The 126,936-nt window shown below is 44.7% G+C and overlaps 1 protein-coding gene and 1 pseudogene across 1 annotated transcript; one reads left to right on the top strand and one right to left on the bottom strand.

Annotated features, from left to right (window-relative positions):
* The first annotated feature begins 45,443 nt into the window (after window positions 1-45,443).
* LOC120837042 (glutamate receptor ionotropic, kainate 2) lies at window positions 45,444-86,439 on the top strand. The gene is made up of 14 exons (XM_040206199.3): window positions 45,444-45,587; window positions 56,077-56,341; window positions 59,571-59,749; window positions 61,810-61,863; window positions 71,017-71,184; window positions 72,173-72,331; window positions 73,242-73,346; window positions 73,418-73,531; window positions 74,123-74,332; window positions 76,661-77,221; window positions 77,708-77,933; window positions 80,413-80,684; window positions 83,131-83,354; window positions 86,119-86,439. The coding sequence occupies exons 1-13, from the start codon at window positions 45,459-45,461 to the stop codon at window positions 83,299-83,301; spliced, it is 2,613 nt and encodes an 870-aa protein (XP_040062133.1). The 5' UTR covers window positions 45,444-45,458; the 3' UTR covers window positions 83,302-83,354; window positions 86,119-86,439.
* Window positions 86,440-94,111: 7,672 nt separating this feature from the next.
* LOC115315698 lies at window positions 94,112-95,788 on the bottom strand (annotated as a pseudogene).
* Window positions 95,789-126,936: the final 31,148 nt, after the last annotated feature.

Consider the following 126,936-nt stretch of genomic DNA (forward strand, 5'->3'; position numbering starts at 1 on the left):
TATATTAAGAGAGATGCCTAGCCTGCCAATTTAAATACACAAAGGACTTGTATATCGATAATACTTCGAAATACACTTTGTACTCATCTAGTAAACAGCGACATTCACTTGCCAATTGCTTCTCAGAAAATGGTAGGGCATATATACGAATCGGGCAGTGTTGCCAAATTGGGCTATATATAGCCAAATTGGGCTACACGTTTTTCTAGTTTCGTGGTTGGCTATGCGGCTATTTTGGGATATTTCTAAGAATGCGGCAACTTTTGTCGACCTCAGGTTCGACGCCAAACTTTAAGGTTCGGCTAGTTAATTTTCGAACTTTTAATCAGTTTCGAAAAAAAATTGTTTCTCTTTCGGTTGGTCGAGAGGAGAGAGAGGAAGGAGAAAAGGCTTCAAACTTCTACAAACTTCGGGGTTTTCACAATGGGCAGTGAAGCAATGCTTGCAGAGTTCAGACGGTCTCCCTACAGCGCGGTGGAGCAAACCAAACAGATTGCACTATTATCACAGGCACGGTAGCGCGCCTTCAACCCGGACGCATATGGCTCTGCCCGGACGTAGACTGAACTCTCCAAATGCTGCTTTGGTGCCCATTGCGAGAATCCTTAGGCACCCAAGTTTGTAAAAATGAGAAGTCCGCAATTTTTGACTACCTTCCAGTCGTTGCCCACCCCAAGAAAGGACAACACAATCAGAAATAACGTGAACATGAATTGGTGACACTAATATTCTTCACAAAGAAAAAGAGACGGGTGGTATATTGGTAAGGACCTGAGATAATGGGGTTCTTGTTTGAAACACCCAGTGTTCTGACTGTTCTGCTTCTGTATTTTCGTTCTTTTCTGTATGGTCTTCGTGTGTTTTGTACTTCTGAAAACCGAAGGAAGGGCCAGTTTTGTACGGAGTTTCATCCTTCCGAAGCTTCTTTTTTTAATATAATTCACAAGTAACATAATGTACACAAAAGTTGGTGCAGCTGAGGGTTGAAACAGAGTTTGTAACGTGTATTGTATAGTGTGAAAAATTGTGAATATAAGACTTAAAAATCATATTTTTTAATCTTGGCTATTTTAGGCTATAGTTTTTTACGGCTTTGGCTATATTTGGGCTATACCTTCCAGTCGTTCGGTGGTTTTCGGTGGGACCATCTGGCAACACTGGAATCGGGTCGGTAGGGTAGTTAGTGTAGAGAGTCGCGGACGTGTTGTGTTGGAGTTGTTTGTGCCTTGTTGTGCTACTGACATCTATCTGCCTGTAATAGTGTTCGGTATGTTGGTTGGTGTTCGTGTGGTGTATGTGCCGGTGTATGAGTTGTTGTACCGTCAAAATTGAAATATACAAAAACATCATTTTTTTAACGCGCTCTACTGGTCACTATTACACTTCCTAGGTGGCGCAAGCTGCCGCCCAATTCAATAAGCGAAGTATCGAGCAGTCACGTATCTATTGAATTACGGACAGCTGGTCTGCAATCGACGAGGTTGTCTGCAATCCACTGCCCTCCCTACCTCTCGTTCGATAACAATTGTGATAATTGTGCCCCCAGCTGAGAGTGCTCCGTGCGCTGAATAGCGCGAAATACGTGCACAGTCGCGGTGCGGATAACCAGGTACTTGAAAGTGGATAACCAATGCTAACCGGTGAGAACCGACGCCGCTTGAATCGGTGACGCCTCGCCTCGCCGCTGTCAACCGAAAACGTTCAATAAAGACGGCATTCCATTTGTCGCTATACGATTCCTTATTTGAATGTTTTCTGGCCGGCGAAGCAAATGCAGCTGGCCGCGCGAAAGCAGTCGCGGACAAACCCCGCGAATCCCCCCCTCACATTGTCGCCCCTACTCGTAATAGGCGCGGTGCCGGTGCTTCAAGGCGCGTTTTGGAGTGCTTTAGTGCGTGCGGAAGACAGCGAACGGGCGTACGCACTTGAGAATCGTATTTTAGAATAAAGCAGTCCAGCTCGATAGACCTTACTCGTATTGCTCCACTGTCGCTTGCCAGCCGCCATGTTGCTTTTGGGGGTGGTCACCGTGACTACCTGTTGATTGCACGCCGTGTGACTAACCATGGGGTCGTTAGTATAACTGTGGCGGTCCATCGGCCTACCAAGCCGCAGATAAAAGACGACGACCTTACTCGTCGATACGAGCCCGGCGGCACGAGAAAATAAACAGAACGTTTTCACCTAAGCTCGGAGTCGGTCGCATCATCTATTCCGTCCTCAACATCGAACGCGCTACAAATTGGTGACCCGGACGTGATGATCGACTCCGAGCACCTGCCATCCAGGGGAACGTTCTCTGCGGCACGGGACATGTCAACGGCTTGGGATTTCGGCAATTATGCGAGAACACATCTCCCTCGGCCTCAGCACCTGGAGCCTCCGACACTACCTCTGCCCCGTCGCGTCTGCCGCCGGCATCTCCCAGCAACGGGCTGCGACCACCTCGCTCACCCTGCCGGCTCGGCAAGTCAACGTTCTTTGGCTTTTTTCACCACTGCCAAAGTCCCTGGTGTCGCCCCGGCAGTCATGCTTATCTGGGTGGTGTGGTGCTGGCCTTGCACGGTCGCGTGCTACCACAACATGTGGGGCGTGCCGCACTGCGCCACGCTGGGGTATGGCAAGTCACGGCGGACCATACTGTTCTTGACAAGGCACTTCGCTAACCGACCAGGGCATCCTTATTATCGCTGGTCATGCTTTTTCCTCCGCTCGGTGAGTCACCTCCGGGGATGACGCTGTATCGGTCCCACAGCTGACCGCCATGTCCCCTGGAGCCCGAGCTGCGATGGAGCCAACTCCACATTGGATGCACAGCACGAACGCATCGTTGTGCCCTTTCTCAACTTTATCATTGCTCCAATAAGCCTGCCTTCAGCGTCAACTTCCTGCATGGTTTGCGCAGGATGCCTTCTGCATTGCTCTCTGCCAAGTTGTTCGGCTCGTATCAAACGCCAACGGCAACAGCCCAACTCAATTGCTGTTGCAGCAACCACTCAATCGCTCTGTCCCCTACAGGCTGCATACCTGCAGGCGACGGCTCTAGGGGGGAGCTCTGTGGCGGTTCATGGGCCTACCAAGCCGCAGATAAAAGACGACGACGTTCGTCGATACGAGCCCGGCGGCACGAGAAAATAAACAGAACGTTTTCATCTAAGCTCGGAGTCGGTCGCATCATCTATTCCGTCCTCAACATCGAACGCGCTACATAACTAAGGGAATAACGATATCTGTGACGGCTTCTGACCACCCCAAAGGTAGTAAGTACCCGACGACTATCCTTTTGTTGAGAGTGTAGTGGGTCTCAAGGGTACTCGAACGCAACGCTACTGGCCAAGAAACTCCTTTGTTGCGGTGCAACTTCAAGGAGAAAGGCGAGCGTTTTTATTCAAGCTCTTTTTCGCAAAACTTGATGGCGTACCTGGGTGGCCGCAGTACCGCCCTATGACGATATTTGAATGCTGCTCATATACTGGACCCGAGCATTGCGTGGGTACTCCATTTGGACTTGTGATAATCGATAGCTCGAGAAGCATCCGGGTATTGGCCCGTTTCCAATCGTTCCAATGACGGCAATAGCCGAGCCATAACAATGTCTGGAACTCAGTGCGTGTCCTGTGCCTTGCCAACCCCAGAGCGCGGCTATGATCAACATTGGTGACATATAACCGGCTCCAGATCACGTGGCCGCTTGTTCTGGCTGCAAGTTGAGGGGGTGAACGCTGCTCATATTTCTTTTATTTTTTTCTGCGACTTCCATTGCGTGTGCTGAAAAGCGAACGGGTGCTTCACAGGTCATTAACGTCCGGGATCTGTTCTAAGCGGTATTTACGCAAAGTACACAAATCGCTGCGTCGCCCCTTTAATGTCACGACTCAGAGTGCCTTCTTTGGTCTAAGCATATGTTTCAGCATCGTCATTCGCTGAGCTGCCTCCATACATTGCGGTGATTGGCTCTTCCAGTGTTGTGCGGGAAAGTAGAGGCACAGGCGAGTGATATGACCAGACAAATCAAACTATAGGAGGCGCAGTTTTATGATCATCATCGTCACCACAAACAATCGCTGTGTAACAAACAACTCTGACGCCAGCACCCGCTTAGCGTACGCCGCATCATTTCCGCGCTCGTTGCGTATTTATAGCGGTACGGCGCGCACCTGCTGCGTACTGCAGTGCTCGAAGCGTGCTTTGAAATCGGGTACATGCAACGCGGAGCACTGCACCCCGTACGCGACGATGCGGACGCCGACCGCCGTCGGGTCTGGTGCAGTGGTGCACTCGATGACATGATCGCAGTTGAGCACGTCCTTTTCTTCAACGGGACACCGCTTGCTTTAGTCGATGTCTTTTATGATTGTCGCAAGTGACAGGGTAATTCAAAAGTGATCTGCCCGTTTTGTGGATTATTCAGAAAAACACGGACGCCGCGCCGGCGACGCACGACACAGCGCGCGGCCGACACGACGCGGTTATCCCTGCACGCCCGCGCGGACTCAGGTATTTCCAGGGGGGCTCAGCGTCTCATATGTTCGAGAACAACTCCCCACCCCCCGTTTCTCCGCACTAAATGTTTACGCATGCAGAAATCAATATTGGGGTCAGGACATCCGGACCTCCCCTCTGAATCCGCCACTACCACCCATGCGCTTGTTTCGCCTTCCAAAGAGGACTTCGATAACATTGAACGCAAGGGGAAACTAGATTACTTTTATCTAGACGTGTGTAGGAGAAAAGAATAGTGTTATATGTCTTTAGGTGCCTTGCGTCGTCGTCTTTTATGGCAGCGAATGCTCTAATGACTGCTTTCGAAGGGTTTATTTGCCACACAGCGTTAGTTCCCGAGGTTGCCGCTAGGGAGCGCCACTTTTCGATCTTCTCCCCAATAGCGCCTAATTAGAATGGAATAGAATAGTCTATTTCAGACATACATGTACCTGGGGTGGCTGCAGCAAAAGAAGACGCCCTTCGACACCCTCTGACGTGGCCGCCCCTTCCCCCCCCCCTAATAGCAGCCCACAGATACAGCATACATAATTAAGCAACAAAATTAAAATAAAGATGACATCTGTGAACCGTCCCGATCAACATCATCCATATCAACATATGAACATAAGCAATGCGTCACAATAAAAACCAAGAAATAGAAACAAACAAAAAAATATCATGAAACCAAAACATTAACGTCGTCATTATCAAGAATATCATCATACGCACATCTGACATTAACATATCACAACACTTCATAACACCATGAAAGGAAGATGTACTCAAGGCACTATATTTGTATTAAACACACATAAACGTTGCATTCTCTAACAATAATCTAAGGTAGGGGTCAGCTTCAAGGAAATATGTTCTGACCTTTTCCTTGAACCTGTGGATTGTTCTACACAGCTGTGCTATTTGTACAATGCTTGGGTATTTGTTTAGTAGGTTGGGAATTTGGTAATCTAGTTTTTGAACATGATTGTAAACCTGAGACTGGGGCAGGAAGAGAACACAACAGAAGGTAGTAAAAGAGAAGGCCTTCTCTTTTACTACCTTCTGTTGTGTTCTCTTTCTGCCCCAGTCTCAGGTTTGCAATCATGTTCAGCTTACACCAGCTCGCCTGCACTCTGACTATTTTTTCCAGTTTTGAGTTCCATAGTCGGTCGTAACGTTTGGTTTTGTATAGTTGGTACGCCTGAGATCGCATTTCGCAGGTTTATGAAGATAAGTATCGAAGAAATATGCATCATCATGCTTGATCTGACCAAAAATTATTATCATCAATTTATGTGAGAGGACATGTTCTATTGGTAATAACTTGTATGTTGCGAATGAGGGTGCTGTATGTTCGATGTAGCCTAAATTGTCAATTATCCTTGCAGCCTTCTTTTGTGAAAGAAATATTTTTTATTTGTTTTTGTTGTTTTGCCCCACACTGAAAGACAATATTGTAATCAAGACTATACAAGAGCGTAATACAGTTGCAGTTTGAGCCAGCTTGGTAGTAATTCCCTTAGTTTGCGCAGCATTCCAATTGAACGTCAGATGTCACATCCTAGGTTGTTTACACGATTTGTCCAACTTACAAATTCCTCAAACCATACTCCAAGAAACTTGTGCGCCGTAGAAGACTCTATTTTTCAATTTAGAAAGTGAATATGTGGTTTATACTGCAATGATTTGTTCGTTGATCTAAATATTACATGTTTTCTTTTCTTTATGTTTAATTCTAGGTGATTAGACTCTAACCTTACAGCTGGTTCTTTATGCCAGCTTTATGCAGTTTCTTCAAGCTCCTGCAGATTATCTCCGGAAAAAACACGTTATTATCATCCGCATGCAATATAATATATAGGGTGGTTCAAGTCACCAGGCTCGATCTAAAATTGACCGTAAAATACGAACGCCAAACACACCCCGCTACTGAACCCCTGTCGTCTGCGTCGCTGCCCGCCGTAGAACTGGCAAGTTTCTAGGCCTTATTTTTTACAGAAAAAGAACTACGCTTTGTAATTTTGCAAGAAAAACCGACCTGTGATACACACCTTTGACGAAAAGTTTAGACTTCTACGTGCAGGCGTCGATTTTTACGGTTCATTTTAGAACGAGCCTGGTGAGTTGGACCACACTATAGGTAGTAAGCGGCACGTTAACATAATCATTTACATATATTAGGAATAACAAAGGTTTAAGGATGGAACCTTGTGGAACACCGTACTGTATGCGGAAAATCTGCGATCTAAAATCCTTCAGGACAGCAAATTCAGTTCTATCGAATAAACATATTTGATAAGGTCAAGAGCTATTCCCCTTACTCCATACCATGCTACTTTGAATAGAATCGAACGCTTTGCGAAAGTCTAAAAATATACCTAGTGTGTAAAGGCGAGACTCCCTATTACTGATTATGTTTTCCTTTATGTTCAACAGAGCCGATTTTGTGGATTTTTTTTAATCCATTTTGACAAGGCGTTATAATATTTTTGTCATATAAATATTTAGAAAACCTACTGTTTATCACTTTTTCAATGATGTTGGAAAATAAAGGCAGTATCGAAATTGGCTGATAGTTATTTACATTACTTAGTATTTATTAATCTTTAATCTTTAGCCCTTTATTAATCTGCCCTTTATGTATGACACATACCCTAGGTTATTTTTTTTTTTTTTTCTTTTGATAAAGAAATATGCCTCTTTCGAGGATTCTATTATATATATGCGCAAAAGGATAACATATCAGGTCGTTTACTGCTTTGATAGGGGCTACAGTTAGGTCGTCAAAGCCTGACCCGTTGTTGTTTTTTCACGAGATAATTATCTTTCTGATCTCGCTGTCAGTGGTAGGGGCATTAAAATAGGGTTAGCTTTGGCGGATTCAGGCGGTCGTTTCCCGGCATATTATTTTGCCATTTCTTCGGCAAGGGCGTTCGCGTGGTCAAAGGCTGGAGGGTGCAAGCTGTTCAGGTGGCGCTTCTCATGCGTGTTCCGGCAATTTAGCGGCACAATTTTTGCCCGAGCTCCAAGAGGTCGGGCAGCTTGCCGGCCAGACTGTACCTAGTATCGTCACATCCGAATTGGGAAAAAGAACCAAACGAAAGAATGCTCGCCGGAAGCGGCAAATAGCGGGATCGAGTCGCAAACGAAGCCATCGAGACAAACACCCGTTTGTGCTTCGAAAGAAGAAAGCGAAAACAACGAAAATAAAGATAATTTATGTTTCGAAGAAATCCAACATTTTTGGACGAATTAGTTCAGCCCGCACAAGGTTAGTTTACTCTGAGACTTGGGCTACAGTATACATTACTTTGTTTTACGACTGTGTAATAACACGTCATTACACCGCTGAAAAAAAGGAATGTATGCAATGTGATGCAGTTCGATACTTGAATACGCATTACAAGTTCAAGGGAGGTAAGCGCAATGAAGACAGGATCCCAAAAAAGGTAATAACCATATACAGATTATAATAACGACGAAGGCAAGCCTCCTTGGGATCCTTATAAAATGGCAGCAGTTCCTGGAACTAAAAAAAACACCTAAAATTTTACGCGTGTGTCGGCAGCACCACACGGATTTATTAATCTGCCCTTTCATTAATATTATAATTTAAGATACTGTTAGCTGTCCAAGCTGTGGTGATCTTAATATTTCGAAAAAAAAATGTAGAGCCAATGTGTTGACACACATCTCAAAGAGCCAGAATTTATATTGTTGACGCCTACAGCGTACTCATTGTACCATAGATCAATTAAGGAAGAAGTAAACAAAGCTCACGCGCGACCCGGGAAAATAGAAACGCCAGTTGCCGGCGCTTTGTGTTCGGGTGCAGAGGGTCACGTGGTGTGCCGCTGGCGCGGTTTTGGTCGCCGGTGCCAGCGGCAAGGGCTCACCGGCGATTGACCACCCGAATTCACCATTTGATTCATATCAAGGAAAGCTTCACAGAGATCGCTGTGAATTATTGAAGGAGCACCAGCTCCAGACGTCAAAAAATGAGTACCAAACTTCTCCGCAAATGACTAGGGCGAATAGGTCTGATCTTCAATTGTGAGACGTTTGGAACGACTTCGGGAACTGACGATTATGGCATTTAGCTATACTTAGGGTTCCGTGTTTTCTGCTAAATCCGAAAAACTTCGAAAAACACCCGCCGAGAAAAGTTTGGTCAATCCGGATTTTTCCGATATACACCGAATGTTTATGAGCCAACGGCACCCCCCCCCCCCCCCCCCCCAGAAAAAAAAAAGTAAAAGACGTTTTTTTCTGTTTTTTTTGTTTTTGTTTTACAATTCGGTCAGCACAGAATCAATGGTCCCAAGGAAATGTCACCATAACTATCTTTCAAACATCGGACCGTTGTCAAAAGGGGTCTTAACACTTGTCTCGTCAAGGTTGATCCAGGGCAACAGGTCATTGTATACATTCAGGTCACGACAAAAGCCACTCTTTTGGTTTCCAGTTTGGGTCATGCGATTTGTGATATACAGAAAGGAGAGGGTATGTCTTTTGTAACAGTGAAAGCTATGGACCATAGAGACTGTAAAAACAGGGAAGAGGGGCAGCTGAAACTTCTCTATTACAGAACTCCCAAAACACGGAACCCTAGAGCTTATATTCCATATTTTAGAGGGCCATTTTGGACAGATAAAGATGTATCTGTGTTATACCTGATTTTTGCTTTCTTCAGATCTGCAGCTAGTTTATTGCGCAATTTTCTGTACTCGGCTAGGACTTCGGTATCTTTTGTTTTTATAAAATTATCGAAGAGCTCGTTTCATTGTTTTTATTATTATACTGAATATTTCTGTGGTAATCCATGGTTTGTTGGATTTACTGTGCTTTTTGTAATGAACTAGAGGGAACGCTGCGTCATGATGTGCTATTATCTTAACTGCAAAGCTGTCATATGCCTTATCAGGGCCAAGTTCGGATAAAACGTCGTCCCAGTTATTACTTGAAACGAAAGCATAAAACTGCTCATTAGTATGGTTACTCGTGTCGCGTCATGTCATGTTCCCATGTGCGTTTGATTTCTTGTTTCCTGAGTAGTCGTAGTGTATAAAACAAAATATAGGAAAATGGTCGCTTAAATCAATTGCAAAGACACCCGCATACGCGTTATCAGCTTGGCAGTTGCTTATACACAGATCAATTAACGTTTCTGTATGTGATGTTATCCTACTAGGCACATTAACCAAGTTTTCATAAGACGTTATAAGACAACATTCGAGGGGTATTCGGACATCAGATAGATGTTCAGGTCACCTACTATGATAATTTTCAAGTTAACGACTGTAACATAATCTAATAAATGTGTAATAAAATCAAGAAAAACGCCCAATGATTCACATGGCGGTCTGTATATTGCACCCACAGCCATTTTTACAGCATTTGGCAACTAACGATTGATCATTATAGTTGACACACGTGAGCTCTTGAACAATTTCATATGTTAGACCGTTGCAAAAATATTGCGGCAGTCCACCTCCTTTCCGATTTTCACGATAGATTCCCTCTCTGGTATATTTGTTGAAGCTGACAGCATCGCCTACTCCAGTAAACCACGTCTCCGTAAATGCCAAAATATCGAAGGTATGATCCAGCATACTCAAGAACGGTTAAATTTTGTCATTTTTACTTCTAGGGCTTCTTGCATTTAGGTGAAATAAGGACATATTTCGCTTGTTTTCTAGTGAGTTATTTCTCATAAGTTTGTAAAATGTTTCACAGTTGTAACAACAACAATCAGTGGTTGATTTTTCCATTAGTTAGAAAGTTAAAAAAAGTAAAGAGATAAAAGTAGCCGAAAAACCAAAACATGTTTTTAATCTTTAACGTATCTTTATCAGTTCCTCTTCGCTGCTGATCCTGATAGCACTATCACCAGTCTTCTTTCTTACATATATCATCCGTTCTTTTGCCATGTGTACCAATAGCTCTTTTCTGTGGTCTCCGTCTCCGCCAGCCAGACTAGCCTTTTGTTCTGTGCCGTCAAATTTTCATAAAACTGCGGCCTGTTTCCCCGAAGCTGTCCTCTTTTCTGAAGCCAGCGGTCTCTTGTTGCTCGTGTAGAAAAACGGATCAACACAGCTGGAGTTTTTTTTTTTTTTTTTTTCAGGCTTTGTTAGCAGTCGGTGTAGTCCTTCCAGCTCTTGTTAAGTTAGTCGCGGTAGGTCGAGCTCTAAGGCTAGGTCGTTCAGCTTCTGCAGTAAGTTCTAATTCACCGAATATGGTAGGCCATGAATTTCAAGGTTTGGCTATCTGCTGTGTTGTTCGAGGTCATTCATTTTTCGCTTATTCGCCTCGAGATCGAACCGTGCCGCCACCGTGCGGCCAAAATTGGAAACGCGCGAAAGCGGGGATACCGCCGTGCGTCGTCTGCTACGGGCGCACGCTCAGAAGCATGGAATTTCGACGACGCAAGCCCGTTTCAGGCTGAGCTTGACATTCCTTATTAAATGTTTTATGTTTTTGTTGCTGTTTCTTCTTACTAAAGGTTGTGTTGTATAGCTTGAAATGCGTAGAAATTCAGCAAAGCGATTATTATTAACTCGGAAGCTTCCATAATCTTAGTGTGTTGGTCCCACGTATTTTTGTTATCTCGCACAAACCGTGGCTTTCGTAAAGCATTGAATGTTGAGTGGGTCTGTGGTTTGATTAGAAAATTAACCCGACTGATCGCTATCATTCAATAGGCTAATCAATCAATAAATCCGTACTTTAAATTTCCCCCGTCATATTGCGTGAAAGAGGTTAGAACTACACATTTTTTTTACTGGTTTTACTATGTCTTAAATGGCATATTGCATTCCCATTCTAAACTTCACGTTGTGAGTCCTACATCAATATAAACACGGAAAGCCATTTAAAATGAAGTTTTTTTAAGTTATTATTTAAACAGTATAATCACCCTCGACGAAGTGACAAGAACGTTGAAGTGGTTTACCGTGCAAGCCTGTGTCACAAAAGAAGTAAAGTCGTCAAAAATATTAAAGCAGGCATAATTTACTCCTTGTTGACTTCCTCCAGCACAAAACTCCAATTAACCGGAAAAAAAAAATTGCAATTAAAGCATTACTTTTACAGCATTATCGGGACTGGGCAGTTCATCGATTAACTAAAGTTAATCGATAAACTGCCCAGTCCCGATATATGTTAGGTGAGGGCGGAAAGTCTCGTGAAGGTCGCTAGCCCTCACCAGTAAAAGAGTATCACTGCGGCCGATGCTGTCTGTGTCGTGGTGCGCGTCGTTTGTTTGGGTTGCAAAGTCTACCGTGTTTGAATACAAGATTATTTAGCCAGAAATTTATAGTATTAGCATCTTGACATCCGCGGCCCTCACCAAGAAAATAGGAGCGGGTGAACCCACACTACCGAGAAAAGCATTTAATTATAGGAACATTGTTGCATTGCTCGGTTACACTCGTTTATTACAGTTACGGCAGATATATTAGAACAGTTTGTCCCACTTGTTTCAGTTGTCCTGCCAACCGTGCAGTTTGCAGATCTTAACTAGAAGAGGCACTCTCTCCTCATCGCAACGCAGTAGATTTGTTCAGACTCCAAAACATTTACCCACACTATGGCACAGTAAAAGGGCAGAGGAACTCAATAGCATGGTAATTTCCAATACAGCGCTAACTTATTTTCATTCTAAATATTTATATTACTGCAAAAGCTAGACGTTAAAAAAAAAGCATAGAAGCTGCGATTTCACAGCCCCTCAGTACCAGTATTATGTTATCTGGGATGGAATTTATTATTATTTTTTTTTAATTCCCGCCTTGATGGACCGATACATCCATTTTAAAAGAAACAAATATTTAACATAAATATTCCAGTTCAGCCGGAGACAGGCATCAGTCGTGGTGTTCCATGCTTTCCAACGTCTGCCTAGAGCAGACCGCGCACCCACAGAAGCGATTATAAAAATTTGGGCCGCACGCTGACAACAAGATTCGATCTTCACTGAAGCACCGAACAGTACTGCATCCTTTTCCGCTAGAATTGTTTTCCCACCGACAGTATGCGACAAAATAAACGCAAGAATCTACGCCGTCTCGCGTGTGACCGTGGAGAGCCTATGGGGCAGCCGTTCTCCTATCCCCGCTTTGATGATGATGATAGCGCGACCGTAGCGCCACCTCTAGGTCGATCTCGAGGCCAATAGCAGGCCCTGAATTTCAAGGTTTGGCTGCCTGCTGTATTGTTCGTGGTCATTAATTTTTCGCTTGAGCTGTTTTGTTTCTTCATTATCAGTGTTTTCTATCTTTTGTATGCGTTCTTTAAAGTCTGTTTTTTCTTGCCTTTGACTGCGCATCTCAGCAAGTAGCCCTTCATACTTGTCTGACATCATCTGTACTTTTTGTGTTCAATATTCTCTACAGTGCTCTTCATTTCCATCAGTGCAGCAAGTTTCTTGTTGTTGTTGTTTTTTCCACCAGCATCTTTCCTTCTTCGTGATCTTGAGTTTCCTTACTCTGCTTTGACTTTTCTGGTGCCTGTGCACCTCTCGTTTTAGTGTTCTTGCAAGTTGGGCCTACCCCAGGATTTTCGGTAGCTGCGTTTTTTGCCTTAGTTGTTTTTGTTTTAAAACATTCATCAAAGTGATAACTGAACTCGCATTCAACACAAGTCGAAAACGACCCGTCCTCGGGAAGTGTCGCATGGCAGGATATACACTCATCGGCGTCATCCGATGACATAGCATTCAACAACGACAATCGGCCCGATAAGTCGAATAATTAACTTTAATTTGTTCGTCCACTTTTCAATTAGTGAAAATATACATAAGGCACCGAGCATCATGGAAAACCACTATATCAGGTTTTTTGTTCCAGACTCCGAGCTCGTGTGAAGCGAAGTGGTGCACTAAAATGACCCCTCGTGCAACAGGCAGAAGTCTGGCGGCGACAAAATGCGGATAATAAGAGACAGAAAAAGTCACGCGAGCGCGTTGTCGCCCTTGTCCCTGCTGCGCAAATGGTAAATTCAGAGCTCTGCCGTGCTTCTTACTTGCTCCAAGTGTTTCTAAAATTGAATAATTTAGCGGTTTTCGCTGAAGCTCGGCAAGTTTCTAATTGAAGCCATACGTTGATTTCACTAAAATAAAAAAAAAGTTAATGAACACATTTTAGGTTATGATTATAATGGAATTAAAAGCAAAGGTAAAAGCGAGCTGGACAAGAATGACGAAAATAATTTCTGGAGAGGGGGGGGGGGGGGCGGGACAAGGGGGACACAGGACAAACAGAAATCTCCAAACATAGCTAGGTGACTGTGTTTCCTTTGCCCCTCTTCTTCCCCCTATCCAGGGATTATTTTCGTCATTCTTGTCCAGCTCGCTGGCATCTTTGCTTTTAATTGCATTATAATGATAACCTTAAATTGCAAGCCTTTCACCCTTGTTGGTGTTAGACTGGTGGCGGCCGATAAAACCTATTTGTTTTATTGGCGCCTAATGACTGCTTAGCTCAGATGGTAGAACGCTGCACTGGAAATGGAGAGGTCCCGGGTTCGATGCCCGGACCACGCGAATTTTTTCGTTCGCGCACCAGTCACCTAGCTGTGTTTGGAGATTTGTGTTTGTCCTTTGTCCGTCCTGTTCCCCCTCTCCAGGGATTATTTTCGACATTTTAGGTATTTATCCGGCTTATCGAGGCGATTATTGTATTATGACTTGCCCCTGGGCGTATGACTCACTTGCACAAACTGCGTTAATGTATCGTTCGCGGTTTTTTTTTTTTTTTTTAACACATCCGCAAAGCCGAATTTTCGTATAATAAACTCAGTGACGGCGGCCGGGAGCGATCACGTGATTCATGGCGTTGCCGGGAGTTTCTGCGAAGGACACCCACGTGTTTTCCCCGTGAGGTTCCCACTAACAGCTGTCGCTGTAAACAGCGCTGGTAGCGGGACGTTCCGTCTGCGTGTATCATTTTATCGGGGATAGCGAGTGCACAAGGATGCTGTTTAATTATCTCTGTCAGGTCGTAGCCTTGCCTGTAGTCCGACTGAAAGTAACACTGACAAACCCCCCCCCCTTCCCCCTTTTCCTAAAAAAATTTTTAAATTTATTGCCAGACACTTTAATATGGTGATGGAGTTAAGGCGAGCGTACAGGCGAGCTGGTTGAATATAGATTTTAACCCTGGAAAGTGGGGACGAGGAGGACAAACACGACACAGATCTCCAAACACAGCTAACATTTATTTCACGCTCCACTACCTTACAGAGACCATTCCATTTAGTGCTCTCAGGGCGGCGCCATTTTGTTCGGCCGCAGCGCCCTCTCCACACATCCGGGAAGTTCAGCAGGTCCGGCTGGGTAAAACGAGAGAAAGAGCACGCGCCCGACGGGCGGCGGAGAAAAGCTCAACGGAGGAAAGCTCACCGGAGATGAGCTCACCGGAGATGAGCTCACCGGAGATGAGCTCACCGGAGAAAAGCTCACCGCAAAACCACCAGATGCGGAGAAAAGCTCACCGGCCTTTGAGCGGATGCGAAGAAAAGCTCACCTATTTTTTTTAGCTTAACGGATTCTGCGTCAAACGTGGCAATTTAACACGATTCGCATTCATCACTTCATTAAAAATATGTCCTCTTTTTTTGTGATATTCTTAAAGTTCATTGGGCATATTTACTAATTCCTCCGAAATTAGTAATCGCCCATACTGTATATTAATGAAGCCGCAAGTATAAAATCAGAAAATCGCACACCGGTAAAAAAGGCAATTTATTGACAACTGACAGTGCGCCGTCGGTAGCTCTGTCAAATAAAGAGGTTTATTATTTGCGAGTTAATATGAATAGTAGTCTGTGAACCGTTTCAGCTTCAAATATTGTGTAGTGCGTAATAGATAAGTATCTGTTTGTTGGTGTAATCAGTGTCGGCTTCGCTGTTTTCTTTTTGTTAATTTCACTAACAAAATTTTAGTTGAGAGAACAGCTTCGTCCTGTCGGGTTTGTTGTGTTCACTCCGTCGTCGTCGTTTGAGCGGTTTTCATAATGTATAACGTTTACCAACTCATCCAAGTTGCTACCTTACTGAAGGCCAGTTCTGATATAGGTCACGAGTAACAACGGTGACAGTGAGCAGCTCTGAAGGTCATGGGTGGCTCATCGTAGAAGGACACTATCACACAAAGGAAACGTGTGGAAAAACCAGCACGAGCGGCTAGAAAACGTCTATGTCCGTGGAAGAAAGAAGCTTCGATATCCTACTGACTGTTTTATCCTATTTTCAAAGGTTAACAGAAGCTCCAAAGAGAATTTCAGGTACCGTGTTGTTGCGCATGCACTTTCGGATTTCAAAATTTACAGTTTTGATTCTTAGGTTTTAGGCATCCATTATTAAGTTTTCGAACTTTTTCCTGTTCTTCAAGTTCATGAAGTTTTCAGTTAGGCTTTCGTTGCCTAGAGAGTAAGCCACAGAAAACACTCGCCCGCAATTATTAATGTCGGAGCAATATACCCAATAAGCTTAAGAAATAATACATAAAAGGACATTTTATTTCTTACAAAGCTGACTGATTTTAATGATAATGAATTGATATATGTTTTCTCCGGCGAGCTTATCTCCAGTGAGTTTTTCTCCGGTAAGTTTTTCTACGGTGAGCTTTTCTCCGGGATTCGCGCCCGACTCGGCTAGCAGATGACAAACCGGGAGGTTGCCGCTATCCATCTTTGGGCTGTACCGGCGGGCTCTGCCGAACATCGAACTCTCGCTCGCGGCTGCCGTTTTGAAGTGATTCGCGTTCTTAGAATATTTATGGCTGCTCCAAAATCAGCCTAAAGCGCTCTGCCGTTTTATTTTATTAAATGATTAACTAGGTATCTTCTGTTACTTCAATATCAGTATAATCAGACGGCAGTACTACCCTCAACCACGGCGTCTACTGCACCAGGAGAGCAGGATTTTATTTATTATTCCAGACTTTTACTCATTGCTGCGAAAGGCCTACACCAGTACGAACTTCGTATGGTAAAATAACTATAACCACTGGATTTCCTTTTCGCCGGAGAGCCGGGCACTCTAACATAGTTTTTCCTTTTTTTATGTTTGCAAGCGGATAACAGCGCAATTGGACCCGGTTGGTTTTTTTTTTTTATCGAGCTTAGCGTTATACACGACAACTTGCGTATCAAACTCCGTGCATCTGTTCTTGAAATTACCAAAATGACGCGATTTTAAACCGAGTTTGCACGCCAGCTTGATGTTAGGTACTGCCAACTCGGCATCGGCGGAGCAGAAGACGTGCGGGGTAAGAGGAGGAGGGCATTATTTCTCTTTCCACTCTTCCTAGTGGAACGGTCTATAGGTGCGTACACAAAGGAGGAAACAGAAAGACCAGAAGGTAACATGAAGACCCGGACACATAAAGCGAAACATCCTTGATCTCGGGTGAGGTGGCAACACTCGAACGATCAGAACAGATTCCTACTGCGAACCTAAACAAAAAGGCCAACCACAGAAGAAAAAAAAAAAAAAAGCTTTTAGGGGGACAATTTACACAATGGACAAAGATAGGTGACATAGAAATGCCCAAACTTAGGTGAAAAAAAATCACTGGTTTAGGAACGTTCTAATATACACTCCGTGCGACGCGACCGGCGCGCCGCCGCGCGGCCGTTACCGAAGGTAGGCAGTGAGAGTCCCAGCGAAACGAAACCACGCCACGTACACTGGTACGCATTGAAGTCGGAGCGGTGTGGTTGCGTCGGGTTGACAGCATGAACTGCTGTGTCGTTAAGTGCTCCAATAGTTATGCGTCGTATCTCGTGGGGACGAAATTTCACAGTTTTTCAGCTCGCCGATGTTTTGTGGGACAGCGACAATGATGGACCGGTCGCGTAATACCCCTGTTACACGGGCACACTTAACCGCGGTTAACTCAGCTTTAACTGCGGTTACGTGGCGGCACAGATGCTGCACTATACCCTCGGACAGCTATTTCAAAAGAAGTGAAGAGAGCGCGCGCACTGCTTTGATGAGTGCTCAAGATGCTCAAGCGCACGTTCGCCCATAGCTCTGACTGCATCGCCGCAGAATGTTGTCGGCAAGTATTGTGCGCTAATTGTGGTTTAGCGTAACTGCAGTTACGTATGCCCGTGTAACAAGGGTATAAGACGCGAGAAATTTGGTCTCTCGATCGTGTCGGCCACTGTGTCGGTACGGCTGACATATTCTACACTGCCGCTTTGCGCTCTGCGTTTGTTTTCGTAGCAGTAATGCCATCCCACATTCACGGGTATGCAGTGCGAATTTCGTTGAAGGAATGCCCTCCAAGGAAGTTTCATCCTCCTCGTACGTGTCGATGATATTTCAGGACCAGTATGGCACGCAGTCTGTACTTCATGAAGAAAGATTCGGACGGTACAAAAAGCGACCAATATGAATCTAAGGAAAACTACAATGAAACTTGGAATGAATGGACAATCGATGTTTGAGTATGGAAGTTTATGTGGTGTGCTTTCTTTTTTGATCGGCCTTCTTTTGGATGTGGAAACACTGACACCCCGAGTCTTGTAGACACATTTTTTTTTCTTCTCGGCTTTAGAGTTACCTATCGCAAAGTTGTTCGAACTGGAAGTACCGTCCACTGGTACCTTCCTACCTGTAAAGTGTGCACCTCCAGGCCATGATGAGTGGTATTCTCTTGACAGCCTTTGACGGTCAAAACCAGTTCCTATTTAGTTACGCCGCTCAAAAATATTTCCACCTGGTTAAACTATGCCATCTTTTCTAGGTACAATACGTGTTTTGTCAAGTTACGGTTGTCCAAGTACCTGTGTACCCAAAATCAGACCCTCGCACAACCAGATTACTACACAACAGCTGACCGCAAAAGCCTTTGACGGCCAAACCGTGTGTTAATTGGCCGGAAAACTTTGTTTTCTCAGCTTTGAAGCAACATTTCGTAAAGTTGCTTCAATTGGAAGTACAGTGCACTAGTCTCTTCCTACCTGTAAAGTCTCCATCTCCCACGACCAGTGGTATTCTCTTCACAGCCCTTTCACGGTCAAAACCGTTTCCCATTCAGTTACGCCGCCCAAACCTAATTTCCACCTGGTTTCCCTATGCCACCTATTTTTGGTATTATAACTGTTGTGTCAAGTTACGGTCATGTCCAAAAAACTGTGTGTTCAAATCTGCATTTCGCACAGCCCGGTTATAACACAAGATTTTGGATCCAATATTGGATATTCCTGACAGCTTTATTCCTTTATTCGTTAGAGCCGTAACTTTCACACCTGCTGTCTTAATAAAACTTGGCCCACTTAGTAAACATCTCACTCACCTCCAAATATCATCGTCCCAGCAGTCCTACGTTTACAGCGACGAGCGAAACAAATTTCCCACTGAGAGCTGGTGGCGGCCGTCTTGCTTTTCGGAAAGTTTCTCAGACCCCTTTTTCGACCACAACTAAAGAAATTACCCCTAATAACAACTCAAACTCAATATATAAGGAGGGGAGAACAGCCTAAATGCCTTTCTCAAATCTCTCCCAGCACTCATGCAACATCACCCTCAACTTATCGGCTCAAAAAGCAAAAGTTCCGTCCGTGCGCGCTTCCGCCGCCACAGCTTCGCACGCGAAAAGGCGCCGCAGGCTGCAGAGCGCGCCTCACTGTCGAACGCCAGCTCCTCCGCTAGCGGCGCTACACGCGTTTTTGAAAGCGCCCCCTATAGTTCCCGCACGGAGCGTATAATTTCCCAGTGAAACATGCATATGCAAAAACAATCCTTACGTTCATCTATCATCAATAATTCCTTCACTAGACGTTTGTACAAATACTTTTCTTTGTTAGGACCTTAATGTTCTGCCACAATGCTACGCACTTATTACAAGAAAGGTGTTTTGCCAGTTCTGAAGACTCAGCTTTGTTTTTGACTGCACGCTTACGTACAGTTAACCTGTCATTAATACACCTGACCGTTTGTCCTACATAACAAGCCCCGCATTTGACTGGAATTTGATAGACAACGCATTATGATAGACAACGCCTAGGAGACTACCCACTCAACATTTCGCTACGGAGTCCCGTATATTTTTAATTAAAAAAAAAACTCCACTGCTTGAAACCGAAACCAACACACGAGCACGGAAGCTTATGGCCGGAAGTCACGTAACTACACCCGACCGCGTTTTTTTTTTTTTTTTTGTTTTTTCCTCTCCTCCGCTTCTTCGGCCTTTAAAGAAGACGACTACGACGAACTTCCGTGAACCGTTTGTCGTGCGATTGTTTAGCACTTACATCCCTTCCGCTCGATGTTCTGCGCTTGTAGATTTATCGGCCGGTACCACAAACGACAGTTCCCAAGTAGCGGCCCCACGTCCATCGCAACGTTGGTCCGCCGTGCGCCGCCATCGCGTGGTCCAGCCCGTGGTATGCCGGCGGTACGTCGCCATATACACCAACTCATGTTTACAAGCAAACCGGAGCGCCCCTAGCGGATGCCACCGGCGCCGCGCATGCGCGAGGGAGTGTGGGCAAGAAGCTCGCCGTCGCCCGTAAACAAACCATTGAAATGCGATGTTGTAGGCGTTGGTATCAGCCCCCTACCCTGCTTCGCGTTTGAACTGTCGATTCTACGTCTTCCTGGGAATGCCTGACTACTTGAGCGGCCTCAGCGAAATTACCGAGGCTTGTTACACCGCATAACTTCGCGTGAATAATGTGACATGCGGCAATTCATTTCGCGTGGACACCGCAAAATTTACTTCCTGATTTGCGTGATGAGAATTCGCTCGCAATTTTCAGTCGCAACGTCGCTCGGGCTGCAAAAGCGTGAACCGTTGCTGAGATGCTCGCCGTCGATGGGTTCCGAAAGAAACGTCCCCGAAAAAAACCTTCTCCGGAAAAAATGTCCCCGAAAAAAAAAGGTCCCAAGTGGAAAGTAGGAAAAATTGTCCCCGAAAAAAAAAGGTCCCAAGTGGAAAGTAGGAAAAATTGTCCCCAAAGGGTTCTCTGTCGCCCGGCTTTCACTGATTCTGATGGACTTCGGGCGGTCCAGTCATTGTCCGGTCAGAAAGGACCTGACCCGCCTAGAGGTAGAAAGGGAGACAGAAAGTCACACAAAGCAACCGAAGTAATCTATTGTAGGATATTTTGGAAGCCAAATTATGGAATTTGCCAAAACCAAATTGTGTTTTTTTTTATTGTGAAATAAATATTTAAAACACTTCTAGCCAAACCAAATTATTGTAACCATTTCGTCGTTTACCCTGAGACGGGGGGTTATTTGAAGAGCAGAACAGAAAAAACAGACAGGTCTCAAACTCAGCTATCTGTTTTTTCTGTTCTGCTCTTCAAATAACCCCCCAGTCTCAGGGTAAACGACGAAATGGTTGACTTCCACCAGCTAGCCTGTACTTTGACTCTTTTCTCAAATTATTGTGTTTGGGGAAATTTGAGAGGCAATTGTGTACCATTTCCAAATAGATAAAAAGCGCGACACTCCACGAACAAGCGATCGCTAGTTTTTTCTCTCTTTTTCTCATTGATTGTCATCGAAGTTATCATAGGCACTGAAAGTGCTCATTTGGGGATATAATGCAGATGGTAAAATTTCGTTCCCACTAATACTCTTTCTAATTAAAATGTGAAGTTGCGCCGATGTCGTGTTTGCGCTAACAGTGTCGCCATGTGTACCTCGGAGAATCGTATATTTCCTTATTTGTTTGGACCGTTTCTCACGGATATATAACCGGACCGCCCGAAGGCCATGAGGATCGGTAAAACTCAGAGATAGAGAATTTTGGGGGTACCTATTTCCCCTACCTCTCGCCTGGGGCCTTTTTTTCCGGGGCGTAGCGCCGTCTGCGTCTGGACTTTGGCTGAAACAATTCGTACTAGGTGTTGGCCTAGTCTTTCCTAAAGTCACTGGATTTTGGGAAAGTAGCGCCAAGCTCCCCGAATGGTCGCAATGTTGGTCCGTAAAATGAGCGATTTCTCCTTGACCCATCCGTTCTTGGTGAGCTGATCTAAATTCGCTGGTCATGGATAGCTTTATGGAAACGTTTCTTGTATACCGAAATTTTGGTATCCACACACCGGGAAATCATGCGTACATTTTCGTACCACCACATCACGCTGTGTCGATCGGTGCTTGGAGGTACAGAAAAATTAAGTTTACTGTTTTCAAGTACACAAGAAGAACAATATAATTGTAATAGATCCGTGGAGATGGACATGATTGGCATATTGATTGCATACACAGTGCCAAAGACGCTTATATTGGCGAGGAACGCTTCTAGTACAATCATGCTCCATGGTAATCTTGGCGTTACTGGTTTAGAATGACCCTCTGGAAGCTTGGAAGATTCAAATGGACCAGGACGGCGATTTCCATGGCAACGTAGACAGGTTAGCCAAACGCCATGCGTGGTTTTGGTCGTCTGTATATTAGTATCTGTTTGTGGCCGGCTAGCAGGTACGGAAGGCAATGGTGCTAATTTCCAAAGATCCAGTCAGAGCCATATGTGTAGAGAGGGAAGTATAGGAGAAAAATGAGGAAGCACCATTGGCCGAAAGTGGGCTGGACGTGTTCGAGGGCTTCTTCACAAATTCGAATGTGGCCAACCAGAAGCCGGAGATAATACCTGGCGATGGTCGCGAGAAACAAACTTCAAAAGTGCGTCGGAGTAACCCTCGGGGATTGAAAATTAGGTGCACGTGATAGTGCGCTCTTCCACCAAAATCATGGTGGAAGAGCACGACTAGCGGATCGATCGACACAATCCTTACGCCAGGCGCCGAGGGCCGGGAATCAGCCGTCCGAGCGGTCACACTCTGTCCGAGCAAAACAGAGTTCGAGCGACACAATAATTTCGTACATATGTCTGCATGATCGAAACATCACGTGCACCCTATTTTCAACCATGAAGGGTTACTACATTTAACTCTTACGCGCTTATTAAAACCATATATCTATGATTAACACTGTTTCTCGCTATCACCGCTAGGGGATTCTTTTCGGCTTCTAGTTGGCCAAGAGAGCATGTCAAGCCCTCTTTCTACGTTTGGTGCACGCCCTGGTTCTGCCCACGCCTCCCATTGACCAAACTCTCTCTATATACCGCTCTGGATTCAGTGATTTTAGTTTATTCTAAAGCGACCTTCACACAAGAGAGAAATCCCAACGGACCTCTCCGCGGAGCGCGCATCACGCGACGAAAACATCACGCTTTTGCAAGGCGGCGCGGTGTTCCTGTTTAGCGGTTCATCAGTTTGCTTTTAACGATACTTTTTTTAACCCTTTGACCGCCGTCGCCGTATAAGTGTATGGCGGCGGTTACACATTTGAAAATACGTATCTGAACGGCGCCCAACCGCGCGTTCACCGTGAGAGGTATTGGTTCGTGTTATGTCTTCGGCAAACTACAAACGTTATATTCGCACGGTGTTTCGCTTTGCTGGGGAATATTGGGAAGTTTTAGCAAACCGTTACCGTGTTCCGCGTACCGCACTACCGGAACCTTTGAAGCATGCTTTTAAGCGAGCGCTCCGCGGTCACGCAGTATCAGCCGGGGGCGCGCTTAAAAGCGTGCCTCAAAGGCTCCCGTAGTGCGGTACGCAGAACACGGTAACGGTTTGCTACAATTCTCTATTTATTGTTCAGAAATCAGACGCTCTGAGCTCGTGATGCGCCGTGATGCGTGCAAGATGATCGCTTTGCAGTTCGGCTGCTCTGGCGGTACCGGCAATTGGAGTGCAGGCTCCTGCAATTCAGAGTTTTAACGCTTCTCAGAATTGAATTCAGAGGATGAGGGGTTACCATTCGGTGGAGACTCTCTTTTAATTGCCTCCAGTCCGGAATCTGAAACCACCGACATGTCACGAAAGCGGACGCGCCCAAATGTAACCAAATGAAAAAAAAATTAGGGCTTTTTACCGTCAATATTTTAATGTGATGCTCCTAAACCTCTAGATTTTATAGCAGTGCACGTGCTCGGGCTAGATAATTTTAGAAGAAAAAAAAAACCTGCGCATTGAGTTTTTTTTTTATATTTTATTCCATTCGACAATTAGCCCGACCACTGAGATACATCTTTTAGGGGAAAAGAACTCGACCCTCAAAGGGTTAAAAGCTTTTAGGTGTGTCAAGTACGAACCGATAAATTGGGTTACGGGGCGTCAAGAGTCGCAACCACTACAGTTGCTGGCAGCTTAAGAATCGGGAGTTAGGGGCCATACGCACATTAATCCACGCACGGCATTTCTTTAGCTACCAGTTTTACTAAACAGGGTCTTTGATTTCGTATTTGAACAGATTTATTAAAAGAAAGCCGTGAAAGGTACACAAATTCGGTCTGCACAGGGGAGTTATACGAGCAGGAGGCCATGTTAAAGGGGGTGATTCTCACAATAAGTCATACACTTAACTCAAATGTGTTAACTAACTTGTTTATTTAATGAAAATAAAAGCGTGGTTTCAATTAGAGACGTCTTGACTGTCATCTAAAGTCACAAAATCAACCAATTATAGAAAGATTGGACCGTGGTGAGTGCGAGGGCACGTTAAAGTTTTTATTCGTCCAACGAGCGCAACGCTGGTAGTTTGAAAACGTTCATGGAGGGACCATCATCCAAGTTATCGAGGTAGAATGTTTGGCGCGTTATTGAACTTACCAAGTTCTTCGAATCTTGCAAAAATGTTTTTACACAGTGGTTCTAGATGACGCTCCGCAAGCCTCTAATTGAAACCATGGGCTTAATTCCGCTAATTAAAAGTTCAATTAAGACATTCCAGTACTGAGATGTTTGACTCATCGTGGTGATTAGCCTCCTATAAATATCCCCCACGCCCTATAACTAACACCCGAACCGCATCGGTGTATTTTTCACGGACTGAGTTTTTTTACTAGATATGTTCGAAATGAAACACCCAGTAGAATCGCTCACAGTTCAAAAAACGCAGGGTCATCTTTTTTCGTGATTTATTTCTGGGATTTCTTATCGGCTAATGTTGCAATCGTATGCGCCGAGAAAATGAGGGAGAAGAGGACACGAGAGCGCACGGGGGCGTCTGAACGGCCAGCTTCGATTGGAATGATTATAGGGGGTAGACCTAAAGCTAGCTGCCTATGTTCCGATTTTTCTTGTCAAACGCGTTCGAACGCGGAAGCCAAAGCGCCGGACGCCGGCGTTCCGCGCTTTAACACGTCAAACGAATGCAGTGGATACAATGGCAGCTATAGCTTTAGGTCTATCCACTAATCGTTCCAACCAGAACTGGGCGTTCTGACATCCCTACACGCTATCGTCTCCTCCTCCTCTCCCTCACTTTCTCGGCGCATACACTCGACTGCTCTACTTCCCTTCGTCATTTATCCGAACGCAGCTCAAAGGCACGAACATGCCCATATATTAAAAACGCAAATTCTGCGCTTCTTCAGATGTCCGTAAGTATTTTCGTGAGAGTTCATGCAACGCAGGGGGTTTCGGATCATGAGTATTATCATTGTCGCGCCGGGGTCATTCAGATTGAGGCATTATGCGATCAAAACGCAGAGGATCAAATCGCGAGGCAAAACGGGGATAGGGCAAGGAACTACAACCTGTGTTGTCTAAGCTGTCGAAGGCCATACACTAATAAAAAAAAATGTGCGCGTGTATACTTTCCCGCCAAACATCTAAGCAACCAATCGCGGCACACGATACCAGGATCTCAACGATTGACGTGGCTCAAAATTCATTCACTCCGAGTTTCAAGTTTTATTCATTTCCATCGTAGATGGGGTTTGGGGGGGGGGGGGGGGGGGGGGGGTGCATGGGAGGTCTAGGAGTTTGACGAGGTCTCTACATCACCTTTCATTTCAGCGTTGGAACAGGACATCGTCAAAATTAAATTGCTACATTAAATTAAATTGAATTACCATATATATATTGGGCAATGATGATGCCGCAGTGGGTTCTTATTTTTTTTATGTTTTCCGGGTATTTTGGGGGGGTTCGATATGAGCTAAGATTTTTAGGGTTTATGTTCAGGTCCTCCCTGTGTCTCGAGTCATTTAACGTAAAAACATTTTATTAGTATATCGTATAGTGTATTTTTCCAAGTGTCGGTATGTACATTAGCCTCGTGGGTTTTCATGAAAGTTATCAAATAGGCAAAATAGCATTTTCTGGGAGACTATTATTCTGTTGCAGTTCATCTAGCAGGTAGGAAGGTAGATGTAAGCTATTTTGACTGTTCTAAAACGTTTGATCGTATAAATTACAGTCAATTGTCAACAAAGTTATCAAACCCTGATATTGATTTTGGCTTTTGTAAATTGTTTGAAAGCTACCTCAGGGATCGGCCGAACACAGTATCTTACATTGGGCACCAGGTCTTCTCCTCACGTCCTAAAATCTGGAGTGGTGCGAGGGTCTAACCTTGAACCGCTACTTTTTAATATGTTTATAAATGACCTTGCAACTAGTGTAGGCAATGCAAGGTGCTTCAATTTGATGACGATGTTAAAATTTATCGTAGCATTAGCACTACCGCAGATTGTGAGCTATTGTAGCTTGACATTGACGCCACTCATCTTTAGTATAATGCAAATATGTTATTTTTAAATCCCGTAAAAATTAAAGTTGCTTCTTTTTTCTGTAAGACTAATCGCTTATTCTAATGAATTATATGGCTCTGACAAATCAAGGTCTTCAGTTGTGAGTGTCTTCAGTTGTGAGAATCAAAACCCACCGTTTGAAATCTGTGCTACAATGGCTTGTTTGAGTCGTGTACGATTGTCTTATCTGACGTAAACTTTATTATAATTATGTGAGCCTTTAGAAACTTCGTCTCTCGCCTCTTTTTGTAAGAAGATTAATGTGTGATTTAGTGTTTAAATACAAAGTATTGAAGACTCTTATTGACTGCCCTTTGTTGCTTAGTAAGACTTTGTTTCATGTTCCCTGGCGACAAAATAGGTGCAAGATACTTTTACCCAGGCTCCTCACAATTCGAGACTTGCTTGATTTCTATGAAATTTCTCTGTTATAAGTCAAATAACGCTTATATCGATTTTTATGACCTTTAAAGCAAATTAAGAGGGGAAAGTGTGCGATCAATGATTGCTCGATAGCTTGTGACCAGGTTTGTTTATTTTCTATATATTATTTTAGACTATCTGTACGGTGTAACCCTATTGAAGGCTTTGAGCTGTTTGGGAGCAGCATAAATAAATCTAAATCTTGGTTCATGTACCCCACACTAATGCGAGATATGAAATTCTTGAAGATCATAAAGAGAAACAGAATATATTTGACCACAAGTAGATTATGAATTATATATATATACATCCCACTGCTTTTGAGAATTCAGAGCAGAGTTTGTGTAAATGCGTTAAATGGTTAAGCTCATCGTTAAACCATATGCTTAAAAATGTTTGCTCCTTAACCAGTTCCAAAGACACTCCATCACTGTTTATGCGTATGGAATATTTGTCTCGCTTGTAATTGAACTAAAGCTCGTGCATTGAGTTTTTTTTCCCCCTTAATCTGTAAATTTTTGCACTTCAAAAAGAGCTAGATAGTCTGACCGGGTATCTATTTGCCATTGTGTCTAATGTGCCTTTGGATTATGGCTTAGAGAATGGGTTAGCATCGTCTGCGTATATGATTCATTCTGGGGAGTCCCGCATGGTTCTCATATCAGCAACATAAACTAAATATAATACATCATATCGACGAATGTTTCTTTTTGTGAAAACGACCATTTATAGGGAGGTGCGGCTTATACAACGGTAAGCCTTATAGACCAAAGAAAATATGGTAGATTAATTAAAAGGCGTTTTATGGCCATTCAAGAAAGCTGCCGTGCGACCGAAGCGTTAGAGGGGGAAAAAATCAGCAGATAAATTTAAGACTGCTTACGTGTATGAATTCGAAAGCATTCCTACACGCAGTGCATTCCTACAAGCAGCGCGCCACGTCTTCCTTTTTCACACGACGCTCCGGCGTTGACATCACGTTCTCCCACTGCGCAGGAACGGCGAACCTTACCGGCTTCACGACGGCTTCCGTGTCGAAGCATCTGGGTTGCTGTGCTTTTCTTTGTGTTTTATTTCTGAGGCACGTGCTGGATGACGTATTGGTGTGACCATCTTTCGCGCACACGCCGCCGCTTATTTTGCGCCATGGGACAAGCAATTGGCATTCGCCTTACAAGAGCTTAGGAATGACCCTCGGATTACTCCGTGTCGTATTTCTCGTATATCAGAGGCTACGTTATTTATGTGCACATAGTGATACCGATCCTTTAGGTGACTTTCAAAAAGCTTTAATGCAACGCCGTGTACCCCGTTCAATTAACTGTTAATCAATAGAACATCAATCTGTAACGTATTCAAGGCCTTCGTAATGTCCAGAAAAAAAAGCTTGTGTACAAATTCTCGTCAATGTTCCAAATAATAATTTAATCTTTTATGGTGTGTAGTGCTTGTTCTGTAGATCTGTGTTTTTAAAAACCAAGCTGTGTCTCGTTTAACATATTACGCCTACAAAGACAAAGTTCCGCGTGCGCGGGCTAAAGGGGCCATGACGCTCCCCTTAATCATCGTCCCTGCCCGCAACGCACTTTTTTCGGATCTAATGTGTTATCAGTTTTGTAATTCGCAGTGATCCTGGTATTGTTCCCCGGGATCGGCTGTCTAGGTGTTCTGCGTGCATGTAAACCTTGCAGACCTTTTCTGGAGTCCGTATGAGATATGTAACAACATGAACAGCAAAAGCGGCGAACAAGGAGAGCGCGCGACTTCCACCGATCGATCCAGGGGATGCGGAGGATCGCGGCTGCCGGGACGAGCCGGGCGCAAGGCGAGGAGGCGCCTGCGCACTGCGCCCCCCCTTCCACCTGCGCCATCTTGGAAGCCCGGCGGTGGGCGACTGTCGAGTGCGCTCCCTGATTCCCCGTGAAGATCCCCGGGCCCATGACCGCGTCATCGAGAAACGAACGAGAGACCTGAAAACGAACGGATGCTGAAGGTGAGCACGACGCCTTCTTGCTGGCTCCACTTCCTTTTGCTCCAACCAAGAACTTGTCGAAGCAGTGCTAACTCCATCGGGGCAGTTCTCAATGCGATCGTTTGATGAGAGGTTGTGGATGGAGGAAATGTCTGAAGGTTACTACCGTCTGATATTCACTCCGATTTTTTTTTTCGGTTGTCTTAATGTAGCTTACGTGACGCCACTGATTTCCCCGACCGGTGTGGAGATTTACGATTGTTTTGTTGTCACTGTCAAACAAAACAAAACAAAAAGGAAACGCTGAACAAAATAGGAGCAAAGAGAGAGGGATGATGACAACAGAACGTTGCCATAAAATTGCTCAGCTCACGGTACGTATTTTCTCGTATGCCTTCTGCTCATCACCTGTCTTAATCTACCTGACAATATTGCAGTTAGGAGTCTACTTCTTTTTTTCTTGTTTTCTTTCTTTTTAATAAAGATTGCGAACGCGTCAATCGAGTACAACATCAAATTGCTACTAATAAAATAGAATCTCCACGAATTAATAGTCATGTGCTTCATAATTTAAAATGTCTTAGGTAAAAACGTCGTCAGACAATTACAGTGTCAGTAGCATTAGCTCGTCGCCATGTTTGGTTAAAACGAGGCTTCCGCGTCTCATTTTAGACATAATTAGGAACTTAAAAAACGGGGCGTGGACGAGCTGCTACAAGTTGGTCGCGTTCGCTATAATTACTGTAAACCACGCCAAAAGTAACAAATATCGGCGCCGTTTTATTTTACTTTTTTTTATTTGCCCTAGTCTTCACTTGTATTCTTAATATTGATTTTTATAACAACTTTTTAACTATAATGTACTGACTACCTTCTCTATATCGATTCTAAATTATTTAATAGCAATCTAAGGAGACTTCATAGCTATACCTAAATAAACTATCTACAGTACGACAACGGCACAAGCAAACATGCATTTCATGGCTTATCCTCAATTCTTTACCAAAAATAATCAGCCACAATGCGACAAAATGAACATCCGCCCAGATATGAGGAAAGAAAACCACATACCATACGAACTGCCTGCATGCAGACTATAGTGAAAAAAGCAAAAAAAAAAGAAGTGATGGCAAACTGTTAGGCAATTGTGTTGCATATATGAAATGTTCTAGCATCACAAACGTTTACTTTCATTTTCCAGACGCCTACGTTCACGGCGCTCTTCATCATATAGTTTAACGCGTATCATGTGTACACTTCATAGTTGTTCTGTGGGGGTTCTTTATGGGGGAGGTCCCTCTATACTAATAATCGTCTCCCGATCGGTATGCGTTCCGCCCGTCACCCAGGGAATCACACATTGCAACGAGAAGACAGCGAATGGGTTAACTGTACCTCTCGGTTGCCCGTCGTCGAGAGCCGGTAGTCCATGCCCGCCGACCTTTGTTGTCGCCCGTCGATCAGAGCTCACAGTCGGGGTCCGTGTCCAGGCCTGCGGATCGCCTTTCCCACGCCAGCGCTGCGTAGGCTGGCTGACCCGGGCTATCAATGCCCGAGTCTCGCTGCGGAACCACTCCGGGATCGTCATAGCCCAGGTCATATAGCCCGGGCTCGCCGTTTCCACCGGTCTTGCTCCAGACCTCGCTGGTGGACCGCTCCGGGGTTCGTTATGGGCCAGGCCAGGCCTAGGCCAGGCAGCTTGGCTTCGACGTTCTTTGTCCAGCTACCAGCCTCGCTCAGCACACACTGTATCGCGCCAGCTCGTGTCTTCTCCGCCGACCGCCTGTCACGTGCCCTCTGCCTCCTCTTTTACCCCCGGCTCCCACAGTTCCTAGAATGAAACAATACTAACGCATATAAGACTGATATCCCTGGCGATCATCCAGAGCCTTCTTTGCCCTCGAACACCTCTTTCTCCGTGTGCACAGGTGGTCAAGCTCCTCCACGACTACCTCGCTCCTCCTCACCTACCCCTCTGGTCACATGACCTCCCCGTTAATCAGTCGGTGTCGAGCACCTGAATCCCTTTCTCCCACCCGTCAACCAATCGGTGTCGAGCCTCGCGGCCACACTTTTATATCTAGGCTTCACGAAATGCCGAACACCTAGCCAAAGAACTTTTCACGGTAAAATGACAGCAATAATTGATCGCCTTGACTAGTGACAATGTTTATAACAAGACAACAAATTTGGTCGAGCACTCTTTGCTACTGAAACTTTGTCAGCATTGAACGCAGTATCTCTTCTTCACCCATCTGACTGGCTAAGCTCTTTACTGGGAGGCGAGTAATTTGTCGTCAGAGTACAAGGCGGGACAGTTGCGGGCGCACTCTTTTGAGTGTGCTTCTTGGTAAGCACTTCTGGACGAAAGGGTTGGAGCTTGCGTCTCGATGAAAGGGTCAACATTGCACTTTAGGAAACTAATGTTGGACTTGTATTGGGGCATGCAGTGTCTGACGCTATAGTATATGCACCCTAAAACAAGATGAACCTCTTACGGCTCGCACGAGCTTTACTTATGATTTTAGGATTGCCTTGTCTGGCATTTTCAGTGGAGGTGACTTGCTTTGCTGCAAGTTCTGAGCATGCGCGTTGTCAAACATACTGGCACGTCAAGCTGAAAAGTGTTTCAGTTTGCAGTACAACACGAACTTTATTTCCACCACTGCTACATATCATGATTGAGGGGCCGGAAAAAAGAGTACAGAAGTTTATACTGTCGAGATTCCGGGCTTCCATTAAACAGTTATGACAAAGTACAATCATCGAACATGCTCAGAAGGCACTCGAAAGTGTGCACGTGTCAGGTATGCATACATAATGATGAGTGTGGCAGATCAAAATCAAAGAACAAGATCGAATAATCAAGACAAATGTACTGTTGTGGGGCAGTGGGACCCCAACTATATTGCGATTAAAATAATTGTACAGCGTCACAGACAAGCCAGAGCTTATTCTTTTATTTTTCTAATTGGCTCACAACTTCGTAAATTGGCCATGGCTGATGATATCTTTAAGAGTAATATTTACGTTTTCTGTAATCGTGAAGCGGTGCAAATGTATCGCAGCAACATAATTTAAACACGGATATTGGAAAATTCTAAACAAGACACAATTTTTTGTTCTACCTGCGTTGTGACTGCGATGTTTCCTACTTTTAACTTTCTCTTTGCTTTTTTTTGCTTTTTTTTTTCTTTTTTGTTAGAGCGTTTTTGTGGCGCACACCTATACAAGCGATAATTATAAATTTGATCTCAGAAATATGTCCAGAATGTATCCGGTCAGTTTTTGTTATCTCGCTAACCCGGGATACAACTTCAATGTAAATTGGCAGACAGTCAGACAAAACCCTACTGCGCATGCGTGAGGAATAATTTCGCTTTTTGTACGCTTAGTCGCTAGCTAGGCGCCATTTATTTCTTTATTTATTTCGGGTTACCCCGCAGCGCCCAAAAGCATTATCGCAGGGGGGGGGGGGGGGGGGGGGGGAGCCATAGTTGTGAAGGTAGAAATACGCTCGTGGATATGTACCAAAGAAAAAACAAGGAAACGCAAGCACGCAGAAAAACACACTCAAAGAACATCAAGCCCGGAATATGATAAAAGCCACATTTGTTGCTCGCATTCCACGTACCTGCCAGATAAAAACATCAGCTGGGGAAAATATGCGCTAACAGCAAAAACAAATAACTCTCGCTTGCCGCGGGACACATGAGTAAAAAAAAACACAGATGTAGTTTAATTAACTACGTTTAAAGAATAATAAAACATTCAAAGTAGGCACAACTATACACGCAGCAGTATAACGCCCAGTAATCACTCGAATTCACATCGCAAGGATCAAAACATTTCCCTAGTCATGTCAGTCTGCCCCAGCTGTCACGTAACACTCTGTCAAAGCAAAGTGACTTTGACAAGATGGAAATGGTGTCATGTGGCAGGTAATTCCACTCTTTCATAGTGTCTGTAAAAAGGAATATTTCAGAACGTTGGTTCGGGCTCCCGATTCCCTAATTTTTTCTGAGTGGTCTAATCTCCTAGATAGGAAGTTGGGTGGTTGAATAAAGTTTACTTTGCTTAACATTAAACTAACTAGGTGAAGTGCTTTGTGATCCTCGGATGTAGTAACTGAGCGGGTTGATCAGCGAATCTACATCCAGTTTTGCTTGAAACGTCAATATTCATCAACGTACACCATTCGAATTCCACAAGTCTTTCGGGAATAATTGAAAGGAGAGATAGAAAGACAGAAATAGGGTATGGTCAATGAGCGCATTAAGAAGGTAATTACCATATTTATAGGCGGCTGGTGACTGGCAACGTAATCACGACAGTGGGTCTGCCTACTCGTTCCGTCTGGTGTAAACGATTTTGGAAAAACACTGCGTCACCTATATTTGCCAGCCCCCCCCCCCCCTTCCTGCCCCGCCCATGGCTTAGTGCAACTTCGGTTTTTTTTTTTTTTTTTTAAAGCTGAAATTGCAGTTGCAAAGCACGATTCGAGAACACTGACTGAATAAAAAAGAAAACGACGAGGCAGCCGATGGCCATCCTAAAAATGTTTTGCCAAATGTTCTGAAACGTCTAGGGAATGCGGGAACAAGTGTGCGAGCTCCCAAGGGGAGTGCTTTGAAGGTGATTAAGGCGACATTGTCCTAGGTCGCCTACATTTTATACCATATATAAATGGCTGAACATTCTACGGACAGACCTTGTACTTTAAACTTTATATATTGTCTGTAATTTAAACCATGATTGTGCTCATCAAATATAGGGTAAGTTTTCCGTAATTCTTATTTAAATTTCCTGCTTTAAATGCGTCATATTAGAATAACAAATATACACCGTCCCATATTATTTTGCCAAACAAAATTGAGAATGAAATAACAAATTTTATAAAATGTAAAGCCATGCTTTTTCATGTTAAAACATAACTATAGTGATTTATATTACCTCAAACACCCTCTACACCCCCGAGTTGACTCCAAAAGCCCCTTTAACTTTCGAGAAGTAGAGAAACATATAAAGCTTGGAACCCCAAATAAATTTCAAACCCCCCCCCCCCTCCCCCGTAGAGTGAAACCTTTAGTAAACCCCGTATGTATGCTCTTGTTAACATTTCCGATGGTTCTCCCAGTCTCCAAGAGAAGTATTTGACATAATTAGTGTAACGCCAGCATGCAATCAGAGAAAACAGCACCGAGGGTTCTAACACGGTTTCCAAATTCGATACCCAAATGCCCAAAGCTGAGAGAATGGCGAATTCTATTCTCGAAACACGTGAGCAAAATATCACCACTTTAGTTGGATACATTACTATGCAAACAATTCAACTTCACCCACGTTTTCAACTTTAGACGAGCGCAGTAGCTTTACTCCTAAGATCCTTTAGACTTGTATCTAAAAAATATATATCAACGTGTTTAGTTGTGCGATGCGCTGCTTGGTCACGATAAATGAAATAGTGCAAATTGAACACACGGACAAGTAAAACACACGCACAAAAACCTCGCTCACTGTCGACAGTCAACATTTCGGAAACCCGACATCGAGAAACTAAAAGGGGGACGAACACTCGCAAAGTCCACGGTTGTGTTTCTGTGTCATAAACTTTAAACATGTCGGAAGTTCACCTGCTTGCCTGCATATTTTCTCTTGTCTTTATCGACTCGTTTTTTCCCCACAACAAAATAAAACAGATTAACAGTTTTTTCGTGTCAATGTATTTTGTTATAAAAAATACAGTCGATAGTCAACACTGTGTTTGTGTGTGTCTTCTACTTGTGTTTGTGTCCTTTGCCCTGCTGTCTTACACGAAAAATATGCTCATGACATTAGCATAATTATATGTTTCCAACTTGAATTGATGTACCCTGTGTAAATATCATAGAACTCAAAATTCGTTCTGAGATACTACCAACTCTTGGCGATAATTTTAAAGGAGCTGACCTCTGATTATTTGAAGGCGAAAGCCTTACTTGTCCCATTACGGAAAAAAGCAGCGGCTTTGTGCCCGAAAGATGGTCACATGGTCAAAGTGGACGCGCCTCAGAAATAAAACACAAAGTAAAGCACAGCAACGCAACTGCTTCGTCACGAACGCCGTCGTGAAGCCAGTGGGGTTCTCCCGCGTCTGCAAAGTGAGGGAGTGTGATGTCACCGCCTTAGCGCAGTGTGAAAAGGGAAGGCGTGGCACGTTACGTGTAGAAATGCTTAGGCATTCCTACACTTAAGCAGTCTTAAGTGTCTCTGCTTATTTATTTTGATTAGCACAGAATGAGTGCGAGCGTAAGTACGATTTAATTACTGCGAATGGAAGATCATGAAAAAAAATAATATACCAAGCAAAAAAGGTTGACTAATGATGGCACAGGCTTTTCTAAAGTCTAGGAGTACCCGAAGTGTGACAACGTATGTTCGGTTTCTAAGACTATGACTATGAGTAACGCAGACTTTGATTATTGGGGATTTGAATTGGCATTCTGTGGTGAGGGAGTGTTCATCACAAAATATACATTAACACTTAAAAGTAGCATTTTGGAAGGCTAACATTGAAATTATAAGTACAAGACAATAGTTTCCTCATAAGTTTTTTCTCCGGCTTTGAGCCAAGCAATATTTCGCGGTTCTCATCTTTCAGAATAAGCACCGTATAATAAATACTGCGAAGTTGTAAATGTACTCTAGACAAAAAAGACTAAGCGTGCAGGCTAGCTCGTGAAAAGTTGACACAACTTAACCTAAGACAGGAAAACAACTGGGGGACACACACATAAGAAAGGTACAACATACAACGTTTCCGACTTCGGAGTCGTTGTGTGTTGTCTATTTTTTTTTATGTGTCGTTCTTTTCCTTCCCTGTCTCAAGTTAGGTTATAAGTAACGTCTAGACATGGACCATCCATTACATATTTTATACGTTTAATTTGTAAATAATTTTCCTCAAGACTGCTACTACTGAAACTCCCGGTGAAGGAACAAGCCAATGTGGCATAACTGTAGGTATGATTAGGAAGAATTCTGAAACCGCAATCATGTCGTTTCATTTTATTCTTCTTGCACTTCATTTTGTTAAATGCTGCAACTTATATTGTCACGGGTGGTGACCAAAAGAAACAATAAATACACAGAAAGAAATAGACGTTTAATGTGGCGAACTTGTGCCAAAAATAAAAGGAAATAGAAAAATAACAACAGAGCGTCGCGGGCGTCGAAGGCGGCGAAGCAGCAAGGTCGAACGCTGAGGCGAAAACTGACTCGACAAGGTCGCGGGCGGCCTCTTATCTAGAGTGCGTCGCTATCTCGAAGATTCGGCGAAAACGGCTCGAGCGTCGCGTGATCGGGCGAGAATGAACACGCACTTTCTAGAAAACAAAAGCAGGAATAAATGAGAGAAGTTACATGCGGTACATGAATAAACGAGAACTTTCTGGAGGTCCGTGACTGAGCGTTGCTTTCTCAGCCCTGGGCGCGGCATTATCCCCCCCTTTAAAAGTGCATCGTCCCGATGCAGCACAAAAACGGAAAACGAAAAAAACAAAAGGACAGCAGAATTGCTAGCCGGAGTTCACAGTCCACAGTTCACTCGTCGACGAGAGTGGAGAGTCCTATCGTTCGTAATACGGCTTCAGCCGGACGACGTGCACTACCTCGGGTCGCGGCTGACGTCTTGCAGATGGGCGGGTTCCGTCGGGAAGGACTTCGTAGTTTAAGTCCCCGAGACGGCGAAGCACCTTGTAGGGTCCAAAGTAGCGCTTCAGAAGCTTCTCGCTGAGACCGCGGCGCCGTATTGGTGTCCACACCCATACCCGGTCTCCGGGTTGATAGTGGGCGTCACGCCGGCGAAGATTGTATCGGCCGGCGTCGACATGTTGCTGGTCTTGAATTCGTAGTCTTGCCAGTTGGCGGACCTCTTCTGCCCGTTGAGCAACCACCTGGGCGTCATCGCTTCCGTCGTCGACTGGATCGTGCGGCAACATAGAGTCTAGCATAGTCGTCACCTTCCGGCCATACACCAGCTGGAAGGGCGTCACTCTTGTGGTCTCTTGTACGGCCGTATTGTAGGCAAATGTGACGTATGGCAATACCTCGTCCCATGTCTTGTGCTCCACGTCGACGTACATGGAGATCATGTCGGCGATGGTCTTGTTGAGCCGCTCCGTCAACCCGTTTGTCTGCGGATGGTATGCAGTTGTCCGACGGTTGTTCGTCTGGCTTAGACGAAGGATCTCCTGGGTTAACTGCGCCATGAACGATGACCCTCGGTCTGTGATCAGGACTTCGGGGGCGCCATGCCGGAGGACGATGGACTCAATGAAGAACTTCGCGACTTCGACAGCAGTCCCCGAAGGAAGGGCTTTCGCCTCGGCGTAACGCGTAAGATAATCTGTGGCGACGATTATCCAGCGGTTTCCCAGGGTCGACGGTGGAAAAGGGCCCAGCAAATCCATTCCAATTTGCTGGAACGGTTTGGTTGGAGGGGGAATCGGCTGAAGGCGACCTGCTGGCTTTGACGGCGGTTTCTTGCGTCGCTGGCACTCATGGCACGATCGCGTGTAGAGATGGACGGTTTTCGGCAGCTTGGGCCAGTAGTATTTTTCACGTATTCGGGCTAGTGTTCGGCTGTAACCGAGGTGTCCTGAAGTTGGGTCGTCGTGGCAGGCTTGAAGAATCTCTTCTCGAAGGCTGGTGGGGACTACCAGAAGCCACGACGAAGTACTGGTTCCAAAATTTTTCTTATAAAGTACACCTCTTCGAATAGCGAAGGTCGGCAGGACTCGTGAAAGGACACGAGAAACGGTACTTCCTCGTCCTTCTAGATGCTCAATCAGGGCGCGGAGCTCCGGATCGTCTCGTTGAAGTCCTGCCATGTCGTTGGTGTCCACGGCACCTAGGAAACACTCGTCATCATCCACGTCGGTACAGTCTGGCGTTTCGACGGGGGCTCTGGACAAGCAGTCGGCGTCGCTATGTTTCCGTCCTGACTTGTAGACTACGGTCATGTCAAATTCTTGCAGTCGAAGACTCCATCGAGCCAGGCGTCCTGAAGGGTCTTTGAGGTTTGCAAGCCAACAGAGCGAGTGGTGGTCTGTGACCACCCGGAACGGGTTCCCGTATATGTACGGACGAAACTTTGTGATCGCCCATACAACCGCGAGACATTCTTTTTCCGTCGTGGAGTAATTTTTCTCCGCTTTTGACAGTGTCCGACTTGCGTAGGCAATAACTCGCTCCGTGCCTTCCTGTAGCTGTACCAATACCGCACCAAGGCCGGAGTTACTTGCGTCCGTGTGAATTTCGGTTTCGGCGTGCTGGTCGAAATGTCCGAGGATCGGAGGTGTCTGAAGTCTTTGTTTCAGTTCGTCGAACGCCCGTTCTTGTTCTTCTGCCCAGTGAAACTTCACGGCGTCTTTCGTAAGATGTGTGAGGGGCGCCGAAATTTTTGCGAAATCTTGAACGAAGCGCCTGTAGTACGCGCACAGCCCCAGGAATCTGCGGATGGCCTTCTTGTCCGATGGTCGAGGGAATTCGGCTACGGCGGATGTCTTCGCGGGGTCAGGGCGTACTCCTTCGCTACTAACGACATGACCAAGGAACTTAAGTTCGGCGTCGGCGAAGCGGCACTTCGTTGGCTTGAGTGTGAGCCCTGCGGTCTTGATGGCTTGGAGCACGGCCCTAAGCCGTTTCAAGTGCTCGTCGAAGTCGTGCGAAAAAACGACGACGTCATCCAGGTAAACGAGGCAGCTCTGCCACTTCAGTCCCGTTAGTACAGTATCCATGACCCGCTGGAAAGTCGCCGGCGCCGTACAGAGTCCGAAGGGCATCACCTTGAACTCGTAAAGTCCATCGGGCGTGACAAAGGCAGTCTTCTCGCGGTCCCGTTCATCGACCTCAATCTGCCAGTAGCCACTCTTCAAGTCCATCGACGAAAAGTACCGGGTGTGGTGTAAACGGTCGAGGGTGTCATCTATGCGGGGAAGCGGATAGACATCTTTCTTTGTAACAGCGTTCAGCCGCCTGTAGTCCACGCAGAACCTAAGGGTTCCGTCTTTCTTCTTCACCAGCACGACTGGAGAGGCCCACGGACTGCTTGAAGGCTGAATAATGTCGTCGTCGAGCATTTCTTGAACTTGTTTCTGGATGGTTTCCCTCTCCTTCACCGAAACTCGGTACGGCGACTGATGAATAGGGGGCACGTCATCGTCAGTAACAATTCGATGCTTCGCAACCGCTGTTTGGCGTAGCCTTGACGATGTGGCGAAGCACTCACTGAACTCAGCGAGAACGTCAGTCAGCTGTCGTCGTTGTGGGCCTGGGAGGGATGGGTCGATGTCGAGCTTTGACGGCGTGGTTCCCTTGTGGTGCGTCGGAGAGGCGTCTTCTGAGATCACGGCGATGGCGGCCGAGTCCTGAATTTCCTCGACGTAGCCCACAGCTGTACCCTTTGTAAGGTTCTGCGACTCTTGCCGGAAGTTGGTGACAAGGGCTACGGTACGCCCGTCCTGGAGCTCGGTTACGCCTCTTGCAATACCAATCCCTCGTCCAAGGAGAAGTTGGACGCTTCCTTCCAACAGTGCTATCCCGCAGGTGGCTTCGTCGGTCCCGACGGGGACAAAGACACTGGACAGCGGCGGCAGGTTTACGTGGCTGGTAAGGACTCGCACTGCAGCTAACGTCGCTTTGGGATCTTCCGCCGAGGGAACAGGTTTCCGAAGCGTCAGCTTGTTCTCCCCAAGGTCGATGATGGCGCCGTATTCACACAAAAAGTCCATTCCGAGAATGACGTCTCTCGAACAGTCTTGCAGAACGACGAACTTGACAGGGCAGGTTTCACCATGGATCTCAACGCGAGCAGTGCACCTGCCGACAGGCGTGATGAGGTGTCCGCCGGCGGTTCGTATCTGTGGTCCATCCCACGACGTCGTAACTTTCCGAAGGCGACGAGAGAGTCTCCCACTCAAAACGGAGTAATCCGCTCCGGTGTCGACCAGTGCTGTCGCGTCGTGGCCGTCGATGATAACGTTGAGGTTGTTCGACACTGTTACAGAAACGTCGTTTCGGGGCGTTGCGGCGTTAGAGTGGGAGAGCTCCGACGATCTTGGAGGATCTTGGCATCGTTCGTCTTCGGCAACACCACCTCCCGGCATTGCCGCGCCTAGTTTTCCCGACGGGACGCAATGGGTGACAGGCTGTCTCGGCGAGACCGGCGGAAGGGCGATGGCGAGCGTCGGGGAGATGGCGAACGGAATACTCGGCGGGGAGACGACTCAGGAGTTGAAGAGCGGCGGAGGTAGTCCTCGATGTCCCGAGGTCGCTCTCCAAGACGTGGTCGAGGGTCGTTGGGCGCGAACCCTCGTAGGCCGAGCTGGCGGTAGGGGCATCGTCGGTAGATATGGTCGGCTTCCTCGCAGTGGTAGCACAACGGGCGTCGATCAGCCGTCCTCCACACGTCGGTCTTCCTTGGCGCAACTTGTTCTGGACGAACGTGTGCCCGATCTTCCTGGCGTCGGGAATGCTGCGGCTCTGGAAGCACACGTCCGGGAGGCGCCATGCACGGACGCGGTGCTGATGGTGCTCGGCGGAGCATTTCGGCGTAGCTTACGGCTGGCTCCTGCTGTGCTGCTGCGGTGACGGCAACCTCGGGATGGAAAGCTCGGTGAACTTCCTCTCGGACGACGTCGGCGAGTGAGAGTGAGGCTGGGCGATCTGCAGCAGGTAGAATCTTCCGGAGCTCTTCCCGGACGATATCCCGGACGATATCCCGAAGGCTGTCGACACCGGTGGTGCTCAGGTCCGGAAGTGTAGCTGCGACGGTTGGAGAAGTAGGCGCGCCGGCGAGTCGGTGGTAGTGGCTTGCTCGGGCCGTCAGTGCGCGCTCGATGTTCGTGGCTTCACTCACAAATGCATCGACGGTCGTCGGGGGATTGCGAACCAGGCCTCCAAAAATTTCTGCCTTGACGCCTCGCATGAGGATTCGAAGTTTCTTTTCCTCAGCGGCCTCCGGGTCTGCTCGGGCACTTAGACGCAGAACATCCTCTACAAAGCTGGTCAGGCTTTCATTGGGGCCCTGCACCCTTGTTTGAAGCAGGTCCTCTGCTCGCTGGCGACGATGGTGGTTAATGAATGTTCGTTTGAGTTCGGCGACGCAGGACTCCCATGTGGGGAAGGAGGCTTCGTGGTTTTCAAACCAGTGCCTCGCAGTGCCTTCAAGCGAGAAGTAAAGGTTGTGGAGGCACTGCTCAGTCGTCCATCCGTTGTGGCGGGCTACACGTTCGTAGTGTCGCAGCCAGTCTTCGATGTCTTCGTGGATCTCCCCGTGGAAAGGCGTCGGAGTCCGGGGTGCGACGGGCAGGACGACGACGCTGGCGGTGGACGGGTTCTGCGACGACTGGCTGTCCATCGTTGGTCTCGTTGGCTGCTTAGTCTTGGGCGGCAGAGGTCCGAATTCCGGGTGTAGGCCTTGGGTGCGACGACTGAACCGGATCTCGGAAGTGCTTTCGTTGGTTCTTCGTGGACTAGGCGTCGGACTTGGACTGCGGGCCCTCGGAGGGGTACGCGGCAGGGGCATGCGGTACCCAGCACCTCCACCAAAATGTCACGGGTGGTGACCAAAAGAAACAATAAATACACAGAAAGAAATAGACGTTTAATGTGGCGAACTTGTGCCAAAAATAAAAGGAAATAGAAAAATAACAACAGAGCGTCGCGGGCGTCGAAGGCGGCGAAGCAGCAAGGTCGAACGCTGAGGCGAAAACTGACTCGACAAGGTCGCGGGCGGCCTCTTATCTAGAGTGCGTCGCTATCTCGAAGATTCGGCGAAAACGGCTCGAGCGTCGCGTGATCGGGCGAGAATGAACACGCACTTTCTAGAAAACAAAAGCAGGAATAAATGAGAGAAGTTACATGCGGTACATGAATAAACGAGAACTTTCTGGAGGTCCGTGACTGAGCGTTGCTTTCTCAGCCCTGGGCGCGGCAATATTCAAAAACACTTCTGCCATATTTGAACTACTCAAAGCTTGCCCTGGTGGTATAACTACTATATTTTGTTTAGACGTTTTGAGGATTAAAAAACAACGTTCCCATTATAAATCAGCCTTTTAGGCGTAAAGTATAAAATAAGCCAGAGCTATAGGTTTGTACTAATCGTTTCATTTCCATGGTTTAATCATCTTTACATCTTTAAAAAATTATTTTAATACATCATGGATCCAAATTAGATCACTCTAAAAGATTATATTTCGTATGTGTATCTCAGGGGCTCAGAAGTCATCTAAGGCTTCCGCCCCTCTCTAACAAGTTTAATGCTTTTATAAATACATTTCAAGTAACGGCCCGTCTAAATAATTCAAGAAACGTGTTGTACGCTCTATCCATTATCAACGAAGTTGGGTTTAGTGTCTCTTGATATTTTCTTTTTAATTTAGTATGTAACAAATAAAATACGTCAATGATGACGCTGATAGCGTGGTGCTGGTGGGGTGAGTAATCGCATTATAACTGTTTTAAATCTCAGGCCAGCGCTAATGAAAACTTTTGCGAACTCTTTATTTCTTACAGAAAGCAAACAGCAGTAATATAATCCAAACCTACAATGTCTCTACTGTTACATGGGCAGGTCCAGCTTCCTACAAATGAACAGTTTATATAGGTTTTACAATAAACCCAGGAACGTATACTTTTAGCTGTAGCCTCAAAAGTTTGCCATCTTCGCAAAACCTTTATTTTAAATCACTACAAAAAACATATATTGGATGGCGGTTTATTCAACGTCAAACGCCGGGATGGTCAAACACTCCACAAATACGATGGCATTAAGGCTAGATATTTTATGCACCTTTTTAACGTGAACAGTTAAACATTCGCCCTAGTATTCTACTTCTGAGGTGGAAATTGTGTTTATAAGCAATGCATTACCTTTTTTATTTTTTTTTAAAACACATTACCGCGATGCTATCAAGCATGTCGAACTATAGCTATCTTCCGTATCAGAACTCCGTCTCCTCGAATCAGGCATGATTATTTTTATTTCTTTTCCTATAAAACACGGGCGGAGTTTACCACAATGTTGTCGAGCCGCCTCGCCGTACTGCAGATGTGAATGACGAATTGCTCGCTCGGCTCCCGGGCCTTTGTTCTGGAGGGGCGGACTGTCCACTGTCACGGCGCAGCAGACGAACGCTGCCAAAACCCGTTCGTCTGACAGCGCCGGTATTCCTGCTGCGATTCGACAGCTAGACGTCCCTCGATGCAGATCGAGCGCCGAGTGTCCATGCCGCAGTCCTTCGGCTGAGAGACGTCCCGACTGGGAGACGCTCCAGCGACAACCATGGGTACCCCCGAGGTACTCTGCCTGCTTCTACTCGGCTGTTTGGCCGCTCATGCCGACATCAAGATTGGTAAGACAATCGTCGAACACTACTAGTGATGATCTGCCAACATACGTAGTCTACTAATTCGCGATGATTGATAGTAGCATTTTCTCACACCAGCAATTTTAGTATCTTTTTAGAGCGCAGCTCTTAGGGGCTCGTTCCCGGCTTGAGCGGCGTCGGCGTCGGCGTCGGCGTCGGCGTCGGCGTAACCGCAACCCTCGTAACCCTCGTGAGGGTTACGAGGGTTACGAGGGTTAATCTCATGAGGGTTACCCTCACGAGGGTCACGAGGGCCACGAGGGTTACTTACCCTCGTAACCCTCACGAGGGTTACGAGGGTTAGTTACCCTCAAAAGGGTTACCTTCGCGAGGGTTACCCTCACGAGGGTTACTTACCCTCGTAACCCTCACGAGGGTTACGAGGGTTAGTTACCCTCAAAAGGGTTACCTTCACGAGGGTTAACCCCACGAGGGTTATGAGAGTTACCCTCACGAGGGTCACGAGAGTTACCCTCATGAGGGTCACGAGAGTTGCCCTCACAAGGGTTACTAGGGTTACCCTCACAAGGGTCACGATGGCTACCCAGGTCACGTGACCCCGGGGGGGGGGGGGGGTCACGTGACCTGGGGATACCCCCCGAGGTCACGTGACCCCCGTTGACGTCATAGCCACTGATGACGTGATCAGTGACGTCACTGATGACGTCACCGGCATCCGAATCGTCATCGTCATCATCACTGATGACGTCATCAGTGACGTCACTGATGACGTCACCGGCATCCGCAACGTCATCATCATCATCACTGATGGCGTCATCAGTGACGTCACTGATGACGTCATCGGCATCGTCACGTAACCCCCCCGACGTCACGTGACGCCCCAAGGTCACGTGACTCCCACAAGGTCACGTGACCCCCAAGGTCACGTGACCCCCCCGCCCCCCGAGGTCACTTGACCCACCCCCCAGTACCCTTCCCTCCTCCTCCTCAAGAGCTGCGCTCTAATTCGGCGTTACAGGGAGTTGTAAACGGCTTTCATTTTTTGTTTGAAATTTCTTTTTGTTTTAACAAATAGTTTTACGGTAAAACCATATGCTAAAACTCCCCAAATTGGTATAAATCACCGTACATTAGTTGACAGCTATACACGTCTTTCGTGCAAATATGATCTAATATTACAAATTATATAGCAGTCTTTCGAAGTACTGTTTTGTGTGTCGTTGCTACCAGGATCACATCTGGGGAATGCAAGATCTGTCTTGTGATGAGGTGAAAGGCACTCCCCCATTAAATAACTGCCTCAAATGTGCAAATATTTTGTTAGACCACGTTAATACAGTTTAATCACTTGTCGGTGACACTGAATGCAAAAACACATGTTAGCCGAGCATTGCTAAAGGTAACCACAACATTACATGGTGCAGGCATGCGGAAATATTGATCACGGGCCATAAAGATCGCGATACATGCTTTTCTTTTTTTTAACCAGAGGGCATCTCTGACGTCCCGGGCTCATCAAAAGATAAAATGGTCTGTTTGTCTGACTATCGTGTTTTCTTTTTTCACATTATCGAAATTAGTAAGACCGTAAACCTATACTCTAACGGATTAATTGATAAAGTTAGCGTAATTACCTCAAATCTACGTAACCGGAGCTAGCGCTTACGCGCTCACTGTACTAGCGCAAGCTCCTTAAATTAAATTGAGCTCTCAATACCACGAGGTTTCCACCCGCATCATCTCAAAGTTATTTGAAGTGTTTTTTTACGCCTTTTTAATGACGTCAACGTTTACTACTGTTTTTTTGTTAGTATATGTCTTGTTGTTTTCCAAATAGATAAATAAAGGCTGCTTGAATTTTGAATTTTTGAAATAATTTCCCGGGCGACTTCTTAAGTTTTAGGGTAAGCAAACGACTAAATTTTACTTTATAATGAAACATAAAGAAGTACTTTATTTAGGGTCTCTGACGAAAGTCCATGAATGCACGGATCATTTAATACAAATTTAAGCTGCTAGAGAAAGGTTTCCTGGTTTTGTAAATTAATCCCCAATTCATTTCTGGGATGTGCGACATTTCCACTGTTTGTTTCGTACGTGATTCCGTATAAGCGCCTAGATATTTTACGTCAAGAAAATATTTTACGCAATCGGTTTTTCCTTTTTTTTATAAAATCGAGTAAAAAGTGTGACACCATGCAGCGGGGCTCTCGACGACAGATGAACAACGTCTATTACATTCAAATACACTTATCTCTCAGTAACAAAGGCAATGACGAGGATGACGCTGGTAAGATCGATGCATGACTATGCACTGTCAAAGCTATTCCTCTCAATGGCCTGCAATAGACAACGAAATACAAATTCTAATTATGTGTGCGCTTTCTTGTCAAGGGTATCAAGCACTTCGGAAAACCTGTCCAACCTACAGTAATGGTACTCTCAAGGGTTACTTATTGGCGTTTCTTAATCAAATAATTAGCTCATACACACAAAGCGGTTACCATATGCACATCTATACACACAAAGCTCTGTACAAATAAAGTTTCGGAAAAAAAAAACGCCGTCATACCTTAAAACGTGGTATGTCATTCGTCCACAGGCGGGATCTTCGAGACAGGCGATGACGTGCTCGAGATGGCGTTCAGTTCTGCCGTGGACCGCGTGAACACCATGGGACTGGCCGAGCCAGGAACGCAGTTCGTTGCCGCAGGCTCCAGACTCCTGGCACGCGTGGAGCACATCGAACGACTGGACTCCTTCCAGGTAATCAAGAAAAACATCTAAAGGCTGCTGTCGACAGCTCCTTTTGAAGGACCAAAATATCATTGAAGGAAAGGTACTTCAAAAGGAGTTTTTCCAAGAAAAGATCCTCCAAAAAGAGGTCCTCTAAAATATCTTCCAAAAGGATTTCACCTAAAAGAATCTCCTCCAAGAGGAAGTCCCCTAGGAGGATTAACGTAGAAATTTGGGCTATTTGGTACGCAGATATAATTAAAACATAACAGCGCAAATACGAGGACAATGTAAAAGGTAACCGACACGACACAGCGGCGTGTCCTGTAGGTTACCTCCCCGCAGGGGGCACCTGTGAAAGTAGGTGTTTAGTGAGTGGCGTCACAACGGACCCCGAGTCATGCGGGTTCGCCCGCCCACGTCTGGCTGTTCGTGGCATTCACGTGTCCGGGGAAAAGGGCATCCTCGTGGTTGAGTCGAGCCCGAGGTAGGCTTGGACCCTTTGGAGCCCCTCGGGTTCCAAAGGGTCCAAACCTACCCCGGGCTCGACCACCCAAAGGCTAACCTTGGGTGGCGATAGATCCTTTGTCTGGACCCACACTAGGTTATAGTGTCTTGGCAGCACTGATAGTGTAATGTCGTCAAAACCTTTATTGCTATGGCGCATTACATATCCCCCTGTTAGGTTCTGTGGCGGGTGGTGCGCTACAGATGCCGAACGCCTTCCCATTTCTTATGGGTTCCAAACTGAACAAAAAACCTGATCGGGCCCTGAAAAGGGTCCGGACCGAAGTACACGTTGTAGAAGCCTTTGCACCTGTGGAGAAGTTTCCTCGATGTCTCGTCACGCACTTTGAAACAGAAAAACCTTTATCCAAGCTATCCCCTTTCCTGGTTGCTAAGACTCTTGAACCTGTAATCGGGAAGAATTTCAAAGCAAAAAGAATTCCATCTGGAGATCTCCTCGTTGAAGTTGTAACCTGTCAGCAAAGCTCAGACCTGCTGGCACTCAACTCGATTTCTGACTACAGGATTACTGTATCACGCCACCGCACTTTGAACACTATTAAAGGCGTCATAGCGGAGGATGACCTATAATCCCCCGAGGATGAAATTGTCGATGGCCTTCGTGACCAAAAAGTCATCGCGGCAAAGCGAATTTCTTTTCGCCGGAACGGTCAAGAGATGAAGACAAAGCATGTCATTCTGACTTTTGAGCTGAAGGCGCTTCCGGAATCAGTCAAAGCGGGATATCTGAACTGTAGAGTACGGCCGTACGTGGCAAACCCTCAGCGTTTCTTTCATTGCCAGAGATACGGCCATAGCGCCCATAGCTGCCATGGAAAGACAACGTGTGCCAAGTGTGGCAAAAATGATCACCCTGCAGAAAATTGCTCAAATCCACCTTGCTGCATCAACTGCAATGAACATCACCCTGCTTATTCCCGATCTTGCGAAAAATGCAAAGAAAAAAAAATTAGAACACTCAAAGTTTAAGAGAACATTTCGTTCCCCGAAGCCAGGAAGCGATTCTCCTTCCTGCAGAAAAGGCCTTACTCTTTGGTGGCACGTGCAGGAGTGTGCCATCAAAGTCCTCGGTAGGAACCCAGGTCCGTCCTAATGACCTAGCAATTTCACCACCTCCCCCTGCCTCACAAAGATTCACTCCACGACTCCGTCTGTCGTTGGAATCAAAAAAACCACAGGGGCTTCCAGATGGTGCACAAGCAAGGGATGCCTCTGTGCTAACAGAGGAGAGACAAGAGGACAGGCGGCAACACAAGCCTCAGGGACAAGGCACTGGTGCCTCCTCCATTACAAAGGACGGGCCATCGAACTATGTGCCTGCCTTGGTTACTCAGACCCCTCCCAGAAGGAAGGAGGGTGTGTTTCGTTTTCAGACTTTAGGAGAGGCCTCGACATCTAAGGAGGTGCCCGTACCAGCTGCTCCCTCAGCCGTTCAACCTGAGGAGGAGCGGATGGAACTTGGTGAACCTCCTACCCCTCGTTTGGTCCCACCTGATGACGCTAGGCTTAAAAAGTCATCCCAGAAAAAGCTCAATCCGCGAGTAACCACACCCAAACCGCCCCACGGCACCTAGGGCAGTTTTTTTTTTTTTTTTTGTCGTTACTTTGAACCAGTTTTAACATAAACACGTATAGTTTTATACGGACGTGGAACTGTAGAAGTCTCCTGCGAAATGTTGCTGACATTCATTTCTTTTCTTGATGAGCTATAGCCCATCGCTGTGTGCTTGCAGGAGACATATCTTAGCAACATACATACAAATGTTTTTAATCGTCACCGCGTTTTTAGAAAGAATCTTGATTCAGACCACTCTTCTGGTGGTGTTGCCATTGTTGTAGGGAGTGGCATAGCGTGTGGGGAAGTGCCTCTGCGTACATCCCTAGAAGCAGTTGCGGTACGTGTTCTCGCTGGTCGTCACATTACGATTATGTCCTTTTATTTACCACCTCATCGTCAACTGCATCTTCATGAACTTAGAGGATTGGTTCAGCAACTTCCAACACCTTTTTTTAGTTTGTGGTGATTTTAATGCTCACAGTCTCACGTGGGGCAGTAAGCGCCTTGACTCTCGTGGCGCTGTTGTAGTAAGCTGTTTACTTTCCTGAGACGTATGTCTTTTAAATAATAAAGAACGAACATTTTATAGTTCCACTCATAATTGCTTCAGATCCATCGACCCCTCCATTTCATCGCCATGATTACTTCCCTGTTTTTCTTGAAAGGTTTTAAACAACCTTTTTGGGAGTGATCATTTCCCGGTTGTAATTGAAAGCCTCGTTCCTCTGCCGACTATTTTAAAACGAACCCCTAGGTGGAAACTGGACAAAGCCGACTGGGCACTCTTTAAGCTTTATGCGGTGCTTGACCCGTCAGTTCTAGCAAATTTGTCACCCAAAGAAGCGACACTGTATGTTACGGAGCATATCATAAGTGCCGCCCAAGACGCCATTCCTCGCAACTCCGGAAATTTACCCAAGAGGTGTAGGCCTTGGTGGAATGAAGACTCTGCCACCACAAGAACGAAAGCAGCATAGGGCATGGGATACCTTTCAGAGGTACCCTATTTCTTCAAATAGGATATAATTTAAAAGACTGAAAGCAAAAGCCCGATGGAGGCTATAGTTTACGACTCAGCGAATCCTTTGCGCTCAAAATGTTAGATCCTCTGCATCATCTCGGTTTAAGGCTTGCTACAGGTGGCTTCCGCACATCGCCCATTCGTAGCTTGTACGCTAAATCTAATCAAATGTCAAAAAAGATGACGAAGTGTTTCGACGTTGAAGCGGCCTTTCAGCGTTCTCTGGTATTTTTTGTCTAAATAATTGTTCAGATGCCATAACTGCGGGCTCCGAGGTCACTATCCACCGATCTTGGACCCGGCATGCCCTCCGGAGTTGGAGACCAACCGCCCCCGGCCCCTGTGAACAGTATGACCGAACCAGTTGCAATGTTCCAGGCAGTAGCAACCAACCCGCCATCCACATCGGTGGAAGGCGAGTTCACGAACGAGGACGGATCGTTAACACCTGCCGCTAAAATGACTCTCGACTCCTTAACCCCTGGGCAGCACGGACCGGACTTCTCAGATGCCGATAGTATGACAACTGACGATGAGGGCTTCAGCACCGTGATTTTCAGGAAAGCAAAGAAACAATTTCGAAAAGCCAAATCCGAATCCTCGACCAGTAGCACAATCGTGTCCATCGACGCTCCACCATCGACTCTTACGGTCATCTTCACACCTGTGGACCAGACAAAAGTCATCACGAACCTCAATGAGATAAAGCTAACAGACCTACTTGAGTCAAAAGCACCAGCCGGCATCATTCGTATTCGGACATCAGGACTTAACCTGATGTCCGTTGACACCCGCAACGCTGAAAGCTGCGCATCTCTGCTGAAAATGAGATTCCTGCTGGGAACTGCAGTCAGGGCGTTTGAACCTCGCTCACAGACTCAGGCAACTGGAGTCATTGAGGGGATCGATACCGGAATCGATATCGCCGAAATACGAGAACACCTGAAGACAGACAACACACCTATTGCCTCTGCTCACCGGCTTGGAACATCAACCACAGTTGTAATAACCTTCACATGCGCAAGCCTTCCTGAACATGTTCTACTGGGTCTGGTACGACACAGAGTGGAACCATTTGTGGAAAAGCCTATTCAATGTCATCTTTGTTTGCGTTTCGGACATATCCAGGCTATGTGCAGGAACTCACCTACATGCTCGCGCTGCTCTGGACCGCACCAGCGAACTGACTGCAACGATCGAACAACTGTCCGATGCTGCAACTGTGGTAAGCAACATGAGGCAACTTCACATCAATGTGCAAAGTGTAAAAAAGAACTGGAAGTACGTCGCCTTCGCCAAGTCACGAAAATGGACTATAAGACTGCTCGAAGCACTGTCTCGGACACCTTTGAGTCACAAACGGCGGGCGAAACTATGCATCAACAGAACAGCAGAACCCAACAGTCTATGCATAATCGACCTGTAAACACGAACAAAGCCAATACCAATCAGGAAAATGGTGCAACTTTATCTGCGTTGGGCAAGATGCCAGCCCAACATGAAAGCTTGACCCAAGTACGGGCTTTTCGAGATGCAGCCCACAACGTGATGGAGGTCCCTCAGGGTAGCAACGAGCACCCTAACACAAATGAAAGAGGCAAACAAGGAACGTCCTACAGAAACGCATTAACAGGAGAATTCTCGAGCAAACAAACAGCACCAACGAAGGAGCCAGCTCGGTCATCACCGACATCCTTTGGTATCTGGTCAGCCATCATCCTGACTGCGGAAAAATACATACGAGAATTCCTCGCGCAATGCACGTCTCCACTGGCAGGCTTTGCTCTGCAAGTATTGGACTATATTATGCCTCTCTTAACTAACCTATCCAGGTAAACAACAACCTCAATGCGCGAAAATGGGCAGCACATCAATAGAGAATCTTATTAAGGACTCAACGGTCTTCCAATGGAATGCCAGAGGACTTCAAACACATATGTCAGATTTTCGACAATTTACGTACCAACATAATTTTCCCATCATTGTGATATGTGAACCAGGACTTCCGAAAAATTTCAGGCTATCAGGATACGACCCCCCCCTATCCCTCCTATCCAATGGGCCCAGCTGCGTCATGCTTGCTATTCGGAAGGACCTTACTTACATCAATCATTACGTCCCAGAACATGCAAGCAATAAATATGCGTGTGCAACAGTAAAAAATGGTCCGCACATCATTTCTGTGATAGCGGCATACATATCGCCCCGTGCAAAATTCGACGAAGTCCAGTTTGAGGGTGTACTAAAGACGTGTACTTCACCTTACGTCATATCAGGAGATTTTAACGCTCACCACCCACTGTGAGGCGGCAGCCATATTAATCATCGAGGTGAAAAACTTGCCGAGTGCCTGAACCTACAGCATCTAAACATTCTTAATGATGGCTGCCCAACGTACCTACGTGGCACTACGTATAGCAGTTGCCTCGACCTTACTTTCGTTTCTCGTGAACTGCTTCCTTACACTACCTGGTTCTCAGATAATGAAACCCGCGGAAGTGATCATATTCCAACCTACACCACCATAAAAGAATTTTCAAGACAAAATGTTTGCCACGTTATTCATCGCACAAACTGGCAGAACTATCAAGCGTCGATGGAGGACTTCTGTACGTCTTCTACCAGTTTGCATGAATTCGGCACTGCCATTGTCGCTGCAACAAAAGCTGCGACAAGAAGCTACAGTGTTCCCACAACCCGAACTGCAATCGACTCGGAATATGAGCATCTGCGAGCTGTCCGTCGCCGTGCGGAAAGGCGATACAGGAGGACCAAAGACAGGAAGGATCTCCTTGAATCTCGCAGAACACAGAAAAAGATAAGTCGACGCTTCCAAAAACTTGGAACTGCCAAATGGAGAACGAAGTGTTCAAAATTTGATCCCAGAAAACCACTTACGGGGATTTGGCGAATTGCACGAGGTCAACGAGCAGTTCAACGACGATATCCTTTCCGCGTCTTATCTCTGCACCTGAATGTATCTGAAATCGAAGCTGCGGAAACTTTCTGCCGCTACCTCACCCAAAATGAAGCGGCCTCTAACATAACTAATGCTTCTCTACAAGGGCGTGTACCATCATCATCCGACGAGAGAATGAACCTGCCCTTTACGCAGGAAGAGCTCCGGGCAGCCCTGGCAACGGCAAACCGGGCTTTGACCCCAGGACCTGATGAAATCACGTACAGTGCACTTGGAAATCTTGGCTCTCGAAGCCGAAAGCAACTCCTTGATTTTTTTAATCTTTCGTGGGAGACGGGTCAGATACCCTCAACATGGAAGACAACACGTATCGTACCCATTCTCAAGCCTGGAAAGTCACCATACGATATTGCGTCTTACAGGCCAATAGCACTATCTAGTTGCATGGGAAAAATAATGGAAAGAATGTTGAATTTTCGCCCAGAATGGTGCTTAAAGAATAACAATTATTATCCAGAAATAATGTCTGGTTTCCGACGCGGTCGAAGTTCTATAGATGGTGTTATCGATCTGGTATCATTTGTAGAGCAACAGAGGACACGGCAACGTCTCACCACAGCTGTATTTCTTGACATCAAAGGCGCATATTAGAACGTGACTCATGAGGCCGTCCTACACGCCTTAGAAGATCTTGGTATTGGGGGGCGCATGTACTCCTGGTTGAAGAGTTACTTGACGAGGAGAAATATTTACATATCTACCTACGATGGAAACACTACATCACATGTCATAACAAGAGGGGTACCAAAGGGCGGTGTACTAAGCCCAATTTTATTCAATACAGTCTTGATTAATCTTGCTGAAGAACTGCCATCGACAGTACACGTATCACTTTATGCTGAAGATATCTGTATCTGGGCGTCTGGTGTAACACGACCTCAGATACGGGCAAGACTCCAATGTGCTCTGAAGACAATACATCAATATCGAAGAAAGCGTGGACTCGAGATCTCCGTCTCAAAGTCCGCTGCTATGACATTCTCTCGCGAGCATATGGAGAGATATCCCGTTGTCGTCGGTGGAGAAACAGTCCCCAGCGTTTGGCAGCATAATTATCTCGGATTCACTCTGGACAGAGGTCTTGCGTGGACGCCTCATGTTTCACGACTCGAGATGAAATTGACGTCCAAAATACATCTTATGCGATTTATCAGTGGTACAACATGGGGCGCCACCGTAGGCTGCCTACAGAGACTGTTTGAGGCCTTCTTTCTTTGACTTCTGAGATACCACTTACCTATTCTGAACAACACCTGTGCGAGCAATATACGAGCTATCCAGTGCATTGAAGCCCAAGCGCTACGCGCCTGTTTAGGGCTGCCACGATGTGCTTCAACGTCCGGTACAATTGCGGAGGCTCGAAGGTATCCCATTGAAGCATATATGATACAAGAAACTATCCGATTACATTTAAGACACCTTACAAGACATCCGAACCACCATCTGGCCACGTTACCTTCAGAGAGACCAGAGTCTGCCTTCTCCAAAGCGATAACGAAACACAATATTGTTTCAAGTGACCTATTTCCTGTACAGAGGGAAGGAATACCACTATGGACCTTTCTGAAGCCGAGAATAACGTTATACGTAAAAGGTATACATAAGTAGACGTCAATTCCATCTCCAGTTCTCAGACAACTGACATTAGGAGTCATCAATGAAGCATACGACTTGTCGACACATATATACACCGATGGGTCGTCCTCTGAAGCACTGTCTGGGATTGGAATGGTCATACCTGCCCACAATCATACCGTCAAGATGAAGATAAGGCATCGAACGACATCAACGGCTTCCGAATTAGCTGCCATACGAGAAGCAATACGGTACATTATGTCTCGATCACCGCTACCATGGACAATCTTCAGTGACTCAAAGTCAGCATTACAAATAATACAGACTTTCATGAAACGCAATGCGTACGACCAACTGGCATATCAGGTATCCGCTCTCTGCCATCAAGCCCTCGTAAAGGGCCACCAGATTTCTATTCAGTGGATACCAGGCCACTGTGGCATCCCGGGAAATTATGCAGCAGACAGAGCCGCCAAGTCAACGATCAGTGCCGATTCAATTCTGATACCTTACTCCAAAAGTGACAGCAACTCTAAAGTTCAAGCCTTGGCCAAGACAATTTCATTAGGACACTGGATGGACGTAAAAACACACGACCGGAGATTATACTCTCTAGACCCCCAACGAACCTTTCGCGTTCCATCCGGAGTTTCAAGACGACTGGAAACAACTCTGCACCGACTGCGACTAGGTGTAGCATATACACCGCAGTTCCTCTGTCGAATAGGACAGAACATCTGCGGGGATTGCACCAGCTGTGAGGTGGAGGGGTCAATTGAGCCTGTCTTATGCCAACGTGTTCAGTACGAGGAGGAACGCCAAACGCTTCAAGAAACATTACAAAAAATAGATTCGCGTCCGTTTAGCGCTTTCAAAATGCTTGGCAGCTGGGACACAACCGAACAGTTTATGAAGGCCACCGAGGCTCTAATACGATTTCTGAGAGACACAGGACTTTCGGACAGACTCTAAATGACTGAGAATCTTATATGAGACTGCTTACATAATTCACTAGATCATAATCATCTTCATTGACAATTTTCACCTTATATTCCTACCCCACTGCTATGTCTTTCCTTCCCCCTCTCCCTATCCCCGGTGCAGAGTAGCAAACTAGAACTGACGTTCGGGTTAAAATCTCTGCCTTTCCTTCATAAAGCACTACTACTACTACTAATCAAATGTCACTTAGGCACGGACGACGTTATCTGGTTGTTACTTATGCTTCCAGAATTCTGTCCTAACCAAATCACTCAAGTTATGGTGCTTTGCAACATTCTCGGTTCGCTTGTCTTTTCGAACATAAGCCCATGGTTGTACCGCTTTTAAGCCTTCGCCTTGAGGGCATTTGTACATCTCCTGACCTCGCCCTTCACGAGAACGACCTTTTGCAGAAGTGTGAAAATGAAGCTCCGTGGAGTATGTTGCCCCTCTTTTGTGATTGGTACTTTACTAGATTTAACAAACATAACATCTCCCCAGGGGTGATTCAGCAAGGATTCCGTGAGGGGCAGAAGAAGTATGGTAACTACTCCCAATTTTATACCGATGGTGCCAAATCATTGCATTTTGTAGGATCAGCAGCTTACTCTGAAGGCTTCAGTAATCTTCAGCGTCTCAAGGAATGTGCAAGTATTTACATGGCAGAGCTGTATGCGGTGTTGGCGGCCTTGGAGTATATTCTCACCAGCAAGACGATGAAATCTATTTTATTCGTGGATTCTCAAAGTGTGCTCACCACACTTTGCTCAATGAAGGGAAGTTAAAATAGACTGACACAACTTGTCCAATCAAAGTTACAATGTGGTCTGCGGCTTGGCTGAGACAAAATTTTGCTGGGTGTCTAGCCATATGGGGATTCTAGGTAACAAAAGAGCTGACGAATTGGCCCTAGCTCTAAGCACCTACCGCCAACTACCTCACAGATTCCATTTCAATATATGAAGCCCTTAGTAAAATCATTAGTTTTCTAGCTATGGCAATCGAAGTGGAGTCTGCAATGCGAAAACAAACCTCACAGGATTAAACCAGTTCTTGGTAAGTGGGAGAGAGCACCCCACGGGAACCCGCCGCCATGAAGTTCTTTCGTGTCGTCTTAGAATTGGACACTCCTACCTCACCCACAAACATCTGCTCAGAGGGAAGCCCCACCCCTGTGGGATGACTGTGGGGAGCGTTTAACAATTTTACACATTTTGTGGCTGTCCTCAGGGCTTGAGCAAGAACGACGTACACATTTCCCCGAGTTTTTTGCACGCCAGATTCCTTTTCACCCAGTGCTGATAATTGGGAAACTCCTATAGTACTGTTTTATCGTGTCATAAATTACTTAAGAGAAACCGGCTTCTTACTGGAGTCGTAACTTGAATTCTATGACTTTTAACCTTGTCACAAAAACCTTTTTAGATAATTTGTATCAATCAGTCCTGAGCATGTTTCAAACAAACAAGCTTGGCACAGTATGGCCATAGTAGCTTTGCGCCATAAAGCCCGTAATCAACAACAACAACCGGTAGGTTACCTTTTACTTCGTCCTCGTCTTTACGCTCTTTTTTTATATATACCAAAGAGAATGTTCTCCGAGAGAAGGTTCCTTCTAAACAAAGTTCCTCCAAAAGGATGTTTTCCAATAGGATCTCACCAAAGAAGAGGTCCCCTAAGAGAATGCCTTTCATGAATGTGTGCTCTAAAATGAGGTCCTCTAAGGGAATGCCCTTTAAGAAGAGGTCCTCTAAGAGGAGGTCTTCCAACAGGACGTCATTCAAACGGAGGAGGTCTTCCAAAAAGAGCTGCCCGTTGAGCCTCGATATGGTTTCTTTATCGATGCTCAACAAGACGAATGATGTCCTTCCCGCAGGCGTCCCGCAAGGTGTGCTCCTTACTCGAAGAGGGCGTGGCCGCGGTGTTCGGACCACAGTCGGGTGAAGCCAGCGCTGCGGTTCGGTCGGCGTGCGACGTGTTGGACGTGCCGCATATCGAGACCCACTGGGACTATAGGGCGAGGCCCGACAACCACTCGGTGAACCTGTTCCCGCACCCGGCAGCCCTCGGCAAGGCCTATCTGGACTTCATCAAGCACAAGGACTGGAGGACTTTCGCCATCCTCTACGAAGAGAACGACGGTGAGGGACGATTGGGCTCCGCTTTTAACGAGAGAACCTACAATGTTGTTTTCTGAAATTAAAAATGCCTTACCTCCGGCCAACATTACTCTCGAGAAGAAATGCCTGCCTTTAATTAAGTGCCGAGAGCGCGGAGGACTGTACTACACTTCAGGAGTCCTGTGCACTATAGTGGGAGGTACTGGATGCGGGAGCATGACTTCAGAGGTTACCTCCTTTGAGCAGCTGTACGTTCAGTCACATCTACGCTCTATAATATCCCTGCCAGTTCACCTTCCTGCAGAACATGGAAAAGGTCAATCACGGTAAAAAATAAAAAGATCCCAGCAAATGACGAGGCTCAAAATGCGATTAGAAAGAAAAATTAGATATGCGCATGGACAATGATGCAGCAAAGCATCCCGCTCATTGACCCTGCACACATTGAAATTCTAGATTTAATCGTATTCTGAGCTTTAATCCCTAGAATCCGTCTATTGTTCGGCTGTCTTCGTGTTCTTCATAAAAATACTTTCACCGTCTTTTTTTTTAAGTTTAAGGTAAATTATAGTCACCGCAACCCAATTGAAGGAGTTAAGTCCAATACGATGATCAAGTAATGCCTTAATGTATATGCTATAACACTTAGGACGCTGTACTGAGTGTCTGCACCGCAAACTGTACTGTTTGTTGTGCTAATATAGGCTTGAGGCATCCTTGTACTCAGCAATAATCATTTTATTATTGTCGATATTCTGCGCACCAAGCAATTAGACTTACGGCTTCTGTTTGGGTAGACAACTTTTACTAAGGATCTAAGTATCATGCAAAATAACAGGGATGGAACTTGTGCGCTAAATGCGCAACCATGAGACTAATGACTTTCGATGCGCCACACTGACACAAAAGTATAAATAAGAACAAAATTACGCCAGGGTGCGCCCAAACTGGAATTATAAACGAGCCTCTTCGAAATTAGCCGTCTCGCAGTTTCCGCTTGCAACATTGATACCGGAACTTCCGGCCAGTGGATCCGAATCCGAAGATCTGTATCTGAAGGTTGCTGCCGCCAACGTTAGCGGCCATTGCTGCATGCTCGCCGTGCTTTTCTGAAGTCCTGGAGTCGTTTCGTCTGAAGATCTAAATAGTGGAGCAAACGTGGGGCTATTACAATCCCGTAGCCCGCGTTGGCTCGCCCCGCGGTCCCGCGCAGAAAACTTGGGAACAAAGGCAATCGAGCAGTGAGGCGTTTGACGGAGCAAGATGCGAGCTGTCAGTTTGTGATTGCGCTGATTGCGCTTTGAAGACGGTATGCGCGAAGTCAAAAGCTACCTTAAGTGATTTGGCAATGATATCACGAAAGTGCGCAAGCTGCGAAGAAGTCTCATAAAGTTTACACAGAAAGGCTAGAGGTCGAAAAATAAGACGTCGGGAGGCAAAAGAGGGAGAACAGTGAAGCGAGTACGAAGAGAGCTCGTCTTCAGGAAGGACAGCGACGACTTGAACAGCGCATCATCTGTTAGCGGACTATGCTTGAACATGCGCAGTCATTGATTGAGTCGGGTCTGAGAAAAAAAAAGGAGATAGAGAAAATTAGGTCTGGACAAGTGCTGTTAGCGGAGGCTAATGCGAAATTGGCTCCGAATCTCGAAAACGTGATGTGTATCCGTGAGCAATTGACGAAGTCCTAATAGATTTATATAAGCACGGACATTTATTATCTTTCTCTAGTCACTAAAAAATTGAAAGACCATTTCTGTGCCTGCATTTTTAATCTTCGGTGCACCTTTCTAGTCAATCCCGAGCATTGGAAGGTATTTGTACCTGTTTATATTTACCTCTTCAGGTCGGTTTCGTCACGGTGTCCCAGAGTCATCTGCAGTTTTGCTTCATACGTTTGTGTGTAATTAGCACGTAGTTTTGTGAAAAATGTTTGCCACTAAAAAGTTTATTGAAACTACCGTTAAGTTCACATGGAGTGTCTGCATACCATTTTTTTTTTTTTTTAATTAGGGGATTTTTAGTTTTTATTTTAACATTCTTAAAACTCGTGTGCTGCTCCCAACTTGCTCCTTGTCCTCGTTTTTGCTGCTCCCAGCCTGCTCCAAAGTGCAGTTTTTTCTGCTCCCCAGATTTCTCCAAAACTGCTTTGCCCAGTTCCATACCTGTGACAATAATCTTGCATTAATTAGCCACCTGTAAATATTATGTAATATCGTATACCTGCCGTTATATCTTAATCCGAACACATCTTTTTTTCATGTAGGGGAGAGTTAAACGAGTGTCGTCCTTATTATGTATTTATCAGGCTCAGCGCACATAACATGATGGGATAATCGTCTTATTAGGCTGGCTAATGAACAAACATTTAATAATTCACTTTTTAACTATTGGTTTAGTGGCCATGTTGCAATTCCAGTTTGGTGGCAATTCCTATTGGAGGCCAGACTAGAAAAATATTTTGCGAAAATTTTAGTTTTTTTTTAAATATTATTTATTGATCTTTACGTTGTTCAGCCCGATTTAAGAATCACGCGCCAAAAGAGCGCCACAGCCCCTGGCCGCTATGACGCTTGAGGGAATGACGTGGTCGTTTGAATCACGTTGTCACTATCTCGGTGCCCTTAGTGGGCGCCCCGACGACACGAGAGACGACGCGACAGAAAGGACTACGTCACTTTTTTAAGAATCATTGTGGGCAGGACTTGCGGCGCTCTTTTAGCGCGCGATTCTTAAATCGCCTAAACAACGTGAAATTGTATCATCATTATCTCAAATATATTATATGTTCGCAAATTCTTTCAAATGTTCTGGCCTGTAAAGTAATTTCCATCAATACTGTTATTTCAACATGACCCCCAAAAAAACAATAATTAACAATTTAGTTAAAAGATATCAATTAATTAGCCAGCTAACTATGACGATTATTCCATCCTCTAATATCCGCCTAGCCTGATACAGACAGGGTAAAGACGACCAATCGTCTCTCACCCCTTGATTAAACAAAAATATGTTCGGATTAAATTCAAACACCTTGTATAAGTTGCCGCGAAACTACCCAGATGGTTAAGATACACGTATACTATACAATAAACGATTGTTCACGTGCATTCAGCACAGCATATTATTCCTCCTAAAGCGAAAAGGCTTGTGAAAACATAACCCGATTGTTTTAAAAGGCTTTTACAATATTACGTTTATTGAGAATTTAAAAAAAAAAATAATGTTGATTTGTCGTGTTCTTCTGCAGCCTTAATCCGACTCCAAGAGATCCTGAAAGATCCTCTGATGCGCGAGCGGAAGGTGGTAGTGCGGCAGTTCGAGTCCGGAGTGGAATACCGAAAGATCCTCAAGGATGTCGGCAAGAGCGGCATCAAGAACATCGTCCTGGACGTGCCTACGGAGCGGATTCACACGGCTCTGAAACACGTGCGTTCACGTGTGTTCCTTCCTCGCTCTCATGCTTCGCGCCTACTCGGATACCGTTAGTTTTTGTAATTAAATTATCGTAAGTATTTCTCTTTTAGAAACTGAACCCTTTATGCATGTAGCCTGCGGAGACAAACGCCGCAAAGACATTAATGTTGTGGTTCGGACTTTTATTAGTGAAGGTAGGGACTACATGGGACGGCAACGTGAAGCAATTTTCTGAAAATGAACTGTACAGCGTGCAAAGCTACAACTTACGAAGGAAAAATAGCCATGTGGAACAAACGAAACAACAATCCCACTTCTTACAACTAGCATCACCGTTGTATTTTGCAAAACCGAATCGGTGGAAGCCTGGCGTTCTGGTACTTTCACAGTCAACTTCAAGAGGAAACGGTTGTCTCCTAATCTGAAATACTGGGTATCGCCGCCATAACGTTCTTTGTTTGCTTCAGTAAGCTTCGATATACAATCTGTTTGTTATTATATCTGTCACAACTTTTTTTTTCTTTTTAAAGAGGGGGTGAGAAATAGGCGATTGCCGTCTTCAACATGTATTTATCAGGTTTGGTGGACATTCGATGAGGTGATAATCGTCTTGTTAAATAGCTGATCAATTACATTTTTTAATCACTTTTAACTAATGATCTTAGGGGTCATGTTGTAATTGCAGTTTTGACGGCGATTGCTGTTAGAAGCCACATCAATGACACGAAATTGACAATATTGATTAAACTTTTAGGTGTTTATCAATGAATTTCGTCCCTTTTTAGCGCGACTTCAGAATGGCACGCAAAAAGAGCGCCGCAAATCCTGTCAACAGTGACGCTTGGAAGAGTGACGCAGGCGTTTTTAATACTGTCGTCACTATTAAGCCACGGGGACCCTGATGGGTGCGCCGACGACACAAGTGACAACGGGACTAAAACGAACTGTAGAAGGGTTACTATCGCGGACAGTATGAGCTAAAACAGTCCGTCATACTCGTATTGCGTGCCTGCCAGTTTTGGAGAGAGCTATAGCCCTATCTGGTCACGGAATGTGAAGTTGAGGTTCCGTACACCTCGTAATTTTCGACAACTTGATGGATAATAGAGGTTTTGGTTCCGCAGACGCAGAAAACGACAGAAAAAAGCCGAATTTCAGCTCCTATGGCCCGAAAGGTACTTAGGCCAGTTGGTGATTTATTGTATAGAATAAAAGCGATAAAAATTAAACAGACAGACAAGTTTAGAAACTACGAACACCACAGAACGATCTGTGGTGTTAGTAGTCTTTTCATTTGTCCGTCGTCTTTTAGCGCTTTTATCGTACAGACCGAAACTCCTACGTCACTTTTTTAAGCCTCGAAGTAGGCAAAGTTTGCAACGCTGTTTTTGCGTGCAATTATTAATCCGGCTAAAAATGTGAAAATTGATTAATTAATATATCAAAAACTAGTATATCTTCGCAAATTATTTTAATTGGTCTGGCCTCGAGCAGTAATAGCCGTAAAAAGTTGCAACATAATAATAAAAAGTTCATTAACAATCTTTAGTTATACTTAGCCACCTTACCGTGACGGTTATCCCTCCATCCCCCAAGCCTGATAAATACGCGGTGAAGACGGCACTCGTCTAATTCCCACCCCTTGTTTTGAACTTCCTGTTCGAATTAAAATCAAACACCGTGTATATTAAGTAAGAAAACTGATTGACTGTGTGAAGACGAACTGCAAATAACTATTGCCCAACAAATAAATGGTTAAATATTACCTTAAAAATAAAATACCTGATGTTTTTCCAGCTTTCCGAAATTACCACACATTTTTTGTAACTATATTCTCGAATGGACAACATTTAACTATGAACCTTATTGTGGCTAAAAGACACGAATATGTTTGTTCCTCAAAAACAAGGTATCAGTGAACATTTGTTGTTTATTTTTGCACCAACAGCTTCGGAGTGCACACAGGAACGGAAACTTTGTTTTTCTTTAAATTACCGCATTAGAAAACGCACAAAGTGTGAGTTTTTGTTTAAAGAAAATCATAATAGAAATATGATTCTCGCTTGTTGCAGGCTCAGCAAGTGGACATGATGTCGGAGTACCACAACTACTTTATTACTTCTCTGGTGAGTAACAATTACGCTACAACGTTCAAATTTGTTTTAAGAAAAACAGACACGTAATATTTTTACTGTCTACCTCACTTTTTTTATATTGTTGCAAACACAAAAAAAATACCCTTGCAAATGCTGCTTCCGCCTGAACTACAGAAAAAAACTGTTATTCTAATACGCCGAAAATATGTCATGCGTCTCTACGCTGATGTAAAATCTTCAATATGGAACTGCAGAGATAGTGATTTTAATTCAATTATGCTTCAGAATTTGTAACCTCGACCGTAGTAGGGCCAACTATGCCATTATTATTCCTCGTTACTTTGAGATCTCGAAATGACACGCCCATTCAAACTCGCCTACAAGGTGAGACAACGAAACTATTTCGATGTTGCTGTTTTTTTCGCGGGGCAAAATACGTCGTGTATCGCGGAACACCGCAACTTCCCCGAGAAGTTGTCGCGAGGATGGTGTCCGGATTCGAAATGTCCAGAGCAATGCATTATCTGAACGAAATGTGAAGGAAACGTGTGCATGTTTGAAATGAAAAATTTTGTGTTCGCCACTCCCGCTTATACCTAAAAACTAGAGTAACGTTCACACAGCTAGTGTTTGTTTAAGTCTAACTGGGTACGTTTCGGGAACTTGCCTCTAAACGTAGTTCTTACCTCTAAATGTCCAATGCGGCTCAACAGTCGGTTGTCGTGGCACCGCGCACATGTTTCTTGACGTAAGGCCCTTAGGTAGACATTGTCAAATGCTGCTACGTGAATGGAACTTACATTGCATTTTTATATCATCTCACGCAAAGGCAGTAGTTTGCCATCGCTTCTTTTTGTTACTATTTAAGCCGTTTGCTGTAGCCATGCCTTTTGACCGCCCTCCTTTACTTCGCTCGCTCTCTCTGTATATATTCTCTTCCTCTTTTTTATGCTTAATACTTAAATTCTAATTATCAAAAACTCCTGCTCACTCAAGTATCTTCGCTAGAAGCAATACCACCTAGAGTCCTCCGATGTTACAGCGCACAAAAGCAGAAACGCAGTTTGCAGGGCACACAAAAAGGGGGTTACTCACAAAGCGCCGACTAACAACTCTGTTTGTGTTTTTCCTTTTTTTTTTTTTCTTTCTTTCGTCGCTGTATCTTTTTTTTTTTTTTTTTGGCGCGTTAAAAAAATTAGTTTAAATCTCTGCTCTGTCCGTGTGAAAATCTGGCTAAGTAATATAACTCCGTTTCGGACAATGTTAGAGACGAGGTGCTGACACACTGGTCGTTTAGCCGCTTTATATTTTCGGTTTCGATAATATCCCTAGTGATTTGATAACTACCTCGGCCTGGAACGCTGCAGTTGGTTAGATTTTACGTACGACCGCAATCCCGGCAATGAATCTCTATGGGTTTTCAGAACTGGCTTTGATAATGTTGTGTTCTCCAAGTTTGTCATTGGGGCATCGGCTGGTTAAGGCGAGCGTGTAGTAATTATGGATACTTAGAATAGAAATAAAAAAACGGGAATCGCTTTCATAGACAACCGCACTCTTTCATTTAGCAACGACGAATGTTTATTTCCGGGCACGAAAAATTCACGCGTTGACCAGAACGGGGGAGGTAACCTCCATTCCTTCAGCCCTCCCCCGTTATACTCAACCTGTGAATTTGGCGTGCCCGTAAGTAAATCTTCGTCGTTGCTGTATGAAAGAGCGTGGTTGTCTGTGAAAGTCCTCCTTGTTTGTTTTTTTTTTTATTTTATTTTTTTTTTATTTTAAAGAGACATTGTTTTGTATGCCCTATGTCGTATCTTCCACCAGAGGCGAAAGCAGTTAACCACTCCTGCTCAAAAAGCAAAGCGAGTTTGGCGGTCTTAGTACAGTTCACCAATCTATTGGTTCGTGTATTAACTTTCTTTTTACATAACCTGAGAAGGGATTGATAGTGAAAAAATACGAGAGGGCATTCACTTAGCTCGCTGTTTTACCGGATTTCTTGTCCTATCTCTCGGCTTGCTTTCGTGAATTTTACCTTTTTTTTACCTTTTTGTCGAGAGTAGCTGAAGAAACCATCGGACGTAGCTTAACATCTTCACAATTCTTGATTTGTTCTTCGTCCTTATAATCGGCGAATGCCGCAATATCATCGGGAAGAGAACGATGATAACATGCCAGCGGAATTCGCCACGTCCTCCTTTTTTTGTTTTTTTTTAATTGTGAGTGATTATAAAAAATAAAGCCTGCGTATTTCCTCTGACCTCGCCACTAGTGAATCGTCGCGGTGCCATCTACCTTGCCTTTGATTAGACGAGATGCATTGTTGTCGTCTCACAACGGACGGAGTGCAATGCAGGTTCTTAAAAGGGGACGCCGCCACTCGTCCGGTAAAACATTCAGGAATTCTACTTCAAGAAATTACAACGACAACCAGAGCTCCAATTCTAAAAATGGCCACGCGTAAGGCCCTTACAAAGTGCGGGAGCCATGCACGTGGTCCCCCTGGGGCCAGGCGAACGGTGGGGAGAGAGATGATGCCTTTCAACGATCAACCTTGATCGCCCCACAAAAGCTATATTTGTACAGAGCGCAACACAAATGTTTCGAAGGCGCAATAGCCAACTTTTTACATTAATTTTGAGCCACAAAAAGGCTATAGCGGAAAACAGTATGTCGGGCAGACCGGGAGGTGCCTCGATGACCGGTTACGAGAACATCATTACAACATAAAGAGAGTAATATCAGGAAATCTAGGAATCCATTGCCGGGATTGCGGGTGTTCAGCGGACCTGAGTAACTGCACTGTCATTGCCAGAAGTGGTAATCAGCTGACAAGAGAGATCATCGAAGCTGAAAAAATAGCCAGGTTTGACAACCAATGTGTTAGTGTAGCATCATTAGCTTTGTCAAAGAAAGAATTGGATTATCTAGAGATGGGTCATCAAAGCACCAATAGTGATAAGAAAATGTTTCGCTTAATTGTTCATTTTTAATTTTTACTTTTTTAATCGTAGTTTAGTTGTATTTTATTTATTTAATTATTAGTTATTTATTAATGTTTATTGGCTATTTGGTCTCTGGTGAGTAAAAAAAAATTAAATTGTCCTCATTAACGGCAAAGGTGAAGAAGTTGAAGATTTGAGGCAGAAGAAATATAGGACTGAGTTGTAAGTCAGCGCTGCGAGTCTGTCTCCTTTTGTGTGCATGTGAGTGTGACTGTTCATCTGCGCTGTTCTATCAAAACTATATCGGAAATTACCATTGTGGTAAAGTGTCCTCGTGAGTTGCAGCATTTTGTTAGGTTGCATTTGGTAGTCGACGCTAACCGATGGGAGCAAACGTGATAAATTGCTAAATATCACGTTTCGGCCATCTCTGTCGCACAGTAAACATAACGTGCTTCTTGCACACATATCACAGGAATAAAAACCCTGACGACTCGACGGCATTATTTGTAATATGCATTAGAACATTGAACAATCCAGCGCACTTTTCAGTTGAAACAGAAATCATTCGCGGCCGAGTAATCAATTAACTCGTAGTATTTCGGGGTGTTTGCGGATAATACCAGCTGAACGTATATATATATATATATATATATTGTGATGAAGACCCTCATCGTCGTCATCGGGCATCGTCATATCTACCCCATCATCGTCATCACCGATAGCTCGTGTGGCCCGTGCTCGCAACCGCGGGCCAGTTCGAATATAATCATCACTGAAAGCGGTCGTTGAGCTTCTGTCTTCCTGACATTATTGGTGGAGGTGCGGGGTAAGGATCCCAGTAGCGACGTTCCATCACTCTGGAGCTTCGTCCCAGAAGGCGAATAGTGACAATGACCAGCAGTGGCCAATCCTCATCCGGTGCCTCTGCAGCTGCAGTCAGCCCTGCCCCCAGCCAGCTCCGACATCCCAAAACCTTTGCCGGACTCCGAGAGGACGACGTGGAGGACTGGCTGGACGTCTACGAGCGAGTGGGTCTTTATAACAAGTGGGACGACCAGGCGAAACTGCGGAATGCTATTTTTTATCTCTCCGATGTCGCCAAGATCTGGTTCACCAACCATGAAGATGAAATCGTGACATGGCTGCTATTCAAAACCCAGCTAGCCGAAATCTTCGGCAAACCCGCCAATCGTAAAGCTGTAGCTGAACGAAAGTTGACAGCACGAATTCAATCTTCTGGCGAGACGTATACTTCCTACATCGAGGATGTCCTCGCACTTTGCCGCCGTTGCGACAAGGACATGTCGGAGGCCGACCGAGTCCGCCATGTAATGAAAGGGATCTCTGAAGAGGCATTTAACGTCCTTCTTGTAAAAATCCCACGACTGTTAAGGACATCACCACGCATTGCCAAAGGCTGGATGAGGCCCGCAACTCCCGTCTTCAGGTTCGAGCACTGCATGACGGCTCATCAATTACCATGCCTTCTTTATCGACCGATACCCTGAAGCAAATGATACAGAAAATTGTACGAGATGAACTTTCACATTTTCTCCGACCTGCTGCAAGCCACCAGACAATTGAGAGCGACGACAGCGGGTTGCGCCGCATTATCCAACAGGAGATTGCTTCTGTCGTCACACCAAAAGAGACTTCCCCTAAAGTCACCGATGGACTTCGAACTTCTGATGAAACTTCTTTTCGGGAGTTCCCCAACTGATTCCGGACCTTCCTGCTCTGGCTTCTATCTCGCCTGCTTTTAACAGGGGTCCTTTACCCTCTTGAAGCAGCCGCCCCACTTATCCCAACTACGGATCCTGGGGATATCGGCCGCGTCCAATCTTCCATTATTGTGGGATTACCGGCCACGTGGCACGAGTTTGCCGAAGAAGACAACAGGACTACGAAACCCGCGACTACTATAGTCGAGAGCGAAACAACAGAGGGTATTGGAACCAGCCGCGGGATCAGTCTCCACCCCCGGATCCCTATCCCGCACGTCGTCCGGAAGCTCCACGGCGCCGCTCCCCATCTCCGTATCCTCGCTCTTTCTCACCCATGATCTCGAGGAGAGACGCGCGGCCCAATACGGGAAAGTAGGTTCCGCAGTTGTTGGAGCAGCAACTGCGTCACGGGAGAGTCTTCATCATCCTCCCTCTGACCCATCCAATCTCATCGAAGTACATATCGACGGCTTACTCCTGTACGCTTTAGTTGACACAGGGGCAGCTACTTCCGTGATAAGAGAGGACATTTGCTTACGTCTTCACAAAGTTAGAACACCCCTACATGGTTGTTCATTACGGGCGGCGTCCACACACATCATTCATCCCACCGCTCAGTGCACGGCTCGCGTTTTCATACAAGGTACGTGCCACACCATTCAGTTCATGGTTTTGTCGTCTTGCACACACGATCTGATTCTAGGCTGGGATTTTCTTCAATCTGCTGAAGCTGTCATTAATTGCAAAGGCGTCAGTTTGGGGGATTCAAATAACCGCGAGTCTGATTCCATAATCGTTGAAACCAAATTACGGGCCTGTGAGGATACTGTCATTCCCCCGCTAGCATCTTTCCTGGTGAATTTTTCGAGCGAACCAAGCCTTTCGGGGAGTTTTCTAGTAACTCCTCTGTCTACCGTCTTGCTATCACACGGGTTCATCGTACCCTATGCCCTATCTAAACTTACCGAAGCCAAAACAGTACTCCCTGTATGTAACGTTACACACCAGCCACTTCTTTTCGTAAGGGACACAGTCGTCGCAAGTATTGAACCACATAATTCTTTGGAACTTGCTTCGCTCGAATCAACACATCATTTTGACCCTCCAACGTTGCCTGTTATATCCAACCAAATACTTTTGAATGCCATTGACTCTGACCTAGGAGAGGTTCATAAAAAGCAATTAATTAATTTATTAACTCGTTTCCAATCGTGCTTTGACGTTTACACGTCCTTCACAAGCACAACAAACTCGGTAGCACATACGATCAATACGCCTCCTGGAGAAATAGTTCACCAACGCCCATATCGCGTGTCTCCTTCAGAACGCCGTATTATTGACCAAGAGGTGTCAGAAATGCTGCGTAAGGGGATCATCCGTCAATCCTCGAGCCCCTGGTCTTCACCAGTAGTCCTTGTAAAAAAGAAGGACGGCAGCATACGTTTCTGCGTTGATTACCGTAGACTCAATAAGCTCACTCGCAAGGACGTATACCCTTTACCACGGATTGATGACACATTAGACACCCTACAAGGAGCCGAATATTTTTCATCCCTGGATTTAAAGACCGGCTACTGGCAAATACCAATGAAGGAAGAAGACAAAGAAAAAACAGCTTTCATTACAACTGACGGTCTTTTTGAATTCAACGTGATGCCCTTTGGCCTTTGCAATGCGCCGGCAACATTTGAGCGCATGATAGATAACGTTCTCCGTGGCCTTAAATGGCACATATGCCTTTGCTACCTTGATGACATTATTATTTTTTCTCGTACGTTTAACGACCATCTCCTTCGCCTGTCCGAAGTGTTCGTTTGTCTCACAAAAGCTAACCTCCTACTCAACACAAAAAAGTGCCGCTTTGCCTCTCGACAAATTAAGATCCTTGGGCATTTAGTAGATAAAGATGGCATTCGGCCCGACCCAGACAAGCTCAAGGCAGTAAACGAATTTCCTGTTCCTCTTAATATCAAACAACTTCGTAGTTTCCTAGGACTCTGCTCGTATTTTCGCCGTTTTGTGCCTCACTTCGCCCAACTGGCTGCCCCACTTACACGGTTGTTACAGGCCAATGCACCATTCATCTGGTCCCCTGAATGTCGAGACTCATTTCACTCTCTCAAAGCCACTCTCCAGTCCGATCCAATCCTGGGGCACTTTAATGACTCTGCCCCTACAGAGTTGCATACCGACGCCAGTGGATATGGCCTTGGTGTTGTTCTATTGCAGAGCGATCCCAACACACTAAAATAATATGTTGTGGTTTATGCGAGCCGAATGCTCTCCGCCGCCGAACAGAATTACACTATAACCGAGAAAGAATGCCTAGCTGTCGTTTGGGCCATTAACAAATTCCGGCCATATCTTTACGGAAGACATTTTACTATTGTGACCGATCACCACGCGTTATGTTGGCTTTCTTCCTTGAAAGATCTCACTGGCAGACTTGGTCGATGGACGCTTGCGCTTCAGGAATACAACTACACAGTAGTATACAAATCTGGGCGCAAACATACAGACGCTGACAGCCTATCTCGATGTCCAGTAGACAAACCAGATGAACGGCTTGAAAACATGGATGACGTTTTTGATGTCTCAGCACTCCATTTTGACTCTATTACACATGAGCAATCCAAAGACCCATGGATCAAAGGCATCATCGACCACCTTAAGAAACCGAATAACTTCGTTCACAAAAAGTTGCGAAAAGAGTTACAGAACTTCTCTCTCCAAGATGGTATACTCTACCGGCACAACTTTTCCCCTTCAGGACACCGCTGGCTTCTCGCAGTTCCTCGTAATATGCGCACTGACATTCTTCGATCTTTTCATGATGACCCTACTTCAGGACACATGGGGTTTAACAAAACGTACGCTCGCATTAGGCAACGCTACTTCTGGCCGCAGCTTCAGACAACTGTTTTTAAATATGTTCAGTCCTGCTTGAAATGCCAGCGTAGAAAACGTCCAACCACTGCCCCTGCTGGTTTGCTGCAACCATTAGTTTGCCCCAGTGCGCCTTTCGAACGAGTAGGAATCGATTTGTTCGGTCCGTTCCCCGCTTCTTCTCATGGTCATCGGTGGATAGTCACGGCCGTTGACCACTTAACTAGATACGCCGAGACTGCCGCGCATACCTCTGCGACATCTGAAGAAATTGCTCAATTCTTTGTACACACCATACTTCTACGTCATGGTGCGCCACAAGTCCTCTTAAGCGACCGAGGACGGCAGTTTCTTTCGAGTACACATACAGCTATTCTGAAAGCCTGTAACGTAATTCATAAAACAACATCATCATATCATCCACAGACAAACGGTTTAACCGAACGTTTTCACAAGACCCTTGCAGACATGATATCCATGTATGTTTCCCCCGACCATACGAACTGGGACACTGTACTCCCGTTCGTAACTTTTGCCTATAATACTGCCCTCCAGTCTACCACGGGCTACTCCCCTTTCCATTTAGTGTACGGACGCGAAGCATCATGCACAATGGACACCATCTTTCCTCTGGCTCCTTCAATCAACAATCAAAGTGAACTCCTAGAGAACCTCATCTTTGGCGCCGAAGAATGCCGCCAGCTCGCGCAGCTCCGCACGTCGCGGCATCAACATGTCACCAAGGACCGCTATGACAAGCACCACACGAACACTTTTTACTCCCCTGGTGACCTTGTGTGGGTTTTTACACCAGCCCGACAACCTGGCCGAGTGGACAAGTTCCTCCACAAGTACATCGGTCCCTATCGAATCACCGAGAAAACATCACCTGTCTCCAACCTCGCTGAGCCCATTTCTTCCTCCTCGGATGGCCGCCGTCGACCTACGGAAGTTCTACACGTGAACCGCTTGAAACCATACCACCCACCACTGCAATAGCTCCCCCCCCCCCCCCCCCCCCCGAGGAGGGGGGTTATGTGATGAAGACCCTCATCGTCGTCATCGGGCATCGTCATACCTACCCCATCATCGTCATCACCGATAGCTCATGTGGCCCGTGCTCGCAACCGCGGGCCAGTTCGAATATAATCATCACTGAAAGCGGTCGTTGAGCTTCTGTCTTCCTGACAATATATATATATATATATATATATATATATATATATATATATATATATATATATATATATATATATATATAAAAGTAAGAAAACGCTGGTATTATTTTTATTTTTATATATTTTTTTGTTTTACATATCTATACACATTCAGTTGGTTTTATCAGCAACCATAACCTAACTAACCCAGCTGCAACCCGTATCTTGGGGTGCTATATATACGAATATGTGTACATCATATTATTTTTCTTTTGGGCATATCATCTCATCTCACAGCTTACTGAGGCTCCGGAAAGGGGTCCTAAGTCATGACAACGCCAGTATATGACATCCATATACTCCGAATGATATTATTTAGAAACACTCTATTAAGGCGTGATTGCTTGAGTGCAATCACTGAAGCCACCCAGTTTTCAGAGATGATCGATTGTACGTACGGCGCAGGATGCCCACACGGTGGACATGGAAGATTTTCAATATGGCGGCACCAATATTTCCGGCTTCCGGCTAGTGGACGTCAACGCGAAGGAATTTGACGAAGTCGCTCGAGACTGGCTCACACGAAGGCTGCGCTTCAGCAAGAAGGGAGAGAAAGAAGAAAACTTCTACAGGGTGAACATGTTTTAGCATATTAACAGTCACTCAAAGGCTACTTTTTACTTTCCTTATCATTTTGCCATCAGGAAGTGTCGGCACGGAGTATTAACTGTCCTTACGTTTCTTTTCTTGCTGAATATATGGACACCTGCAGAATCTTACGGTAAGTAACCAACTAAAGGAAATTGCGGACGATATGCCTTCGCGTGTCATTCTTTTCACCGATGTTCGTTTGAGTATCCTACGTTATAGTATAGTTATACTTATGTTGTTCCTACTTAACAAGTTATTTTGCATACCACTCAGTGCTGTAGGTCATGTTTAGTAAAATATTATATGCTTTAAATTGTTCATCTGTGCGAGGAGTGCTATGCAAGCAACCTAGCAGAAACCAGAACGCAGAAAATATTTCATATCCACGATGCGTGAAATAGAATTGATGCAGAGTGACAAAGTTTCATTTCCGTACCAAATATTTCAAGGTCATGACAAAACATTCAAACATCCTCAAAAGAAAAAAAATAATTGCATAAAAATTGCAGAGACCAAGGAGAAATTGCGGTAATATCAAGAAAAAGATATATATCCCTAATAGATCGAACACAAAAAAAATACCGTGCATGACCCAATAGGTCAGGGCTGTAGTTTTCCTACAGCTAGGCTATCTTTGAAAAGGAAAACAAAAGTTGGTTTAATTCGGCTCATAAAAAAATTAAAACCAAAGGTGAACAATCGAATCGCCCTTCTGTTATGCGGAGTGAGGCAGATCATAAGTAAGACAGATAAAATCATCTAAACATCGTTACATAACTAATCACGAGAAAACATCGGCTGGACTAACTACATGTTTCTTGATATTTCTGGAGTATGAAATTGTTTAGTTAGAACTATATTTTTTGTTGTTATAGCTAGATGCTTTTTGGCGACGCAGGTCTACGTATATCTGCAAAATCCACGTCTTATCTTGCTGCCAATAGCAACGTGACATTTTCTTCCGTCACAGACCAAAGTCGCCCTAATGTACGACGCCGTGCGACTTTTCGCAACGGCGCTCCGAGACTTGCAACCAGACAACGGACCCAAGATCCAAGTGCGGCCCCTGTCCTGCGAAACCGAGGAGCCCTGGGCACAGGGAAACTCCTTCGTGAAATACATGAGAATGGTAGGATTTCGTTTTCCAAACTGTCTCGCTTCCGGCGTTTTCTTTGTGGTCCCCGATTTACCTCAGAGTTGACCAAACACACCAACGAACATTGCTGAACCAAAATATTAGATCAATATGATTTTGCTTCGCAAAGTTATATAACTGACAAGTTTGGACATCATCGCGTTTTGTTAAATTGAAAGTTTCAACTGTCAACAAGGAAAAAGTGACGCCGGCGGCAGGCAGTGGTTCATTCTTTGGATTCTAGAATTTCTTCCCAGCTGATTACAAGTAGTTGCAGACTGTCAAATGAATGCTTCGGAAGCTAGCTCCAGCACAAGCGGAGCAGCACGAAACAAATGCTCGGCATGCTGTTTATAAGACTGGCTATTCAACCTGCAACAATGCCTACCAGTGTGGTCATGGCACTAAAAATTGCGGATATAACTGAATGTTTGTTTGGCATTTGCCGATTTCATAACAACTATTTTGAATATTGAGATGCTGAATAGCATGCCGGAAAGGATGAAGTCAGAAATTCAAAAACCATAATTAATAGGGTTAGCTAAAGAAAATCGCCAGAGAATGCGTTTAAACGCTATTTGTAAAATGAACAAAGCGTTATAACTTTAGAAAGTGTCAACGAGTCTGCTTTTCCATGGGCGATTTCAAAAAGCCACTTAACTGCAATTAACAGTCGAAGCTCAGGGCTTAACAAATATAGTTAAATACATTCCAGTGGAGCTGTGAAGGTGAGCTGGTAAAGCGATTGATAGCGATCGGAAACAAATATCAGCAATTGACACTTCGCGTACTCTGTGGTAAATTTGGTACGCGGGTATTTTTAGATTGACACAACTTAAATAACACTCAATTATTCCTCTAACGTCTTCAGTGATCACCAATGTTCCAGATCTTTTTTTTTCAGATAAACGTACAAGGACTCACTGGAAATATTCGATTTAATCCGAACGGCCATCGTACTGACATGCGACTCGCAATTTTAGAAATCACTCACAACGGCCTTAGAGAGGTATGTGTCTGCATCGTACGAAAAAGAACTCTTGGCAGTTACTGACATTCTTGAATAATTTCTGTTTTCAGGCTGGTGAATGGACGATGCACGGCGGCATAAACATAACAACAAACTACTCAAGACAACTGGAAGAAGCCCGCCTTCACCTCATGAACAAGACACTCATTGTGACCACTCTAGTGGTAAGACGCCCCTCGTTGCCTCATTGCTTTAATTTCAAATTGAATGTAATATGTAATATTTATGAGTCGCAGATAATCTCAGACGCAGTTATTTCATAGTGAGCATTGAACTTCAATTAGAAGAAGCCTTCTGTTTCTATATGAAAATTCAAATTGAATGGTTCTAATCAAACGCTTCTGTATCTCTCTTGTAAAGTTTGACACATTTTGATAGTTAATTTTAGTTGTTATTTTTTATCCTACCAATTCAACCAAAAACTATTACTTTTGAAAACGCCATTTACTGGTTGCATTAAGGAGTTTCTATGTCGCTGGCTTAAGCATTCGGTTTTATGTATCACCAGAAGTCAACCCTTAGCAGTTGTTCGAAAGCATGTTAGCTGAAACTTGGTGTGAGACGGTCTAAACGTAAGCACTAGTAACTATGTCGCAAGGCGTGTGCTCCGATCTAATCATGTCTGTAATTTCGTTGCAGTAACAAGCTAAAATTTCATTTGTGTCAAAAATATCTACCCTAGACCAATTTTCGGTAATTGAAAGACCCAAAATGCATGATAACTGACCACAGTTCCTTTCCGCCTTTCTTCTCAGCAAGCCCCGTACACAATGCTTAAGGAGAACCATGCGGAGTTGGAAGGAAATGCAAAGTACGAAGGGTACTGCATCGATCTCCTGGAAGAAATCTCCAAGTTACCAGACATCAGCCTCAAGTACAAGATACGCGAAGTGGCGGACAAGGCCCATGGGCGGAGAGACGATAAGAACGAGTGGAATGGAATGATCGGAGAGCTGCTTCACGGGGTGAGTGCACGTCATCTGTGGCCGATTCTGTAAAGGCAACTTCGCGTTTGGCTCTCCTTTAGCAATGCTGGAGAGGCGGGATACGTGACTCGATTATGCGTAAGCGTATCCTAATATGTTTTGGACTGATTCTAATCATCGCGTATAGTTAGGTGAACAAAATTATCCACGCAAATGAGCGAATTTTTTTATATTATTGCATGATAAAAAAAACACCGCTCAAAAGGGCGGGACGAAGGAGCGAATACTGTACACACACGCTGTCTCACAACTGAAATATGTTTGTTTGTTTGTCCTGTTCCTTTGAACGCTGCTAGTCATCATGCACAACGATCACCAACTAGCCCAACTTACCACCTTCGCTGTACTATTGAACCTACATACCTACAAACACTGTTTTGGGGCTCCTAATTACATGCAAGTTGACGTCTTTCGTGTTTTTCCAGTATTTTAATAATTTACCGCGTTCGCATTACTCTGCAACTTATTTTGTTCATGTGTTTGTTTGTTTTTTTAGGAAGAGAGGAGGAGGTTATAAGCCGCTGAGAGGTATAGTGTTAACTGTATGTTACTAAAATTGCTGTTTCCATTGTTTTGTCTAAGATATCCTCGTTCATTGATGTGTTTCTTTTTAGTAAACATGTACAGGAAACAATTTTTTTTTTTTTGCGAATTGAAGTTTTATTACATTCGTAGAGCTGAGCATTGTTGATCTATATTGCCATGCAACTGCGTAGACGCAATGATCACAAGTTAGCCTTATAATACTTCTTTACTCTATAGTTACTGTACATCATATCACATACTCAAACTTTTTAATTATCTCGTTTTTGTTGGTACATTTCTGTGGTATCAATAGTAATTATGGAGTATTTATATAGAAAAAATTGGGGTGCCTGTTGCTAACACGTTCTGGTAGTTTCAGCGTGCTGTGCGTTCATTTTTTATGCTGTTATCCACTTTTAGCTCAATCAAAAACATAGCAGTGGTTGCCTCTATCTGATCGATGGAGATATCATAGCAAACGTGATTTGACAACTTGTTTGTGAGCGCAGCCCAATGACTCCTTTCCATTGAGTAGGACAAGGATGAGAGGATTAGTAGTTACCAGGTGACAAAACCGGTAGTAAAAAGCTTTCAAATTATTTCTTAATATTTCTCAATGGTGGCCGTCTGCCCGTAAACCGACCGGAACCGTCACAAAGTTTCAGGGATGCTGTGCGAGCTTATTGCTCCATATAGAGTTCACCAATAAAAAGAAATTGTATTTTTTTTTCTCTTCCTTGTAATCATTATACCCATTTATTTTTATTAATTCAAGAGATAAAACAGACATAATTTGATTTGCATATATTTTTTTTTTGTAAACCAGGACACTGAAGTACTCAAAGATTCTAAAATGTATGGCTCGCTCGTCACTATTTTTTTTTTTTTTGTTATTGCGACCGAATGTTGATTTTTAGTATACAGATTATTTTCTGTACATTATTTTATGTAGTTCTCTGTGTGGGTAAAGCGTGAAGCTATACCCACATATTTCGGAGCAACCTTAATTACCAGCTACTTCTTTCCTGGTACTCCATTGCTCACGTATACCTACTTGGATCTTTTGGTAGTCGTAACCTTTTTTCAGTAATACGGCGTACGAAAATTTTCCAACTATTGTGTTCGTAGCTTCCAACTTGTGGGCAACCTGGGGATTCAAAGCGTTGAACCAAGTTATCCGCATGCCAAATCGTACGTGGTCATTTCCACCGGGAGGGAGTCAAGTGCAACTGGTCACGCGAGCGGCGCTCCGCCGCGGAGGCTCTTAGGATCACGGCGCGGGCGATGGCGGTGAATGAGTTACTACGTGTTTGTTGAACGAGTGCGTTGGGTAATTCTCCGACACAAGTAGCAGCAGGGGAATTTATAGAAACTATTGAATGTCACACAAGTTTCACACCAGTTTCAGATTTTGTGTCGCGTCATATCGCACACCTTCTCTACGTCACGTTAATAGAAAGGTCTAAGGGTATAGTTTAGCATAAACCAACCGCTAAAAAACACGGAAAAGCAACAGGATACTCGAAAACTAAGTCTACTCTGGGCGAGATAATTTTATGACCTTTTTGTTTTGTTTAAAGAATATGAATCATCATAGATCGCTTGGCTTCACTGCCACGCCGACGCGGTGGTACCGCCATCGTCACAGCTCATGAACAGAACCTCTCGTGAATCTGGTTTCTTGACACATGCAGTGCCCACATGTAGTTTTCGCAAATAAGGGCTTATATGTCAACAGCGTGTTTTCCGCTCTTCCCCTAATCTTTATGCTTTCATTGTCAGAAAGCCGACCTTGCCATCGCCGACCTGACCATCACGTACGTGCGCGAAGAGGTGGTCGACTTCACGATGCCCTTCATGAACCTGGGCATCAGCATCCTGTACCGCAAGGCGGACAAGAAGCCACCGTGGCTCTTCTCGTTCCTGGCCCCACTGTCTCTCGAGGTGTGGATCTACATGTCGACGGCCTTCCTCGGGGTCAGCCTGTTCCTCTTCGTAGTGGCCCGGTTCAGCCCGTACGAGTGGGTCAATCCACACCCATGCGACCCCAACCCCACTGAGCTGGAGAACCGCTTCACCATCTGGAACACCCTCTGGTTCACCATCGGCTGCCTCATGCAACAGGGCTGCGACGTCACACCGCGGGCCCTGTCCACCCGCGTCGCCGCGGGCATGTGGTGGTTCTTCACGCTGATCATGGTCTCCTCTTACACGGCCAACCTTGCCGCCTTCCTCACGGTCGAGCGCCTGGTCTCTCCCATCGAGAGCGTGGAGGATCTGGCCAAGCAGACCACCATCCAGTACGGGAGCCTGCAATCCGGCTCGACCCAGTCCTTCTTTAAGGTGGGCGCTCAACTCTCGCGCTTTTAATAACGCCACTTATATAAGTCAACCTCGTGACAAGACGTTCTTGTGTTCAAACTGTCTTTTATGCCAGCGCAGATCAATACAACTTCAAAACCTAATAAAAAATCTTTACCCCACCCACATTCACGTACTAGTTTGATCAAATAAAAAATCGTATAGATTTTTTTTAGGTAGCTAAGGCGTGGGGACTTTTGGGAAAGGCACGGTTGGTCTATCCACGACGGTACCCTTGAACGTGCAAAGATGTCACGAAAGAAATCTACAGCATAATAAATATGGCCGGGCATTTTATTTTGAATATCACATTAATTGTATAGCTTGCACAGCCATGGGTAAGGTCAGCCTCGTACTACGGTGTGGCTATTTCTTATTCGGGATAGTACTGAGTAGCACTAGCAGCAACATTTTGTTATTCACCAATGTACCCTGAAACCTTCGTTTTCTTCTCTTTTTTTTTTTCAGGAATCAGAGTTTCCGACATACAAGAAAATGTGGCACGTGATGCAGGCGGCCCGGCCGAGCGTTTTTACCGAATCCAATCAGAAGGGCATAGAGAGAGTGCGTCGCGGAAAGTACGCCTATCTCATGGAGTCCACCTCCATCGAATACGCCATCGAAAGGAACTGCGACCTTACGCAGATCGGATCGCTCCTAGACAACAAAGGCTACGGCATCGCAACTCCACCCGGTAACATCGGTTCGGGAAGAGAGGAAGAACGCTAGGTTCCCTCTCCATTTTTCATTTCACAAGCACTTCGCCTAAATGTTATGTCTATACTACAGAAAATGTATTTTATTTTTCAATGATTTTTTTAAGTTATTAGTAAGTTATTCCAGTGCCGTCTACACCATGCATGTATCAGTTTCGGCAGTCATCATAAGATGGTACGTTGACCAATTAACTAAAATGTGTTAATTAACTTTTTAATGATTAGTTTTAGGGGTTATGTTCCGACTGCGGTATTGACGGCACTTGCATTTAGAGGGCACACCAATTAAAATCGTTTGCAAAAGTGAATGTTTTTTTTAGATATTCGTCAGTAAACTTTCACGACTTAAACATTGCGCGGAAAATGCAAGCCGCAAACCCTGCCCACAATGAAGCTTAGAAAAGTGACGTATTCATTTCAATTACTTCGTCACTTGTGTCGTATGCGTACTCAACAAAAACACGCTGCCATGATAGTGACGACATGATTGAAACGACAATCTGACTCTTCTCAGCGTCTTATACAATCGTGTGCGCAACAAAGACGAGGACAAAAGCAGAGAAGAGGACACAACAAGGCGCAACTTTCAACTGAATTTTATTGAAAATTCAGTTGAAAGAAAAGTTGCGCCTTGTTGTGTCCTCTTCTCTGCTTTTGTCCTCGTCTTTGTTGCGCACACGATTGTATAAGATGTCAAACCAACTCGCCCAAACAACCACTCTTCTTCTCAGCGTCATTGAGGGCAAGCCTTGCGGCCAACACTTCCTGGATAACAAAGCCATAGTACTTAATTTGATGTCGCCATCAGCGAAGGCCATCGCTGGGCACAAATTGGATACGACGATTCCGTCAACGTTCGGCTCAGGCTTGACTTGAAGTCGAGCGCTGATGGAGGGGAGGGGAGGGGGGGGGGGGGGGGGGGGGGTTACACTCGTTTGCAATCTGCGTTCAGGGTTGGCATTCGCTGGGGACGCAAAAATGCCAGCACTACGGCCTTGTCTTCTAGGTGGTGTTGTTGTGGCGCGCTTTTTGTCCGCACTTTTGAAATCGTGTTAAAAACGTGAAAATGTATTAATATCTAAAAAAACGTTACAATTTTGCAAATTATTTTAGTTCGTCTTGCCTCCGATTGTAATTCCCGTCAATACAGCAATCGCAACGTAACACATAAAGTGAATCATTCAAATGCTAATTAACATAGTTTCGCTAATTAATAAACTAACCATGATGATTATGGCTTCATCTAATGACCGCCGAGGCTGGATTAAAATCACCTACCCTCTATATTCATGCTGTGAGTTTTGCTCCTGCGTAACTATTTTATATCCCGAGGACAAAGCAAAATTATATCGTTATATCAGATAAAGGTCGCGCCACTTGTGTTGGTAAAAAAAAGTCCTTTTAAAAGTTCAGTAATGCAGAGGTTTCAATGAGCTTCGTATTATCTTGGCGGGCGACCCTTTTAAAGATAGTTTAATATATTTATATTACTGCATTCAGGCATATGTCTTATGCGTGCAGTGCTGTTCTTACAGTTTGATCAGTCAGCACTCGAGCCTATAAGTAGAGCGAGGCATAGCAATGACAATTGGATATTAGAGGCTTGACAACGTGGTTTAATTTTCCATCAAGAGAAAAAATGCGTACACCCTGAAAAAAAAACGTATAACACTAAATAACTTGCTGTCAAGCTAAAGAGGCGCCTTTTACGTGAGTACATTAAACGAACAAGTACTTGCAGTTTACCCTGCATAATGTTTATTGCTAATTCTTAAACCAACAATAATGCATAACTACAATTATTTTCAAAAGAAATTGATTATAATGAATATAAATAACCATGCAATAAAGGCGAAAAAAAATAATCACCGTAAAAGTAATATGGTCCGGATGCTTTCTATTCTTTGACTTTTTTTTACAGACCCCTCTTAAAAGACTGCCCTATGTTGACAGATCCAAAATCCCTGCACGATGGCGGACTAAAACAGCAACGTCACGCCACACTTTATGCGTTTGGTTGAATCAGAAGAAAAAACACACCCATAGAAAACGGTGACGAGCGCAGTCACGTTACACTTTCGGTGCTGTTTGATTGGCTCGTCGGCTCCCAGCGTTGGCGGCGCTCCGACCTTCACTATCTTATGGAAAGGCTTGCACGTTTCACGATGTCAGTTGTCCAGCCATTGTGCAGTGGTTCTGACCTACTAATAATCGGCATGTGACTTTCGAAAGGGATCTATTGGTTTATTTTTCCCACTGATTGCTCAAGTTAGTTCAAACCAAATATCTTTCCTTTTTTTATAATGGCGACGCAAGCAAAGTTATATCACTTGATAAGCCTCTTCACGTAAGCATGTAGGACACTTTTTTTCTCTCTCTCTGCCCACACGAAGTTCTACAATCGTTTGTATATAAAAAAACATTTCTCTTTGCTTGTTTTTGTGTTTGATGGTGCAGGTTCCCCGTACCGGACGATGCTGTCGCAGGCGATCCTGCAGCTGCAGGAGAGCGGCACGCTGCACGTCCTCAAAGAGCGCTGGTGGAAAAAGCGGCACATAGTCAAGAAATGCCCCAAGGAGGAGGCAAGCGCTTCCAAGGGCACCAGCGCCCTGGGCCTCGCCAACGTGGGGGGAGTCTTCGTCGTCCTCCTCACGGGGTCCTGCATCGCCTGCATCACAGCCATCTTCGAGTTCATCTGGAGGTCACGCAAGGCGGTCCCCGAAGAGAGGGTGAGGCCGCGCTGCACCTTTGACCAGCTCCTCTTAGAGGACAAAACCCGAATGCTGGATGTTCCACAACACCTACTGCGGGACAGCACGAAGCACAGATTAAAGGAAGTGTCGCGTCAGCATCCGTTTGGGATTCGATGTCTAATCAGAAACAAATTTCCAGACTGAGGGTAACGAAGCGCTCGTGTACAATTTCTGACCATCGTGGGCGTCCGATAGGGGATGTAAAAAATTCAATGAACGCGGGGCCTCGGCTTTCTTCCGTCGTTGCTCTTGGATAGGGTCAGTCAGATTACTCGTGAAAAGAAGCACATCCATCGCCGGAGCGGCAAGTGAGCTGGGCCGCATTCATAAGCGGTGCTGCGCCTGCTCGACTCTGACTCCGCGCCAGCTGTGCGACGCTCGAATTGGTCCGAACCGCTGACGTCAGCACGCGTCACACTCCCCTCTTTGCTCGCCGCATACACGAAGGCTCCTCACCACCCCACTCTCCTCGCGACTTCATGCATGGCGCTGACAAACAGACGCACACCTTGACACCGGCGGGTTTTCATGAAAACGACCGTTCTAATGCTAACGTATTAAAAACAGGAGTGTGACACTGTTATGTATGAGAGGCCGCCTCGACCAGCCGAAGGCAGACACTGATGGTTTATTTTTCGTTCGTGTCACATTGACGGCTGATAATGCAATACACTAGCGGATCTTACACTTATAAATATTGCACCGCATGCCCGCTTCCTGGCATACGTGCTTGCTTTAAAGAGTATACCCACGATCTTCAAAGATGGAACAGTTCAGCTCAAAGCGCGGTAATTATCTAACCATTCTTCTTTTCTGCAATCATGTTGTAGCACCTCATATCTCTGCAATCATGTTGTAGCACCTCATATCTCTGCAATCATGTTGTAGCAACTCATATCAACTTAGCTGCACACTGCGGCATTGCTCAATGTACAGTAACAGAGTGCAAATTTGGGCGAGTTGGTTAAGCATAATTACAAAAAAAGCGCAATAAAAACGACGAGGGACAGAGAGGAGCATACAGGCGGACCGCTGACTGTCACCTTTTTTACTTTGTAACTAACGCCCATCGGCGTGGTCGCAGCAAACAAACCATATGTAAAATGTTTTTCTCAAAAATAAACAGTTGACAGTCAGCGCTCCGTCTTTGTACTCTTCTTCTGTCCTTCGTCGTTTATATCGCGATGTCCTTTTTTTCTAATTATTATTTTTTTGTGTTCGCAGCATATTGACCAAATTAAATTCATGGCGTTAAAAGTAGGATTCCTGCGTTCCATTAAATAAAAAAAAAGATCCGAAAAACATGCGCCGGTAACTTTTTGTTAATTCGGATTTATCCGAAAAACTTTTAATTTCTGGGTCACGACGACAAAATAAAAGAGACGTTTTTTTTGTTTGTTTTTTTTAATAAACTTTATAAGAGCACAGAGCCAGGGGTTTTGAAGAGATGTCACTCCAGTTTTCTTTGAAATCTCATAGTGACAAAAAGGGTTTGCGTTTTAGCTCATCAATGTTCCTTATGGACAGCAAACTATGATACCTTGACTTCGTTGGGTTTTTTATTATTATTGTTATTGAGAACAAACTTAAAAAGATTCTGCATTTTAGATAATTGGGGATCTATCAAAAATAAACTCAAATAAACCGCGAAGTTTTAGCAAAAAAATAAACTCCAAAAAACACGATCCGAGTATTACGAGAAGTAAGCTTATGGAATCCTAGTTATAATGTAAGAGAAGGCGTGACCTTTCAAAACGGCTTATGACAAAGCCTAAGACACAATCTGAGCCTATAATGCGATCTATTATGCACGAAGTGACATAGGCGGCACCCCAGAGCAGACCACAATTCGCGCCAATCCTTTTCCAATCTTAGTCATCTTCTAGTCGGTCGGTGAGGATATTTACAATTGCCTTTTCACGTGTTTTGAAAATAAATAAATGAAAGGGCACCTCGAGATGGAAGTAAACAAACGGATCACACAAAATGGAATCTCCAAGATTAAACTTAACCTGCAACAACGAGAGTGTAAAGCGTCAAGCTCCATGCGCCAACGTAGATCAAGTTTCCCAGTCAAAAAATATAAAAAATGGGACCCGTTCTTGTCCCTTTCAGCCGCATGTATTCCTGGCATTGTCAGCCACCATCTCACCATTGAAAAGTTCCGAAACTCGCATAATACTTTTGACTAAGGCAACGTTTTGTTCCGAAAAACTTCGGCATCTGGTTCGGAACATTTGAGCTACATTTTTCCCAAAAACTGGCCTTTCGACGATGCGCAGTTTATTTTTGCAAATAAAAATACTGAATTTTTTTTAACTGTTGTACTTGCTTTTTGTTCGCTAATCAAAGTGGGCGATCAAGAACGGCTTCTATTGGAAAGCGAAATTTCGCGTCCCCTTTTATGCTATCTTTTTCGCAGGAGCCCGTGTGCATGGAATTGTGCCGCGAGCTCAAGTTCACGCTGACTTGCGGCGGGAAGAAGCCCGTGCAGAACAAGAGCGAGGACCGGCAGCCCCCGGGCGAGAACGGGCTGCCCTTCATGCCGCTCACGGGCTACAACGCGGTCGTCTCCAAGGACACCTTCTCCTGACAAGAGGAGCCACGGGTCACGCCCGACGACAAGGTCAGCGGCACCTACTATCGGTACGCAACAAGCTCCATGCCGCTTCTTTCAATGTCCATTCTTACGTTAAAATACTTTGTAAATGTACCTCCTAAAGCTGATGTAAGCGATGGCGCTACCATTCTTTGCGCGCAAGTAACATCCGTCGCAACTTTTTTGCAGACTTGGTGCGATAAAAAAAAAAAAAAAACCTCACCGCCCAATACGGCGCGCAAGTGTTCCAGAACGAGTCTTTGGCGCACCGAATCGTAAAAGCTGGTTCACGCAGTCGCGTTTATTTGAAGCTGTGTGCGCTAGAATCGGTTTTTATGCCCGCTTGCAACCGGGTGCGCTGCTGCGGGGCCGTTCGTGACCAGTTGCAAGACGCTTAAAAAGCGGTCAATGTTCTCGGTTGCAACCAACAGCAAGTGTATGAGCCATCCTTAAGGAAGGGTACGCCTATCAAAAGGAAACAAAGAGAACGCACGGGGAGCGCGCGATTAGGAGGGAGCCAAGTGCGTATTTGGCGGGTAAACAAGTGCAAGAAGCAGACGAACTTGCACGATAGCGCCAACTATGTCATGAAACTTTGCTGCGGGAGGCGCAGGCATTGCCTTCGCTTATCGCGTGTTAGGGTCGTCTCTCGACATCTCTTTGCAAATATCGAACTGGTTGCTAAGCCGTCGCGACGGGGCGCATCCCTTGTTCGGGCACTTTATTGCTGACGGCTTGTGTATACCTTAGAGCTATTACAATAAACGCTAGAGGCTCAGCTGGCGCTAGTGTCTATGGGACTTCCGGTTGCAAATTGAAGCAGACAGCATGCAGTCTACTTTTCCAGTCTTCCTGTGTATTCCTATGGGAAAACGCGCGTGAATTTTGTCTCGTCGCCGGAAAATAACAGTAATAACTTTTGTTATTTCGGTTGCACCGGGTAGTATGTACCTTTATTAATATTGTGAAAGTGTAATTGCTTTAGTTACATCATTTTTCCTTTACCAGTGAACGATGCTAAACTTCGCTATATTTCAGGCCCAAACCTCTGTTCCATGGCAGGTATGTAGAAACGAGCGACGATTCTAAGCAAAATAACGATCGAAAGGAATGCAGGGTGTGTTCAAAGTTCGCCAGCATTCCGTTGGTGCTTATATATAGCTAATTATGCCTGTCCTCTCACTATATGAAAATGACACCGCCGTGCATCTTTACGAGTGGTTAAAAAAAACGTTCGAAATGTAAAGAATAAAGTACGTGGGCTACGAAAGGTGTGTTTTCTTATCATTTCCTATGTGGGGCAGTTTTTATCGCGCACCTGTCCTCTGGCTTCCCCCTATTTGGAAAGATTTGGAGCGTGCGGGTGATGATTTGAACAGAGAACAAGCATCTTCGCACATATTCATGAGCAGAAAGAATAAAGCAGTACTTATTTATTGCAAATCGGAGTATATTACGTGACTTTCAACTTATTTTGATCGTCTGCAAGCACAAGGAGTTACTTACCCAGTGTTACTGCGTAGTTCTTGCCGTCTCTCTTCGTCTTCCACATGTCGTTCGTTCGTTTGGCACGTATATCCCCCGTGCTGGAAAGCGTCGACGCCGTGTTCGCGCTAACAGTGTCCGGCAGTGCACATTAATACACGTACGAAGCGGTTTAAACACCGTTTTTAATGCTGCGAATTTGAAATAAAAATGCTGTAACTGACCAATTATTTCGTCTGTGTGACTGAGAAATGCTCCAATGTGCCTAGCACGTACAAATTATTCGTGATATTTGCTCTTATAATCGAGCGCAGAGAGAAAATGCACTCGCTTTTTCCCATAGAAATGCATTACCGGAAGTCATTTTCTGACTGCTTGCTGTCTGCTTCAATTTGCAACAGCACACTAGCGCCAGCTGAGCCTCTAGCGTTTATTGTAATAACTCTATGGTGTATACTCATTAATTTACAAGGACGGCGCTTTACGATTTCGCCTTTCTATAATACTCTGCTTGACGAGGTGATGACGCCTGAAGCACTAAGTTTAGCCGCCTAATATTGATGGACGCCTTGTTGGGATTATATTTCCGTTCATTTAATTATGTATGTCATCACCAGACGCTAGTGTCTCAAGCTCCAAGAAACCTTCACATACCGCTAAAGATTCATTTGACCAAAGAGAGCGTCTCGCGCAACATTCAAACATTGAAAGAGTCGAAGTTATATGTATTACCTTTTCAATGTGACATTTCACTCCAGAGTATGTCCCCAGCGTATTCACTCGTACATTTATGCATTCGTTTATTCAAACTGTACAACTAAACTAAGTTCAGTAGAAGAAAACCATCGTCTTATTGAGTATGAGTTAACTGCGATGTCGGCAGAATCGTATATTTGTTGCAAATTGGCTCCAGAGATATTGGTGTATTGGTGGCAATGATACAATCCAAATAGAACAATGACAAGAAAAGCCAATCACAATCACCCCAACGGCGCTGTATATTAAAGTAATACATAAACTAGATTTAACCCCCATTTCATAACATTTACCTTTCGAAGCACCGAATAACCTTCTCTTCGCTGGCACTGTGGGAGTCCCTACGACTTAACATATTCACAATTGAACTGGTAACGGCAGCATATTTTTCCTGCTTAGTTCTTATTACAAACTGCTCGCAAGTGGAATGGAACGTTTGTATCCCTTATAATAGTTTTTTTTTTTTAATTCTAGCCCAGCACGTTCGGGTATAATGAGATCAGGCGCTTTTAGGAAATACGCAGTGATGAAGGCATTCAATGACTCTGTGGCGCTTCTGCTTTGTTCCAGACCTGTTCGGGATTCCCCTAGAAGCTACCGCCCCGAAGACACCGTGGGTACCGAAGTGTAGACATCGATCTTCCACCGTTCATTGCGCTTAGAGAGAGCTTTCAGGAGCATAGTTGCCTTTGGCGGGCTCTTGTACTTTTTTGCCCATGTACGTTAACGAACGGCCATGTTTTCTGGGTATGCTTCGTCTCGTCCTCAAATACTTTGTACATTAGTAGACTCCTCTTGAAAACCTCTTGCTTCGTTATGCGCACACGCCCACCTCTAGTTGTAAAAATAAAAACGTTACTCATTTCGCAGCCCCTTTAAATGTATTACAAATACTTGTTTCCAATGAAATAGGGCGCACTAACGACACAGAGCGTGACAAGTTATTACTATTTTAATATTGTTTTATTAACTTGAAAGTTATACTTTATTAACATATGTTCAAGGCGAACAAACTTTATTTTTGGGGAAAAAAAACTGTCGAGAATGCAAAACGTGTACGACAAATGTGTGCGTATAATTTGTAATGCGTGTGTACAGCAAATCATTTTGTGTTTAAGTGTGTTCACATCATTTATTCCAGCCCTTCGGTACCCTGCTCGTAAGCAATTCCTGCCCTTCGAGTGAAATAAGTGTGATTATTTCGCGCCAATTATTTTTATTAGTTTGATCACTGAACCAATGGCTTTCAGTCAAAGGTCAATCCAGTAGCGAGCTTGACATGTCCGTCATTAATTTTAAAAGAAGCTTCTCATACATGTCTGCCATTAAAATGTATGACATGTTTCCGTGTTAACTGTAATTACGACAAACTCTGACATCCTATTTAACGCAGAAGGTATTAAAAAGTAAAAAAAAAGGTTTTCCAAAGAAGAAAACAAAGCACACTTGTCAAATCTTTCAAATATTTTTTTTCTAATTTTCATTTTGTCATTTCTTTTTTTTTTACTTTGAGAAATACTACGAAAGTATGTGAGGGTGCATTCAAGATAGGTAGTTTAGGTTTTCTTTTTGGGCACTATTTTATACGTTCTGTTTTTAAATTAATCAACCAATCTTTTTGCTTTCCTTAGGATGTGGAGATTCACATATATACTTTGAACTAATTAAAAACGTTTCATTCTTTATTCGCCGTAAACCCCAAAAAAGTAACAAAATAGTTCAAGAAGAATACCTGACTAGAGTTCCCTTGAAAGGCCCCACCTTCGACATTCATGCGTAACATCACTGTGCAGATATCATCGTCGATGTATACACGTGATCTCGAGTGTTGCATTCTCACATGAGCCCATTCATTCCAAAACTATTAGTCAGCCGTAGAGGGAAGAGCGGCCGTTGTTCAAATCTCTAGACACCTCGACAATGCTCACTGTTCGATGACGTTCGACACTTGTACACATCAGTGTTGATAATGTAATTAATGCAAAGGTGCAAGCGAACTGTACAAGAATAACGTTAAAAATCCCTAGAGAAGGGGAACAAGGGAGGGGGACAAAGTGCAAACACAAATCTCCTAACACACCTAAGTGACTGGTGCGCGACTTAAACATCTGCCTGGTCCTGGTTGGATGGAACAGCGCGGATGAACAGTCACACTCACATGCACACAAGAAGGAGACAGACTCGCAACACTGACTTACAACTCAGTCCTATATTTCTTCTTCCTCAAATCCTCAACTTCTTCACCTTTGCCGTTAATGAGAACAATTTAAATTTTTACACACCAGACACCAAATAGCCAATAAACATTAATAAATAACTAATAATTAAATATCCACATTATCAAGCTGGTCCTAGTAGCGAACAAGGAACCTCTCCATTTACAGTGGAACGGTTTACCGACTGAGCTAACCAGGAGGTAGACGTCAGTAGAGCAAACGGGTTTTAACAGCTGCCACCAGTCTAACACCAACAAGGGTTATGATGATAATGAAATTAATGCAAAGGTGCAAGCCAGCTGGACAAGAGCAATCCAAGCCTTGTTGGTTTGCTCTACTGTGTCTAACTCCTGGTTCGATACCAGGACCAAGCAGATTTTGTTTGTCTCTGTTTAAAGATTTTTGTTTGTCCTTAGTCCCCCACTTCTTCGCCTTCTCCAGGGATTATTATCGTATATCATTGCTGTTGGTCAACGTTGACGGTAGCTTCGGCACCTGTCAGATACCTTAATGTTCGTCTGTTGACTAGTTCGGATCGCAATTTCAGTTCTTTTCTGCCTATGAGATCCCATCTGTTCCCGGGCGGTGACGAATTGCATTTTGTTATTGAAACAATTTTATTTACTTAATAATGATTTCAATTAGAACTTATTTTAGTTTTATGTCCAGTTCACTATCTTTTAAAAATTGCGGGAATAAGGGCCCTACATAGTTATGTTTTATATAATAAAACGAGTGCCACACTAATCTCACTAATGCATGACACAAAACGAGTATTATATAAAATTGCGTTATTTTTTTAACTATCTAGACCAACTAACAAAAGAAGCATTCTAACCGAAATTTTTGAAGTGTCCTTGTGCCCATGACTTTAGGTTTTTTTTCAGTTTTTTGCTTACTTTTTTACGTTAGTGTCTGGTACCACTTTCCGCATTTGTCTGTGGCGAAACTCATACGCACAGCACAAGTTATGTATAAAATAATCTGCTGTAAAGCATTTGTACATAGTGTGAAAAATCTCCAATATTCGTTTCTATCTCGTTACATTTCCCTAATTCGTCCTCTAAACGTGATAAATCGATTTAAATTATGGAAACAGAGTTTTGCACCTACCGCTACATTATGGTACTTTTGGTTCATAAGTATCAGATTTAAAAGTGAACTGAAAAACGCGCAACGTGGAACGGTTGAGAATACAGTCACTAAATGCTCATTTACATCTTAAATTTCTATTTGTTAAGAGTCTGAACTTACATAGAATTGGCACTGGGGTGCACCCGCTAAATAATCATATCACTATTTTTTTATGTCCATCATTATCGAACTCTGTTGCGGTTGCCTTGCGTTTATTTTAGACATACGTTGTCGACACAGCTAAGTGTCTACTTGCGTCTGCCATGCCAACATCCCTCCCCTTGCATGCCAGCGTTACTCCAGGAGGAACCATGTCACATTTCTTACTTTTGTTCTGAATGCCGCCTTCTTCTTTCCCTGGCACAATCAATATCAATAAATTCGTCATAATTAAGGTCAAAATGTGTGTTCATTTGAATTTGAGTCATATATGAGTCATGCGGCTGTCGGCGCCGTCATACATAGCTTGCGCTGGCGTCACTCTGCGAGACATAATGGAGAAAGGGCAAGTGAGAAGTGTGTTTTTCGCTGCGTTCGGGAGACGCTTCTTGCCACCAAAACGAGGGCGTCCTTGGGGGAAAGGATGAGTGAGAGCGTAGATTCCACTACGTTAACCTGGCCACCATAAAGAACGGCGGGCTGACGCCACGTGCAGGCCATGTAGTCCAGTGCAAGAGAAAATGTCCGAAACTCCGTTTTACTACAATTTTTTTTTCTTTTTTTTGCAGACACTCGCGTATAATTTTGATGGCGTACTGCTGAAGTTGTAACTATACCTGGGCATAACTTTTCTTCGCAATGAAGCTAAAGCTATAATAATAATATAATATCACATTGTTTATTTTAGTGCCCAAAAACAACCACGCGGGACTTCACATTGGCGCACACAAGATGATAAAAAGAAGAAACACAACACACGCACAGCATCGAATGTACAAATTAACATGGCTACAAATAGTGGGCAGACTTCATACAAAATTTAGTAAAGTTTCAACGTTCAACAAGACTCTCCAAGTCCCGGAGATAAACTGAGGTATTCGTGAAAATGTTCCAAATAGACGATCCGATTCTATTACATTAAATTTGCATGCGGGAAAGTGGTGAGAGTTTAGGCATGTATTGGAACGTCAAAGACAGTAAAATTTCTGGGAACGCGACAGGGAACATGAAAATCGACAGAATTCAGAAGTTTTTTTAGCATCAAACAAACCATTTACCACCCATTGCAAAAAAAAATCTAATCAGACTGAAATCTTCTTTTTGACCAACGCCTAAGTAAAACACAATTAAGAAGAAATTTATCATCATAATAAAAGCGACGCTGAAAGTAACTGTTATAAACAATGCGTATCATTCTTTTTTGCACCGATTCAATGCTGAAAGACTGTGTACGTGTTAGAGAATTCCAAACCACTGCGGCAACTGCGGCAAACTCGATCCGTGAACGAGCTAAAGCACAAAATAAACGAACCACACAAGCAGGTTGTTTGAACTTTTGAGTTATACGAGATATAATGACAAGGGTTTTTATCGCACGGCCAACAATAAAATAAATATAGGCATAGGCGGCAAGGGTGGAACGGGTCCTCTCCCTGCAACCACACTAGGGTGTCGTGCCTGGACAGCACCGGTAGTGTACTGTTGTCAACACATTCATTTTAACGCATGAAATGCTTCTAACCCTCAATGTCAATGTGGGAGAGGACCCTTTCCCCCTTTGCCACATTGGCGGCAAGGGTGAAAAGAGTCATCTCTCACTAAATTTAGCAGGAAAATTGACGATACATTACCCGATGTCAGGTCACCTATATACTGCTTCAATTTCCTCACTAAATTTAGCCGTGAAATCGACGTTGTCACCTAAGCACCAATTCCATTTCACCGCTAAATGTTTTGCGGAAAACTTGACGTCACATGACCTCCGACACCGAAATACTTGAAGGGCTCACCGACCAAAAAGATTTAGCTGCGTGGCGCATCTCCTTGCGTTGGGATGGCCAAGAGCGAAAACTAAAACACATAGTCATAACCTTTGAGTCCACAAAACTTCCAAAGGTTTTGCAGGCAGCGTATACCTCCCCTGAGAGGCTCGGCCCTTTGAGCCTAAACCTCGAAGGTGTTTCATCTGCCAAGGATAGCGCTATGGTTCTCAGCACTGTCATAGAAAACCCACCTGTGCAAAAGGTGCTAAGACCGACTGTCTCAGAGATTCTTGCATCAACAATGCACATTGCGCAAATTGCTGTAATCCCCAGCCTGCGTACTCTAGATCCAGCACGAGGTGGAAGGAAGAGAAAGGGATCCTTACGTTGAAGGGCAAAAAAAAATTTTCATTCCCAACATTCCTTTGCTGATTGTGTCCATGTATTTTGTTTAAGGCATTGTCACATTGAGGAAACAATTGGACAACTTTGTTTATCAACACGAGAGAAATATATTCTCGGCAACCCTCTCGCGTCCATCAACACGGGAAACATGCTTCTGTCGCCCCGCAACCGTGTGCGCCAATTTTTTGTCCGACAGTCGGAGGATCGACACTCTATCACACAGCGCTGACGTAGTGTCCAATACGGGGAACACTCCGCCATCTTGATTGTTTACCTTCGTTTGTGTGCGGCGAGGCGGCGCGCACCTTCTCTTATTTTTCTATAGATCTCTTAGTGGCGCGTGGCAATAGCCATCATACTTAATTTGCAGTTCACCAAACGGCGATCCCTCATTCTCCGCTCAAATGTAGCGCTACCGGTCTCAACCAGATGCCAACCGTTTCAGAGCTAACCGCTTCTTCATTCAGAAGTTATAGGATATTTTGTGAAAATTTTAATGGTAAAATGAGGCCCGTTTTTGTACGTTGTCGGTAACTGGAGCAATTCAACTTCATGCATTCGAGAGCTCCGTCAGCTTTCATTTTCCCATAGAAAGTTCCAGAAGATTACTTAGAGTATAACTTCTGAATAAGATAACGGTTATTTCTTAAACTTTTACATCTGGTTTCGACCGCTACCGCTACCTTTGGGCTAGAGTGGGCGCTTGGCGATTAGTAGCTTATTCTTTTGGTGAAGAAATCCTGTAATTTTTTTGGAGGGCACCCTGTACAACACTGCAGCCTTGCTATCTAAAAGTTGGCTGAATTACGAATACTTTTGCGCACGGAATTTTCCTCAAGCTCTGAGATATTTACTAAAGAGGGAAACACGCGATTCGGTTTCAACTTGTGGCCTTCGTTTGATTTTCTTTAATCCCTTTGCTACCATCTGACATTTTTTCCAGACATGTCTAGAATGTTATCAGATTATTGATGAATATGCGCCTATTTCTGTATGTTTCATAACAAATAAATATAAGTTGAGGTTGTAATTCTAGTTTTAAACATTCACAGACCTAGCGGGTAATTTCGGAGCGACTTGTGCTAGTGCGTGTCATTAAAGCACGATTACTGACAAATCTACCACCGCATTGTGGCGATTGCACTTTGCCGAAGATTAGAAAATATAATCATGGGGATAATATAATTAAGCAGCCAAGTGCCACACCAGGACTAAGGAGGATTAATTACCAATAATATTCGCTAGTGCTTGTAGGTTTTCTGTAGTTTCTGTTAATATAAGATGAAAAAAAGAATACTCCTTTGTTTTCATAAATTATTTGCTGTATTATTCGGCAAAAGACACACGAACAGTACTAGGGTGATATACAGCGACTCATGCTATCGTTTTAGTGTATTTCCGTGCGAATTTTGTATAGAGTACGAAAAAGGACGGCTAAAAACAGGGGGTGGAAGCAATTACACTGCTAAAGCCACTCTTTGCAGTCCCCCTCTTACTCTGACGAAAAACCTCCCTACGCATGAACAATGATAGTGACTACAAATTTAACAATACTTAGAATCAATGCAAATATTTATTTTGACTTCATTTGATTATCATAAGAATACCACAGACAAGTTTTTTAGGGTTGGAGGAACTAGTAAAATTAACTTAAATACAACAAGTATTACGATGAAAAAAGGGAATTACACATTTCTCAAATTCGTTCTCCCCCCCCCCCCTACCTTCGCCCAGTCCACCCCCTCTCCACAAAAAAAAAACATCTTTCATTTATTTGCATGCACACCAGATAAACGTTCAAAAGAACCGGTCAACAACCATTAAAAGAGCCTGGTCACCAGTAACTGTCATACAGTTCAAATGAGTGCCCTGTCAAAAATATACTACACGCATCGTGTGGGGTCCTTCGACTAACATTGACAAACGAGAACTAGAGGAAGTGCAGATTTCTTATGCTTTAGCAAAGCCTTTCAAGAAGAGCTAGATTAAGGTGACGCTTTCCAAACAAATGTTAAAGTGGGATGCGTCCCAGCACCACCGAGAAAAGTCGCTTGGTGCTATACCACAGGAAACACCATTCACAAACTTGTATTTATCGTGCAACCTCGATGTTTTTGTTTTTTTTATGTTTTTTACCGAATGATGTATCCGTGCGTGTTGATCACTTCACAAGGTGCGCGGGCTAATATGCAAGAGACTAGCCATTAGCAGTGTATGTTTTACAAAACCAATTTGCTAAGCATTATTTTACAGAACTGACGCAGGACGGCATCTCTATCAACATATTTTGATTAGGAAACATTCACTTGCTTTAACTACACAGTTTTATGGAAGTAAAATTGTAAACCAAAACCTTTGATACTGGTTGAATATTTTTTGTGTGTGTGTGAATGTGACAAGCGCCGTGGCATCAACTGACGACATCAAGTGATAGCTGCTCAAAGCAAGGCATACGCACCGCGATATGCTTTATCTGGTCTATAATATTTACTTTTCATTGACAAATGATTTTAGCCCCTTTTATATGGGCGTTAATTTTCAACTGAAAAAGTCAGATCTTGGTCTATTTCTGACACAAATATTCAAGTTTTGGTTAACTTTCGTTTGCAACATTGTAGCCTCTGTTTGGACACAACTTTCAGTGGCATTTCCGAAACAGAAAGAGTGCACGTGCCCAATATTAAGCGGCAATGGGGCACGCACGCGACTACTTCTGCTCCCATCGCCACAGAAAGTTGTTCCTGAGGATAGTTTTTTCCACTATATTTCGACTCCAATATCACCATACTTTATTTGTTGTTGTAAATTCCTTAATAATGTAATGCCTAAAAAGATACTGTGCCTACATAACAAGTAAACAAATAAATAGCATTCGACAACATCCCCTCAAAAGTAGGTCAGCGACGTCAACCACTCAAGCGCGAGAACCATTGCCGCAGCGATGCACCCGGCCAGGTACAAGATGATGAATCGTCGCACATCCAAAGGAACCGCCGACTCTTCGACTGTCGACCGCTTCCATCCCTCAACTTTTGATTGGGACGACCTGAGCCCGGTCTCATCAAGCCTTCGATACATCGCTGCGAACTCGTGCCTCAGCGGGAAGTCCTTCCTGACGGGAGTGCTGCCGAACGAGGGCACCATGGTATCTTTTCCGCGAACGATCTTCCTTCCGTACTTCTGTAGCTCACTGGGCCAGCGTACATGCGGGAAAAACACGTGGGTCCTTCTTACCGCGCGGTCGAGGCATTCGTCGACGGTTGCCACAATGGTCGGGTTGCGCCTGAAGGCCCTTGCCATCTGTCCCAAGAAGTCCGAGTTGTTTCCTCTCTGCTCGAGCAGGGACCCGTGGATGAAGGGCCGTTGCACGCACACCGACACAGTTCCAGCCACTAGATTCGGGACCAACTTTTCTTCAGTGTCGTCCTCTTCCCAGGAGACGCCGTGACTAGCGCTCGACGTCAAGAGGCTCTGGAAGAATATCGCTAACGACGTGACGCCCAGTATCCAGTAAAAGAGGACAGTGCGACCGAAATTTCATCTCTCAAATGAAGTTGGAACGGGGTAAGGGAAGGAGAGCACTGATGCCACGACAACCATACCGATGGCTCTGATGTCAGATCCTAAAGGCCTACGGTCGCGATAGTTGATGAGGCAAACGCACGCGAGGCACACGACTACGGTGGCCAAGAGTAGAGCTAGAAACTCGGCGAGAAAGGAATTCAGGTGCATGCCGTTCTTCCAGGTGGCCTTTCCTCCGACGTAGTACACCGCCTGATCGTCGAACAGGAAGGCAGGATAGAAGATGTAAGATCGGCGGTACTCCGAGAAGATAACGTTCGCGTCCAAGACGTCGATACGCTTCCACAAAAGGTTATTCATCCAGTTGTCATCTCCGACTTGGACCATCTCGTAGCTGACGTTTAAAGCCTCCGGACTACTCCCGACGACAGTCAGGAAATCGTATGTACACGTGGCGTTTGGTCCACCGTCAGACGTGCATCCTACCTACAGTGTCCTCGAGGATAACCTAGTCCATTTGTATGATCGCTTCTTTTTCAGCAAAAGGACCCCCAGAAGTTTCGTCTCGCCAATCGTGCGCCGTGACTTGCAGTTCCAAAATCGATCTTTAGCAATCGAGGCGGTATGTTGCCGGACGACGACGGCTCTGCAGAAAAGTTCATGGGATGATGCCGCGTCCTCGAGAGGATTCCAGTGATTGGAGATAATATTCCACGTGGTCAGAGGAAAATTATAAATCTTCGTAGTGTAAACGCAGCATGCCTCACCTCAAAATGTAACTCGGTAAGACGACCAACGTTTTTTGATTGTAGACCGCACTTGGGCGTTCAGGAGGTTGAAGTACTGGGGCCAGTTGCCGCACCAGTTTTGAGTCTTGAAGTTTCTACCGAAGTAGGAAGGGATCCAGTGGGTGCCGGGTGTTTCCCTCACGCAGACAAGGTCAACGTTAATGTTAGTGTTTAAAGCAACGAGAGAGTGGCTCCAACATTTTGATATCCAGTATGTTAAGATGATGCAAAGCAGAAGCGAATTACGGTCCATCACGCTCTTTGCCGGTACAGTTTAGCAGTGCTTTGACTGTATACGACAGCCGAGGTTTCTTGGTGAAAAGCGAGAGCGAATTCTTCTCACACAGAGGAAAGGGAACAATCTACGAATTCGTTCCGTCTAGAATAAACTAGCCTCTGTTTATGTGTTTTTCGTAGTGACCTAATATTGGCGAAGCCAATATTTTTTTATGGGGAATGAAAAGATTTGCTGTCGGCCGTCTTGAGCAGGCCTCATTGTGTGGATGTCGTTTGTGTAAGGGAGTTACTTAATCATGGAGAGCAACACAAGTAGGCCTGTTGAAAACCTTTCACGCTCGCTGCAGTACCCAATCCGACTAAGATCGATATGAACTCAGTTGACATGGTATTTTTATTATAAACCACAATATAAACACAATCGTTTTTTCGACGCCCACCCCCAACTTTCTTCGACATCAACGCCTCGGCGCATTAAGGCGGCGCGGCGCATGGATTCACTTGGTATGACGTATGGGATGAGGGCGGGGGGGGGAGGGGGGAGGTGACGCATACATTGACTTCTGGGTTGTATTGATTTAACCAAGTTTCGGGTAGTAACGCGCCTCTTGTAACGCATTACAATACCTTCGTTACTTTCTGATAACCTTTAACGGTAACAAATAGTTCTCTTTTTTTAAGTGTAACTCGTAACTGTACTTCTATTAGTTTTCTGGAGTAACGATGAAAGTATAGACGTTACTGTTGTTGTTACTTTTCAGTTTTTTACTTAAAAAGCTATCATTGAACGAGTACACTCTAGCCATTTCTTGCACTTTCTAAGTTATGTGTTCCCGACATTTCGACTGGCGTATTGGCCTTGAACAAACTTGTGAATACGTTCTTGCTCGCGATTTAACGACCCGAACATAGCCACCTGTAGATTTGGTTTAAAAAAAGTCATATTTTACGCCCACAATATGGGAAGAAACCAAAGCAGCAGCTGTTGCACGGTCGCGCAATGCGGGTGGAATGGTGCCGTCATGTACCTGGGGAAGGAGGTGCGCCGTGGTTAATTCTCCTAGCTGTCGTGTTTGGCGTCGAGGATGCTGCCTCCTGTGATCCGTCAAGTCAGTAGCGCTGTGCAAGTTTCTTAAACCATCCGACATTACGCGTGGCAACTGGATACTGCCAAAGTGGGATTTGGCATAACGCGAGAAATGTTGGAAAACAAGTCTTTGGATCAGACGGCGCGATGAATCTCCCTTCGTTGCGCCATTCTTGGCGGGACACCTGGGCTGCCCTCATCGCCCTCTGCGTGCTGCACGTCGTGCGGGAAGTCCCGACTACCCTTTCCTTGCGGCGAGAGTGGAGAGAAGGGTTTATCCATTTTCCCCGCGCGCGCCGGAAAGACAAGGGGCGAAGATGAAATCTCTGGAAAGTGTCTCCCATAAAGCTATCGCTTTAAAAAATTAATCTAGTTATTTTAACGCACGCGCTTGTAGTTCGTGACTGAAGACTTGCACCTTAGTATCTTAAAACTTCATCTATGTTGCAATTTCTATTCTTCTTTTTCTGCAGCTTGCCAAAATAATTATATAATAATAAATATTCGTTGTTTTCTGCATCACTTCTATTTTTGCAACGAGAGATATATTATGTAACCTTTACGACTCGCGTACGTTTCGCAAAAATGAGTTTCTCGGGCCAAAAAGGGTGGCCAAAGCAAATCTGGCGAGGGGAAGTGTTAACGGCAGATTCAAACTGACGAATGAAACCCCATCTTCGCCTTAGATGTGATGCACGTCTTCAGAACGTGGTATTTGCTTTAATAACAGCTATTTTTATAATAGTCTGTCCAAAACAAAAGGTGTAACTCAAGGTCGAGTTCTAAAACTCGAACACATGGAACGCGACGGAGAGTAGGCAGCATTTTGTTCGCGTCACTTGACGAAATAATTTTAGCCACGGCAGGTCTGTATCTTGGACGTGGCGTATGTATCTCCAGACATCACAGTACTTCTAGTTATACTCAAGCTTTTTTTATCTTCCGAGAACGCACAGCGGCGCTTTGAGAAGCTTCGAGTTGACTAGTCCCTTCCTCCAGTGTTCACAGCGGCGATGAAAACTGATTTTGCGCCCAAAAAAAAGTTCTCCGAGTGCTCCTTACTGCTGCCAAATGGTCGCACAACAAACCGCCAAACGGATGTGTCATGGGCCAGTCATAATCCCGGCAGTCGGCGCTGTAGCTACTAGCGCGCTGAGTATATAAGCTCATGCTCCGCACCTAATAAAACAGTTCATTGCCAGACTGTGACTAGACTACATGGTGTCAGAAGCGAGGTGGAGAGAACAAAGAAGATAGCATGGCGTCGTCGCTGCTCCCACCGCCGAAACCGCTGGATACAACGGGCGACCTGTGGCAGTCCTGGCGCATCTGGAAAAGTGAGTTTAAGCTTTTCTCGACTGCAACGATGCTCTCAACGAAACCTAAGGAAGTACAAGCAGCTACCTTCCTTATGACGATAGGTGAAGAGGCACGGAAAGCATACGCGACGTTCGTTTTGAAGCGGAGGAGGAACGAGACGACGTTAACGTGCTCGTGGAAACGTTCGAGAGCTTCTACCGACCTGCCACGAACCTGACATACAATGAGTTTCGTTTCGGCACCCGAGATCAGCGAGAAGGAGAAACCTTTAACAAGTGGCTAACAGAGTTGCGTTTGTTAGCAAGTCGCTGCGAGTTTGGCGTGTTAGAAGAGCGTATGCTTCGAATCCGAATCATCCTCGGGATAAAAGACAAAAAACTGCAACAGTAGCTGATCTCAGAAAACCCGCCATACGCGAAGGCCGTGGAAATATGTCGAGGCCGAGGACAAGGTTAGGAACAGTTCGAAAAGATACAAAGCTTCGCGGAACTAAAGCATGCAGACATTGTTAATCGTATGGAAGCATCATGCCCGAAGTGCGGATTTTCCGCGCACCGAGATCAAAAATGCCCAGCAATAGGAAAACGCTGCCAGAACTGAAGTGGCTACAACCATTTCGCAAAAGTATGCAGAAAACCGAAAAAAACTCACCCGAAACAGCACGACCAAAAGCAAGTACGGGAGATTCATGCAGATAGCGATAGCGAAGAAGAATATTTCCTGCAGACTTTTCGAATGGCAAGTGTCTCCAACAGAAACCTTTGGTCAGCCCAGGTTCACGTTGAAGACGAGCCGCTCGACTGTAAGCTTGATACCGGAGCGGATCGCTGCGTCATGTCAAAACAGACGCTCCGGCGACTGACAGATAAGCTAACGCGGAAATGCAACGTGGCTGTGAATGGGTTTTTTGGTCATATGAAATATGCAAGAGAGCGCGTTGCACTGACGCTCCGATGTGGCACCCACACAACTACAGCGCAGTTCTTTGTGATGGATCAAGACATACCCCTTACACTTAGCGGATCGGTCGCAGAAGAGCTCGGATTAATCAAGCGAGTGGCAACAATTACGAGCAGCGACCTATACGAAACAGCCAAGCCTTTTGATGATATGTTCCAGGGACTCGGCAGACTAAAAAATATCTCCTACAAGATGAAACTGAAACCTGGAGCACAAGGTATCGTTAAACCACCGAGGAAAGTGCCCATTGCTTTGAGAGATAACGTTAAAAAGGAACTCGATCGCATGGAGCAGGATCAAGTAATAACCAAAGTCACAGAACCTACAGATTGGAGTAGTAACATGGTCGTTGTTACAAAACCCAACAAGATCCGCATCTGTCTGAACCCGTCGGACTTAAACAGAGCCTTATTGCGCGAACATTACCCGATGCCAGTATTGGCAGATGTCTTGAATTCTCCGGGTCTGCACGGTGCGAATTACTTTTCCACACTTGACGCCTCCTCTGGGTTCTGGCAGATTGCTTTAGACCACGAGAGCTCCTACTTGTGCACTATGAGCACACCATTTGGACGGTACAGGGTCTTGAGGATGCCATTCGGTATTTGATCAGCTCCGGAAATTTTTCAGCGGGCAATGCACACTGTTCTAGAAGGTCTTACAGGAGTGGCCGTTGTCATGGATGACATTTTGGTCTGGGGAGCAACCAAGCAAGAGCATGATGCAAACCTGCAGAGGCTGCTGCAACGCTGCAGAGTGGCCAACCTGAAGCTCAACAAAAAGAAATGCCGTTTTCTTCAGAAAGAGGTTCGCTACCTTGGACACGTCATAACCACGGAAGGTCTTCAAGTTGACCCCCAACGTGTGCAGGACATTCTAGCAGTCCCTGCCCCGACTAACTGCAAGTCCCTGCAAATATTCCTCGGCATGGTTAACTTCGTGTCTCGTTTCATACCAAATCCGTCTTCGATTGCAGCCCCGCTGCGAGAACTGCTGCGTAAAGAAGTCGCGTGGGATTGGACAGACCGACACCAGAACAGTTTCGAAGTCCTGCGACAGAGGCTGATGGAAGCTCCAGTTTTGGCGTACTTCAGACCAGGCAAGCCTGTTACTTTGTCTGTCGACGCGAGCCAACACGGCGTCGGAGCTGTCCTTCTTCAAGACGGACACCCGGTTGCGTACTCTTCAAGATCCCTCACGGATTCACAACGCAACTACGCACAAATTGAAAAGGAAACTTTAGCTATAGTTCACGGCTGCACGAAGTTTCATGACTACATCGTAGGACAGCCCGAAGTCACTGTTGAATCCGACCACAGACCCCTTGAATTTATATTCAAAAAGCCCCTTTCCGAGTGCCCCCTCAGACTGCAAAGAATGCGTCTCATTCTATAAAGATACCCGATAACCCTGAAGTTTAAGGCAGGAAAAACTTTGCTAATTGCGGACGCGCTCTCGCGCTTTCCAAGCAAGAACGTCTTGAAAAACGAAGAAGAGCAATTCCACGTGAATGCATTGACGTACCTTCCTATTTCAGACGCCAAGCTGAAAGGCATGTTAGACGCAACAGAAAGGGACCCAGTGATGCTGCAACTTCGCGACTACGCCAGCACATCATGGCCCGACTCAAAGGATGACGTACCGGATGAGCTAAAACTATACTGGAACTATCGCGATGAAATTCACGGGGAAGACGGCCTGGTATTGCGAGGCAACAATATAATCGTCCCGAAAGCAAAAAGAAATGAAGTTTTGAAGCTTTTGCACGTGGCGCACTGTGGGGAGGAAAAAATGAAAAACAGAGCAAGGGAAGTCATATATTGGCCAAACATTACGAGTGACATCACATCACTAGCACACTCGTGCACACTGTGTCAAAAATACAAACCCAGAAACGTGAAGCTGCCAATGCTTAGCCACGACGTACCGACCCTCCCTTGGCAAATGATAGGAGTCGACCTTTTTCATCATGACGGTCATGAGTTTTTCATTGTGGTCGACTACTACTCCTTTTTTTTTAAACCAAGGAACTTCACCAAGCAACAGCGGCCACAGTGATCTCTGCCTGCACCGAAATATTTGCCACTCATGGACGGCCCGACCGGATAAGCAGCGACAACGGGCCACCGTTCAGCCAGAAGGCGTTTAAGGACGTTTTGGCGAGCCTGCAGATCCAACAAGTATTTTCAAGTCCTTACCATCCCCGTTCCAATGGAATGGCTGAACGCGCAGTCCAAGAAGCAAAGAAGCTTTTAATCAAGCGCTCTCGAGACAAAGTAAGCTTCTGTTTAGCACTGTTAGAATGGCGCAACACGCCTAGAGATGCCCACCTCAAGTCGCCGGTACAGCGGTTAATGGGGCGCCAAACAAGAACACTGTTGCCCGTTATCACAAGTCATATGGAACCCGAAACCGTACCAACAGAGGTAGTGACAAGTCGTCTGAAGGAAATTCGAGACAAGCAGAAGGCTTCATACAACCGAACAGCACGCCAACTTCCTGATTTGCGACAAGGTTTCCCCGTAACCGTTTATGACAGTTTGCAGAGAACCTGGACTCCCGCGGTCATCGAAGCCACAACAGATGCACCCAGGTCTTACGTAGTCACCACTGAAGATGGTCAGAGCAAAATACGTACTAGGGAGGATTTGCGACTTCTGCCGACTACTACTACAGTTGAAAATGCCCCGTCGGTTCACGGGAGCGGAACAGCCGGTACTTCGAGTCAACAGACACCTCCCGGGGACGACCAGGTTGGACACGCACCGTCACCGGCAGATGAAGATGCGACCGCCGGAGCTACCAACGTTCAATCGGCTACCCCAGAGCGCAGAAGTACGCGACTACGGAGGAAACCTCAACGATACCCAACCTCGGAACGCAAGCAACCTGAAGAGGAGGAAGATGTCATGGGCCAGTCATAATCCCGGCAGTCGGCGCTGTAGCTACTAGCGCGCTGAGTATATAGGCTCATGCTCCGCACCTAATAAAACAGTTCATTGCCAGACTCTGACTAGACCACAGGATGGAGGGAATAACCTAAAATGTAGCCAAAGACACTAAACTTTGATGTTATCTCAAAAACAAAAGCGTAATTGGCCCATCAATCTTCTGATATGTACGGTGCCTAAACCTTTCTCTCAAACTAGGAAGACTGCCCTTTCTCCTACATAGACCGGAATATTACCTTAACCTGGGAAATTTCCCTCGGGTTGGCAGCCCTCGTGTAACGTTTGGCTTCAACGAAATACCAACACCGAAAGCGTTACGCCCACATAGGGGCCGCTTGAAATTACTTCAGTCCCCAGGCAGAATTTGAACTCACGACCTTGAGTCCGTGACCCTAGTGCTTTACCGACTGAGCTAGCGAGGCTTTTTTTTTTTATTGCCATGTAAGGTACACGTAACATATACATATTACCGTTCCAACACAATTAAATGGAGTGTGCATATTCTCTTACAGAGATAATAGTTTTTGGATTTAAACTCCTTCAAACTTTTCAATTCTTCAAACATAGTCAACCATTCAGGGGCGGGCTTAGTTTTGTAGATTGCTGTCAATTCACATACCACCTGCGTGAAATGCAGTCAAACCGAGAGTGCGTCAACATCCGCGTGTCTAACAGCCATGCCACTTCGCGAAATGCAGTGAAGACCGATAAGCGTGATGATATCTAATGGAACAATGTCATTCGGATTTGTGTTTAAATATCTAATACCATTGGGGGTTACAGGTAGGTCTTTTGTAATAGTTCTCTGTAAGACATCCCGTAAGAACAGGGCATCCCAACATTCCAGAAGAATATGCTCAATTGAGGCCTGCTTAATCACAGCGAGGGAAATGCCATGCTGTTCAACTTCGCGAGAGACCACTTGGATTCAACTCGCCGTGTTTTCCAAGGTGGAAAACCGTTGACTTTTCAAACGAGGCCGACCTGGTTCATAGAAAGGTGCAGTGAAGTGAGAAGGTGTTCAATGCGGAAACCAGGGACGTATCTAGGGGGGGGGGGGGGGGGGGGGGGCATGGGGCTCGCCCCCCCCCCCCCCTGAAATCTTCCATTTTGCTGAGGCCTCCTCTCCCCCTCCCCCTCATACAGCACTTTGTCATGGGCAGCCCCCCCCCCCCCCCCCCCCAAACCAAAAAAAAAAGGCTGCGTGCCTGGTGGAAGCTTAAAGGTGTTTCAACGCTTGGTTTATTTTCAAAGATTACGAGACGGAATGTCCAACGAGCCTGAATGTCCAACGAGACGGAAGATCCAATAATGGATATTCAGGCACGTTGGACATTCAGGCTCGTTAGACATTCCGTCTCGGTTGGATCTTTCGTCTCGATGGACATTCAGGCTCGTTGGACATTCCGTCTCGGTTGGATCTTTCGTCTCGATGGACCTTCAGGCTCGTTGGACATTCCGTCTCGGTTGGATGTTTCGTCTCGTTGGACATTCAGGCACGTTGGACATTCCGTCTCGCCTGTCACGTGTTAGAATAATTTGCCTTCTTAAATGTACAGACTTGTGTGTATATTTAGTCCGCGTTCCTGCAGGCATTTCCATAGTTTCAACATACTAAATTGTCGTGCAACAAAAACCGACGTTGACGGACCGACAACGAAACGGAGCAAACACAAATATTATAATTTCATCTATAGGAAGGCATGATGGTTAGTTAGAAACTCTTGCGTCTCGTTGGACATCCGAACTCGTTGGGCATTTCGCCTTGGTGAATATTCCGTCTCGTCCGTCACGGGACCAATTGGATCTTGCGACTCGTTGGATCTTCCGTCTCGATGAATGTTCAGGCCGCAAGCGTGTACCAATCGGTGTCGATTGTACGACGCCAAACGCTCCTTTGATATTAACAGTTCAAATGTTTGGAATGTTTCGATGACATAGGTCAGCCAATTTGAAATATATAGTATGGATGCAATGTCCAGGTGTTCTAGTGCATCGCAATTGGGGGACGTCTATGAAAGCCGCGCTTCAGATCCCAGGAATTTCTAGTTCAGTCCTCATCCTGCCCATTTCGATTTATATAGATGAGTCACATACGGAGACCCGCATTGTAAACACATGACCGCCCGCCAGCGCCACTGACTATGCGCAGAGTCAATATTTTTTTTTTTTTTTTTTGAAAGGAGCTTTGAGGGCTGTTGGTGCGAGGTATCAACAGTTAGCACAAGCGTAATTTCCCATTAATAAAAAAATACAGATATATATATATTTTTTTAAATAAAACCTACATCTAACGCGCCTATAAATGCATGGGGGTGGGGGGGGGGGGGGGTGTGACCCGACAATTCCTGAGTAAATGCAGAACAATTGTGTGAATTTGACAAATTTTTATTTTTGTTCGTTTATCTTTGGAACAGACTACTCACTGTACACTGCAGTCGTCAGTAGTTTATATACGCATGCATTTTCTGCCAATAGGTTTGTATGTCAGTGAGTAGAGCGATAATACTATAGTATCACGCAGTACGCAACCTTTTTTTTTTTTTTTGCATGTGACATGCATAGTGGTTTTCAGAAGCCCATGTAATTTAACTGGCTTCTGGAAGCACTCCAAAGCTCGCCATTCCGTCGAGGTAGTTCATGACGTCTTGGTAGGTGGGAGCTTGACTGCTGATAAAGGACGCGAACGCATCTATTTTGGTGTGCAGCAGAAGGTTCACACCCGGATGTACTAATAGCCTGCAGGATGCTGAGGGTCGGCCAGACTCTTGTAAGCATAAGTTAGAAGATGTGTACGTCGTTTGTTCAGGGACAGCTCATTGAATTCTGCATACAAACTGAGGACGGGGGACGCCCGGAAGGCTCCATTTGCCAGTCGCAAGCCGAGCTGGTGAACTGGGTCCAACATTTTAAGGGCAGAGGGCCGAGCCGATCCATACACTACTGCACCGTGGTCAAGACTGGATCGTACAAAGGCATTGTATAACTGCAGGATACATTTTCTATCAGGCCCCCAATACTTGTGAGATAAAGCTTTGAACTCGTTCGTCGCACCCAAACACGCACAAGCTGAATCGCAAGTGCTTTGCGCCCAACTGCAACAGCGGATACCGTTCATGCAAGGAGAAGGTAAACGGGCGCCTTCCGATCCGGAATGTTTAGCTTTGTGGGCTCGTGCCATTCCGCGAAGTGTCCACCAGCTCACTCCAAAAGACTACCTGTGTGAACAACACTTTGCCGACGGTGTGATAGAAGCTGGAAGGTGCTACGCAGAGCTAGGTGGTGAAGTGCTCCTTGAGCAGCCAAAGAGGCCCGTTCTAGCGCCGGACGCCGTGCTGTCTATTTTCCCGGGATGTCCGCCTTACCTGTCGTCGACAGCGAAAAAACGAAAATTGCCGAAAAATAGACAGCGTGCAGGCGCGGCCACGGGCGTGAGAAGTGAGGCTGGCCGGCCTCACCGTTCGTCCCTGGCATCAGGCACGGCCACGGACGTTAGAAGTGAGGCTGGCCGGCCTCACCGTTCGTCCCTGGCATCAAGCGCGGCCACGGACGTGAGAAGTGAGTCTCTCATGTCCGCGGCCGCGCCTGATGTCAGGGACGAACGGTGAGCCGTCACCCCTCACGCCTCTCCCTGGCAACATATAATGTACAAACCGAACCCGAAAGCTTATATTTAAATACTACCCACTATTGATGAGGCTGAGCAGATTACTTCGGTGGAAAAAGGAATGAAAGGCAGAAAAACAATGTGGGAGGTAAGAATGCAGGAAAAATCAGCTCTACCAATGGGCAGGTCAGAAAAACCGGACATAAGAAAGGAAAATGTTTTTTGACAATTCGCTGGAAAGTTCTTTACTGTTTGAGGCGAGAACGGAAGTTTTGAAGATGAGGACGTATAGGGCTAAATTTCAGGAGGCACACAGAGTGTATGCCGCCTGCCATAATGAGAGCGAGCCTCTAGAGCACTTGGTTTTGAAGTGCTCAGAGCATCGCCCTGTCCTCCCAGAAGGGGTAACGGACTTGGCCAGGGCCCTGGGTATTGGTGGCGACGATGGAAGGACGGAAGGTAAAAGAATTACAGTTAAAATGAGGCGATTAGAATACTGACGTAAATTAGCTAAGAAAAATTATTGATACACAACGAACTATAGCACAGCTGGCGACAGGTGGGACCGAAGAAAATTGGGACTCCCTCCCGCGCGTCTCCCCTGTCTCAACCCTATCTCCCAGTGGGTACGGAGCTGAGCTAGCGCTGACAAGGTTTGACCAAAAGGAAATTAGTGACTTCCTTGCCGGGGGCAACAGGCGGAGAGTGATTTTTTAGTTTTTTTACTCGATCTCCCAAAGGTCATCCTGGTGATATCCTCCACTGCCTGGTGATAGTTATGCGGACAAAATGGGCTTAGAAGGGCGGAAGGAACCATGCATATGTTTGTCTTTTTAGATATAGGCTAGGTGGCGCAAGCTACTGCCCGTTACAGAGGGTATAGCCATTAGCATCCCCACACCCATCCGGCATAAATGACAGAACCGGCATATGTAGAAAGGTGATTCAGGCGGGGTTGTCCCCTATCACCTTTATTTTTTATGATATACCTTAGTAGACTGAAAGGGAAATTAGAAGACTGCAATATAGGTTTTGATGTGTCATATATATAGAGAGAGGAAAAAGTAAACCAAGTTATACTGGGAATGTTTTACGCAGACGACATTGTACTGTTAGCAGATAGCCGGAATAGATTACAGGAGTTGATTAAGATCTGTGGAGAAAAGGGTGACTATCTGGGCCTGAAATTCAGTATTAACAAGTTGGGAATAATGGTTTATAACGATGAGAAGGGGACCCGCTGAAAACTCAAGACGTTTTAATAGAATACGTAGAAAAGTATAAATACCTAAGAGTATGGCTGACCGATGGAAAACAATACTTAGAACAGGAAGAAAATATGCTAAAGAAAGGAATGCAGCCATTTTGTAGCATAGGACACTATGTATTTACAATCTATATGAAGTTGTTATGGGAATATGGGAAGGAGTCATGAGGCCGTGATTGTCTTTTGGCAATGTGGCCTTATGCGTGGAATCTGAGGTCCAGTCGAGCTTAGAAACCCGATGATGTAAAGGGGAAACAGCGCACCCGCAAAACACTTGCTCAAGTCCACGCGCACAAAAGAAAGACACACTTACGCGGCACTTACTTACCCGGTAGAGGGGCGTGGGCAGACTAACACTGGGGGCGCATGCGAATATAACAAATGAAGGAGTGGAGAGGCGATCAGTAAGTTTAAATGTGAACAAAGACTAGACAAAATTGAGGATACATGATGAACCAGAAAGGCACATAAGCATCTATACATAAAAAGTTGACTTCAAATGGACAAACCGAACCCGAAAACAAATTCAAATACCAACAGTGAAGTGCTGGGATAGAGCAGGCCACCTCTGCGAAAAAGGAAGTAAAATAAGCCGAGAGAAAGATGTGACAGGAAAAATGCAGGGAAAATCAGCTTCAACCTAGGGGACGAAAACAGAAAATAAGGAATGAACATTGGTATAAAAATTCACGGGGGTGCTCGTTGTTATTTGAAACTAGAACAGGAATATAAACTAAGTCATATAGGAAAAATTGCAAGGAAATGGATAAGCGGTGCGCCGTATGCCAAGGGGAAGATGAGACAATACAACCTGTGGTGTTGATGTGCACAAGACTTGCCCCCGCCCTCCCGGAGCGGGCGATGGATTTAGCCTGTGTGTTGGGGTTTGCAGACGAAAGCGGATGAATGGATGATAAATGCATTTTTATAGCAAAGAGGAGATTGGAAGACGTGGACATTGTCTGGGGAAAATTGAATGGCGTACAACGAACTGACACTGCAGGGGACAGGTGGGACAGAGAAAAATTAGGACTCCCTCGCGCGGTGGCTCCGGGCCAGGGTCTAAATCCGCTTCTGGTCAAGAGATCCATCGAGTCAGAAGATCCAACGAGTCAAAAGGTCCAATAATGGATCTTTTGACTCGTTGGATCTTTTGACTCGCCAGGCACGAGTCAAAAGATCCAATGTGGGTCAACAGGTCCAACGAGTCAAGAGATCCAACGAGTCAAAAGATCCACGGCGAGTCAAGAAGTCCAACAAGTCAAAAGGTCCAACGAGTCAGAAGGTCCAATAATGGATCGCTTGACCTGGCAGACGCGAGTCAAGAGGTCGCATGCGGGTCAAAAGGTCCAATTACTCGAGAACTGCCGCGTCATATGGCAAGGGGGTTAGGGAAGGCCCCTCATCACTCCTGCCCTAGACGCGGCCTGCGAGGAGGCATTGTACAATAAAATTCAGAAAACAATTTTTGACTATACCCGTTTTCACGTCAAGGAACGTAGTAAAAAAAAGTCGGGCTTCTCGCGGAACACTGTTGATTTCCGCATTCATGTAGAGAATTAATATATAAGTAGGTGAATTGTAGATTAGATATATGTTATCTTATTAAGACTTACACGTTCCAAATGCCAAAACCATCGCCTTTTCCTCCGACAACCAAATCTCGTAAGAACTACTTCGCGCCACGTATGAATAATGCGCAAAGCTTGCTTTTTTCTTTGGGGTGGAAATGGGTATAGGTGCCTTAATTTTTGCTACAAAAAAAAAAGTTAAAGACATTTAAATTTGACACGCCTTTTAACTCCTCACTATTTCCCGGTTTGCGGACGGAAAACGGGCCCGAGCTAGGGGGCAGAGTACAGGTTATGATAGGGTGGGTTTCTGTTTGCAAACTAGTTCGTACAAGAAGAACGATACAGAGTGCGTGTATATTTTTTAATGAAAAATGATTTGATCGATTTTGTCTGTTCGTTAAAAAAAGAAGGCCCCACCACGACCATAAGGAATAATATTTCATTTATTATTCCATAAGGAATAATAAATGAAATAAAAGATGACGCCCTTCGCACTTTTTTTAAACGCGATTGTGTCGCGCTCACGCTCGCTAGAAATATGTACTAAAGGGCACCTTGTAGGTGGTGTATGACTTGTTCGAAATGTGTTTCTCTTTTGCGAAAAACTAATTAAATGAGCGCCACAAAAAAAAAGGGGGAAAAATGACGGTCATGCGTGTTTGAGGTCTGAATCTATTCTCTCAGAGACTTCATTTGACATACATGTTCGTCGCTGTTAAGGTTTCATTGTACAACCAACTGCGAGATTCCCCGGTTGGAATTTTATTATTACACAAGAAAAATGACAGAAAGAAAATGAAGATGATGAACCGTACGCACTCAAAGCAAATTTCAGTGGTGTTTGTGGATGTTGAGGCATCGCAATGCTTGTCAGCCATCCAAGGGGCGACATATTTCTAAACCGCAAATGAGCAATTTAGCCGGGGCCGTACGACGTTGTACTCTGTTTTATCCTGAAGGCTGGTTCACACTGTTGCGACCGACTACGACCAAGTCTGACGGAACAAGTTTTTAAGTCCCTCTTACGACCACACCGCGCGGCAGCAATGGCGGCCGTAAGCGGCCTAAAACTTCGTTGCTATAGCTACCCATAAAAGAGATTAACGACGCGAACGATGCAGGCGCACACGGTCGGACTCATGCATGTGGGTGAACCAGCCAGCGCATCCGATCCTGCGCCGATAGTGTGTCACGTGACCTTCCGGTTCGGCGCGGCGTCGCGCGGAGCGAGATGTCCCATGACGCTCTCGACTTCTAGCACAGACTGCGGTCAATCCTTAGGTCAAACGGAGTGTGTAACCTTGGGTCTTTATGTGCACCACGCAGTAGTCGTTACATGAACGCACGCCGATGATGGTTCTCCTATACTGCGAAAAGGCATGTTGACCCTCTGGATGGCTGTCAAACATTATGCTATCCAAATCCAAAGCCATAATTGTTCTGCTTGTTTAGCTCATGCTGCGTGTACACGTCTCGTAATTAAGTCACCGACTAACTGTTCGTTGGTTTCTAAATTCAAGAAACAACCTGCGTTCCCGCGACCGTACAGCAGGCGCAACTCTCTGGAAATTTCTCCGATAATCAAGCATTGCCGACGAAGAAATGGCGTTGGTTACTAGCCCTTTGAAATGGAAAACGCACCAACGCCGTGACACAGCCAGCCACTCAGGATCCCGAAACCTCTCATCCCCGAGGCCACTGCGCATCATCTTCTCCCATCTCCCTTTTTTTTTGTTGCTTTGTTATTAGACGCGGGATCCCACCCCGCTGCAGTGCATGACCGTCATGCCCCTCCTTGCCACCAGAAAACCTTCATTAATCGTAGTTTTGCTTTTCTTTTTTTCTACTCTTCTTCAAAGCCCTTCCTCCCCTTTCCCATCAAGAGTCAAGAGGTCCACGAGTCAAAAGGTCCAATAATGGATCTTTTGACTCGTTGGATCTTTTGTCTCGCCAGACACGAGTCAAAAGATCCAATGTGGGTCAGGAGGTCCAAGGAGTCAAGTGATCCAACGAGTCAGAAGATCCACGGCGAGTCAAGAGGTCCAACGAGTCAAAAGGTCCAACGAGTCAGAAGGTCCAATGATGGATCTTTTGACCCGTTGGATCTTTTGACTCGATGGACCTCTTGACTCGGAATCGTCTAAACCCTGTCTCCCAGTGGGCCCGCTGCTGGGGTTTTGCCAACTAGGTTTGACCAGAGGAAATTGGCGACCCACTCGCCAGGGAGAGAAGTCGGGGGGTTTATTTTTTTAGTTTTTTTTTTCCCGATCCCCCGAAGGTCATCCTAGTAATATCCCCAGTGTTGGAGGCAACGCGTTACATTTTTCGCTAACGCAGTAGCATACTCGTTAGTATTCTGAATGACTAATGAGTAAAGTATTTCCGTTACTTTTTACGGTATCGGCTGTCGAATTTCGTTACTCGTTACTCGTTACTTTTGACCAAAACTAGTGAAATCCTGCACGAGCTTGTCTCAAAATCCTGTACCAGATTATCGCTGCTCTCGAAGGCGAAAGAAACCTTCGGCTACCAGCTAATTCCGTTCATCCTCCTTTTTTTTTTCTTTTTTTTTTTCATAGTGTCATTACTTACAAGGCTTGAACGAACGACTGCGTTACAGCCCCCACCCCTCTCCTCCCTCCTCTTCCCCCCCCCCCCCCCCCCTGCTTTGTGCAGCAGAAGTGGACAGCGGGGGGGGGGGGGGGGGGGCCGTGGAGAGACATCCGTTTACAACAGTGGCGAAGCGATTTGCTCATTTCTCTAGTTTCAAAAAACGAAAAACCTTTGTGGAGTATTTTTACCCTCGCTCTCCCCCTCGCTGCCTGAAAGTTCCTGACCCACTTTTGTACACAGAAGAACCTTTCGCTTGATTAGTATTTAATTCCCTAAGGTCATGATAAAAAAATAAAAAAAAGTTTTAAACCTGGAAAGAAAACTTATAAACACGAAACCTTTTTTTCTTCTTTTTTTTTTTTTTTTCTTTTTTCACAGAAAATATAAGAGCTATTTCTGGTAAGAGGCAGCAAGTGATTATTGCCAGTGTGCTGGTAACCGGTGTCCTGTTCCAGATAGTGAAGTAAATCAGTCTCTGGTAATAGTACGAAGCGGACTGTTACCAAAACCTGCATACAGATGAGGGGTGTTGGTTGGCTGGTCGGTGTTCCAGCAGTCCTCGTTCGCATGCTGATTTTTTATAAAAGCCGATTGACTAAAATCTCCGACTCATTCAACGCGTGAGATGGGCATGAATAACGAAAGTCCGTCGCCATGGCCAGCAGGTCTGAATGAAATGTATCAACTAAAGGAGACAGAATCAGTTAATTCACAGTTTCAATGCCTAATCTGCATGCCGAAAATTAAGCTGCTTCGCGCGTCAAAACACTATGAAACCACTCTGCAAATTTTTATCTTTATCCAAGCTTGTTAAGGAGGCTTATCATACGTCTCTGCCAAACATATGTACTCGAACAGAAAAGTAACGTAAAAGTAACGTAAGAATAACGTTCGTTTTTTTTTTTTTTTTTTGAAGTAACGGTAATGGTATATCGTTACCTTTGTAAAAGAGTAGTGCAGCTCAATAACGCGTTACTTTTTACCAAACTAACGAGTAACGCTATTTCGTTACTTTTTTTCGGTAGCGGCACAAAACTGCATATCCCGCACCCCATAATGAAGGTCACGAAATATCAGAAGGGAAGCGAATTTGCGAAAAAGTAAAATTTTGCTTTGGGTTTTTTACTTTCTAGGTGAGGTCGCGCAAGCTGCCGCCCGTTATAAAAGGTACATCCGTTAGCACCTATCCATCCATCTCGCATAGACGTGATGTCACGGTGGTGCTGCGGTACACTTCGCTCAGTGCTGATTGACTAAAATCTAACCCACTTGCAACCTGATAAAGAGCAGTCGGTCGCATCTTTAAAGTGGGTTTTAATGGAGTACGCGCCTTTACTTTGACGTAATATTTCGGCTTTGAACATGTTCCGCGTCACTAGAGTGCCAGTCATTTATTTCGGTTTCGTTTGCGACCGGAGTCGCTCTTTAAGACTGTTTTCGAGCACAGGTCGTGCGACGTCCGGCTGGTGGTCCGACCTTACAAATAGCAATTGTTTTGTTGTTGTTTTTTTTTTCTCTTTTTTAACGCCTTGCTTGTTTTCAACCGCGGCTGCAATATAGCCATAACTCCCATGGTTTAGAAATATTTGAAAGTGTGAAAGGAAGCATGTAGAGACCGTGTCTATACGTTCATCCAAAAGTGGTCAGCGGCGCTATGTTGGATAAAGCCACTGCATGGGCGATATGCGGTGTTATGGCTGTCAACTGTGTGAACAAATTTTGGGCAGCTGCGGACTAATTTGGCATCGTCAACTTAATCCTAATCAGATGCTCTGCACAGACTCGCCTGCCTCCGGCCCATTATTCTGATCAGGATGGCCGCTTCTCTGTATTCAGGAATCTCCTGGGCCAATCTCTCCGGGGATTTTTTCAACAGATGTAGGCAGGCGGCTCTCGGTTCCAGCTTTGATACACTCGTAAATGTCTGTCTTGTTTAGCGAACAGTTTAATTATTTAAATAAAAAATCTTTACAGTTTAACAGCGTTGTGGCATTCGCTTACCGGAAGACTGTTCGTTTCCGGCTCGTTCAAGAAAAGTAAGGCTTAGATTTTACCACTGATTATCCTCTATCGAGTTAGCCCAAAGTAATATAGTTGCTGGTGAAATAGTGCCATGTTCGGCAGCTGCGTTAAACCTTTGTGTTAGGCGTACCTCCGATAACAGAGATAACAGAGATAAGCGCCTGTCCTGTTTACTTCTTGTCCTTGTTTCTGTTGCGCTATTTTATATGTTTTACTAAAACCCGAATTGCCTTTCAAAAACCCACCGATGTTCCAAGCATCGTCGTTGACAAGATAAGAACGGCAGGAGGCAGCTTCCGTTGTCCCTACTACAGTGCGATCATCCTGGCTTCAACAACGCTTAAGCGTCTAGTGAATCTGGAGCAAGTGCGCGCAGCCAAAGCAAGCCTAAAGAGCGTGCTAAAGGCTGGACGTTCGAAAGAAACATCCTGTCGCACTCGTTCTGCCATTGATTATACTAGACTTCTTAAATGATCAGTGACCAAAAAGAGTCATGCTGCACACTGGAGTAGAGCTCCAGAGTGCAGCCAGTTTATGGCTTGCCAAATAATATCTAAAGTGTGCGTCGTATATCTCAGAAAAAAAGATTATAAAAGCATGTTCAAACAATTTCACATTGAATGCTCAATCCGACGCGCGCCAATAACGCACGGCCATAACTCGTGTGCTGACCTGCTGCATTGGTTAAATTGATTCATTAGTGTTTAGTTTGTTTTATGCATTTATCGTTGTCACATGGCACTTTAGCAATTATTCTAATAAAAACATATACTTTCCTAAAAGAGTTGGAAGCACGAAGACTGACCCGTTACGGTCTGTGATTAGAGGCGACTTATTTGAGGCGAGTGGTTCATTCTAGCTAGGCGATACATTTTGGGACAACTCCTGATATTGTAACAACGATAAAATAGTGATAACATCATGACAAGGTCGTTTTTTTTTACATCTGTTATCAATGGACTTACCAAGAACGTTGCGATAAAGTAAGCATTCCCCAGCCGAAGATTGTGAGTCAAGTAAGAGGGCAACTCATTTAACTTGTTGTCCAGACAATATAAGAGAAGGAGGTAAAGCAGTATTCAAATTCAATGATATTGTATCTTAAAGGCAATCCACCAATAAGTTCAAAGAAAACAAATATTGAAATTTTATAGAAACTTAAGCTTGAATGTGTGAAGGATTTAGGTTTTTCATACCTTTAAAGAAAAAAAAGTTAGCCATTTTGAGCTGGTTGTCTCAAAAACACAACAACGAAAAAAAGAAAAAAAAACGTCAACCAATACTTATCTGCCGTGAATGTTAAGGTTAGCACTACTTACACAAATTTGTTTTTAAAATAAATGAAACTGGCCTTTTCAACAAAAATTTACCTTACGTCTGTAAAACTTTTAGTGTTCGATCAAGTTTGGAGTAAGATATAAGTAGCTTCATAAAACTCCCTTACAGAAGCAATATATCTTCAGAAAGCTTATGTTTAAGGCTACACACTGGTGGTGGCTCTATGTCTTAGTTCATATCGGCTCACTTTCTATGGCAATCTGAATTTGAGGCAAAATTTCTCGGGATAACAAGGTCTCGATTTTTGTAAAATACATAACCATACACGCTAAAAATAAACCTTTTTTTTTTTTTTCAAACGTAGTCCTTAATCGTCTTTAAAAGTTGAAAAATATTTGCATTCTGAAGAAACTCAGCAGTTTCTCAACAACGGCCAAATTTGCGGGAAAAAATCAAATCGAGTATTTGAGGTATTTCACAAGGTGCCACTGAGTTTGAATATTTTAAAGTGCCTATTCGTTTATCCTAGAACTTTAAGCTATTACATTTTTTTTTATCTGTACACCCTCCCCTCCCGCTCCCCTCCCCCCCCCCCCCCCCCCCCCCCCCCCCCGGTCCCCCCGGACAATCTTGGCCGAATTCAAATGAAACCGCCCATTTACTCTTGCTTTTCTCACCGCCGAATCCGAACGAAAAACTAAACTTGACTGACTGATTCAAACAACGTGGCGAGCCTGACAGACCGGTATGCTTCAGCATCACGCACCCCTCAACTCCTTCCTTCCGAAGGCCATAGTTTCAGTTTGGTAGACGGCCCCAGCCAAGGCAGACTCCGCCCTCCACCTCACCCCCTCTCACCCGAGACGCGAATAGAACAAGGACCGGCAGCTCGCCTCCGGGGTTTACGTCCCGGCATCTAGAAGACATGGGCTTCGCGCGTCGTTTTTCGCACGGTGCAGAACGGTGAAGAGGCCGACAATATCAACGCCCCGCCATGGCTGCCGGAGTTACAATCTTGCTGTTCGTTGTCGCCGCAGGCCTCACCCGCAGCACTCTGGCCTTTCCCGAAGTCATCAAAATAGGCAAGTCGAAGGGCCCTTGCCTCGAGGGTGTAATTCGATGCCACCAGCCGTATTCGGCTCTCCTCCGAGTCGCTGCAAGTGGACGAGGTTACGCGTTTCGCAAAGGCATATTTAATTCGGATGCATTGACGTTGACGTCACGCAGATGCAATGGCCGTGAAAGATGCAACGCAGGTCAAACCTTCTGAGGAGAGGCGAGCATATCCATGGTGTGCGTTTCCTTCATTCGGGCTGCACTTTCCCTGTAGTACTTAAACCGAATTGTGACCTTCTAAAGAAAATCTATACGTGCACTGTAAAGTTGGCCGTGATTTCTTTTTAGCTTAGGAACTGCAACTGCTTCTAACTACTTGGGCGTATCGTAACACTAGTACTATTAGAGTGTCGCCGCTTACATAGATTTCCGAGTGCCCCCACTTTCATGAACGTGACCGATATGTCTTCAAAACTCTCACATTAAGACGTACAATAATTTTCCTTTTTTTTTTTAGGAACACGTTGGATATTTAAATAAAAACGGGAAGGTCATCCAAGACCCTCGATGGTTATAACCATTAACTTTATGAAGATTAAGCCCAATTATCTAGACAGTACGTAAGATTTATTTATTTTACGCTATATAATAACTGTTGTCACTACCTGGAAATTTTTATCAAAATAGCGATATTCCTCAGATCGCCTCAGATCGGCTTATTCGGGACTTGCGGAAAGCACAAAAAATAAAGATCAATTTAGAATTTTTATTTATACTTCGTATTATTCGTGCACACAGAAGGTTATTATCAACTTTATAAGTTCCTCCTCGGTGATTTAATTTCGCGTAATATTTATCGCCATCTTTTATATGCGATTTTTTTTTGTTAGTAATTGAAGGAAGACGTTTCGAAACTACACGACACGAGAGGGCCGACGGGAGGGCGCACGACGCGAGAGCGCGAAACCGATTAAGCCCGCGCCAGGAAAGCGAGAAATATTTTGACTGGCGATATCAACCACGTGTACGACGCAATCGTACAACCCGTTAGAAAGACGGCCGAACCGAACATATACCTCTAAGATTCATTTCGGTGGCCGAATCTGTCCGGGAATGTTTTGTACAAAATCATTTTGGGCCAGGATTTTTTTTTGTTTGTTTTGCCTCCCCCTGCCGGTGCCGTGAAAGGTTTAAAAGATAGCAATATTAATAGCCAAATTTCGCTATTTGCTTGGTGTCAAAATCTGGCGATGGTCACAGCCTAGGGAGTTACTTTTGTGAGTATTTTCAATCCGTACTTGGAATCAGCGGGAAATACCCCCTAAATCAAATCTAAATAATAAAAAGACAAAAATTGTTTCTGCTTTTTTGTACGTATACCTACAGTCTCTAATATCACAGTGACACAGTTTCTGAGAAGAACGCGCACAGAACTGCCCCATCAATTCAGTTGACCCGGCGAAACCCGACCTCTTAGACACTGCCCCACACTCTATCTCTAAAACAAATGGCTCATCTTACACCTTTTGTCCCGTATAATGCGCCCCAAAGCTTCAGTTCGACGTACAGCGCACTGACCACGAACAGACGGCGCCAACTTTTAGGAGGGGCTTGATAACCGTGAGATGTACCCCATTAAACAGCTAAAGTACGTATCAAAGACTACAGAAAAAAAATACTCATGTGTTGCCGTAGGGCTAAGAAAACCCCAAACACTTTCTTTTTAGTCAGTAACACGTACATTAGCTATTTTAATAAGTTGTATGAATGACGTGAGCGCGCTGACCGTTGAACTGAAGTTTTGGGCTGTCTTATATGAGACAAGGGGGCGCAGGCATATACCCTTTTTTTCCGAGAGTACATCGCTATTAAATAGCCCATTTCCTTAAAAGTGGGCGCCATCTAGTAGCTACTACATCAGTTATCCGAGTCCGCCATTGTTGGGGCACACTCTCGGAGCATGTATTGGACACGAGATCTGTGTCAGAGTTCGGTGAAAGCACGGATCTAATCGAACACCTCGTGCTCACAACAATGGCGACCACCAGTGTTGCTTGGGGTGCTTCTTGAAAAGGGTCTATAGTGGGAGCTTAGGTGGCTGTATAATCGCGAATACAATACTGAGAACTTTCCACAGCGCGCACATGCACCGCACTAGTGTCCCGGTGCGCTCGTGTGGCGCGCTCTTCCGTCGGCGCTCTCGGTTTGTCGTGCGCGCTCGAGGTATACGTCCTTTAACGCTATTAAAGTAATTGACTGCAAATTATACGAAAGATAGTGACTTATCGGATCAGGTTGATAAACTGGGAGGACGAACTAAATGAAAAAATATATATTTTCTTTCAACGTTTCAATGCGACTTATTTGCAGCTATTTAATAAAACCAATGCAGTCACTTCGTTTTTTTTTGTTTTTTTTTAATGCTTCCACGACTTTGTTTCAATATTGTTTTGATCGAAAACACGCTCCTTGGCTAAACTTCAGGCTATAAAGTCTTGCTTATAGCGTACTATCGCAGAAAATATCATCATGAGCAACTCTCTCTATAATGTATTGGCGTACCTATCCGCTTTCAAGAAGCGCCGGATCAAACTAGGGCTGGAACGCGAGACTTAGGTTCCAGTATTCGTAATCTGCAATATATAAATCACATAGAGTGTTCAAGCCTCTTTTGTTCGGGAGGTATCTTCCAGTCACACGCATTCTTATACGTTTGTTCCGTGCTTATTCTTTGCACACCAACCATTCGCAGTCGAAAAATAGTATTTTTGTATTCACAACAGTGATGCACCAATATTTTTAGCCCTTAAACAATTATTTCTTGACCATATATTAATGGACTTTTTTTGTGCAATCACTTTTCTTTTCTGTTTTTTTTTTTTTATACGAAACAGCTACAATAACTTTTCGTTGACCCTGTCTTTAGGGTTTCTTTTTTTCTTACAGAAATGTTCATATTTAGTATGCATGAATCTGTCAGACATTTTTTTTTTCTCGCGTGTGCTTTTATGTGTATACAATTGTGCGTACTTGTTATAAACTACTGGGGATAGATCTGCCCCTAGCAGATATTCCTTTTGTCTCTACCTACCTAATGGGCTTCACCCGTGAAAATTTAAATACATGTCAAACTGCAACAAGAAAAGAAGAAAAAAAAAGAATGTGCGTTAGGATTAATGGTTCGAGGAAATTAACCGCTCGAACATTTTCCGCTTTTGACGCATGATCTGTCGTATCTCATCATCTTCGGTGTATACGGTGCAAAAATGCACATGGTATATAATCTATCTCACCAGGCGGCTACGGACCGCTTTTATCTACATTATAGATGCCCCTTGTATAATAATTACGCTTTGAGTAATAATTTACGTCACGCAGTCATACTTCTTACTCAACTACTTTAACTTCTGAAACTTTTTAAATTACTCTGTTCTTTGGTTCGAAGCCCCAGCACCAAACGGCTGAAGACGGCAGTATCAATACATCTCAAACGGAAGAAGCCGTTGAAGCTCCACGAAAGAAATAGAAGTACGAAAACAAAAACCCGCCGTCAACGTTTCTTGGCTTCTGGATTCGCAGTGTTTAGGAGAGGCATATAAAAAGAAGAGATAAAGGAGTGCGCCAGTGATACGAGCAACGATGCGTCGGGAGGAATGCCAGATGCCTAGGAACTAAAAATTTCAGTCGCGCAGGGGGACGGTTATGCCCACGATATGTGGAAATTAAGGAAATATAGGGATATCCTGTGTACCCTCGCAAATCACAGATTTTCTATAAAATCGATTAAAGGGGAAAGTTCGTTGATTTTACAGCAAAATGTACGGTCAAAGTTGAGAACGGCGTGAAACAAAACTTTCTAACGTCGGTCGGTTAAAATATGCGCCATATTCATGATGTTGCTTGTTTATTTTATTTTTTTTTCTAAGATAGAAAATATTTAAAACAGAAAGGTCCCTTGGAAATAAATATTTTCTTGAAGAATAAAGTTCTTGGCCACGGCGGATATCAGGGCACGAGTATAAAGAAATATTTAGTGGCTAAATTTACTAGAAATCGATAACTAACGGTTTAACTATTAATTCTACCTGGTAGATTTTAATTTAATTTGTGATTCGCAGCCTTCAGTCATGCAGGCTAATTAAGTGAATAAAGTTTAGAAACGAAAAAAAAGAGCGAAACGTACAAAAAACATTACCCTCGAAACACTGCGACACATTGGACCCACTTCAAGGGCGGTGTGCCACCTACTCACTCTCCCCTCCTAGAGTTCTATTCTTTTTATTCGGAGACTTCGCAGAATTGTGATGCAGCTCATAAAATCTGAAGTGCTTTTCAAGGCGCAGCTATTACCAGTTTTCATGAATCTTTTTTCACGCCGAAATAAAAAAGATGAAAAGAGCACTGGATCTTAAGACTTCTAGCTTTTAAAATCGTAACGAATCATGATTTCCATATTTAACAAAACACAAATATAGCTCCATATCTATTGGAGAGAATTGACAACGCTTACGTTTTCACGATGTTAACTATTTTGTTTCTGGTGTATTTTCTTTGGCAAACAAAGAACTGTAAATTCTGTCGTATTACTTGCCCAGTTAACATTTGCTGTGTAACAATATTCAACATTTAGACACTTCATACGGAACTGTCCCTCAATTTGATGTTAGTTAACTCACTAAAAGTAAACTTTTAGCTACAGTTCTCGAATTTTTTAACATCTTATATGATAAAAAGAATACATTTTGTTTTCTTTTAAAGTTGAATATAGCTTCGACTTTGGGAAGGTTCAAGATTTGTAGTCTTCTTCTTTTTTTTAGGCCATAACTGGGGCGCAGAAACGAAGAAACAAAAACACGTGTTGAGAGTATTAAAATCTTTGGCACGGCAGAAGGTCCCTACCAGTTTCCCCACGTAATCCCAATTTTAGTTAAGTCAGCACCGCGCGATGAAATACTTCCCTCAAATAGACTGGACTGTGTGGTCATGAAACAAATGTGTCTCAATTCAATTACGCCAGTCCTTTATATGGCGTATGTCTTAAACAAATCTTCATTATTATTAGGGATGTCGCGAACCACCCCAAGTTCGATTTCGAAAGGATTCGATATTTGCGAAGTGAACTGAGGTTCGCTTTCGAAAAAATTCGATATTTTCGTACCAACCGAGGTTCGAATTCGAAAAATTCGCAACTTTCGATCACAATGCAGTTTCGAATTCGAAAAGTTCGAAGCTTTCACGGTTTCTAAAATTTCGGATTCGAATATTTCGAATATTTTTTTACTTCAGGTTCGATAAATTCGAAGATTTCGAAATTCTTTGGAAACAAAATTCGACAACTTCGAACGCTTCGAATTTTTATAGACATGAAGTTCGAACAATTCGAAGATTTCGAATTTCTTTCTGCATAAAGTTCGAAAAGTTCGAAGGTTTCGATTCAATTTTAACGCTAAATTCGAAAAAAAAAAAAAAAAAAAACTTTGAAGATTTTGAATTTTTTTAGTCCAAGTTTTCAAAGTTCGAAGTCCGGTTTTCAAGTTCCTCCACAGTTTGTTTCAAATAACGTTTTCACGACTCACTGGTTTTCACAAAATCAAGTTTAGAAAAGTTAGGGTGTGCACTCTTGTACACGTTAGTAAAAAAAAGTAATCGATTACAATTACTATTACTCTTGGCTAAAAAGTATTCGATTAGATTACTTGATTACTCGACGGCAAAAGTAATTGGACATTACTTAAAGAAGTAATCGTTACTTTTCCGATTACTTTATTGTGTGAAGACACATCTTTAGCGCTCATAACAATGAACTACTTCCAACCTATATTTCACATTTGCACAAGTATTGAAGAAGAAAAACTGGCTCCCTCTTCGTGGTCGTTGCACCTTCACAATGCGGACACACGCATAGAATTTGTTTGAAGACGTTTAATGATTTGGGCGTTCGCCAGTGTGTGTGTGTGGGGGGGTGGGGGGGGGGGGGGCGGGAGGAAGCGGAGGGGGTTCTAGATCTTGTTAAACTTGAGCAAGGGTTGTCGCTCAATGTTTGCGTCGCTCATTTTATTGTTTACATGTGGATGAGCTCGCATGTTATACGAAAGAGCAGCAGCTCCAGGATTTGAAACGGACCATGTGCAGTATACATTAGCGGAAGAGATCGCCCCGACCACTTCTCAACCCGAAACATTGCTTGTCACAAAGACCAGGTAGGGAAAATGGGGAAATATTTCAACTGCCTTTGTTATATTTTGCATCCGCTTTAGGCATTCTTCGGTTCTGGTTCTCCTACGGGCTGCGAGTAGGTACCCTAAGCAGGATTTTCTTAATTTTTTTATTTCAGTGTGTGTGTGCGTGAGGGGGCGAGTTTGAACGAAGGACTCACAAAGTGAAAAGACGGTGAGAGTGCAGGCGAGCTGGTGGTAGCTAATCATGTCGTATTACACCTGAGACTGCGGTGGAAGAAATCGGAAGAACTTTCAGTAGAAGGGACAGACACAGAGAACGTCTCAGACGTTCTCTGAGTCTGTCCCTTCTACTGAAAGTTCTCCCGATTTCTTCCACCGCAGTCTCAGGTGTAATACGAAATGATTGACTCACAAAGCTATATTCTGCTTCCTCAAACTTCCCCCTGCATGGCCTTTGTCACGCACTGTGCTTCCCTGGAGCTTCCCACTTCCAATCCCAGCTCGAAAAAAAAAAAAAAAAAACGGACATTTTACAGGAACTGTACATAGAAAGAGATTGACTTCGTTTCCTACAGCTCCGCAAAAGCTTTCTTTTTTCCGTTCGAAAAAAAAAAGCAAACTTTATTTTTGTCATTTCATAAAGAAAAGGCGTGTGCCGGGGGGGGGGGGGGGGGGGGGGGGTCCCGTGGACAAATTGTAACGGTTACAAGTAATTTTATTACTTCAAAAAGTAATCAGGTTACCCTTGTGATTACTGCCTAATAAAAGTAATCAACTGATTACAAAATTACTCCAAAAAGTAATCGATTACAAGTAATTTGATTACTTGTAATGCGTACGGTACAAGTCTGGATGTGATATCTAGATTCTGCGAAGTTGGTCAGGCAATTAAATGAGACGGAGAGTGTCCCGGATGCAAGAAGGCCCGGATGTGCTGGAATATTTGCCAGTGCAGGGTGACGTGTGACCATGGATCAGTAATTGTGACCGCCAGCCCGGGGTGGGGGGGGGGGGGGGGGGGTCTTTAACCTGCATCACGCAGTAGTGATCACACGAACACACTGTTTTATACGAGACTCATCCAGTTCGAAACGGCCAGGAACGAGCAGGAGGTTGAGGCTCAGAAAAACCTTGAAGCGACGTGGCAAACTACCTCGCCACCCTTTGCACGCTGATAGTAATCCGATCGAACGCCGCCCGAGTGACGCTGGCATATAGTAAGTTAAGTTTGTGATTGTCCTGGAGGTTTATTTTCTGGGACGGAGGAATCGCCTCGCAAAAAGCCGACACAGCTCGAGGTCGAGGAGCGTTCTACCATACAAGTGGAGTCGGAAGAGGAAAAACGGGGGGGTAGGAGGGTAGCGGGGGGGGGGGGGGGGGGGGACTTCAGCTTTCTTCCCCCCTTCCAGATGTTGCGGACTGTTAAAGAAAACAATACGGGGAAAGAGGGCGCTGTCGAGCTTATTTTAATCTGAAATTATTCATGCATATGTATAGCTACTGTCGCTCTTCACTGCATAAAAGATTGCGTAGATGGTCATTGTTAGAAACTCGTTGTCAGAAGGCACTACTCGTCACATGCTTAGTGGTTCGGAAGTTCAAAGCTATGTCTTTTTGACATAAATACCTGTGCCAATAGTAAAAAAAAAATAATAATAAATACGGGGATAAAAAGCTTGAGAAAAAAAAAAACATCAAGAATTCGCCGGAAGTGTTGTATTCTTGGGTATTCAGAGGTTCAGAACTTCGAAACAAGTTTCTTTTACCAAAATGTTTACAGGCTAAAAGAAACACGCCCCAAGATCGTGAAGCGAAAAAAAAAAAGATTCTTTTAATGACGTGCTGAACTTGAACACTATTAGAAATCTTCTCCCATGAGTTGATTTATTCCTTAACGTGAAAGAACAATAAATACATTATTTTGCATTCTGCAGATGGCAATGATATGTACTGTCTGTGGTGTTAATTTAAATGCGATACCTCAAACAACTTAGATGATAATAAATATCAAGTTTAGGGCATAATTGCATGTTTGGACATTTCTTCGAAACTCACGTTGAATAACAATAATCACATCTTAAGACGGCACTTACCTAGGCTATACATTGATCATTCTTAAAAAGTTTAACATCTTTTAACAAAGCTTAACGATATTAATATTCATCCCTCTGTTGTTAAGTGGATTTCTGAATTCCTAATTAACCATAAGCAATATTCCTCCGTTAACAACGTAAAATCTCCCACCTCTACCGTAACGTCAGGTGTCCCCCAGGGAACCGTACTGGGCCCCCTTCTGTTCCTAATCTATATTAATGATCTCCACCTTAATATCGCTTCTTCTGTGCGGCTGTTCGCCGACGATTGTGTCATTTACCGACCCATTCTTTCAAACCATGATCATCATGCTCTCCAGGAAGACCTAGAGTCTGTAATCCATTGGTGTGAAAAATGGCAGATGACATTAAACTTCAATAAATGTAGATCCCTATCGATTTCCCGCAGTTCGCGTGCCACACCATTTTCGTATTACCTCTCTAACACTCAAGTAATAGCATGCTCATCTTATAAGTACCTGGGTGTTCATCTCACCTCTGACCTATCATGGACTACTCACATAACTTCTGTTATTTCTGATACTAACCGTTCTCTCGGATACTTGCGCCGTAACCTTAAACTTGCTACACCCTCCGTAAAACGACTAGCGTATACTACTCTTATAAGATCGAAATTAGAATACGCCTCATCTATATGGTCCCCATGGCAGTCCTACCTTGCAAATAATCTAGAATCCGTCCAAAACAAAGCCCTTCGTTTTATTTATAACAACTACTCACCATATACCAGCATATCAGGATTACGCCAATCAGCTAACCTTCATTCACTTTCCTTTCGCCGCCGAGTATCACGCCTTTCTCTCCTCCATCGAATTTTCTATCACAATAGCCACCTTAAAGAATCACTGCTATCACCTCCCCATCGTATTTTCCCGCGTCTAGATCACCTATGTAAATTACGTCCAATTCGATCATCAACTGTTTCTCACCAGACTTCCACACTACCATTGGCCATCGAGGATTGGAATTCACTACCTCATAACATCGTTTGTATTAATGATACTACTAAATTTGTTGAAGCCATTACCCTCTTTTTATCTAACCTACCTAGCTAGCTTACAGTGTTATAATTGTGTTTACTGTTGTATTTGTTTTTGTTCTATTGCCACCCCCTTGTATAATGCCCCACGGGCCCTCAAGGAAAATAAATGATGATGATGATGATCTCTACCATAAATATCTTCGGCTATAGCGCGCTTCAAAAATGGCACAAACGATAATCATCAAAAACCCGTCGTCCTTCCTCGCCCATTCAGAAATTTATTTCTTTAAAACTAGGCATGCCAGAACATTGAAACAAACGCCATTGCCTTTCGTAAGGAACGCAGCACCGCGTGTAAAAGTTCGAGAAAAAAAAACTACGATTGTACCTCACTACTTGAGTTCAAATGAAACCATCCGCTGGTCTTTCGAAGTTCGACGAGCGTCGAACTTTTACCCTAAAAGGTCGAAGTTCGTCGAAATTCTGACTTTTCAGGATTCGAAAGTTCGACATTTTTTGAATTTCCTTGATAAATAAGTTTGAAAGTTCAAAATTCATCGAATTTTTTGGTCAGTCAAGTTCGGAAGTTCGAAAAGCATCGACCTTTGCAGCGCAGTAAGTTCGAAAGTTCGAAAAAGATCGAATTTCTTAGCGTAATAAGTTCGACAGTTCGAAAAGCGTCGAACTTCTTAGCTCAACAAGTCGAAAATTTGACTTCCGTCGAATCTTACGATGTAGAAAATCGAAAAATCGAAATCTTTCGAACCTTTCGAACCGCTTGATTCGATCATCGAAACTTCGATTCGAAAAAAGTTCGCGGCATCCCTAATTATTATATGAGGACATATGTAAGAGCATGCATTTCCAATATTTTATTTCTGATAAACATAGCCCACATTAGGCCCTGTTCTTGTTATTATTATTATTACTATTATTATTATTATTATTATTAATATTATTATTAGATTATTGCTCTGATGTAGAAAATACGAAACACTAAAACTATGATATTCACCTTAAACTTTTTCTTCTTTTTTTTAATTCTTCTACCTACAACGTGAAGCAAACGGATCAATGGCGGTATGAAGGTACACTGCATCAATTGGTTTCTGAACGTGTTAAGCTAAGATTTTGTACAGGGGTGGACAAAGAATGTGCGTAAAGGTCATAAACATTTCACTGAACTACCTTACCTGAGTGAAAACTTACAGTTTGAAAACATGAAATTCACACCTACGGCGTCCGTTTGCCGACGAAAGGCGTCAGGCTCGCGCAACAGATGATAGATGGAGGCAGTGCTCTCCGCGTCAACTGTAGGGGTCGGCGACGAAGGCACCAAATACCGCATTTTTAGTGTTAGCTTCGGTGATGACACCTGTGTTGTCGGTGTAGGTTTCCCTCCTCGTTGAGGCGCCTCACACAGCGTAAAATCCTAGGGGAGACAGGAGGTCGCCGCCAAAACTCCGCCCGAAAACGTCGGTGAACTGTTTCGTCCTCTGGCGCTCCCCGCACCAGAAATCAAACTTCAACCGCTGGTTGGGAGCGAATCCCACCATGAAAATGACTTACACCCCAAAACAGCACGGTTAAAAGTTGCAGACAAGAAAAACGACGCCGTAACAACCGGAGAGTGCGAAGCAGACGACCACATACAGCTGAAACTGACAATTTGAGCAGAAAAATAGCGCATCGCATCTGGCTAAGAACATGCGTATGCTATCGCAGAGGTCGAAAAAAGCGCCCCCAGTGGCCTCCTGCGAACTTACTTGTCGCCGTCTGGCGGCTGTAGCACCAATCGTAAGCCTTTCGTTAGCAGACGGATGCCATAGTAAAATTGTGTTGTGGGTATGTTTCTGCAGGCGGAAGTTAGTCTGCTTTAATGGGCGTCTGGTGTCTCACCTGTAGATGAGCCAATGAAGTTACACTGCTAGCCTGGGGTCTTTAACGTGTATCGCGCAGAAGTGACACACGAACGCACGCCGGTACGACGCTCATTCATATCGAAAGAGGCAGGGGTAAAGATCAAACCCAGAATTCCTTTTTTTTTTTTCCTTCTTTTTACTCAGGTTAGTTCACTGGCAATGTTTTATAACCTTAAAGGAGCCCTGCAATCATATTTAAGCGTCTACCTTTTCTGCGGTTTTCGCGTCTCTT

Source organism: Ixodes scapularis, unplaced genomic scaffold (genome assembly GCF_016920785.2).
Source record: "Ixodes scapularis isolate PalLabHiFi unplaced genomic scaffold, ASM1692078v2 PGA_scaffold2__306_contigs__length_199485367, whole genome shotgun sequence".
Taxonomy (NCBI): Eukaryota; Metazoa; Arthropoda; class Arachnida; order Ixodida; family Ixodidae; genus Ixodes; species Ixodes scapularis.

Bases quoted from the DNA above. Each gene is read 5' to 3' on its own strand.
- LOC120837042 (XM_040206199.3), top strand. From the start codon at position 45,459: ATGGCGTTCAGTTCTGCCGTGGACCGCGTGAACACCATGGGACTGGCC. The intron at 56,342-59,570 runs GTGAGGGACGAT...GTTCTTCTGCAG, and splicing joins CCTCTACGAAGAGAACGACG to CCTTAATCCGACTCCAAGAG. The intron at 74,333-76,660 runs GTGAGTGCACGT...TTTCATTGTCAG, and splicing joins TCGGAGAGCTGCTTCACGGG to AAAGCCGACCTTGCCATCGC.